This window comes from Brachyhypopomus gauderio, chromosome 6, assembly GCF_052324685.1.
Source record: "Brachyhypopomus gauderio isolate BG-103 chromosome 6, BGAUD_0.2, whole genome shotgun sequence".
In the NCBI taxonomy this organism is placed as follows: domain Eukaryota; kingdom Metazoa; phylum Chordata; class Actinopteri; order Gymnotiformes; family Hypopomidae; genus Brachyhypopomus; species Brachyhypopomus gauderio.
The window spans coordinates 6,082,631-6,214,796 of NC_135216.1; the positions used below are offsets into that span (position 1 = coordinate 6,082,631).

General features: G+C 44.1%; 8 protein-coding genes across 13 annotated transcripts; 3 read left to right on the forward strand and 5 right to left on the reverse strand.

Moving 5' to 3' along the window:
• Positions 1-948: 948 nt before the first annotated feature.
• On the forward strand, positions 949-12,428 carry LOC143516581 (sterile alpha motif domain-containing protein 14-like). 2 transcript variants are annotated; one of them, XM_077008280.1, is made up of 10 exons: positions 949-1,148; positions 5,974-6,024; positions 7,247-7,407; positions 7,627-7,957; positions 8,107-8,206; positions 8,309-8,377; positions 8,797-8,941; positions 9,261-9,362; positions 10,467-10,622; positions 10,967-12,428. In XM_077008280.1, the coding sequence occupies exons 2-10, from the start codon at positions 5,985-5,987 to the stop codon at positions 11,120-11,122; spliced, it is 1,260 nt and encodes a 419-aa protein (XP_076864395.1). In that variant the 5' UTR covers positions 949-1,148; positions 5,974-5,984; the 3' UTR covers positions 11,123-12,428. The 2 variants fall into 2 exon arrangements, with proteins under 2 accessions (XP_076864395.1, XP_076864394.1); XM_077008279.1 differs by having other exon boundaries at positions 950-1,148; positions 5,971-6,024; positions 10,967-12,426.
• On the reverse strand, positions 11,928-15,322 carry csf3b (colony stimulating factor 3 (granulocyte) b). The gene is made up of 5 exons (XM_077008281.1): positions 15,172-15,322; positions 14,813-14,979; positions 14,300-14,401; positions 13,093-13,233; positions 11,928-12,780 (listed from the first exon to the last, which is right to left on the reverse strand). The coding sequence occupies exons 1-5, from the start codon at positions 15,185-15,187 to the stop codon at positions 12,589-12,591; spliced, it is 618 nt and encodes a 205-aa protein (XP_076864396.1). The 5' UTR covers positions 15,188-15,322; the 3' UTR covers positions 11,928-12,588.
• Positions 15,323-29,053: 13,731 nt separating this feature from the next.
• Positions 29,054-34,702, reverse strand: psmd3 (proteasome 26S subunit, non-ATPase 3). The gene is made up of 12 exons (XM_077008282.1): positions 34,385-34,702; positions 33,368-33,558; positions 33,077-33,214; positions 32,773-32,909; positions 32,475-32,665; positions 32,235-32,338; positions 31,769-31,883; positions 31,490-31,609; positions 31,170-31,273; positions 30,798-30,953; positions 30,468-30,518; positions 29,054-29,485 (listed from the first exon to the last, which is right to left on the reverse strand). The coding sequence occupies exons 1-12, from the start codon at positions 34,542-34,544 to the stop codon at positions 29,408-29,410; spliced, it is 1,545 nt and encodes a 514-aa protein (XP_076864397.1). The 5' UTR covers positions 34,545-34,702; the 3' UTR covers positions 29,054-29,407.
• A 287-nt stretch (positions 34,703-34,989) lies between these two features.
• LOC143516584 (uncharacterized) lies at positions 34,990-44,549 on the forward strand. Its single transcript, XM_077008283.1, has 9 exons — positions 34,990-35,364; positions 35,682-35,834; positions 35,969-36,074; positions 36,425-36,548; positions 39,113-41,281; positions 41,409-41,571; positions 41,661-41,823; positions 42,539-42,671; positions 42,785-44,549. Exons 1-9 carry the CDS (start codon positions 35,294-35,296, stop codon positions 42,955-42,957), a joined length of 3,255 nt encoding a protein of 1,084 aa, XP_076864398.1. The 5' UTR covers positions 34,990-35,293; the 3' UTR covers positions 42,958-44,549.
• Positions 44,550-48,225: 3,676 nt separating this feature from the next.
• LOC143516189 (TANK-binding kinase 1-binding protein 1-like) lies at positions 48,226-65,314 on the reverse strand. The gene is made up of 10 exons (XM_077007762.1): positions 65,082-65,314; positions 58,419-58,656; positions 55,574-55,717; positions 55,364-55,468; positions 54,595-54,772; positions 54,156-54,349; positions 53,841-53,899; positions 53,310-53,431; positions 51,552-52,162; positions 48,226-50,710 (listed from the first exon to the last, which is right to left on the reverse strand). Exons 2-10 carry the CDS (start codon positions 58,641-58,643, stop codon positions 50,582-50,584), a joined length of 1,767 nt encoding a protein of 588 aa, XP_076863877.1. The 5' UTR covers positions 58,644-58,656; positions 65,082-65,314; the 3' UTR covers positions 48,226-50,581.
• A 756-nt stretch (positions 65,315-66,070) lies between these two features.
• Positions 66,071-81,451, reverse strand: LOC143516585 (oxysterol-binding protein-related protein 7-like). 4 transcript variants are annotated; one of them, XM_077008286.1, is made up of 22 exons: positions 81,295-81,451; positions 77,909-78,139; positions 77,539-77,685; positions 77,399-77,452; positions 77,165-77,278; positions 76,801-76,980; positions 76,324-76,462; positions 74,000-74,118; positions 73,694-73,768; positions 73,189-73,339; positions 72,605-72,738; positions 72,113-72,205; positions 71,839-72,019; positions 71,358-71,650; positions 71,102-71,239; positions 69,717-69,780; positions 69,464-69,542; positions 69,122-69,266; positions 68,664-68,814; positions 68,304-68,430; positions 68,088-68,210; positions 66,071-67,155 (listed from the first exon to the last, which is right to left on the reverse strand). In XM_077008286.1, the coding sequence occupies exons 2-22, from the start codon at positions 78,068-78,070 to the stop codon at positions 67,047-67,049; spliced, it is 2,778 nt and encodes a 925-aa protein (XP_076864401.1). In that variant the 5' UTR covers positions 78,071-78,139; positions 81,295-81,451; the 3' UTR covers positions 66,071-67,046. The 4 variants fall into 4 exon arrangements, with proteins under 4 accessions (XP_076864401.1, XP_076864400.1, XP_076864399.1 ...); XM_077008285.1 differs by lacking the exon at positions 81,295-81,451 and adding an exon at positions 80,901-81,020 and having other exon boundaries at positions 71,358-71,647; XM_077008284.1 differs by lacking the exon at positions 81,295-81,451 and adding an exon at positions 80,901-81,016.
• A 2,545-nt stretch (positions 81,452-83,996) lies between these two features.
• 42sp43 (P43 5S RNA-binding protein) lies at positions 83,997-87,568 on the forward strand. Its single transcript, XM_077008288.1, has 8 exons — positions 83,997-84,573; positions 84,709-84,806; positions 84,900-84,996; positions 85,112-85,200; positions 85,450-85,523; positions 85,641-85,951; positions 86,518-86,571; positions 87,048-87,568. Exons 1-8 carry the CDS (start codon positions 84,439-84,441, stop codon positions 87,291-87,293), a joined length of 1,104 nt encoding a protein of 367 aa, XP_076864403.1. The 5' UTR covers positions 83,997-84,438; the 3' UTR covers positions 87,294-87,568.
• Positions 87,569-97,537: 9,969 nt separating this feature from the next.
• On the reverse strand, positions 97,538-131,553 carry LOC143516588 (SH3 and cysteine-rich domain-containing protein 2-like). 2 transcript variants are annotated; one of them, XM_077008291.1, is made up of 11 exons: positions 131,277-131,553; positions 127,695-128,013; positions 124,222-124,316; positions 123,340-123,424; positions 113,736-113,848; positions 110,500-110,593; positions 109,911-109,963; positions 109,631-109,710; positions 106,968-107,019; positions 106,251-106,388; positions 97,538-100,728 (listed from the first exon to the last, which is right to left on the reverse strand). In XM_077008291.1, exons 1-11 carry the CDS (start codon positions 131,346-131,348, stop codon positions 100,630-100,632), a joined length of 1,200 nt encoding a protein of 399 aa, XP_076864406.1. In that variant the 5' UTR covers positions 131,349-131,553; the 3' UTR covers positions 97,538-100,629. The 2 variants fall into 2 exon arrangements, with proteins under 2 accessions (XP_076864406.1, XP_076864405.1); XM_077008290.1 differs by having other exon boundaries at positions 110,440-110,593.
• Positions 131,554-132,166: the final 613 nt, after the last annotated feature.

Genomic DNA, 132,166 nt, shown 5'->3' on the forward strand with positions numbered 1-132,166 from the left:
CCTCTGTTAAAATTTTGCTAAGGGTCTGTATAAGCCTTATGGGAATCACATATGCCATACAGAGTACTACAAAAACCAAGTGTTGAATTAGCATGCACAGTTCATACTAAAATTATAATAGTTCCTGTCGTGGAAATTCTTCGTCACAATAACCAGGGTCTCTCTGTAAGAGGAGTTACGAGCGCTCAGAAAGTGTCAGTCAGTGAAAGCAACACACACACACAGAATGGTTACTTCACCAAAATCACTTTAGTTTATTTCTCACAATGCCAGTCCTTATATACCTTGAGGGCTGGTCATGTGTTACAAAGTCATATGATTTACGAACATAGATATATGTTGGTACCAGTAAAGCCTATTTAAGCACATAAATTCTGCACTCCTAGGGAAATTCGCTATTGCCGGGTACAGGTCTTCTGTCTGAAACACGTCCCCATTCCTGTCTTCTACCTGTTTAGACCCTTGACCCCAAGTGTGACCTTAAACTTCATCATTTGGTTGCACACTATGTTTAAAAGTACTGTCTGAGAAAGTAGAAATTCAACATTTTCTATAACATTCATCACCATACATAATAATTAATATAACAATATACAAGAAAAAAAATCTGTCCAATGTGTAGGTAGTCTAGGACACGTACAAGCCTTCCTGATCACAGAAGCACAGAAGAACACGAGGAATAAGGTTACAGGGAGATGCTTATAAATACTTCACCCCGCTGGGGCTGGGGGAGCATCGGTTTCTGTGACTCACCCCCACCATTATCACTCTTCTACACATTACACCTCTTCACTTCCTCATTCTCTGTCCTCCACTCCTCCCTTCGCCCTCCCTTCTGTCTGTCTCTCCATCGCTCTGCCAGGATAGGATGAGCTACACTTACTCCCTCTCTATTGCTCCCTCATCCTCACTGTTTCACCCCTCCCTCTCTCCCTCCCTCCCTCCCTCCCTCCCTCATCCTTCTGTCCTTGCCCGCCTGTGTAACTGTGTAGCTCATGTTTCGAGCTGCTCTGATGCTGAGCTGTGTGCAGGACCTGTTTGACGCTGCACTGTTCTCAGATCAGGGAGTCTGGGGCTTCGTCCAGCGCGATGGCAGCTCACTGTGACATGCCTTGACTATGGTCCTGTGCTGAACACATCATCGCAAGGTAAGACCGTGATGACCATATTTACGATTAATGCTCATCCACTGCCTCTACCTTTCAATCCTTTTTGAGGAATGTCGTCCTTCCCATTTAGAAATTTCTCTCTCTGCCTCTATCCCTCCCTCCCTCCCCTCTCTCTCTCTCTCTCTATCTATCTATCGTGCTATTTTTGCCCTGCAAAATGGTTTCTGTAAGAGTTCTACTGAGTGCAAGGTGTGGTGTGTGTCGCTTTTGCCGATTAGGATATATCCGCTTGTGCTAAAGCTAACCCCCACCCCACAGAGTGTGACGACTGCTTAAATGTACCCTCCTCCTCCTCCATTCTTGATTTGGCCTCTATCCAGCATCTCTAGTGCACACTACCAGGGAGTGCACACTACCAGAGAGAGGTAGACACTCTGAACTTTACCGCTTATTCACACCTCCCCCATTTTGGCTATGGGGGGTTTCGGCTCACCTCTGATATCTCCCTCTCTGCCTCACTCAAATTGTCTGTGCTACAACTTGCTGTTACAGAACTCATTACCTCTCTCTTCTAACTAATGTCCATCCATCCATCCATCTCTGTATCCTGCCTTCACTATCTTCTCTTTATCTGGATCCCGCCCTCACTTTATCCTTCATCTTTTCTTCCTCACAACCAGGTGTTGTGTTGTGAACTCAGTCCTGTGTATACATGTTTTTGCTGTTTGATATGCAAGTAGGTCATGCTCACATTGAACTTAGGACATAATACATCTGCTGTAGTAAGCAGGAACACAACATATGACCTTGAGACCCAAATGAAGCAATTTTAGCTGTGTAAAAAACTTTCTATCAGGCTGAATTCATTTAGTTTTAGAGTACTAAGACTATGAATGAAAACACTAGTCTCCTATTATCTACTCTTTAAGTCAGTACCTAAAGTTAAATCCAATAGTTAAATAAAATAGAAATTTGCTCGAAACCCCAGATAGGAAGAGATTTTCCATGTCATAGCTTCACCCCATCCAGACTTATGCCTGGATACAGCTGTCCAAATTATTAGCCTTTCAGTCTAAATCTAGGGACACTAACATTGACAGACAAATAGATAGATATATTGATTGATTGACTGATTGATTGTATAGGATGGTATGGTTGGTTGCCCTGTTTTTCGTGATATTACGTATGTGATGTATATGGTATATGGACCTGTATGGTTGAAGAGCTGGGATGCAATGAGTGTGCAGTTCTTTGATAGTGAAGTTGTTCATAGAGGAGTCTGCTGGACGTCTGGGTGACTTGTGTAAGAGGAGCAGGGAGTAGGGAGGGAGTTTCTTGTGTTTAGGTTCTGTCCCAAGGTACTGATAATGGCAGGGGTACTCGCGGATGCCAAACCAATAGAAATGGACGACAGATCTGCTGAGCTTACAGGAAAAGAGCTGATGTGTAAGAGCTGGAGCTCCTTCTAGCTCATGCAGTCGTATCACTGACCAATACCCAGCACAGACGCTGTGCTTAACAAGCTGGGCTTTGATTTTCAGCATGACAGAAAGTGTAATGTTACTGGTGTATGCAGGGTGCAGTACACAGTACACTTCTCTTTAGTCAGATGTAAATCTTTGTTCCTGGACATACTTAGGAACAGTTGACCGTTGCTGCAACTACTGAGACACTTTGTCCACATGCTTTAAAACAAGATTTCACAGTCATTTAGGAGCACAAAATATTAAAACAGGACCTACAACCAAGCCATGCCTTACACCCAAGGGGTCCGCACAGAAAGATTTTACTTACTGGTAAGAGAAAATTGCTAGTTTAAGCAATGATCTGAAGTCATCAGACTCAAACAGATCATTCATAATCAACACATAATCTCACTGAAAATAAGATACATGTAAACTATGCAGTTAAAATCCATTCATTAACCTTTCATTCTTCTTTGCTTGGACTGAACCCTCTTCATATATTGGCACATACCAGTAAATGATCTGATGACGTAAAGTGTGTGACTAGGTCCTTTTTTAAGTGGGATAGTTCACTCAAAAATGCTGGCATAATATTTTATATTTTGCCCAAACAACCCCTTTATAGGTGTTGTGAATATGACAATAGGTATGTCATAAAGTCTGTCATTCTGGGGTGGAGAGATGAGTGTGGGAATGGGGTTGCTGGCTGGGGAAGCCAGATGACATTTCAGCAAACACTTCTTGCTTATGTTTTTTAATACACCTATCCTTCTACTGTCTGTACACATAATCAGTGTATCGTCAAGAAACTCCGTCACTAAACAGCTGGTTCATGAACTGGTCCTCTGTACAGTATTCGTTTTCCATGCTGTTTGGGCCCTCGATTTGTCTGATAGTTTGAGAAGACCAGATCCAGCTGGGTGAGCTACTGTTGATTAAAAATGTGAAGTGGTGCTATTCATCCCGTGTCTGACCATCCACATCAGTTGCGAGCGGCACTATTTTCTGTGAGCTGCAGAAGCTGACATGTAATTCCTCTTCGTGTGTCTGTGCATGTGAATGTATTTGTTAACCTGTCCATACGTATGATCTCAGCTACACGCAGGGCACTATAGGGCTTTCTTGCTTAATCACGTTCAGAGATGAGACGTCTGCTATGCTTCGCGATGAACGTGCAGGTTCCTGTGTTCAGCACAGCATCAGTGCTACATTTTTACATTTTTGCAGCAGCTTTATCTGCTAAATTGACCAGGTCCTTCCAGAGTCTGGATGTGAAATATCAGGACGTGATTGTGAATTTGAACCCGCTTTATTAGTCCTGGAGTGGGTGAAGTTTCCCATTAGCTCTAGATCAGAAACTGGCAGGGTTGAGTGTGATTCCTGTCATCACATGATGTTTTAAAACGTGTATACAATAAGTGCTACTACAGGCCAGATCCAATGTCAGCATTTTCCTGATAGTGAGCATTAGTTGTTAAACATCTACCAGCACAGTGGGTCTGAAAATGTTAATGCTGGTTCTTTTATGCATGCTTATTTAATATTGTATACAGAGGTGTCAATTCCAGGTTCAGAAAGTAAAAGTCCTCACCAGGATTTTGCTCAAGCTTGCTAGATTTTCTAATTAGTGCAATCCAGGTAAAATTAGTGGAATCAACACAATCCAGGAAGCCTGAGCAAAATCCTGGTGAGGACTTTTACTTTCTGAACCTGGAATTGACACCCCTGATTGTATATGATTGTAAGGAACAGGCTTACATTGAGGCTGGAGTCAGCTCACACAGGTTGATTCTGTTACACGGAACCTGGGCAACTAACCAGGTGCTGTAAGATCACATGCGGCAGGTCTCATCGGGCTAGAGCAGCGAAGGTCAGAGTTCAGCACGGGTCTCGATATCAGACCAGCATTCAGACACACGTGCACAAGAATGTGCAGTGGTGGAGGAAGTGCAGAAAACAGGTATTTTTTAGAAATGTTATCATTTTAGTGTAAATCCAAAAAAAACCCACACTTAACTAATTTAGACCTGCCAATTTAATCCTACATACGCAGAAGTGTCGCCTCTTACCTATATGGTTGGTACAACTTTTTTACCTAATTTTTGAGGAAAATGGAGGCCTACTTGGCTACGACAGCACGCAAGTGTAGACAATGATAGGAATGATTGAGCACCGCATGTGTGTAGTAGGGAAATACGACGTGTTCCTCCTTAAGGGTGTGGAACCTCTGCCTGACTTTGTACGCTAATGATGTGGCATAACAGCTGTTTAGATGCTGCATTAAGTTAGAACATGAAATATTATCAGCCGTTCATTGATAGGACGAAACGCTACTTCACAGACCAAATACGTGTTGAACTTTTATCCCCAAGACTCCCAAGAGTCACCACTTGAGGAAAAGTGCTTGGTGTAGCAACCCTGAGCTGCTACACTTTTGCTAATTCAATCATGTTTACACACCAGTTCATCACCATATCTGATTCAAATTTTTACACTGAAATAAATTACTTTCGATGTGAAACTTATTATACCTGCAAAGCCAAAACATTTTTGTTTTTTTTTTTGGTGAAAAAAAATATGCTTACCACTTCATCCACAAAGTGCTTCCTTTCACAGAAATATGAAAATGGAGAATGCAGACTAAATTTAGCATCACACGACTAAAACTGCAGAGTTACCCACTGGCTCATTATACATCCACTACTGTAAATCCTTTACTAGAGTACAGTGTAGTGCAATGCACAGAGAACACAGCAGTGCAGTTACACTCGTGTGTGTGTGTGTGTGTGTGTGTGTGTGTGTGTGTGTGTGTGTGTGTGTGTGTGTGTGTGTGTGTGTCTGTATCTATAATATATATGCACAAGAGAGGAGAGAGAGAGAGAGAGAGAGAGAGAGAATAGAGAGGGAGAGAATAGAGGGAGAGTGGTCATAGAGCTGGATCACACCATCTGCTGCTCAGTGGAGGGGTAGCAGTGTACATGACTCAGGCATATGGGTCTTCCTGGAAGAGGGAGACACACTGTGCTTTAGCAATAATGTTTTGTTCTAGTGTTAAGATAACAGCATAAAAAATGATTAATGAATGGATCTATCATCTGGGCATTTATAGTTTGACTCAGGGGCATTTCTCATTGGCCATATACAACTACCTTAAGTCTTAAGCAAATGTTGGAAAGATTTTATCTCCTCCTAATGAGTACACATGAACAAACTCATAAATCTGTAAGAGTCTTTGAGTTCTTGCCTCATATATTCACATACCAGAGTTCTAGCAGCAGTCAAACAACCATACTGAGTTGGGGGAAAGCAAACGACTATTTTGTGATGATTTCATGCATGTGTGTCTGTGATGATTACATGTCTTTTTTTACTGGTCATCTTTCGTTCCTTCACAGCAGTCACTCAACGTATGTTTGCCATGCAGCTCGAGGACACGGAATCTGTGTTTGGTGAGTCGTTTCCTGTCTTGCACTCTCTGCACTCTCACAGGTGCACCTACTTCACTGGTGCATTTTGTGGTTTTGTTGCACGAGTACAGATTGCAGCCCATCTGTTGTGGCACACAGTTTATCAGCCGTCCTCTTCGCTCTTCATCACTGGACCGCGCAGGGCCGCTGCTGATTGGGTAATGGTCGGCTGGTGGATCCGGCCCAACACGGCAGTGACACTGACATGGCGGTGCCACGGTAGTGGGTGTACTGGGAACAACATCAAGCCCAGCAGTTTGCCTTGTGTTTTACACTTTTCAGTGTCACTACTGCTAGGGTGGGGTCTGGCACACCAATATATTCAGCCCCCAACAGTCCTTTGGCTAGAAAACGACCGTTTGTTCATGGGAACAGATGGACTGTAGCTTTAAACTGTAAACCTACATGGTATTTAGTATAAAGTAAAAAATTCTAATGTGGGTGGTGAGTGTACCAGTACACTCTTGTGCCATTGTCCATGTGGGGCAGTTTCTGGGTCCATATATGGGGCTGTCTGTATGACATGTAGCCAGAAACATCATTGTGTGGTGGTGTCGAGGGGGATCGGGTGGAGGACGGTTTTATTGTAGCTCTCCTTCCGCATCTCCACCAGCAGACCACGAGCAAGAAAACAGACCAGAAGCAAAGTTTCAAAAACAGGAGAATTAACATTGAGAAGGCAGCACTGGTGGCGGTCTCGGGTTTCTCCTGTTTTCCCATGTGTAGTATGTGTTCCCTCCGATTTAAGGCCCTGTGTGTTACTGGAGTACCACTGAGTGTAGTATGCATGGATCACCAACCTCTTCCGATATCTCTAACCTTCTTACACCATCACCACCATCAAGATCTTCCACCAAATATTAAGAACTAACCACAAACTCTTCCACACACTCCCATCACCACCCTGAACATTCTCCTCACACACTTCTAACCTATGTCACTCCAACTTCCACACACTATCGACCTCCACATACCATCAACAAACTACTCACAATCACTACATCCACACACCATCAAATTCTACACACCATCAAGTACCTCCACACACCTCCATCTATCTCTTAAACACCACCAAAAAGTTCCTCACACCAACATCAAGCTCTCCGCACCAATACTACACACCAGTCCTTAGCAGTTTCCTCTTTAACGTGGCTTGCATTCTCTAATGCTAACTGGGTCGTTCCGTCTCGCTACGTCGGATCAGCGGACCTGAGTGAGGCCATACCCGAGACGGAGCTCCTGGACAGCAGCATGCAGAAGGGGCGTGCCCACCTGCCCGTGAAGAGCCGCAGAAACCGTCCGTCCCGCTCGCGCCTCCGTGACAGCATCAGCTCCACCGAGGGCGACGACAGTCTCGAGCGCAGGGTCGGTCGCTCAGCACGTCCTGCCTGACGCCCAGCGTAATATAACGCAATATAATATAAAAAGTGCCGATACACTTGTAGATTTCCACTGATGTGCTAACGTTTAAATTGTGCATGTGTTTTTTTTTGTTTTGTGAGGGTGTATCTTTCTGTGTGTGTGTGTGATGTGTGTGTGTGTGGGTGGTGGTGGTTGTGTTTGCGTGTGTGTGTTTTTCTCTAGTCATTAGACAGCCCCCAATATTCCGTCCCCCACCAGTCTGGCCTCCACAGCTCCCTCTCTCCCGAGTTACTGCTGGACTCGACAGCCTTCCGAAGCCCCGCCTCTTCGTCTACCTTCAAAAGCCCCGCCTTCTCGTTCGACACCCCTCTCGTGCGTCGCTCACCGGAGGAGGCGAACGCGGGCTTTCCTTCCCCTAAGGGTCGCTACAGGCAACTCACCAATGCCACATCTCACGAGGCGCTAGGGCCCACGCCCACCAGCTCCCCCTGCAGGTCGTGCCCTGAAAGTTCACCCATCTACTTCCGCAGGACTCGACGTCCAGAGAGTGAGGGTATCGGCACCTTCAGCCTTTACAGTAGTCTAAGTTTTCCAAGTGAAAATCCAGGAACATTATCTTATTATAGTCAGCCTGCATGTTTGGCAAAATTTTCAGATGAATCTTTAGTTAGGTGACTCAGTTGTGTCCTGATAACTGGACAGTGCTGGTGTCGGACGACAGTCAGGATGGTATCCCGACTGAAGCCAGGAGTCCGACGGTCGTCTTGGATAAGAAGACTAAGAGGAGGTTCCTGGACTTGGGGTGAGATGTTTACTGAAATGAACTTCTGTATGTAAACATTACATTTCTTTCCTTGTCAGATTGTCAGATCTGTAATATATCTCTCCCCCCCCCCAATCTCAGGGTGACATTACGTCGTTCCTATGTGCGGGTGAAGAGAGACAAGGCTAACAGGCTGTCTATGGGGAACCGGTAAGCCTCTTTCATTTAGCCCTCCCTGTTTTACAATCCCTATACAATCTCAAAAAAGTACAGGCTTGAGAAAGGATTTCACACATAATTGCAGTCACTTTTAAACATGCTGCAAGCGACCATTAGGTGTTAAAAAGTAATTTGGCAAAAAATCTGATTCACATTTTAATTTACCACAAGATGAAGCTCTTTGCTGTCAGATTTCTAAAGTTTTCACTAAAGCTATGAGGCTAATGTAGCTAATGGAAGCTTGTCCATAGTAATTAGCATTAACTGTGCCGAGATGTTACTCAATCTCAAGTAGACTTGCTGCTGTAGTTCCTTACAATGTACAGCACGGCAGGATAGGACAAAAAACTTTGACTTTGAAATGGCTGCTGCATTTGTTCAGCTACGCATATGTGTCCCTCTGCATGCAGAGAACCATGTGAGAACACATCCCGCAACTCGGGATCCTTCGTGCCTTTTTCCTGGTTCACTGATAGTCACCGTGCCTCCTCCTCCTCCTCTTCCTCCCCCAAGATGGCCGCACACTCCAGCACTCCCAGCAAATCAGATTCCCAGGTACACCCAGAACCATAATGTCATCACAAAACTGTCCATTAACCTATTACCAATGTGCTTGATTGGAACGCTGCCTACAACAGGACCAGGAAATATAGACTAACCCTATGAAACATATGAAAAAGAGCCTATTGATAACATAATGATATATTTAATAATGGTGATTACATTCGATTTCATAACAGTCTGTTTACATCCAGCTAGGCAGCGCATAACTCCTTTCAGTGTGTGTTATAATTTGGGCACAAGCTACAGTCCAGTCGTTGTATACCAGTACATAACGTTTAAGTATGCGTTTGTCTCTCCACCTTGCCTCTAGGAGTCAGCGTTCAGTGATGAGTTTTCTCCCCAAAGCCCCGCCCCTCCGCCAGACTCACGCTCCTCCCACCCCTACCACACGCTGTCTCAGTCTTCAGATGAAGTGAGAAAGGCACTCTAAAAGCACTGTACAGTTGTAATGCAGCCAAACCTTCACACCTTCATTCCTTTGCAAATGTGAAATGACACAATGCGAAAGACACAACTCAAAGCTTTTCTGGGTTTTTTTTTTAGCTCTTAAATTCTTATTTGTGCCTATTTGTGGTCCACTGACCACAACCAGCACTGTAGCAGCAAAGCCCCGCCCTTCCCGTCGGGCAGCGAATGAGCCGCCACTGTCCAGTTCAGAAGGATCGCAGAATTAAGTCGGGGAAAACGCATACAGACCACAGCAAACAGGGCACTGCGACACACGGCAGACTGCAGGAACACACTGCCCTGCTGACCTAGTGACCACAGAATTGTGGCCAAGCCCGTCATGAGATCTAAATCCATCCATCTAAATCTGCTCTCTGAGCCAGCACCAAAACGAACAGGACATAATAATGCTTACAGCCTAGGGGCCTATAGGCCTGACGAATCACAACATAAGCACTGTGTGATCTCCTGGCTTTACATTAGATACGAAGGCCTCATGTCACTGCATTCAAATGGATTTGCAAATATTAGAAAAATGAGACATTTATGTCTGTATGCCTTTGAAGTGCTAGAAATGTTTATATACTTCTGATACATGCTAAAATACGAAATGTATGCTACGTGCAAAACCATTCATGCATTTGATAGCATAAAGCAGTTAAGTGGTAGAATTGGCATCTCTGACCTCTAATTTAGCATTACAGCTTAGACTGTTAGCAGTGCTGGTTTAATGTCCTGTACATACACTTATATTCTGTCTTCCATTATATAAATAAACCATCGATGTGTAGCTGCACATCATTATTCGGTATATTACACTGATAATCATGACGCAGTTACACTGTAACGGTGGTTTTGCAAAATGTTACACTATAATACATTAACCCACTTCATGGTTAACTATTAACCTACTGCATCTTTTGCAATTCACAAGTTTTAATACAAATTACAAGTCCGATCACAGGGGGTGTTTAACTTGCCAGACAAGCTTTAACTAAGCTTATCTGTTCTCTCCCAAATGTTCTCTTTGGTCTTGGTGATCTTCTCTACACGCTCTGTGCCTCTGTAGCCTTCAGAAGAGCCTCAGTGCCTTGTGTCTTCATGGAGTCCCCAGCAGGTGTGTGACTGGCTCAAGAGCTTAAACATGGAGCAGTACATCCCAGAATTCAGTGCCAAGGACATAGACGGCGATCTCTTACTGCAGATGGACGGCACCAAGCTGAAGGTGTGTGTGTGTGTGTGTGTGTGTGTGTGTGTGTGTGTGTGTGCGCTACTGTTTTGTGTATGTTACATGTCTGCCACCTGGTGGTCATAGTTTGTAGTTATCCCAATATTCTCAAATTCCAATATTTATCACAGATTGGCAGAGTTAAAATTCAAAGCCCCTGCCATATATTCTGCCTAACAAATATGTCACAGATTATTGTTTCACAGAATCTGTTGTCCTACTACATAGAGTATCAAACAACATTATCAGTGAGCATCAGCCGTTGTGTAACCACCCCTGCCCTGCTCTGTGTGTGTGTGTGTGTGTGTGTGTGTGTGTGTGTGTGTGTGTGTGTGGCACAGGGCCTGGGTGTGCTGAACTCGTCAGACCGCAGTTTACTAAAGCGTCGCATCCGAGAGATTCACAACGCTGCGGAGAAGGAACGCAAAGCTCTGGACAAGCTGGAGAAACAGAGAGAGAAACAGAGAAAGAAAGACCAGGAGCAGAGGAAGATCTAACAGACTCCCGCAGAAGATGGAGCCTTCAGACAACACCCATCCGCCCTCTCTATGGCAGTGAAACGTCTTTCTGTTCATTTTGTTATGTTGTACTGATCCTATTGTACTATATTATTCTGTATTATGTAGCAATATATCTCAAAGGCTCCTAATTCCGCCCATCTCCCCGTGTTCATATTTCTGGACGGGATGGGTGGAATTATGAATACTACACTACTACACTTTTCTGTCCTTGCTATGCCAAAAATTAGCTTAGCAGAGTTATAACTTGTTATAACACAGTGGCTGTGTGATATACATGTGCAATAGCGTTGGGTTAGATCGTCTGTGCTTTGTCCCAGTTTGACAGTAGCCTTTGCTTCAGCACCCCGGTGGAGATGTTTGACAGGACCGGGTCAGCTAGAGAGACGTAGCTGGACCACCGTGGTCTCCTCACGTCGAGAACGCTGGGGTTTCTGCCACCAAGTCCTGATCTTCTCCTCAGCTACGCGCTGATCACCGACACCTTCTCTTGCAGGTTGAGAAGTAAACCATACGGCCCAAAATGAACCCCAGGCAAACGGGTTGGCAAGACAACACTGACCCGACACATTCAGTTTACATTCAACGAGCGTTAAAAGAAAAACGACGAGACGCACGTTTACCGTACAAGCTCACTTCAGACATGTTTGGCTCAAAAGAATCCTTTCATGTGATGATATTCACTCCAGATCGGTGAGTGGTAGTTTTTAGGGACTGAAATGTAGTGCACTTCAGTTTCGCTCCCCTGTCTGTCCATGTCTTTGTAGGGTAGGTGAACACTCACCTTCAGCCGTGCGAGAAGGTCACTTGGTGTGAAGCGGAAGTTTTTTTTTTACATCAGGAAGTCTAAATGCCCATTCAGATTAAAAGTACAGTATGACCATATCCTCCTGTGATTCATAGAAACTTTAATCAGCACATGCCAACCTGTATGAAACACTACATTATAGAGACAAGAGTAATCTCTTCAGTTAAGCCTGACCCCCAAATCCGGCCACAGCCCCCCAGGACTGTGTTGTGCTACAGTTCTCTTACAGCTCGGGCAGCGGTTCACACACACGCACCCACAACAAATGAAAGCATGCACAAACTCATGACTTTTGCTTTCATGATCCGGTTTTCACATATTGCTCAACTACACAGGAAGTGTGACCATTAGTGTTTAATATGACCCTGAACGAGTTACATTCATCGAATAAATAAATAAATAAATACACAAATAAATAAATAGTTTCATTTGAACTTAAATTACAAAAAAATGAACAATAAATTACAGCTACCTTGCATAAAATTCTGTATACTTTTATATAAATATAAACTATTGTAATTACTTGAATGTTCTAAAAAAAATAAATTGCTTTGTAAGCCTGTATAAAAATAAATGCATAAAAATGTCAGACAATCTGAGCTCCGAGGTGTGTTAGCGTTTCGGGGGGGGGGGCAGCTCATCCCCTGGATGGTGGATTTGTGAGCAGGATGTGCCGTAGGGTGCGAAACACGTCTTCTCCAAAGCCCTGGAGCTGCTGCAGGATCAGGTGGATGGCGGCCTGCACCTGGTAATCGCTGTGGAGACGTGAGGAGAGGTCAGATGATGACCCGTGTGGTTCTGCTGGGGTGACCTGGGACAGATGCTGCACCTGGGCACACAGGACAGGGGTCAGGAAAGGTCAATACAAAATGGATATTTCTGGTCAACCTGGTGTGAGGGAAACACCAGGTTGATCTGGTACACAAGGTGGTTGAGTTTGCCAGGCCCGTTATGAGCTTAATATATTCAGTGCAGCAAATGGTGCAGGAGGTGTTAATAAGCAGGTGTTAATGGATGGTTGGCTGGATATATTTAATATATAATTAAATTAATCCAAATGATGAATAACAAGACCCCTTTGACTGTAAGATGTTCAGACCACCAATGAAGCCTCAGCATTGCTCTTCTAAAGCTCACCCACCTGGAGGACATGGCCAGACAGGTCTCGGAGGTCTGCCAGAAAAGGACTCAATCTGTCAGAGCATGTCAGCTTTCCTTCCACTTCCTGCAGTAGATGCTGGTGCAACTGAATGCCTTCAGCTATGTGGTTCAAACTCACTTCCTGGAAGAGTAAAAATGCCTGGTCAGAACCCAGAACACACATAGGAGAGCTAACCCAGAATCCAGAACACACACAGGAGAGTTAACCCAGAACACACACAGGAGAGTTAACCCAGAACACACACAGGAGAGCTAACCCAGAATCCAGAACACACACAGGAGAGTTAACCCAGAACACACACAGGAGAGCTAACCCAGAATCCAGAACACACAGAGGAAAGTTAACCCAGAACACACACAGGAGAGCTAACCCAGAATCCAGAACACACACAGGAGAGCTAACCCAGAACCCAGAACAAACAGTAGAGTTAACCCAGAACCCAGAACACACATAGGAGAGCTAACCCAGAATCCACAACTCACACAGGAGAGCTAACCCAGAACCCAGAACACACACAGTAGAGTTAACCCAGAACCCAGAACACACACAGGAGAGCTAACCCAGAACCCAGAATAAACACAGGAGAGCTAACCCAGAAGCCAGAACAAACACAGTAGAGTTTAACCCAGAACACACAGAGGAGAGCTAACCCAGAACCCAGAACACACAGGAGAGCTAACCCAGAATCCAGAACACACAGAGGAGAGCTAACCCAGAACCCAGAACACACAGGAGAGCTAACCCAGAACCCAGAACACACACAGTAGTTAACCCAGAAAAGCAGAATTTCTTCTTTAATGTCTCAGTTTTATGTCCATGTTAATATACAGCAAATAGCTACTACAATACTAGAACACAACACTAAAACGAATACAACACAATCATAGGACCTGTGAACCTGTAGGACTTGCTACATTTAAGATTAGTTCAATGGCAACCACAGCAAGGAATAAGTAAACAGACAGCTAACTGGCCTTACTGAGCATGTGTGGTGTGTAGCCTACAACTGTGACAACGTAAAACAATTCAGTGCATCACTGGCTAAAAACAAACTGGTGACTACATTGTATGAACACTGGAATCATACTTGCAACGACAAACCTCATAAAACAATGATATGCAAATATAAAATAAACACGTGCTGAATACAAAACACAAGGAGTAGACTGAACGCAGAGATGTTTACCAAGGTGTGTGTTGGAACCAGCTTGGGTGCTTCAGGAATGGCCAAAACTGATATGATGTAGTCCAAGTTCTTCACCTCAGCAGACGGATCAAGACTGAAGCCCTGCAGAGAGCCAGGAATATTAGACAACACGCATGAAATAGATATGATCTGCTACATGCATACAGTGAAATACATACTGTCTTCTTCAGAATAATGAAAGGCTTAAAGCTGTCAGGTCATTTGTAAAATGCAAATTCAGCATACGTTTCCACTCAAAAGCTTCTTCAGGCATGATTGCACTCTATTGTGATCCAACAGGTAAATCCACTATATAATCCATTTAAAATGTCACTCATCGTTACTTCAGGAACACATTTTTGGCTTGTGTTTTAGCACACGAACGTCTGCTAAGACAAAACGTCTTGTACAGGTCTACTACAGGTTTTAAACGTCACAGATGTGGTTTGGGCATATATTCGTTGATTCACTTGGAACAATCTATGATCATAATTGAGTAAGTGTCCGTCTTACCTCGACACTAACGCAGGAGTGGTGAACTTCACCAACAGCGTTGATGATCTTCTGGACCAAACTCTTGGCGTGCTCGACCTCGCCGACGAAGTCCGTGTTTTGCGTGCTGCGCTTGGTAAGAGGCGCTGAAAATAACGCGGCCGCCAAACAGCAGAACAGCATCAAAGCTGAAGGATAAAAAAGAAGACATCGTCAAACATGCAATCTGTATTCCCAGCGCAAACATTACCGACATCTGCGCGTTTGCACAACTTTGCTAAAGCACCGGCACAGCGCACCGAGTCCCCTACACACGCAGTAAGTGCGCTAACCGCCTTCTGCACACACAAGAGAAGGAAAAACTTTTTGGTCACACTTACTTAGCAGGAAGTTCATGATATTTCAGGACCGTGTTGTTACACGATTAGTGAGAATATTCTGCCCGGTTGATTCATATGGAGAAATTGGCATAGGGCCGTATTTAAAGCCCATGTGAAGTCAGGAAACATGCGGGAATTTTTCTACGCTGTTAGCCAACACCGATGACACTGATGACACATGTCGGGATGATCACACAACTAAAGGATAATTGTTGTAATTAGCGGAAATAGCTTAAAGCTCTATCCAAAATATGAATTTTATGAATTTATGGTATCGACTTATCCTCATTACTCTCTCCAGGCAAAAGCGGCTTATGCGTTTGTCCCACAGTAACGCAGCGTTATTCGGGCAGCAGGAGTTTCATATGGCGATGTGGGGTCATGTAATTATTACCAGCGCTTTACCTTTTACTCCGTGGCATAAATAACCTCTGATTATCATCAGATTATTCCCGTGCGAATCTCCAATATTTCAAATCAAATCAAATCAAATTTTTTTATATAGCACCTTCCAACAATGCCTTGCATTGACCAAAGTGCTTAACAAAACAAATAAATCAATATCATAAAACCATTTAAGGTAGAAATTAGAAATGTACAATGTCAAAAATTAAGTGCTTAGTCAAACAAAACAAATAAAACAATATTATACAACAATTAAAAATAAAAGTGGAAGTAATTAAAAGTAAATATTTTGTAATTTGTAAATATTCCATCATATGCTTTTTTCTTTTTAATTTTTTTCTGTTTCCTTGTTGTGAATTTCGAGGTATTGGTGCATAGCACAAATATTTGGGGTGTAGCCCCAGAAGAAGAACCACCTTTATTACCCCTTAGGGAAATTCTTCTGTGCGTTTAACCCCTCAGTGAACACAGAGTTGATAGTACCTGCTGCCCCGCCCGGGGACTAGTTGGGGGGGGGGGGGGGGGGGGGGGGGGGGGGGGGGGGGGGGGGCATGTCTTCAAGGCTTAGGCCACAGCAAAAACCTTATTCAGCATAGACAGGCAATTTATGTCGATGGGCAATATTTAATATTTTATTTATATTATATAATATTTCATATTATAATTATTTCTGTTGTTATTTTGACCTTGCATTTGATTCTTTGCAATATTCATCGCCAACTACAAGTTTTTTTCTAGGAGACTGCTACCTAGATAGGATCGCATGTATGATGCATTGTGTGGAGTAGACGGCAGTTTAAAAGATCGAGTAGCCACTCCCATCTCAGTCAAAAGATTTCCTATCCCGTGCGAATTGGTCCATATTTTATAGACATCCTGTAGTAAAATTACATTACTCCACCTCCTCATGTAAAACTAATATGATTTCTAGATAACAGTAGCCCATTAAAGATGAACTCAAAATACTCAAAATATGTAATGGTATGTTTTACATACATTTTTAATGACCTAAACATTTCTAAAGTCCTTGGATTGACACGATCCTTGAATTTCATAATCTAAGGAAAACCAAACTCAGCCGAGCGTCAAATAACTGGCGCACTTCCTTATTTAGTGCGCGTCATAACCGGATGGGTTCTGCTCCGACGTCAATGATAAAACAGGTTATTGACTTTGTTACCTAATCCAATATTTTCCCTAAGAAAAAAGCAATCCCTCCGTTACAGTCAGATTTATTTACACATTACACATTTATTTACTCAGGAAGTAAGGTTGACACTGCGGCCATTTTTGTCACTTTCATGGTAGTCTTTTGATCTTTGGCATTTGTAAATTTTTCTTATGTGTAATCCCACTCTTAACATTTATTCTGTTTTATGTTTCTTAATTATGCTTTTACATGCTTGTTTACAGATACAATAAAAAGAGGCACCTTTCTTGTTTGCTGTTTACAATGTAGTATAGTTAAATATTCTTGAGACTCTGGGGAAAAATAATAATCATTTTTAGATTTTGGTTGAGACCTACACAAGCATTACAAACCAGGAACTGTAAATATAAAAAAATATATTTTTGTATCTTTCTGACTAACTAAACACATAAATGAACTACATGTAGATTATTAATGTTCAACTATTTTTTATTCTCAATATTTACAGAATTTAATATTCACAAATTTGGGGGGAAAATTTGGGACAAAAACCAATGAGAATACAAAACTATTTCTCAACAATTGTTTAGGCAGATTGATTCATGGCTTCGGACTACTTAGACGCCACACCCGTTCATCCCTGTGCCTGCTCCTCTTATTCTGGCCGCCATCTCAGACATCTGGGAGATCCACCTTCCAAGAAGATTTAACTATCTGCAAGCATCTGGCTTTTCGATGAAAATTTTTTTTTCCTATTGGGATAAATACACCTTCAGAGAGAAATAACATTGAAATGTTTCTTACTGGCAACATGGTTACAACAAAAAATATAAAGAGATACAAAAGGTCTCCAGAAACCCTAGAACAACTGAGGGAGGCGAAATACTTCACTACATTAGATCTTAGAAGTGCTTATAATTTGGTCAGGGTCAAGGGAGGAGAGTGAGAGGAAGATGCCAGGATCCAGGTTAAGGGTTCTACATGTAAAATGTATTGTTATGAAAAGAAGAAGAAGGCAATTGCAATACGGACTGATGGAATAAGGTACCTGGACAAACTAATGTTTGTTCTTATTAAGCAGGGACGTCTGAATTGTACTTTATACCAATGATGACTACATGGCTCTTTCCCACAGGTTCATCACGGGAATCATGGATATAAAAGGGACTCCATCTGACTACCCTCTCCTAGGGTAGTCAGATGGAGGAGGGCACCTCTTGGTTAATGTGGTACGCTATATTGTATGGCTGAGGACAATATCTGTAAAATACCTGTAAAAAGGGGTTATTGAAGTATGATAATGCTTGTGATTTATGTTGACAAAGGTGTTTGTACGTGACTGAACTGCTTGACTGAACTGAAGTGGAGAAATAAAAGTTCCTGCTTGGAATCTCTGCTTTGTCCTGCTTCCTCAGAAACACCTTAGCCACACAACCTCTACCACAGCCGCTCACTTGCAGAAAACAAACTTCCTAGGGTGATAATGAGGATTAAAAGGTGGAGCCAGTACTTAACTGGCCTGTGCCTCAAACGGCCAAAGAACTCCAGTGTATCTTGGGGTTAACCAAATTTCAGTATAATTGCCACTCCCTTAACTGCATTATTAAAAGGGAAACCTGGAGTGTTATTATCAACCCCCAGGCTTTAAAGAGACCCTTCACAATAGCCCCTATACTTCAACACCCTGATCCAGAGGAACCGTTTTTTTTGTGGAAGTGGATAATAATAATAATAATAATAATAATATAATTTTATTTATAAGCGCCTTTCAAGACACACAAGGACACTTTACAAGGGAATAAGCAACAAGAGTTTATATAAAACTAAAAAAGGATTAGAATAAATCACCAACTATTTAAAACATTAATTATTAAATAAATAAAAACATTAGAAAGAAGCAGCAGATGAGAAAAGAGACACACACATACATAAACACATACACATAAGTGAACCTACATATTTAAGAAGGCAATACTAAAAAGGTAAGTTTTTAAAAGCGTCTTAAAGTAGTTAGGGATGTACATGTGCGGAGGTACAGAGGGACGGAGTTCCATAACTTAGGACCAACAACACTAAATGCTCTTCTACCATACGTGTTGAGTTTAGGACCAACAACACTAAATGCTCTTCTACCATACGTGTTGAGTTTAGGACCAACAACACTAAATGCTCCTCCACCATACGTGTTGAGTTTAGGACCAACAACACTAAATGCTCTTCTACCATACGTGTTGAGTTTAGGACCAACAACACTAAATGCTCTTCTACCATACGTGTTGAGTTTTGGACCAACAACACTAAATGCTCTTCCACCATACGTGTTGAGTTTAGGACCAACAACACTAAATGCTCTTCCACCATACGTGTTGAGTTTAGGACCAACAACACTAAATGCTCTTCTACCATACGTGTTGAGTTTAGGACCAACAACACTAAATGCTCTTCCACCATACGTGTTGAGTTTAGGACCAACAACACTAAATGCTCTTCTACCATACGTGTTGAGTTTAGGACCAACAACACTAAATGCTCTTCTACCATACGTGTTGAGTTTAGGACCAACAACACTAAATGCTCTTCCACCATACGTGTTGAGTTTAGGACCAACAACACTAAATGCTCTTCCACCATACGTGTTGAGTTTAGGACCAACAACACTAAATGCTCTTCTACCATACGTGTTGAGTTTAGGACCAACAACACTAAATGCTCTTCTACCATACGTGTTGAGTTTAGGACCAACAACACTAAATGCTCTTCCACCATACGTGTTGAGTTTAGGACCAACAACACTAAATGCTCTTCTACCATACGTGTTGAGTTTAGGACCAACAACACTAAATGCTCTTCTACCATACGTGTTGAGTTTAGGACCAACAACACTAAATGCTCTTCTACCATACGTGTTGAGTTTAGGAGCAACAACACTAAATGCTCTTCTACCATATGTGTTGAGTTTAGGACCAACAACACTAAATGCTCTTCTACCATACGTGTTGAGTTTAGGACCAACAACACTAAATGCTCTTCTACCATACGTGTTGAGTTTAGGACCAACAACACTAAATGCTCTTCTACCATACGTGTTGAGTTTAGGACCAACAACACTAAATGCTCTTCTACCATACGTGTTGAGTTTAGGACCAACAACACTAAATGCTCTTCTACCATACGTGTTGAGTTTAGGACCAACAACACTAAATGCTCTTCTACCATACGTGTTGAGTTTTGCAGTGCGTACAGATAGAAGGTGAGCATCTGCAGACCGAAGTGAGCGTGATGGTGTATATGTAGAGAGTAAGCCAGAAAGGTAACAAGGAGTCAAACCATGCAGGGATTTAAAAACCAAAAGCAGTATTTTATACTGAATACGGTAATGGACCGGAAGCCAGTGCAGGTCTTTTAATATGGGGGTAATGTGTCCCCATGTCCTGGTGTGCGTGAGTAGTCTAGCTGCCGAATTCTGGACATACTGCAACTTCTTGAGGCTACTCATAGGGAGCCCAATTAAAACAGAGTTACAATAGTCAAGTCTAGAAGTAATAAAAGCGTGTATAAGTGTCTCCGCCACTGAGTCAGTAAGAGAGGGGCGCAGTCTGGCAATGTTTTTAAGATGGAAAAAGGCTATTTTGGTGACGTTCTTTACGTGAGCATCCAGAGAGAGTGTGGAGTCTAAAATAACACCCAAATTGCGAACCTGTGACACCGAGGACGGGACGAAACCGGGAAGAGACATAGTTGGTTGGCCAATCTTCATGAGTGTGGAGGGTAATGCCACAAGAATGGCTTCAGATTTATTACTGTTCAGTTTCAGGAAGTTGTTATTCATCCATTTTTTAATGTCGACTAAACAGCTAACCAATGCATCAGGAGGCAATGGGTCAGAAGGCTTCGTGCTGATGTATATTTGTGTGTCATCTGCATAGCAGATGGAACTGAAAACTATGTTGTCTGATAATATCACCAAGTGGAAGCATGTAGATGATAAAAAGAAGGGGGGGGGGTTTAATTCAACAAATTAAATTGGGGGGGGGGTGTTGCATGTTGCGTACTGACAGTCATACTGTCTACATTTCAAACCTGGAACACAATGCAACATTAATTTTCATCAGGTAAATTTTCCTTCCCCTGTTTTTTAGGGGTGTTTCTTTATACTACCACATATCATTACGGAGAACGCTGCAAAGAATGTGACGCGGCAAGTATAAACGCCTCCGCCGTTCACGCAGGTTCGGGCGAAGTGTGCGGAGTCGTGCTACGGTCACTCGCGAATGTATAATCCATAATAAATAATCCAGCCTTGACGCGGCTCAGGGATTACGTCACACACAGCGCCGTGCAACCGGGTTATTTAAACAAATTTAAACATGGGTCTGTGGTGGGAGCTGAGTGCAGTGCGTTGAAGAGCGATTCCGATTGCAGGATCATGCTCTCTGTCTGAGATTTTTTATTATTAATTTTTTTTTGCTGATGCTGGTCCAGCGTGGCGCGTGCCAGTGATTATGCCTTGGCATGCCAATGGTGGCACGCATGCCATAGGTTGCTGACCCCTGCTCTAGAGACTCGTCTCCTCTGAGGGTCGGCTCTGTAGAGCTGTATTGTGGGGCAGAGGAGGACAAGACTCCGGAGAGTGAGTTTGAGGAGGAGGAGGAGGAGGAGTCAGAAGAGGAGAAGAGCGCCCCCCCCGTCCGTGTACTCGGCCCCCACCGAGTATTACGGTGACAGAGAGGAGGAAGGCTCCCCCCCGTCCGTATACTCGGATCCTACCGAGTACTACGGCGAGGGTGACGAAGAGGATGAAGGCTCCCCCCATCCGTGTACTCGGCCCCTACTGAGTATTACGGCGAGGGAGAGGAGGAAGACATCAGTCCTCCCCGATCCCTGTGCTCGACTCTTACCGAGCGTTATGGGGATGGCGTGAGTTCCCGCCGTTCGAGGACTCAGACCTCACGTAGTGTGAGGACGAGGAAGACAGCCAGTCTCCGTCTGAGTACTCAGACCATGAGCCGTGTACAGAGGAGGAGGAGGAGAGTCCGCCACCCTTGGAGCACTCCGCCGAGACCGTGAGGGGGAGGGAAGGTCCGAAGGAGGGCGTTTCTCCCGCTTACTCAGATGGACTATTCCCGGGGCGAGAGCCCAGTTGAGCCCATGAGCTGGAGCCTAGGCAGCGAAGGGGAGATGGAAATGGAGGAAACCGTTCCCGCCGCCAGGTCAGGAGGGCGAGCACTGGGAGGAGGGGAGGTTACCCGAAGGGGTCCTCGGAAGGAAGAGGGCATAAGGCGGCAGGCATACCCCGCAGCGAGCCCCCCGACGGCTTCCGAAGGGACTGCAGGAGCGTCCGCCAGCCGTGCCGCACCCAGCGGAAAGTTTGCGGTTAGGAAGGGAGGAGGACCGCCCAACGCAGCGCCTGCAGCTCCGGGAGCATTTTCCCTCCTGACAAACCTCCTCCTGGCGCGGAGCCTGGCTCCGTTTACGTGTGTGTTTCTGCCAAATCCCCTTTTCCCTTTCGTGCCTCTGTGTGTCAACATTCCTGTCTGTGTGTTTGTGAATGTTCCTGTGTGTTTGTCTAACGTGTTTTCCCCTGTCTTCCCAGAGAGGGTGTTCTAAGCTGTTCGTGGCGGACTCTCCACCGAGGGCGGTCATCTCCCAGACGCAGGACTGAACGCTTCGGATCCGCCCATTGGTGTGGGTTTGGGGCACTTAATCCTGTTGGCACCCCGGGACGGGTAGTGCCCTTGGTGGGGGAGTCTGTCACGTTACGGTCCCCGACCCCTCCCTTTTGGGCGTGTGTTTACGTTGTCTACGTCTAGTCGTCTGCGTCTGTGGATCTTTGTGGGTGCGGTTACGTCTTCTGTTCATCCATCACACCTGTGGCTGGTCTCGTCATCACCCGGGATTTATGTGGTTTTTCTATTCATTGTGCGTTTGCGCAGTGTCCCGTGCTCGTCTTTGTTTGTGTCTCCCCACGCTAACTGTTGAGTGTTCTTCGTGCGCTGTCTGCGCTACTTGTGAAGTGAATAAAGTCACGTGTGTGCAAGAGATGCTGGATCTGTGCCTTGTCCTTCGCCTTGTGCCCACCGTCACAAGTTGTATACATTTTCCAATCTGGATGATATCAATACTACTCTCAAGATTGAGAACTGCATCCAAGATATTAAAAACTGGATGGCGTCTAATTTTCTACAACTAAATTCCAATAAGACTGAGGTGCTGATTCTTGGGCCCAAAACTGCTAGAAGCAATTGGGCTGATATTCCCCTCATCCTAGATGGTTTTTCTGGAACACCTAAATCTACTGCAAAAAGCTTAGGTGTCACTATTGATTCAGATCTCTTATTTGACACACCTATATGCAATGTCACTAAGACTGCCTTTTTCCATTTACGTAATATCGCCAAGCTGAGACATTTACTTTCGTTAGCTGATGCAAAGAAGCTGGTCCATGCTTTTGTCTCGTCAAGATTGGACTACTGTAATGGTTTTCTAATTGGATGCTCTAAACCCCCCATACTCAAATAGCGGCCCGCGGGCCACATGCGGCCTGCTAGCCATCTATTAATGGCCCGCAAGCTGTTTTGAAAAGTTTTTTTAATGATTTTTTTTTTCAATCGCGCTATCCACTCTTATTTTGAAATCGCACACCGCGATCTCAAGACGAGGCTGGGGATTGCCTCTATGGCAACAATAAACAACAACTTGTACAAAATGTTGCAGCTAGAGTCCTAACTAAGGCTAGAAAATCCAATCATATTAGTCACACTCTCGCGACATTACACTGGCTTCTGATTAAATATCAAATTGAATTTAAAATCTTCTGTTAACCTATAAGGTGTTAAATGGTCTTGCCCCACAATATCTGAGTAAACTCATTGCTTACTACAACCCATCTCGCCCTTTGCACTCCAAAAATGCTGGATTTCTCCTAGTTCCAAAAATTTGTAAGACTACAGCCGGAGGCAGAGCTTTCTCCAATAAAGCCCCTCAATTATGGAATAGCCTTCCAGCTCCAATCCGAGATTCTGACACAATTCCAATCTTTAAATCTAGACTTAGGACTCACCTATTTAATCAAGCCTTCAGTTAATATTCCCCTTGTAAAGTGTGGGGCTCAGGGGCCCCTAGACGTTGAGATTTCTGGTAATCTGAGATGTTGATGCTGTCATCCAGTTGTGTCATGGTATCACATGATGGCTGGAAAGCAATGTCTCAGTGAGCCCTCATGACTGTGGTCACCTCTGAACCCCTCTCTTTAGTTATGCTGCTATAGATTAGCCTGCCGGAACCACATGCTAATCACTGGCATGTGAGCTATGTATGTTTAAATCAATGGTTGTTTAAATTGATGTCCACACACTCAACCTGTATTGTATGCTTCAATCTAAGACGATTGCATGCAAGCACCTAGGAGATGGTCTGGCTTGCCAGTGGATGTATTGATGCCGGGGTTAGATGTGACATTGCCAGGCAGGGGAAAAAGAACCATAACTATAACTGTAGAACCACTTTTTGTCCACAAATACGGACTTGTGCTAATGGGTCGCCCAATGGAGGATGGGTTCCCTTTTGAGTCTTGGTCCTCCCGAGGTTTCTTCCTAATCCCCACCATCATATGGAGTTTTTCCTTGCCACTGTCGCCTTTGGCTTGCTCATTAGGGATCTGGACCCATACGATTGTAAAGCTGCTTTGTGACAACATGTGTTGTAAAAAGCGCTATATAAATAAATTTGACTTTGACATCAAGATCAGAAAAATCCTCAAAAATGCAAAGAACTGACGTCCAAAAGCTGTCTACTAGCTGGACTAAGGGGGGGGGGGGCTAAAAGTTTATACACCAAGGTCTAAAAGACAGGAAACATCCATGAGCATATTGAAGTATTTGAGAATTAAGGAGATAGAGGGGCCATAGAAGAATAATAAGAAGTCTAGCTCAGAATATTTATTTGCACATTTAGCTAAAACATTTTGCTCTGATTTAAATATATAAATAATAAATAAATACATACATTTACATTGACATTTTATGGCATTTAGCAGATGCTCTTATCCAGAGCGACCTACAAAGTGCTTTGCGTGTGATCACAGAATTCATCCTAGGTAATAGTACAGATAGGCTAGAATTTAAGATAACCTTGAGTCAGACTACTACTAAACTACAGGAATCAATGTCATTACCTAGTGTTTTTTTTACCTGTTAATTCTTAGTGCTCGCTGTATTTTTGTCCATGGCTTTTGACCATGGACATCATGTAGGGAGGGGCTAGTCTGTTTTTGGCTTTGTAAGCAAGCATCAAGGTTTTATATCGGATGCATGCAGCTACTGGAAGCCAGTGAAGAGAGCGTAGCAGAGGAGTCACATGTGAGAACTTGGGATGATTGAAGACCAGTCGTGCTGCAGCATTCTGAATTAGTCGTAGAGGTCTGATGACCCGTAGAGGAAGACCTGCAAGTAGGGAGTTGCAGAAGTCCAGCTTTGAGATGACTAGAGACTGCACAAGCACTTGAGTAGCTTCCTGTGAAAGGAAGGGCCGTATTCTCCATATGTTGCAGAAGAGAAATCTGCAGGATCTGGTCAGCTTTGAAACGTGTTGAGAAGAACAACTGGTTGTCCAACGTTACACCCAGGTTTTGAGCAGTTTCTGATGGTGTTAACAAGGTGTTCTCAAAGGAATTCATTGTGTGGGTTTGGGGTTCCTGGAATGTACAGAATCTCAGTTTAGCTAGGGTTGAGCTTCAAGTGGTGAGCAGTCATCCATGAAGCAATATCTGCCAAGCATGCCGAGATACAGATGAGATGTCAGAATGAGGGAAGGAAAGAATTAGCTGGGTGTCATCAGCATAGCGAAAGGAAATCACGAGACAAAATATTGTCACCAAGGGAATGAGTATATAAAGAGAAGAGGGCCTAGGACTGAGCCTTGCGGGACTCCAGTGGAGAGTTTACATGGATTGGATGTGGATCCTCTCCGTGTTACCTGATAGGAACGGTCTTCTAGATATGACTGGAACCATTTCCATGCAGAGCCAGTCACACGGAGGCTAGAAAGAACAGAGAGAAGTATGTTGTGGTTGACCGTGTGTAACGCTTGTCAGAGGCAGGGGTGACGCAAGTTAATGAGTGTTTATTAAAAAGAAGACAACAAAACACTAAACTGAAACAGAGAATGCAGAGGGATCACACTACACAATGAAAGGATAATACTATGGAAAGGGATTACATTACAACAACACATGCTATGAGAACGCAAAGGGGAAAATTATAACAAGAAGGGGAGCAACGACTAAAGGGAGATCGGAGTACAAAAGACAACCAGGCTTTTGTAAGGACGAATAACTAAACAGACACAGGAGAACATAACCAAAGATAAACTTGAAAACTAGGGAAACTATCATTAATCATAACAAGCAGACAACACAGAGCAGAGCAGTAGGGCAAAGGGGAGGAAACATGAACTAACAACAGCGACTAGAGACAAAACTAAGAACATAAACAGGCATAGAGACAACTAGGAATCACGGAAGAGAAGAAGAGCAAGGAGGGACTCACGTACAATGACCAATGAGGGTAGACAGGGCAGGGGAAACTTAATACACAACAACCAGGGCAGAAAACGATACACAATTGGAAACACTGAGGATGGGGCATGGCAGACAGAAGGGAAACCAAGGAAACAGGGAAGCTAGGCGGGACTAGGGAGGAGGGCGGAGCTGGACGTGACACCGTGTCAAAGGCTGCAGAAAGATTTACAAGAATTAAAAATGATGATAGCTTGTTAGCCTTGGCAGCATGGAGCTTCTCAGTCACTGCTTTGAGGGCAGTTTCTGTTGAGTGTGCCAGTTTGAAGCCAGACTGATTAGGAACATGGAGTTGCTTGTTCCAGAGTTTTTGATAGAAAAGAAAGAAGTGATACCATTGCTTCAATGGTGAATTGACTGAGGAGGGTATCGAGTTCGTCAATGAAGTTCTCAAGGGAACCTGGAGGGTGATAAATCACAATGATGTGGAGAATAGTGGGGTAGGAGAGAGTGATAGCATGGAACTCAAAGGAAGATATTGAAAGAGCTGAGAAGGAGAGTTGGGTGAAACGCCACTCTGGAGATAAAAGTAGACCTGTGCCACCTCCCCTTCCAAGGCGCCGTGGGGAATGAGTGAATGGCAGAGGACAGAGCAGCCGGAGTTGCAGAGTTCTCCGGAGTGATCCAGATTTCAGAGATCAGAGCCAGGACGTGTAGTGAGTGGAGGGATGCGAGAGCTGAGATGGCGCTTGCGTCTGTAGCGGAGTTGTTCTAATTTATCTGTTTTAGTAAGTGCTATATCCGCCCCCTAATTCACACCTTGGACCAGGGCAAAACTACACCTGAAGTGAGTAATTACAGCCAACAACAGCTAACAAGGACAAGAACCCTGGAATTTACCAGAATCTGAAGCAAAAATAATCAAACTCAAATCCTACCTTAACCAATCACGGGATGTTCCAAGACTAGATAAACAAAGCACACTGCAAATCTGCAAATATCTGCAACATCTTTAATTTCCCCTTTAGTCCCAAATCAGCGTTTCTTACCATTTGAATGAAATCATGCATGAATACACATTGCTGGTCATCAATTAACGAATATTGATGATAGGAAACTATCAGGCCGCTCAGCCTGCACCAAAGATTTTTAAAGCTACACCAACTCTTTCCACAGAGGGAATGTGCTCTAGACTCTAGAGGGCTCCAGGCCTAGATGATGTTTCACCATTCTCTCTGAAGGTCTGTGCAGATCAACCTGTACCCATCTTCACATGGATCTTCAATAGATCCTTGGAGCTGAGTGGAGCATCCTGCATTACACAATTCATAATAGCCATGCCACATGACGCAAATAGGATCAAATGACTACAGACCAACCAATGACCAAAATCACCATTTTCCTGTTGGACCTGCTGCAGTTTTGTATATCGAGCCAACATATGATGCAGTTGTTAACGTGAGACTTCACCTCATCCATCAACACCTCGAAAACGTATGCCAGAATCCTGAACCCTTACACTCAACTCAGCCTGCCTACTTTCCCCATGCAGGGGTTCATTAGATCCCTCATGGACAGAGAACAGCAGGTAAAGCTGGGAAAACCATCATCTGGTACTCACTAATGGTATTGCTCCCCAACTCCTCTCCTCTCTGGACTAATGTCTGCACCTCCAGACCCCTCTGTCAAAAAAAACTGAAATTTACAAATGGCACTACAATCATTGGTCTAATTACTCAGTGAAGTGTCTGTTTACAGAAGGTTGTTCAACAGCTGGTCCTGTGGAGCAGTCGTGGACCAGTACTTGTTCATAACAGTGGAGTTCAGAAGAAACTCCCCACTTCTGCCAACTCTGACTAAACTGTGATGGCCGTGCAGTCCTTCATGTTCATGGGAACGGCAATCACCAGGGATGTTAAGTGGGACATCCATCATAGAGAAGGTCCAACAGAGGACGTTCTTCTTGCACCAGCTGATGTTTGACCTGCCTCAAGAGCACAAAAACTGTTAATACTATTGTTTACTATAGTACCTAATTCAGTAGTAACTACCTGTCCAAAACATCCCAAACACACAGACAGAGATAGATGAAGGCAGATGTAGATTTATGGATGAAATGTAGAAGGTGAAGGCAACTGTGGTTCCTGTGGTAATAGAAACACTAGTGGCTGTGACCCCCAAATTGAGGGAGTGGCTCCAACAGATCCCAGTAACATCTGAGATCCATCCAAAAGATTGCAGTCCATTGGTACATTTTCAAAACACTTCATTTTATGAGCGTACTGGGTTGTATTATTTTATTTTTGGACTGTAAATAAACTCACAGTGGCCTTATGATCTTCAGATGGAGACCATTTAAGACAAAAGTCAAAATTGAAAGAAAACGGAAAAAACAAAACTAGCTATAACTAGGAGAAAGGCACCGCTACTGCACTCCTGAAGCTCATATTTACCCCCCCCCCCTTAAAAAAAACTTCACCACAGCAGTGACTCTCAGAATTAACCTTTGTAACCGAAGCATTTGTAACCAAAAATAAAACGTACACTGAACGTCATTCATAGAAAAGAAACTTTATTTGTACATGTTATCATCTCTTGTGAAACAAACACACCACTAGTAGAGCAAGAAAAGTCACTCAATCTTGAAGAATATCTCAGCCCCCCAACCAGGTTACATCAGCCCGCCCACAACATGAAAAAAACATGGGGGCAAATGTTAAATAGCGGTGGAGCAGACACAGACTACAACTTTATGTTGGAAATATTATCAGACTGGAATTCCCCTGTCCGTTACCTTCAGGTTTGTTTCATCATCATCATCATCATCATCATCATCATCTCACACCCCCCCCCCCCCATCCCAAAACAAAACGGAGATGGTTCTCGGGCTCCCACACCTGGGTGAGTGAAAGCAGAAGGTGGTCTGGATCGGGGTGTTTTACAACCAGGGACCCGACTACAAGCAGGCTGAGGGGAGGTGTGGCTACGAGCCTGGGCAGTGGGAGGTGTGGCTACAGGGATGGTCTGTGGGAGGCGTGGCTGGAGGGCTGGGCATTCGGCCTTTTCTTTAGAGGTGCTGACGTCACGGGGGGCAAACCGGGAAGAAGGAAAAGAGCGGAGTACAGAGGGAGGCGGGACTGGCGGAGGGAGGCGGGATGTTTGTGGCATCACGGAAAACTGTCGTCATCGTCCTCTGCCATCTCTTTGGCAAACTCCAAATCCTGCTGCTCCCTTTCCCTTCTCTCCTGTAACGCACACATTACACAATGCTCATATATTCCATACATATGGAAATTACCACTTCCTCTCGGCCACTCCCACAGGTGCTGAATGAGTGGTAGTTCACTAGCACCTACTGCGTGATTAATCAGTCTTGCAATACCTGGAGCTGTAGCTGAAGCCGTTTCCTCATTCTGTGGAGCACCCGCCCCAACCTCACCCTTCCTCTTTTTTGATAGGCTAACAATCATTCTAATCCACAGCCAATTAAGTTGTCACGAGTCTCCAAGGCACGTGCAGCTGTGTGACTGTCATGGACTAAACTCTTGTCCTGGCAACAAGACAAGTCTCTCAGGACCACGACTCGTCGGTTGTAGCTAGAGTCCACCGCTCAGTACATTTACATTTACATTACATTTATGGCATTTGGCAGACACCCTTATCCAGAGCGACTTACATTTTTATACAAGTGAGCAATTGAGGGTAAAGGGCCTTGCTCAGGGGCACCTCAGTCATGGCCTCAGGTCTGGGAATCGAACCCACGACCCTCCGGTCACAAGACTAGTTCCTTACCACCAGGCCATGACTGCCCAATACTGCCCAGTACAGGGTTTCCCTGTGGTAACACACTGACTTCACTCATCTGCCCTCACTGACAGCTTAACTCAGAGAAGGAAAACGGCAACGTGTGCAGTGCGTGATGAGGACACAGAACAATTCTGACTCTACAAAGTTAAAACGGACTTCCTTCTCATTATTAAAGCTGACTCTGGAGAAACATCCATAAAAGTTGCTTTTCATGTGATGTTTCGAAATGCCATTGACTGAACATAACAGCTCTTAGGACAACAAGCCATCAGCGAAATATCTCAGAAACCAAAGACTTATCACAGGGTGTTTAAGTTAACGTGTTAAGAGCTGAAGCTCACTTAATCTTTGTGATTTTAGAAATGGGTAAAACAGAATGGCTCACACATTTCTGGTCTCATTAAGAGTTTAGCTCCTTACCTCAGCAGACTCCAGATCCTTATTGTAGGCTTTGGGCGGGAATCTCATAGCCTGAAAGGAAATCAACATGGTGAGTGATGGCGAGAACACATTCCCTGCGTTCACAACAATCGACATCCGTGGGGGATGAACCGATCCGTTCATACAGCGATCCGTTCATCCGTTCGTTCCTGCTTCATCAAGCAACGTGCTCATATTGGTCACTTACAGCTGTGCATTTCTTCCTCCATACATCACATCACTATTACGAGCACCGTCATAACTGTAACCGAAAAAACCCCTATGTGTCCCTACAGAGAAACAGCAGACGGAGGTGGAGCGTTCGTTCACCTTGACAGACATGTTGTGGATGTCCAAACAGAAGGAGATGCGCTGGTGGAACGCCAGCTGAGGCTCTCGCGTGCCGTAGATGTCCATGGTCTCCTTGGACTGGACGTAACCCTTCTCGTGGTTTATACTGGCCTCGATCACCCCGTCGCGGATGGCCTGGATGTTCAGGAAAGGACAAAAACACGGTGGCCTACTCGATCTGATCATTACCGTTTCCGGGTGCCCGTTTCTGGATCCTCTATCCAATTCTGCATGTTGTTCTGTAAAGAAACTTGCCCAGATGTTTGTGCGTGCAGGACAGGGGTGCTGTCTGCCAATGGGATGGGTGTAATTTCAGAAAATGCACAGGTGTGGGGGAGGGGTCCGTCCTACCTTGGCCACAATAAACTCCGCATCCTCAGGGCTGTCCAGCTGTAATTTCTGGGCGATGTCAGCCAGAGAGATGCGTGAGTAGGACAGGCTGATCATTCTCACACCTGGATGGGTAGCACATTCACACACAGTCTGAGTGTTTCAATTCATACAGTAGGAGCTTCATTAACATACATCAACTTCTATACTAAGCAATAAAAAATTGATTTTAAAAATGGATTTAAAAGGAAGAGGGGTTCAGTACATTTATCCAACAAAATAAATTCCAGCATCTTTAATTCTAAGGTATGGATTACGAAGCCCCCGTGAAGACACCTCACCTGTTTTGATGACGTTGTGACGCAGGCGAATGATCAGCGTGTACGTGCCGTCAGTCTGGAACTTCTCTCCAAACTGCTCCAGGGCCTGGTTAAACTTGGCCAGGTTGCCAGTCCTCACCGCTGAACATGCAAACAGTTATGACAGCAGCTCTCGGACACGATTGATGACACTGATCAATTAAAAAAACACTTAAAACACATTTCCCCCCGCTTGCTTCAGGCATCCGGCACGAAAGCCCCGCCCGTGTGTCCTGCTGACGGGTGAGGTGGGGGAGTTACCCTGAGTGAGCAGGAAGTAGGGCATGAGGGATCTCTTCAGAGAGGGCTGACGGAACTGCAGCCGGTCAGGAATCTCCCCCAGCAACAACTCCACCACGATCAGCAGCTTGTGTACCTGAGAGAGGGAGGGAGAGAAGGATTAATAAAGGAGTGTAGGGAGATGGAGAGAAATGGAAAAACACATGAAGAATGAAGGATCTATAAAATCAGCCCCGTTAACTGTCCCTTTATACCAGGTATCACCAAATGGCGGACCGTGGTCCGGATCCGGACCCGAACGACGTCCTGTCCGGACCCAATCACATTCCTGATTAACCCCCCCCCCCCTTTTTTTTTTTTACCCCTGCTTTATACTGTCCCTTTAATGTTGTCCCCGTCCCATGTATTTTGAGCCCAGTTACGAGCTGGGTGACATGAGTGCAGGAGTGTGTGAGGGATGAGAGCAGAGCCGCTTCACCCCACTCACCGTCTGCTTGAAGCCCACCGCTGTGTGCTGCGGGGCTTTGCGTAGCGCGTTGGTCAGGGTCCTCCTGGCCTCAGAGTACTCCAGCTGAATGGCCTTAATCCTCCCTGCACACACAGGTGAATACCACGTCACCTCATTATCTTCCCCAGCTGACCACGGCCTTAAACCTTCAGACGCCGTCCACCCTCAACGTGCACACACCCAAGCCCCGCACCCCCCAGCACCGCCTCCCAGACCCACCGGTGTAGTAGAGGTAGCGCGCCCACTCGTTGTTGTTGGCCAGCTCTGGGAAGACCGACTTGGACACCAGCTTCTCCGCCTGGTCGTAGAGGTTGTACTGCAGGTAGTTACGCAGCAGCAGGTTGAGCAGGGTGGCCTGGCCGTCCGAGTCGTGCCGCAACGTGGCCGTCCTCAGACGCGTGTGCAGAAAACTACGGGAGGCCAAGAGGCGTTAATACAGCTCTGGTTCTCAGCTCAGGCTCGACTCTCACGCACGTGCTCCATTCACATCCATAGATACAAATACGAGGGCAGGCACCTGCGCACGGCGTCCAGCTTGTTGAGGAACTCGTACACGCGGCAGTGGTAGTAGTAGCACTTGGCGGCCAGCAGGTCCAGAGCCCGGCGGTTCTGAGAGCTGATCTTCTGCAGCAGGTCGTCGGACACCTTCTGAGCCTGAGAGGGTGGAGGAGAGCAGACGGAGTTCTGACCGCAGAGCGTGGTGGAGCCTGGAACACTTTCAAGGTTTGCATTAATTCGGCCTGACTAGCTATCCACAGAGATGATCGTCACTGAAGTAGCGGCCTGAGCGATTCTGAGCCAGCAGTGCGCGGTGCCCTCACCTCGGGGTAGCGCTGTTTGTTGGTGAGGTAGATCACTACCAGCAGCTGCAGGTACGCCTCCACCTCAGGGATGAGAGGAGTGGCGGCAGCCTTACCCGTGCGAGGTCGGAAGAGCACGTCCCCCTCCGTGTCCATGGGCTGAGGGACAGAGAGGTTCAGGAGACAGAAAGCACACAAATTACATTTAAAACATTTTCAGAAAAGACCGAAAGCATCGTGTGTACCAATACGGAGCCGTTCCCGAGCAGCGCTGGGTCTGCGCGTGAACGGGGCCCGGAGCTCTCCGCGTACCTCCTCCAGGAAGCCGAGCAGGAACTCCTTGCCCGCGGCGTTGGAGGTGTAGAAGCCGGAGACGGCTTTGTGGAGCACGTTGGGGTTGAGGCGCCGGCTGGTGGAGGGTAGAGCACGCAGGGCCCGCAGCACGAAGCGCGGCTCCTTACCAGCCACGGCCTTCTCGATCTGCTTCACATGCTCCTTGATGTCTGCCGAACGAAGGAGTGGATTTACCACCTGCTCCTTTAGCTTTTACTGCACACTGCCAGCGGGCCCTACCATGAAACTGACCAGACTTCCTTATTATGAATCTCAATGCTTTATGAACTACACACACTGCAAGGCCACATCCACACACAACTGTCATCTATGGATGAACTGATATTAATTTGTTGACTGGCATGTACTAACGGTTCTATCTTTCTTTTTTCCACCATCAACCGGCAAATTATTTGTGTTTATCTGATTAAGTTTAACTGTAGCAGTCATCCTGCATTTTAGTGACATGACATTTTAACATGGACCCTCTTGCAATGGCTAATAACCACGGTTTGAAACACAGTAATAAACGACAACAGGGGCTTCTAAGGCACTTAAGTATTTATATTGTTAGATATCTCTTTCTAAAGCACATAATGTGAGTAATCATGCCATGTCTAACGCACTTAAGGGAGGTAGAACGAAAAATATATGAACTGGGGATGGGGTTCATATTTACGTTCAATATATTTAGTGTCATAAATGTGCTGTTGTTGATAATTTTCTTGAGTTTGTTAAAGAATTACCCAATAATCCAATCCTGACATTAGCTGGCGTTGCCCAGTTAGCTAGTTTAGCTAAAATATCTATCTAGACAGTATAGCTTGCGACAAAGCTGACTAAATATAATGACTAACTAGCTAGTCGGCTAATGTCAGACACTAACCAAGCTAGCAGTGCTACCAGCTGGGGCGGCCGTTCGTAAGATGGAGGTTAACGTGGACAACGGTTTGCCAGGGTCACTAACGACACCTCCACACGGGGAGAAGTGCGAACCTTCCAGGGTGAGCGAGTCCTGCTCCTTCGGGGGCTTCTCCAGCGCGCTCGCCTCCTCCTCCGCCATCTCCACATCCTGGGACTCGGGCCCCGACTCCTTCTGCTTATCGCCTTTCGAGTCCTTCGCCTTTTCGCGTCTTTTTGATGTCAGTTCTTTCATACTGTCGGTAGTTTTAAATATATTATGTTCTAAAAGTAAATGGAGGACGATAACAAGGCCTTAATGCCACACCACATATACCAACAGCGCTCCGTTAGCCAGCGAGCTTCTGGCTACAGCGAACCGATGAAACGCAGAATGACTGGCAACTATTGAGGAGCGCAAAGAATTGTGGGATTTAGACAGAAATAAACGATGGAATCCAAACCAAACAGGAAATGTCAGTAGATTATCGAGAACATGATGACACGTTCGCCTTTCATGTACAGTAGCTGCATGTTTTACACATACAGAAGGTTTAAAAAAATCATTTCAATAATTTAAAACTGGATGTCAGAAATATATGACACTTAACAGTAGGTCAAAAAGGCCCTGAGCCCGTTTGCTATACTCCAAAACACCAGGTGGCGCTGTACGTTCACTGGTAGAAGTTACGTCGCCGAAGTAACAGCAAACACGGCAATGGAGGGAAATTTAATCGACAAAAGAAAACCCCGCATTTTCCAGTTATACTGATAAACTGTCAAACCGCCACATTTCTTTAATGTTTATATGCAGCGAACCGGCTGCGAAACTATTGTGAACTGTGTATAACGTTAGCATAAAATTTGACATTCATATTTGATGGCAGGCTGCGGTTCGACTGTGCAGATACATATTCCTGCTAGCAGCTAGCTGGTTAGCTTCATGCTGAACATCAAGTGAAATCGCAAAATCGAAGCGACGGGCCTCACATATGCTCGGAAAACATGTCCGCGCAAAGGAATGATCCAGAGTTGGCCTCACTACTGTACGCAGCAGTAAACAATGCAAACGCCAGGTAATGTCAGTCCAAAATATTCATTTTCTGTACCTCTGGCACAGCTACATTCACAACACTCACTAATAAATGGCTGTTGCAGATCATGTAACACGGGGAGAGTGTGTGACAGCACGAAACAGTGCTGTGCCTGATAGAAAAGCTGTTCCACGTGCTTGATTTCAGCTGAAGAAGTTCATTAGTCTTGCTTTTCAGACTTAAATATACTCTAATGGCATTTCTAATAGTCTTGACGTTGAATAGATCTAGTGTTGCATCCCTAGCTGTTTGCACCTGTTTGGAAAACAACATCACTCATTCTGTACTGTGTCCAACAGGAGTGTGGAGGTGTTGCTCATACAGGGTGTAAGTCCTAACGTGGTCCTTAGCCACGGTCTGGCAGCTGTGCACCTGGCTGCAGGTAAAGAGTCAGAAAAAGGACTTCGATGCCTGAGACTCATCTTACAACACGGCGCTGACCCGAACCTCAGGTGTGTGGCCCAGAATACTCTTTAAGTCATACAAATGTATTATTATACATATTGAAATTACACCCCCCAAGTAGCAATTAAGAGTGTTTATAAGACCTTTAATGTTGAAGGATTTGTTGGTTGGTTTGTTTTAGGTCTGATGAGGGTCTAACGCCAGTACATATTGCTGCATCATGGGGTTGTTATCAGAACCTGAAATTACTTCTGAAAAATGGTGGAAACCCAAGTTTAAAAGACCAAGTAAGATATTCAGTTTACTCCGCTTACCACGATGCTTTCACGCTAAAAATATATTTAGACCCTTCTTGAACATTTGTAAAAGTTTATTTTGTTTAAAAACTATGTCAGCCAAAGATTTAATATTGGGACATAATTTTTAATTAGAATAAAATGACTCGTAATAAATGTCTAATAATCATATTGCACTGTGAAAATCTAAACTATGTATGCTCTCGTTTCTTAAAAATCCTAAATGAGTGATTTAAGTGATTCCTTGTCAAAACCAGCAAAAGATGCTACAAATGCCACTACATTCATATAGATTGCATCTGTACATAGATGGGTTGAACTTTCTGCCATGCTGTTTTCAGGATGGGAACAAACCTGCTGACCTGGCAGAACAAGAAGAAAACAGCAGATGTGCGAGCATTCTTCAGGACTACGAGTCTCGCGCCCCGCCAGCCCAATGCCAAGACCTTCCAAAATTCCAGTACTGTAAGAAAATTTCACACTGTCTTAACATTAAAGTCACCTAGCTAATATTGTGTAGGTCCCCCTCATGCCACCAAAACCCACCTGACCCATCTATGGACTCCACAAGGCCTCTGATGGTGTCCTGTGGTGTTTGTCACCATGTCTTTAGCACCAGGTCCTTTATCTCCTGTATGTCGTAAGCTCCTTGAATTACACTCATTTTTCCAGCACATTCCACCGATGGGCTCAATTGTGTGATTATGGAGTACAAGTCAGCACCTTGAACTCTTCCTCAATATCATGTTCCTCAAACCATGCCTGACAATTTTTTTGTGGTGTGGCAGTGTGCCCATTGCCATTAGTGAAATTGTGTTGTAGGAAGCACAAATGTTTACTTTGTACAAAGTAGCATATGCATGAATGCCAGGGCCCAAGGTTTCCCAGCAGAACATTACCTACAGCAGTGGTTCCTAAACTTTTTCTGCAGTGCCCCCCTTTAGTAGATGAGAATATTTTTGCGCCCCCCCCCCCCCCCTACACCCCCCCCCCCCCCCCATTGACTAGGGATGTGTTGAAAACTTACAAAAACAATAGGTTCACAACTTTGGTCAAACATGAAAGAAATAAGAAGAAACCTTTTGCAAGAAACATTTTAAATGGTTCAAGAATTCTAAATATAATTGAAAATAAATAAGGAGATGAAATAAGAGAAACAGCAATACATATGCGGCTAGTTTGCAAGCGCAGACATCACGCAGAGCACAAAGCATGTAACGGCCAGAAATATGTGTACTGTCTCTTTAAGGGAGCGAGTTGAGCGCGCGTATGGAATATTGTTTTTTTAGCTTTCTGCCGTAGACCGAGTCAGACCACTGATCTTTAATTTATTTCTGTAAGTAACGCATTCAATGAGCTTTGGACAACTCACCAGTTCATGTATGAACAGTGAAGTATTGCTGGAGCCCAGGTTTATTTCGGTCAACCAGCAAATAAACGGACTAAGTGGAATACCACCAGCGCGAGTATTAAGGTTGAACTAACTCCGAAAAGCAAGCAATACAAGCATAGATTTAGACTGAATAGATCTGTTTTTATGGATCGGTCACATTGTCCCCGATACCCGATCTAGAATTTTTTCAGATATTAATATCGGAATCGGTGCATCCCTAATATTGACACATGTGCACATGTTTTACTTCCAAGCTCCGCGCCCCCCCTGCAATAGCTTCGCGCCCCACCTAGGGGGCGTGCCCCCCACTTTGGGAACCACTGACCTACAGCATCACATTGCTTGGCAATTTTCTGCACTAGCTTGCCTTCCCATAGAGCACCCAAGTGCCATCTTTTTCCCAGCTAAGTGACCCAGACCCAGACACCTCACATAACGTTAAAGAAAATGGGATTCATCGGGCTGCATTCTTCCATTATTCTGCGGTTCTGTTCTGAAACTCATGTGTCCCTTGTGGATGCTTTCGACAGTGCGCAGGGGCCAACACGGGTGTTCCGACAGGACTGCGGCTATGTTGACCCCCATGCAGCAAGCTGAGATCCATTTTGACACCTTTCAGTCATATCCAGCATCAGACGTTCAACAGTTTGTGCTACTGTAGCTCTCCTATGGGACTGGACCGCCTTGGGCGGCAGAGGAGTTGCTCTGACTCCATCATCTAGCCATTACAATTTGACTCTTGTCCCAGTCACTCAGATCCTTACACTCACCCAATTCATCATCACACCAATCAACTTCAAGAACCGACTGCTCACTGCATATGTGTGTATAAAGATTAGAGCTGTGCCAAAAAATTGATTCACATATCAAAAATCGATTCTCATTTGCTATGATTCAGAATCGATTTTAAATGCCCCAAAAGCGATTCTAAGTCGTGGTGAAGTCTCGCGTTGCGTAATTAGAAAATTACGTGAGACTTTACGCAGCAGGTTCTGGGACACACGCATGCGCGGAAAAGTTTCAAAACAAATGGAGGAAAGAGATATTCAACCAGTCCCGTCTTCGTTTAATGCAAAAATATGGGTTCATTTTGGTTTTTACCGAATGCCAGGGAAGACCGAACTTGACACAATGAAGCTCGTGTGCAAGGCTTGTGTAAAGGCGCGTGAAATAATATAGAAAAGGGTGGACCTTCAACAAACACGGAAGACTCAACGCGCAGAAGGATAGAAACCAAAACCGTGAGGGCACGGAGTAAATAGAAACAAAAAAACAACGCGGAAAATACAACATGTAAAAAATAACACTCAACTGTAGAGAGACGGGAGAAAGAAACAAAATCACAACAGGAACTAAAAAACAGCGCGGATAAATGCAACGCGAAACCGAAACCAAAGGGGAAGTAACTGGCAGCAGGCAAAAACGCTGCAGCAAAATAAAACCCTTCCCAAAAAGAAAAGCAGAAATTTTTATAAATCAAATCATTTTTTTATCGAAAATCGATTTTGAATCTAATCGTGGCCCCCAAAATCGGAAGCGAATCGAATCGTGAGATAGTAAATGATTTCCACCCCTAATAGAGCTATACGTTTGTCTGTTTTTGCACATGCGTTGTTAACACTTGGCTGTTTTCTAGCGCTGTACTCGGGCTGCTGTCCGAGCGATGGGAGCGTGGGGTCAGCCTCCCTGCTCAGTGACTTCGGGGAGGACATTCTGAGCAGCACACGGCGCTCGTCTTTATTCCGGACGTCCGAGATCCCCAGCAGACCCGGGTGGGCCATTCGCCCCCATGACTCCTGGTTTTCTGAGGTGTCTTGTGTGCGCGACAGTGAAGTGTTCCATGGAGGTGAAGCGGATGACACGGCACCACCTGTTCTCTCCAGCACCCGCCTGTCAGTCGTGGACAGCAAAAAGAGTCCGGAAGTGCTGTCCATGTGCAGAGTTGGGGAGGCCGGCCCACGTTTGGTCCAGTCTGCCCCTTTAATACCCCTGAGCCGTAAGAGTGTATCCTTCAGGGATTTCAATGAGTATTTTCCATCTTCCCCACTGAACATCCCAGCTGGGAGTCACGATTCCTGGGATACGACGGTTGATTTCTCCCAGTACCCTGATTTCCTAGACTCTGAGCGCATGGCAGCAGTGCTGCCAAAACACGGCATTGATGTCACCTCCCCGGACGACGTATTCGTGTTTTGCCGAGAGGCCGTGTCTGATGATGAAACTGAGAAGACTGTAATTGGACTGGGAGCGATGGGTGAGGAGGAAGATGTTGTGTTTGCTGATAAAGTTGATGAGCAGAAACAGAAAAGCGTCAGCAGTGGCAGTGGGTCCAGTCAGTATAGTAGCTGTGACAGTGAGACATACAAGAGTGCAGTTGAAGCCCCAGTGACTACCGGAAACTTCTCACCCTTGGAGAAAGACGAAGGAACGCCTTGTAGAAATGGATGCGACCAAGATCAGAGTAAAGCCATTACCAACATCATTGGACCAACCACAGAAGGTCCAGACTCGAACAGCGCTGATACGGAAAGCGTCGAATCAGCCACCGACAGAAGTAGCGGGAAGACAGATGAGCCCAAGACTAACGGTGAGCCTTGCGTTAGCCTCATGCCCAACTGCGTTCTGGAGGCCGAGGAAGCCCTGGTCGAGGCTCGCTTCACCCCGAGTCCTTTTGTGACTGGCAGGACTCACTCGAGACTCAGCCGCTGCTCCCAGAGACTCAGCAGTTCCTCGTGCACCTCGTCTCTGTTTGAACAGACGCTTCCCACACCGAGCCGGGTGCGGCGCCAAATTGCAAAATCACCGCACGGCGCAGACGACGCAGATGCCTGCTCCAGACCGTCGCGTGATGAAAGCAGCATGGGGGACCTCGGCTCCTGCATGGAACGTCTGCGGGTGTCTTCAAGCCAGAGCTCAGATGACCGCGGAAGCCAAGCGGATACGCTGATCGTCTCCAGGAGCATGGCGGACACGTTGATCATATCTAGAAGCGCTGTTGACAAGAGCTTAGAAAGTGGCAGTAACAGTTTTACAGAAACCATAGAAACATCTTCAGATTTTCATGATGACAAGCCATTTTTCACCTCAGATAGGTCCACCTCAAGTGAAAGTCCTGTGCTAAAAAACAAAACTGAGCATCGCACAGCAACACAGATATTGCACAGAAGCTCTTCTGCTTTGAAAGGAGATGATTGTGGCCTGGACTCACAGGAAGAGTCTTATCCGTGCCAGTCAAGCCTGGAATCGACCTCCAGCTGCAGCTCCGAGAGCTCGGGGCCACCAGGTAACCCCTTCAACACACCTTCCTCAGGCTGTACACCCAGGTACAGCATGAGCAGGTTCTTCAGCCATTCGCCACCCCAGACGCTGGCAGATCTTTCCTACACCCCTGGAGGACGCCCCATCATCACGGACACGGACGAACCCGTGGAGTACCTCTACACCGACACAGAAGAAGGGCACGAGCTGATCGAGACGCACGTCCCGCCCACCTCCAACGCGTCCCTGAGCTCCAGCGTCCTCACCTCCACCAGCGACGACACCGTGCTCTACGACTGGCGCTCTGTGAAGTCGGCCATCTCCAGCCCAGAGAAAGGCAAGGAGAACCATAGTCCCGGTGGGGAGGACGCCGCGGACACCAGAGGCCTGACGGACCAGGAGCTCAGACGCAGGCTTGTGGAGCTGGGAGAGGAACCAGGGCCCATCGGCAGACGCACGCGTCCTCTGTACATCCAGAAGTTAAGATCCCTGCAGAAGAAGTCCGTCTCCCAACAGCCAGCCCAGAACAGCTCACCCGCATTCCCCGGTATGTTATCAGCTACCTGCAGATTAAATTGATATTTATGTGCTTTTGATACACTTTGCTTACTTCTCTTTGGTTTGTTTATTTTCTTTACTGAATGTGTTTCTCCTCCCCCCCTGACGAGCTGCAGGTTATAGCGCAGAGCTCAGTAAAGCACTCTGCACGTTTCGTCTGCCTGATTGCAAGGCGGACGAGTACTTACTGTGTGAGCAGTTTGATCAACCTGATCACAAGAAGCACTGGCGTGAAGGCATCATCAAGTCCAGCTTTAACTACTTGCTTCTCGATCCCAGGTAACGTCCCGCCTCAAGGGGAGGGTGAGATTTAAATGTTGCTCAGGGAGGATGAACAAATCAAGGTCTCATCATGCTCTTCTTGCTAGAGTGACGAGGAACCTTCCGTACCGCAGTCAGTGCATGACCACCGCCGAGTGCTTCCAGACGTTTGTCAGCGCCATCTTCTACGTTGGGAAAGGCAAACGGTCCAGACCATACAGCCACCTGTATGAAGCCCTGGAATATTTCAAAGGAGACAAGACATCTAAGGTCTGAGAGAAATTGATTTTTTTCAGCACATTAATACAGTGAGTCCCTGCTAATCGACAGGGTTAGAGACTGAAAAGTCTGCCGTAAAGCAGTTTTCGTTGTTAAGTGTGACCCTAGATTTAGATACGCTTTGATCGTAAATACAGTATAGAAAAAAACTAACAATGTTCTCGTGTGTACAGCGTGAGAAAGAGCGATCGCGTTACCGAGATGGACTGCGGTGGAGGCTGCGCTGCTTCAGCTTATCGTACACAATATGCGCAAAATAAAAAAAGTCGGTCGTAACTCCGGTCCGTCGTTAACCAGACCCGTTGTTAAGCGGAAACTCACTGTATACTATTTTTGTACTGCTTTTTCCAGCACAGGAGGTTTTCAACAAACTGGCCTTGTTCTCGCTTGGTGGATGTTGACAAACCTCTTTTTGGAAAAGTAGAAGACCTCATTTGTGTTGACTGTTTATATTGTATGTTGGTAGACCCCTAATAATCCCATAAGACCAGGCAGCCATTCTGGCTGGTTTTGTCCATGGAGGAGCTGCACATTTTCATTCCATCTGAGCAGGGGCATCATCTGATTACACTTGTTTAAGCAAACAGTTGATTAGCTGTATTGGTTGCTTGGCTAGAACAAAAACCTCCAGCTGCACCTACACGTTAGGGATCGGTCTCCAACACCTACCAGGTGGTGTAACTGCAGCGGTGTTCCTCTCCTTTAGAAACTCTGCTCGAAGGTGCAGCACATTCTGCAGGTATGGACCTGCGGCCTGGGTGTGGTCTCCCTGCACTGCTTCCAGAACGTCATCCCGGTGGAGGCGTACACACGCGAGGCCTGCATGGTGGACGCCATCGGTACACGCACTTCGCCCGCTCCACCCGAACTTCGTGTGAACGACTGAGAGCTTTGAACGTTCGTGTTGGGTGTTTTCACCACGACGCCCATCTCACCGCTTATCTCCCGATAGGCCTAAAGATGCTGACCAATCAGAAGCGAGGGGACTATTATGGGGTGGTCTCCACGTGGCCGGTGAGGAGGAAGCGGGAGCTGGGCGTGCACCTACTCTACAGAGCCATGCAGATCTTCCTGGCCGAGGGCGAGCGGCAGCTCCGGCCGGCCGACATCAGACCGGCGCGGTGAGTCCCGGTCCGCAGGGGCCGAGTCCCCACACGTCACGTGGGTGAAGACACTGAAGGACGTGAGTTTGTCACAGGGGGTGCATGTCTGCAGTGGGAAGTGTAAATGCGCGTGGAGCATTACGGCGCCGTTCTGGAGCTCTGACATCATGTACTGCTGGGTTATGCTGGACCAGACCTGCTGGACCAGACCTGCTCCTGGATGGAATGCTTTACATCACTGGGGTTTTTTTGTTGATACTCACAAAATGTCTGCATTGTCATCATGATTAATACACAGTGGATGGTGCAGTCTGGGGCACAAGCTTAATTAAAAGCACTACTGGGAGTCAGTAAAGATCATTGTAGTTTGGGTTTTGTTTTTAATGTGTAGTATCTAGGGAAAATCACACAAATCACAAGAAGAAGAAAAAAACAAGAAAAATATGTATTTGGGTTCTGGTAAAATTGCATTTCAACAGTTTTTTTTTTTATCTAAAACACAAAACCTGGTCAGCATCATCTACACTTCTAACCTTCACAAAAACAGACAATGTGTATGAGTTTGTATTAAATTGTGTTTGAAATCAAAACTGGCTTGGAATGGGTTGAACTGATGCTCCTGTACTGCTGTTGTGTAAAATACACATAAATGCACAAAATGTGAATTCTTCAAATGTAAATGTACATTTCCTGCATTGGATTGGTAGATGGAAGAATATCAGTGTTGTATGTTGACTGAATGATTATGCAGATCATGAAGAGTTTCTTCTCTGCACGTGCTGGTCTTCTCTCCTCTCACAACCATAAAGGGCTCAGTGAGCCGATGTGGTGGTGTGTGTTATGAACTGTTGTGTTGTGGACTGTTAATGAGCTGATGTGTTGTGTGTTGTGAACCGTTGTGCTGTCGACTGTGTTAATGAGCTGTTTTGTAATAATGAGCTGATGTGTTGAGTCACCTGTGTTGATTAAAGTGCACTGAAACCAGGTTAAACAAAGATGGCAGTGCAGAGCAACATAGGACAAGGACTCTTCAGTGTCCTACTGAGTGTAAATAATACAGTGACCCCCTATAACGACCTGCTGTATAGACACAGTGTGTGTCCATTTTAGTTAGAGATGGGAATATTTCTGCATGTGAGCCTCTTTATGGAAGACATTTTCTATTTTTCTAAATGTTAGCTAGAAGATTACAGAAGTTCATCCTTTTCTATTTTTGAATTTCTAATAGTTTTTAGTTTGTTACACAATTGTGAAAAAGTGCCTGGACATTCATGTAAAAAGAAACAATTGTCTTTAACTTTCTTTACTCGTGTATACGATGTAGCCTCTTTTCTGTCATATTCTTAAATATTGGTATATTAATCTTGCCTGTGTAGTGTCGTCATCTCTGTAGTAATGACGGTAGTGATGGTCTTCTGAACAGTGTTGTAAATGCTGTGCTGTTGCTACTCTGTGGTCTTACGTCATCTCTCTGGATTTTACATCATCTCTGTGGTCTTTACATCATCTCTGGATTTTACATCATCTCTGTGGGCTTGACATCATCCCTCTGTGGTCTTTACATCTATACATATACACATTCATGTACAGGTGTGTTGTGTCAAACAGAAATAAATAAATCTAGATTAAAAAGAAAACCGGCATATTGGTTCTCAAAAAATGTAAATAAATAAAGAGTGATCAGTGGACCTGGCTAGATAGGCGTTGTTATGGTGCCTTCACTGTAATGCAATCAAATTTTATATTTCACACACTGGGATAATGTATTTCTGTGAGTGGATCACACTCAGAACTGCAGGAGACTGGTGTAGCCTTCAGCCTCTGCTGTGACTCCACCACTAGCAGATATGGTACATTCCTATACAGTTGCCATAAAGTGGTTTACTTGGGCTGCCCCACTGGTTAAGAATGTCAAAATGTCCTAGCACCTGTCCCCTCAATTTTAACTGCACCATAGTATCACACACTACCACACATGCATATACACCAACACCTACACACAACACTGGGGGTGGAGGGGTGGGAAGGCCTTCCTTCACCCACTTCCTGCTCCCTGCCGGGGCGGGGGGGGGGGGGGGGGGGGGGGGGTTGCTGGCACGGGACTGGGCTGGTGGCTTCCTAGGACCGCTACCGGTCCTTGCTGGTCCAGCCATTTGCCCCTGCCGCAGAGGGTGTGCTAGTCTGGATAAGTGTGTGTCTCTGTCCTTGTTTTCTTCTTGTTTCTGAATGGGTGGATGAATGAGTGCGTGTTGGAGGGAGGGGACATATGGCCAGGTTTGGAGGTGTGAGGGTGAATTTGAGTGTATGTGTGTGTGGGTGGGTGTGTACATGGTGGGGGTGTATAGGGGCGAATGTAGGGTGGGTTTGGTTATGTGGGTGAGGACAGCTGGTTCTGGGTCGGGGCTGGTCGTACCCGGTTCACTCATGGACACTCCCCTGAGTCTACTGCACCACTCCAGAGGGGGGGCGCCTTGGGGCTCCGGAGTCCGGCTTGGCCCCCCGGCGTAGGGGCGGTTGGCCCGCTCCCCTGGGCGGTGGTGGAATGGGGCGGCCGGGTGCTCCTCGGCGGGAGGTGGGCCCTGCCGGGTGGTGGGTGGCTTTCCGGGCGCGTGGCGCCGTGGTTTTGCCGCTGGCCCCTGGGGGGGGGGGGGGGGGCATCCTGGGGGGGAGGCGCTCTGTTCCCTCTGGTTCCCCTGGACCTGCGCTCCTTGACTGGTGGGGCGCTGTCCGGGGTCTCTCTCTCCCGCCTGCGGGGGCGGGCGGGTGAGGGTTTCTGGGAAGTGCGGCTCTGGTACTCCACCGCTCTGTGGGGGGCCGTGGGCGGGTGGGATTCCCGGGTCTCTCTCCACCCGCCTCTGGCCTCTGGGGGAATGCTGTCGCAGCTACCCACCCTTGCTGGTAAGTACATTCCATACATCTATCCTATGTTGCACTTCTAGGTTGCACATAAACACACACTCACACACACCCATACATCGCACTCATCTGCACTATATGTATTTGGTTTACTTTCTGTACTTCTTTGCAGTGGTCATTTGAGCTGGTGTTTTATTTTATTAATATTATTATTATTATTATTATTCTATTATTATTATTATTATTTTTTCTTCTTTTCTTTTTCTTCTCCTTTCTTCTCCTACCTCTGTCTTTTCCCTTTTTATTATTTCTCTCCCCCTCTTTTCTTGGTCCACCTAACCCCAATAATTATCACTTTGCATATTGTTATCACTATATATTGTTATCACTACACTATATATTATACAGAATTGTTATAATTGCCATTTAAATCTGTACATAAAAACAAAGTTGTCCTCCAAAGATGGGGGGGTGGAGGTGGGCCAAAAAAAAAAAAAAAAAAAAAGAATGTCAAAATGTCTACGAGTCAGTGTAACATCATCATGAATGCCAGGGCCCAAAACGTTGAACGTTGCCCAGAGTATCACACTGTCTCCACTGGTCTTCCCATAGTGCTTCCTGCTGCCCCATCTTGTCCCCAGATAAGTGACGCACATGCACTCAGCTGTCAAAATGAAGTCAAAGCAAATGTGATCGGATCCGTCATCTCTCTTCCATTGCTCCATGGCGGCTACATGGCAGACTGCAATGCACTGTGCCTTCTGACATGTTTCTATCATAGTCAGCGTTAACTGCTTATTGTACTGCAGGAGTGCTTCTCTGGAACCTCATTAGTCCTAGTACCAGTTCTGTATTACCGGGTCTATAATTGGCCTCGTCACATTGTTGCTGGTTCATCAGTTGCCCTTCCTCAATCGATTTTGATAGGCATCAATCTCCAGACCCACAAGAACATCCCACAAGAACATTTTGGACCTACCAAGACTTAATATACAATTAAAATACAATAATTAATTTCACTTGTTGCCTAATATATCTCAACTCTTTACAGGTGCTATTGAAATGAGACCATCAAAACCGAATAGATTCTTCTAGGTACATTTATACAGTTTTTGAAGGAACGTGTCGGCAGGGAGGTTGCTCCAAACATCTTGGAGAACTTGTGGATGAACTAACCACAGATCTTCTGTGGATGTAGGCTTGCTCAAATAATTCTGCCTTCTCGTGTCATTCCAAGACAGACTCAATGATGCTGAGATGAAGGCTCTATAGCCTCTTCATCACTTCCAGGGCTTCTTGTTCTTTATGCCAAAGATGTTTGGGGTCATTATCTGCTGCAGAATAAATCTGGCAATCAGATAGGTCCCTGATGGAGCCAATCAGACATGTCCCTGATGGAGCCAATCAGATATGTCCCAGATGGAGCCAATCAGACATGTCCCTGATGGTACTACATGATGGACAAGCATCTGCGTGTATTTCTCAACACTGATGATGATATTCATCCTGACCAAATCTCCAAGTCCACTAGCTGAATGGCTTCACTGTTGTCTGCAGACACCCATTAGACTCTCAAGCTTCTCGGTGAACCATTATTCACCACTCATCACTCTAGAGCACCTGTTGCCATTTTCTGCACTCCACATCCTGTTTTCTTGAAGTTTCATGCATGCCTTGTTTGCACACTGAATGTAGGACTTTTTGACTGCAATTGTTCCATGAAGGACACTTCTGGCCAGACTTCTCCAAACAGGACAAAGGTGTATGTGCACTTGCACTGCTGGGCAGGGCTTCTGATTTCAAAGGGAAGAAAGCATGATGTATACGTTTCTGTGGCCAACCTACGGTCCTCAACGTTTACAGTTTCTTTGTGCAGCACATCTGCTCAGACCCCAGACTGATTTGAAATCTTTGCCTGGGAGAGATCTTGCTAATGCACCATTGCTACCTTGTTGTGCTCAGTTTGTCATGGTGTGTGATCTGTGACATCAGGGTCTTCCATACCCTCACCTTTGTAGCAGAGATTGACTGTTCCTCACCCAATTTTAATCTCCCAGTTTCAGGTAATGACTGTTTCAACCTACGTAAAAAAATGATTATCACCTGTTTGGTATAACTGGTTAATCATACACCTCACTGTAGTCCTTGCTGACGTGATGTACCTTGAAGAACTGGTGCTGTTTTGAAAGTAAAGGGCGTTCACACCAAACACAGATTTTGTTTTGGATTTCTCTTTTGTTTTCCCACTTTGCATATTGTTATTAGACAAAAATAAACTATTATCTAATATATATTTCTGATGTGAACCCACATCTTAACTATTATACAAAGGAAAAAAAATCTACAAGATTCTGATCATTTAATTGTAGTACATTTAATTCTAGCTTTATTTTACAGCAGAAATAATGAATTGCTGAACTTATTAGTTAAACACAAATGCAGACAGCTGCCCGGCATCCAACTTGAGCCCTTTCTTTGTAGTACTATACATATTTTTTTGTTTATACATATATCCTGCAAGACATACTCGATATTTAAATGAACTCCTGGGTGAAAAACTACTGTTGGGTAATTACATGTTAAACCACTGGGACTGAAGATCACAGATCTCAAAGCCTTTGCATAAAAAGATCCAAAGTGTCTTTGCCAGTACTGTCTGAACCTATTTTTTATGATTTTGTGAAAATGTTTAATGGAAGATTATTTGGTTTGTAGCACAATCTACTTTGTCTTTCCACAGTACGAACGCTTTTATTCCAAGCGTGAACACATAGGAGATTTTACCTCCCACAGGCTGGTTTATGGTTTACTATTGTTATTAATGTGTTATTACTGTAACATCAAAGACACCTTTGTAAACATACAGCAGAAACACACCTGTCACGAGTCTTTGTGTTGGTTTACTCCACCGATTCAGTCTGAGCGCCTGGCACTGATCTGAATGTCTAGCCAATGCTTGTAAAAATGGGTGTAACCTCAGGGCGTTTGGGTTAATTAAGCTCTTGCAGAACCCAATCAAGGCAAGACCAAAAACATCTGTCAAGTACAGCTCCAAAGCACCTGGCTGGTGTCAGTTTGTTTTGTCTGGTTCCAGTATAAACAAAGCAGCAATGTTCACAAGTATTTCAACCTTTTGTCTTCGACCTCTGATTTCGGATATCAGCAGAAGACCTTTGTAGACCTGCGTAGCTCATCAGAACAGACTCGCAGGACACGACCACATTATGTCCATGACATGACCACATTACCTCTAATGAAGCGGCAGGTGGAGACAGTGGAGGAAATGAAAGACGCGATTTGGGATATGCCATTTCTGCCCAGCCAATCAGCTGACAGAAGGGTTTGTGTTGGGGTGCTCTGGTGAATGTGCTGTAACAGTGAGGTGGTCTGGGAGCTGTCGGCCACCCAAAGCCCAGCAAACGGTAAAGGGTCCTGACCTGTATCCCAAAGACAGTGCGTCTTGTTGCGTGTCCCACTCACAGCACCTGCTCTACCGTGTCTTCTGCTATAACACCTGAGTGAGCCCATGAAGGTCTTTGTCCATATCAGAGAAGTTGCAAAGGAGAAAACAAAAAATGTGCAGTAGATGAAACGAACCAGGTCTGAGAACGGGAATCACTGCCATGAGGAATACGTTGCAGGAATGAAAATAAAATCAAAATGGCCACCCAGTACCTAGTATTTTAAAGAATGAAAATTCCACTTCTGAAAACATGGCTTCATTCCTCATTGTGGTTCATTCACTGAAAATGTCAAATGTTAGTAATGGTCTATAAGCATGTTTTTTCTTCTTCTAGCCTATCATATAATAGCTAGTATCTTATACAATTATTAACAGAAAGAATAAAGTCAATTATACATGCACAAAACCTAAATGCCCTTAAAATGTTAAGGGACACAGCAGTTAGCATTAAACGAATTCAAACAGCATTAGGAGATTCTGCTCTTAATGGGCCTGGGGTTTTTGTTGAGCTAATATTTGAATATTACTCCTAGAGATGCATCTCACTCCATAAGGAATAGTATACACACTTCCTAACTAATTCTGTAACGAGTCCTCATTGTTAATGTAGGTCTGCGAAGGCCATTTGTCTAATTAAATTAGCCTTTTATTATTAAAGAGTTCTTAGTACATGGTGACAAGACCTAAAGGTTTATGTGGTCAAAGAGTAGGAAAATGTCATAATCTCCAGAGGCAGTTGACACGTCAGTACATTTACAAACTATTACAGCTGACTGGAAAAACCAACTGGTTATTAGCACAGGAGGAAACAGTCTCGTTTTGCCAGCACTTCTCACAAAGTTCCTTTAAACAAAAGTTGTTTATTCTATGTCCTATTTTTTTTATTTTGTGGTTGTTGCATGTTGTTTTAGGACTATGAATGACGAGGAAATAAGAATTAAATCTACATCCAACAACACTTTAAAGACATTACAATTGACTGGGTTGGCTGACTACATACGTGATGTTTGAGGTGAGTGGGTTTCACAGTTTAGTGTAGATCTGCAAATGATAATAGTCATTATCAGAAAGATTTGTGTGTGCATGTGATATGCAGATTGTAGGATCTGCACAATGGCAGTATTACCTGAACTCATTGTGGGCAGTATAAGACCAGTTTTTCATCATTTCAACTGCTACTATTGACAGAGCTGAACATCTCCTGTGAGAGCAGATATGTTATGTTTTGCTTTTGGTAAGTAAATGGCCACTATCTTACGCTTTCATGATGAGATTAAATGATCTCTCCTCTTATGGAGGTCAGGGAAGGCCTGACCAGGTCTGGCTATTAGATTTTGCTGTTTTCCAGATGAGTGTCAATGTGTTTGATCAGAGCGTCGTCAGGGTAACCAGTGGGGAAGGTCAGCTGACAGAGTGGGCAGTTCCGTGAGTCGTTCTCCTCTGACTCCATCCAGAGCTGAAAAAAGAAAAGGAAAAGAAGAAAGAGGAGGAGGAGGAGGAGAAGAAGGAGATGGAGGAGGAGGAGAAGAAGAATAAGAAGAAGAAGAAAGAGGAGGAGGTGAAAAGAAGGAAAAGAAAAAAGAGGAGGAGGAGGAGGAGGAGAAGAAGGAGGAGGAGGAGAAGAATAAGAAGAATCAATCAATCAATCAATCAAGGTTTATTTGTATAGCGCTTTTAACAACTCAAGTTGTCGCAAAGCAGCTTTACAGGGTTTACAAGGTTAACAATACTATGGGTCCAGAACCCTAATGAGCAAGCCAGAAGAAAGAGGAGGAGGAGAAAAGAAGGAAAAGAAAAAAGAGGAGGAGAAGACGAAGGAGAAGAAGAAGAATAAGAAGAAGATGAAAGAGGAGGAGGAGAAGAAGAATGAGAATAAGGAGAAGAAGAAGGAGAAGAATGAGAAGAAGATGAAAAAGAAGAAGGAGGTGGAGGAGAAGAAGAAGAATGAAAAGAAGAAGGAGGTGGAGGAGGAGGAGAAGAAGAATGAGAAGAAGTAGAAGGAAAAGAAGAATGAGGTGGAGGAGGAGAAGAAGGAGAAGAAGAAGAAAGAGGAGGAGAAGAAAATGAAGAAGAAGAAGGAGAACAAGGAGGAGAAGGAGAAGAAAAAGAAGGTAAACTGCATACAGTAAACTGCAGACAGGATCTGCCAACATAAAAAAAACAAGAATGAACTAATAAACACAAGTAATTATTGCATTATATAGATAAAAGAAAATCATTAAAAACTTTCCAAACACAAGAAAAAGCCAACACCATTAGCTTTTGGCTTTTATCAACAAATTAGCATAGTTACTTACTTTAATTGATGGCCAAGACCGAGCATGCTCACTGCTCAGGTAGCCCGGCAGGGGGCAGGTCAGAGTGCAGGGCCCATCTGGGGCAGGGAATGATGGGTGTGGAGGCATCACTCCTAGTGTCCTGGGCGGGCTGTGGGTGGGGCTTGGACATGGCCACTCCTCTTCCTCGTCCTCTGAAGACTGAGGAGGTGTGACCAGTGGGGCGGGGTCAGGGAGCTGGTCATGGCTGCACAGGAGATGCACGTCTGCCAAAGGGAATCCGATTTCCAGCGCGCACCGTGGGCTGGCGCTCACGCCCCCTCCGTGGGCGGAGGCTGGGCGGGGTCCAATCGAAAACGCCCGCGGCCGCTCCTGCTCCCTCAGATAGCCGTCGGCCGCTGGACGATTTTTTGGCAGAGTAGAAACGGGATTACAGATGATCTGAGCAGAGCCCTGGTGAGTGGAAGGGTTGGCCATCTCAGAGTAGCTCCGGCGACCCTGGAAATTGGCCCGCAGGTGGTACGTAGAGGGACGAGCGGAGTGAGGGATGGGGGCAGATGGAGGAGAAACGGAAGACGAGGGGAGGAGGGAGACGACCGAGTGGCGATGGGGGGCTGGGGAACGCCTCAGCACTGCAGGGGAAACACACCCAGAACAGCCTCCATTCAGACTTCACACAGTATTTTATGTTTATTCTTTATTATTATACGTTGATTGATGTTATTAAACATTTACTACATGGTAATTTATATAAAACGTTATGTTATATAAAAATGATTGCTATGTATTTTACCAGTGATATCAGTAACCCTTAGTAACGTTACTTAGTAACGTTACTTAGTAACACGTTACTGTAATCTTACCACAATTTTTCAGTAACGAGTAATATAACGAGTTACTATTTCCAGTCAATTCATCAGATTAAAGTTACTTATCCAAGTAACTCTGCATTACTATTTTTATTTTCCTTTGTAAAAATATATACTTTTGCTTTCTTCTTGGCTCAGTTCTACTTTTGCGTCTGACCGTAGCGCTCAACTCCGCACGCTGCGGGTTTTACACGTCATTCTTTGTAGGGTTCTCCACTGCCTGTGGTGGTAGTAGTAGTGTAACGAAATACCCCTCAAAAATGGGAAGGAACATTTACCTGACGAATTTGCATTGTGTTCCAGCTTTGAAAAGTACAGGAATTTTGGCAAAAGTACTTTAAAATGCTTGAAATTGTAATTGTATTTAGTTTCACAACAAACAGCTGTCTGACTGGATAGTTCGCTTGTATTACATTTACAAATACATTTACAAATAATACCTCACAGCAACTCAAACGTAATGTCAGGAGATAAATTATTACTGTTAAAATGCACTTCCAATAAAGTGAACCAATAAAAAAATAAAACCAATTTTGCTGCTGAATGTAACTACTGAACTTTTAAAATCAAGTAATCAGTAACATAACTAAGTTATTTTTTAAAGAATTTATCAGTAATTAGAAATCTGATTACTTTTTCAAGGTAACTAAGCCATCACTGGTTATGACATGGTGCAGGTCAAACATTCATTTGAATCCTCCCATTTCAGGTTCTTGATCAGTACTTTATCTCTACTGGGAGAAACAGTTAAACCCTTTTCTTTTCTTAGCTCATGATACAGCAAACAGTCTTGCTTCTTTTGCACTTGACAAACATTTAGCAAATTCTTTACCAAACCACACTTGGCATGTGCGCACGGTTAGGCGTTTTCCTCGCGAGATCTTCCGTGAGTGCAGCTGAAGACATTTACCAGGGCTGTTCTGCTGTGGAGGGTCCCGTGCCAGTCTCAGGATCCTGCTCTGCTCAGCGGTCAGGCTGCCAACACGCCTCAACTCCTCAGTGAGCTCCGTGTAGGCCAGGGCCAGATTCACTCTGCAGGACAGAAGCACAGGCCACAAGAACCTCCACATCAACATCAACATCACGGATTGATCTCATGGCCCCAAAAACACCCACAATAATCTCATGAATTACACTACTACATCATCATTTTAAAACTTGACAGCTGTTGGTGACGAAGTTAACGGACATGTAACCATAATTAACTGGCCACACCAAGGCTGGTCTGCGGGGCTGGATTAATGTTCTTAAATGTACAGTATATGAGGTAAATACTAGATCAGAGTGAGTCCCTAGGGGGGCTCCACGAGACTAACGCTTTAGTTTGGCTTCAGCTCCAAACACAGGAGGTCAGGAACCCTCTACAGCTGTCCTGTACCAGGTTTGCAGGAAACTGGAACTGAAACGCAGTTGTGGTTGATTGACAGGAGACGTCACTCACTGTTCATCGCCTGCTTTCTTGATCCACTCCACACTGCAGTGTTCACAGGGGTCCAAGTCCTGAAGCAGAGCAGCTGGTTAAGACCATCAAGACATTTTACTTGAAGCAGAGAATTCCAGTCCAGTTCTTCAGGATTTCCAGCTAATCCACATTTTTATATAATCCCACCTGGAATAAATCAGGATTCTGCTGCCAGTGATCACCTAGTGCAGGTGTGTTTATATCCCAAACAGAACAAAAATGTGGACTGGACTCTCATTTGTATTGCAATTCATCTGCAATCTTTACCATGAGTAAACGCATATGTATGTACACCTGTCTTTGTTGGTCCTGTAAATGTTGGATATCTTCCTGCAGTCTCTGAATCTCTGATTTAAGCTCCTCCTCTCGCTGACACGCCCCCTGAGCCTCATGCCGTGCACCCTCAAGCTCCGCCTCCAGACGCTGTACCCTGAGGTCAGTGAGGGTATCCAGACTACGGGAACTGTGCAGGGTTGGACCAGGACAGTCTGACACAGAAACATGGACACAGCACAGTGTCAGACAAACAAAAGACTTGCGCATTCTACAAATAAAAACTGTACTAAACATTTGTTAGTGTATTAGAATTGATCGAATGATTTTGTTGGACTAGGTCTGTGTGTTTCCAAGTGTATATGAGAAAGGAGGTGAGAGAGGGAGAGAAACAAGTACAAAAAGAATAAAACCAATCTTTTCCCCTATATGTTATTGATGTGGTAACTCTGAATCTTACCACAGGGCACATCCAGGCTGTTGTGGACATGCAGGCAGTAGGCTTCTCTGTTCCGGGAGTGAGACGTCTCTCTTGCACTACCCAGCCTGGAGCACCTCCTCTGCAGGAGGAGATCTCTCTGCCTGAGAGCCGTCTCCAGCCCCCGGATACGCTTCATGTGCTGTTCTGCTAGAGTAGTCTGAACACACACACACACAAGCAACGCTGCTCAGTGCAGGGACACTCCATGCTCTGCAGAGCATGTCTCCTAATCTTAGACACTTGATGAAGCTCAGCAGCTGATTATCAAGCCCTGGATTAGATGACACAGGTGTGTCAAGACAGGAAAAAAGGAAGAACTTAACATGAACAGGACATGGATATGGAGGTCCAGCTAAACCTAAACCAAGACTGGCAGTACTAGTACTAGTACTAGCAATAGCACTAGCATCAGAAAAGCAGACAGCAAAGTCCAAGAGCTAATCCCCCATATTTGACAATAGTTCAGTAGTACTGCTAAATAGAATGGATTCAACACCAATGTCTGAACATTGCCCTAGTCCTCATATTATTGCCCTAGTCCTCATATTATTGCCCTAGTCCTCATTTTATTACATCCACTCTAAGGAATCTAAAAGAAAACAGAAGACCAGGCCCTGGCACAGATTCTACTCTATTCAGCTCAATTCAGTTAAGGTTTTCCAACCTACAAATGTATAATATAGTATAATAGAGTATAATATAACTCATTCACTCTCACTACAGCTGAAGTGAAGCTGAAGCTACTCACCATGTGGTCCAGGTCCTTCTGCACGTTGCTCTTCTCTAGATGTATCTTCTCGTAGGCCTTGATCACCTCCTCCAGGCGCTCCTTCTGGGCTTGACTGTTCTGGAGCTGCGGGAGATGATCCGACACTTTTACACTTCACAGATAAGAACCGTGCAGCGAGAACGTTTATGAAAATGCCACAGTAATGCACACGCAGCCATTGTTTCGCACCTCCTGGGTGAGACTGTTGATCTTCTGCTGGAGGTTGTGGAGGTTGTGGAGGTTGCCGCCGTCCGCTTGCATCAGCTCGACCTCGGCAGGGTCACACGCGAAGCACATGCTCCTCTCCTCCTCAAACGCACCGATCACGGGGAACTGTGAACGGCACAGCCGCACACTGAGACCCGGACCCAACACCCCTCCTGAGCTCCTTACCCCCACCACGGGAAACACGTCACGACATCAGCACGGTGACTCACCTCCTTTTCAGTGATGCTTTTAGACAGCAAGTGTTTGAGCGACTGGTGAAGCCCCCCCACCGTTTTCACAGGGGAACCAAATTCTTCAGTGAGTGTTAATTGTTTTGGGTCTATTTCCGGTGGTCCTTTATACCAGAGCAACCGCCAGTTTGCTCCTTCCTGAGCCACTTTCGTTGATGCTAGATTTTGGCTCCACTATCAGTATTATGAAGACATTATCACAGAACGCAGGGTGCAGTGGGGAATTCAGGCCAGCTGTTTCTGATTCTGGGTTCGGTTTATTCTGCTAGTACTGCTTGAGAGGAAGATGATGGTGTGTTGGGCAGTAATGTGGTGGACTATACTGTAAGACCACAACTACTGCCATGCTCATGCTTTTCCTTTAATACTCGCTGAGTTGATATAAGCATCTGTCTTCGAAAATCTTCATTCAGCCATAAATTTTGTATCTTCTGCCTGACACACCAATGTGGGGTGAGCTCATCACACTCTCCTGTGAGATCTTCTAATCACTATGCAGAAAGGTCACTGAACTTCTCTGACGGTGTCAGGCAGGAGAAGCCATTACCAAAACACTTCTGCAATGCCATTCCTTGTCGAATATGGTAAAAACCACTCCATATAATTTTTTTGTTGACATTTGACTAAAATTCATGTTACTGTGTCAGGAATGAGCAACTAATGGGCCAGAGCGACTGTATTCTGATTTCTCAGTAAGACGTTCCATCACTGTACTGATATAATAAAAGTCCTAGTAAGAGTATATCATTCACTAAGTGCAGTATTAAATGCTAGATGAGTGGGCTTTTAGATTAATTTAAAGTATAATGAACCTACTAGATCACTGGAAGGATTACTGCAGCCTTCCTCTGATGGTAAAAGCCATGAGAGAGCATTTTCTCATCACCATTACCTCTTAATTGCTCATTTGAGAAAATGTTTGTTATATAAATTAACAGTATAACATAATAAAAAATCTGAAATATTTGCAACTATTCACCAAATTTAGCTGGTCTAAGGATATCTTGCCTATCCTTAGACCAGAGGGAGTTTGATTCATGGTCCATGTGAAGCTTTAGTGACACTGAAGAAACAAACCTCTTGTATCACCAGCCTCTGCACAAGACTTTGAAATTTGTAGGTTTTCATGGTCCACTATTTATTCTCAAGTTCCTTTAAGCTCCAGTGTGCCTTGACATGCTCAGCATGCTGGTGGCAGGACATCAGATGGTGCTTCCATGTCTCGCGCATCTCCACGTTCCTGATGCTTAGGGTGGAGCATCGTTCTTTATTCCTCCATCTCCTTTTCGGCGTTAGTCTAATGGCGAGTTCATGAGAGGAAGGTCTGTCCAGCATCTGTCTGTGCGAGTCACCATGTACTTCTGTCACTGCCTTTGTTAGATGAACATCACACCTCTTTCTGGCTCGGACAATCACATAATCAGCCAAATGGCAATGACGGTACAGCCAAGCTGTTTTGAATTTGTTTTGTCTGAAGAGTGTATTGGTGATAATATTGGATAATTGTTGATCAGAAGGAGGACGTGGTTTATTCAGGGGTAGAATACTTTCTCCAGACCAGGGATTCCAGGGTGTTGTTTTCTCGCCTGGCTCCGCCCCCTCCCTGGTCTTCTGTTTAGTTCCACCTCTTGTTTCGTCATTGGTTTCAGCTGTTGCTTGTTTGAGTGTTCGTTTGGGTTTGTATTTATTCAGTGTGTTTCAGGTCTTCGGTGCGGGTCAATGTTTCATGTCTTACGTTTATGGTGAAGTCAGAGTCTTGTACGGCAGTGGTATATGGTTCATTTCATATGTTTATGTAGAAAGTCTTGCTTCTGTTCGTATGGTGAAAGTTAAGTCTTGCTCTTGTTTGTATGTCATGTGTTAGGTCTTGCTTGTTTTATGAAAATACGGTGGTTGTCAATGTGAGTTCGCTGTGTGTCGCTTAGTTCGTGTTTCAGTTGTGAGGTTTGTTTCCCTTTCGTCACGTTTCTCTTCGTTGTGTTTCATTCGTATGTCGCCTTGGGTTGTGTACGTTTTATTGTCGGTTTAGTCATGTTTCTATGTGTTGTAGTCCAGCGATGTGTTGTCGTGCGAGTTGGTGTTTAGTTATATGTATCCTACGCGTTCTATGTTTCCTGTGTCTTATTGTATTGGATGTATGGTCCCCCATTAATGTTTATATGGTTCTGTACCATGGTGTCCTTGTAGTGCCTAGTCGTATGTTTTGGTGTGTTCATTGTATTTATGTGCCTCTTATGAATATAAGTTGTTGAGTTCATTTGGTTGTGTTCTTCAGTGAGTAATCTGTAGTCTGTATGTCGTTGCTTGTTTAAAATGCCACGTAAAAGTAGAGCTATCCGTGTAGGCACTATACGGCTAGCCGGTATGGCTACGTCTAGTAGCATTGAGTCCCGCTTTCCAGCGCCAGTGCGTCCGCCCCCTGGTTACACCACCACCCCATCGTTACAGTTGTACAGGCCAGGTGTTCCAGGGGGTTGTCTGTACCAACCTTTTGCAACTTGTGGCACACTTAACCCACCACAAAACATTCCACAGCCCAAATGAGAACGAATCGGGGGAAATAAAAGTTCTCTTACTGTGATCTCATAGTTCCTCAGCTTCTTCTTGATGCTGCAGTTCTCCCTCTCCAGACTGACCAGCCGCTGTTTGATGTCATGGTAAGCAGAGGTCAGGGCAAACTGGGAGGCTGGAGGCATCTCGACTGACAAGGGGCAGGCCGGCCATTCCAGTCCACAGCCATCTTCTCTCAATGTCTCCCTCGCTCCCCTGAAACTGAGCTCTCCCCTCAGGAGAGACTCCATCACTAGACCACAGCTAGAATAGAGAATTACAAATGGAACAAGAACTATTGTAGGTTGGTACTGAACTACATATTAAAAATATCAGTAAAGAAGTGTCTTTGATATACAGTGAGGCTACTCACAAATGGCCAAAAATGTAAAGGATCCAGATGCCCTAGAAAGCCAATATTGGTAACCTCAATAAACCTCAGTAGACACTGATCTCCATGTTTAAAGTTTATTTGGACTGTGTGCCAGCATGAATGAATCTAAAGCTGATATTATGGCTGAAACAACTGTGTCAGTGAGGAGGGTCCAGTACCAGAGACAGCAGCCCCTTGCAACTAAACCAGTTCAGCACCATGGACAGCAGACCAATAGCAAAACTCAGCAGATTAATCCACAGCGAAGGCCACAGACCATTACAGTTTGGTGATTTCCTCTCATCAACTTTCAACCCCTCAAACAAGTACTAGGTTTAGTAGGCTTGTTAGAACAGAAAAATCACCAATGTTGTTCCATCAAGAAATGTATCCATGTACATGTATATCGGACTTTATGGGCTTATTCTACCTTTGTATCACCATTTCAGTCTTTCTCCTGTTTCCCACATACAAACTGATCTCAACCAGCAGTGTTAAGCTAGTAGTGCACCTCCACCAGTAGCACACCTCCACCACACCTCCACCAGTAGTTCACCTCCACCAGTAGCACACCTCCACCAGTAGCACACCTCCACAACACCTCCACCAGTAGCACACCTCCACAACACCTCCACCAGTAGCACACCTCCACCAGTAGTTCACCTCCACCAGTAGCACACCTCCACCAGTAGTTCACCTCCACCAGCAGCACACCTCCACCACACCTCCACCAGTAGCACACCTCCACGAGTAGTGCACCTCCATCAGTAGCACACCTCCACAACACCTCCACCAGTAGCACACCTCCACCAGTAGTTCACCTCCACCAGTAGCACACCTCCACAACACCTCCACCAGTAGCACACCTCCACCAGTAGCACACTTCCACAACACCTCCATCAGTAGTGCACCTCCACAACACCTCCACCAGTAGCACACCTCCACAACACCTCCATCAGTAGTGCACCTCCACAACACCTCCACCAGTAGCACACCTCCACCAGTAGCACACCTCCACAACACCTCCACCAGTAGCACACCTCCACCACACCTCCACCAGTAGCACACCTCCACCACACCTCCACCAGTAGCACACCTCCACCAGTAGTTCACCTCCACCAGTAGCACACCTCCACAACACCTCCACCAGTAGCACACCTCCACAACACCTCCACCAGTAGCACACCTCCACCAGTAGCACACCTCCATCAGTAGCACACCTCCACAACACCTCCACCAGTAGCACACCTCCACCACACCTCCACCAGTAGTTCACCTCCACCAGTAGCACACCTCCACCACACCTCCACCAGAAGCACACCTCCACCAGTAGCACACCTCCACCACACCTCCACCAGTAGCACACCTCCACCACACCTCCACCAGTAGTGCACCTCCACCACACCTCCACCAGTAGCACACCTCCACCACACCTCCACCAGTAGCACACCTCCACCACACCTCCACAACACCTCCACCAGTAGCACACCTCCACCAGTAGCACACCTCCATCAGTAGCACACCTCCACAACACCTCCACCAGTAGCACACCTCCATCAGTAGCACACCTCCACAACACCTCCACCAGTAGCACACCTCCACAACACCTCCACCAGTAGTTCACCTCCACCAGTAGCACACCTCCACCAGTAGCACACCTCCACCAGTAGCACACCTCCACCACACCTCCACCAGTAGCACACCTCCACCAGTAGTGCACCTCCACCACACCTCCACCAGTAGCACACCTCCACCACACCTCCACCAGTAGCACACCTCCACCAGTAGTTCACCTCCACCAGTAGTTCACCTCCACCAGTAGTGCACCTCCACCAGTAGTGCACCTCCACCACACCTCCACCAGTAGTGCACCTCCACAACACCTCCATCAGTAGCACACCTCCACAACACCTCCATCAGTAGTGCACCTCCACAACACCTCCACCAGTAGTGCACCTCCACCACACCTCCACCCTGCAGAAGAGGCTTGCTCCTCTCTTCACTCTGCTCATATCTCACACATGTTCACCACAGATCTACACCAGCCCCTCCTTTCACGTTGGTCAGTGAGTGTGCAGTGACACTCTGAACTCACTCCAGCTCTTTTTTCACCACATGGTTGCTCTGATCACTGGACTCATTTGCGTCACACCTCATCTCCACCACCCACATCACCTGACCCACCCATTATACTACAACACAGACTTCAGTGTTTCATGCAATATCTAGTATGTTCAATTTTGGTGACAGTATTGTACGATTTTTGTTTAATATGTTGTTTACATTTTTATTCTTAATTTTTTGTTGTCTACTTTTGTCACATGGTACATGAATATCTATTTTGACTATACTCCGAACGAAACTGAAATGTTTTTAAAATAGACATGAAATTATTTACATTTTTGGTTTAATTTAATTCTGAAAATTCTGGTTTAAACACCACCATCTATTATGAATCAACGGGCAGTACTATTCTTCACATTCCTGCAAAAACTCCCACTGCTCTTAAGGCTTAAGTACATTTGCAGTGAGAACACACTGACCTATAAAAACCTACCCTTACGGCAAGAAACAACTGTCACTAACAGAGCAGTTATCACTTCAAGAAACATCTCTTGTATTTCTTGCAAGAGGTGCAATCAGCTTTCCATTGAACAAAACAAGAAAACAAAAAATGTTTGTTGATCATTTTGATGTCAAAGTGTATTAGTTCCCTCCTTGTGGCTTTGGTTGAATTTAGAGTTAGTTTCAATGCTGCTTTGCTTTTCTTCCATTTAAATAAATCTACCAGCACGTCGCCTTCATCACCAGACATGCAGCATCGGTTGGCTCCAGTGGTATTAATACTGATGGATAATGCTTTAATAACATTTCTAGTTATTTTAATAACTCTTTGCATTGCAAGTTGTTGCTATGGCAGCAGTGATGTTGGGAAACTACACTCAGAACTTCAGAATCTAGTGGGATGAATATATTGATTTAAACATATACTGGTCTCACCTCATAGCTACAGCGGGACATCGCATATCTGATGAAGGATGGTCTGAAATATTCTGTTTCTTATGTGCTTCACCACAAATTTTTTATATCTACAGGTAGATATGTAGAGATCTATATGTACCTGTGTGTGTGTGTGTGTGTTATATCTTAGTGAAATAGGAGACTCATAGTGGGCAACAATGGGGGAATGAGAACTGACACAGGAGTTGTTGATAGCATGACAAGTTGATATGCATTTTTGATTTCAAGCTCCGGATGGATGTAAACTTTCACATGCACTTAATAATCCAACCAGGAATCCAATTATTCACATGTAAACAGCACACTCTGATTTCTTAGATCTGAGAATTGCCCAGAAATCAGATTTTAAAAATCCAATAAGGGGGATTTTAGCTCAGTAATTAGTAATTAATTTTCAATGCATGTATATCCTTACTGTGATTTCTTTTGCACTTCTTAGTCCACACACGCTCACAATCTTAACAGGAACGATCTCTGACAAAATAAACACAGTGCAAGTAGGTCCTTAATCCCAAATATGAAGACTGTCCAACGTCTCAACTGCAATCAGTGGTACAGCAGTCAGTTTCTCCACATCAGTGGTACAGCAGTCAGTTTTTCCACATCAGTGGTCTAACGGACGCCTGTTCACCTTTGTAACACTACCTAATCCTCAACATTTGGTTTATCTCTGTGTTTAAATATATTGGGAGGTGAGGATGGACCAGAATAGAAGTTCATGATAGACATGAGATCTGAAGACGACCTAGTCCGTTAACACTCATCTGACTGTTGAACGCATTGAGCTTGCTTAAAGATTCAGCAGCCCAATAGACCAATAGTTCATGAGAATTATGTTCTCTATGCATCAGTGCATGCACAGCAACTGGAATGAGGAAAACAAGGGGGGGGGGGGGGGGGGCAGGTGAACACACTCTGAAAGCAGCATACTTGTTCCCCACACACACACACACACACACACACACACACTCTTAGAACACCCAAACAATGGGTGCCCAGTAATGTGTTTCTTTTAAGTCATTCTTTTGTTTGCCTGTGCAACTCCATATGTTAATGTCACATGGGTGATCCATATATTAATGGCCTCTCCCACTGTAGAGGTTCCCCATGCCCTGAAGCACTCACTGGCCTAATAGGACACATGCTACTAAAAACAGAACTCCATCTCACCCAGATGTACAGTTCTGAATGATATATACCACACAAGGCAATAGAGAGATCAGCACAAGCCCATGCAACATTTGCAGTGTTTGTTTACTGTCCCTACGACCATCATGTTATTGCTTTGTGGTTAGTGAGTGTGCCAAACTGGGATGGTGTTTATTTGACATATTCTTTGCAGGAATATGGAGGTCTGATTTTATTTTCATCAAACCACAACAGCCTATTTAGAGAGAGTGGGAGAGAGAGAGAGAGAGAGAGAGAGAGAGAGAGAGAGAGAGAGAGAGAGAGAGAGAGAGAGAAGGGAATTTACATATTGCATATTGTTACATATTGTAATTTACATATTAGAGCATAATAAAAAACATGAATGATCTAAATCTAACATATGTAATAAAATATAAAAGGCATGAAATAACGTATCGGTGCTCTGGGTCATAAATATAAACAAAACTCCTCCTGGACAACAAGCGTTTTTCAACTGTACTGAACTTGACACTGATATCTTATGCTCCACTAAAGCTATAGCTTTAAAACTGATTTGACATACAGCAACATCAGAGGGATTGAAGCTTCATCCCAAGGCTTCTGGAAAATTCCACTCAGCCTGGACTTGTGGGCCACACTTTAGCCATGAAGTAGCCTGTGCAACAGAAAGGATTCCAGACAAACTGAGATCTTTTGTATTGTGTGTTTGGAATGTGTGTTCCGCTTTTCTGGCTGACAATACAAACACAGGATGACATTCATCCTACTCATTGTTTGACACACAACTTAATTTTCTCAGAAAATGGCTTAACCGATGTACCTTACCGCAGGCAGAGCAAGAGACATGATTTTTTTTTTTTCTTTGAGCATGTCTGCGTCTTTAAGGGCATGTCACTCAGTCTCGATGGCCCATTTTCACATGGATTACACCAGGTAAGTCCTACACTGGGGCCCTCAGGTTGCCCCAGTTACCTAGTTATCTGCTTTTAGCGTTTTCACCAGACCCTTCTAAACCCGAAGAGCTCGGGGAAAGAAACCCCAAGGTAGTAAAGACTGGAATAGCACAAGTCCAGCAGTGAGGAGGCGGCCATCAAAACCAGCCATTACCTCCATTCTTATTTTTTATTATTATTATTATTATTATTATTATTATTATTATTATTATTAGCTCCAGATCAACGTCCCTGCTACCGGTTCATCTGCTTGAAGTGTGGTCTTATTGTGATAATTATACGTAAAATTAGTCAGACCTTTACACTAGAGTGACGAGGAAACAGAATACACAAAGTTACAGTGATGATAGATAAAATGTAGGCTCATGTTTATAGCTGTCTAGACCCAGTTATTAAACATCCATCTGTAACCCTGGTCTATACCAGCATACCTACGACCATATTACACTCGACACAGCGTAGTGACACAACTTTGAGGCTTTTATAACTATTGACAAAATCGCAATGAATTACTTGATTGGGTCAATCACTTCCACATTCATAATGCATGAATAGATATGGTTCGATTAAATTGTTTTCAACAGCGCAACCAACGACCAAGCAGGCTAAATATTCCTTTTAAACATTATTTTTCATACTGTAATTTTTGGAGAACGGCCGAGACCAACCGATCAATGGTTCTGTTTCTCGCCGATAAAGCCCTGCACCAAAACCGCTTACTGCGACTGTGTATTCTGGTCGTGTGTGTTACACACTACAGCCACCTGCAATCTCTTGTCGGTTCAAACACAACCGACCAAATCCTGCTTTATAATGCTCATAAGTCCTATATGGAGCAAAAATAACAACTGGACCACAGTGCTGCGCTTATAACATGAAGCGTGGAAAACTGCGCCAGCTGATTCCAGCTTTGGGTTGATGGTACCGTTAAAGCAGCACACATGCGCTACCGGACCACAAACATCACCATCATCACTACAGCACCAAGCACATGTGGACTCGGGTTGTTCTGTGCGTTTAAGACCATCACAGCAACACACTGATGGGGTTCATCTTCGCTGGTAGACGGATAAGAGGCTTAACGTGCTCGCTCTTATTCCTAAAGCGTCATTTCTGCACATTGGTTATTTATGGGTTTACATTAGAATACAGTGGCATGCAGGTGATGTACAAACACATTGTGGTGTACTCACGTCGCTCAGATGGAGACGGTGTCAGATACATGGCGACGTTTCTCACTCTTGCTTATAGTCGACACAGGATTCAACCCAAGAACACCTTCCTCTTATACAGTCAATAGAAGAAATCAGGTCTCGGCCTAGGTGAGCAACCGAACTGCACATACTACAACCCACTGTGGGTAAATATATAGGTCAGAAATAATCCACACGTCAGGAAACGGACGTGGCGCCTTCGGTACCGCCGATTGGTGGAGGAGGAACGCACAGGGTTCACGTTGCGAAGCTGCTCAACGCGGTGGTCCAAACCCAATACACACACACGTCGGATTCTGGGTCCACGTGTGCCATTTCATCAACATGAGTTTGACAGGAAAAATTAATCCATAGATTAGAATGAGTCCGCGTATGAACCACGCGAATGCGCCATGAGTTGTGATCCTTTGAGGGGTTTGTGATTTACTGTGTGACCTTCAGTCAAACTCTCTTGACATCCCTTCTCTCCCTTGTGGTGCAGTTCCTCAGATTTGTACTGTTCCATTAGCCCCCACATCCAGACCACTGTGTCTGATCTCCTGATAAAAACATGCATGATTTGTTCTTCTTAGCCAATTGTCTCGACACATGCCTTCTGTATTTAACTAGATTTAATACATCATTAAACTTTGTAACTCTTTCCTGTCACCGGTGTGTTGTGAATCTGTCCAGCTACAGAACACGAAGCTTTGAACAAATTTAGAAACTGTTTTATGAACCCTGATGGCTGATCTATTGATCTGACGATTTCAGAAACGGAACAATCATGTTTTAATGATTTAATGATGAGGTTTACTAATGGTATTATTTTGTAACATTTGGCGTTTCAATTATGTCTTTAAACATTTTCTGCTAGTTTCTCCTCGTACGCATATTGTCCCTCTGTACAAAGGCTCACGTCAGAATATAGTGTAATTTTCATGGGCACTGCACATCACACCCAACATCACAGAGTCAGGAAAACAGCCTTCATTTTCTCCCATTTTATTTATATTAATCTGCACAAAAACAAGAGGCATTTACACGAGAGAGGACATCATACATGGCCCCGTTTTTACATCTTTAACAAAAATTACAAAAGATTATTTTCCTTGGCATGTGTGGCTGAATTAACAGACCCATGTGTTCATGTCGGCTACAAAAGTCTTAAAAACCCAGCAGCTCACTCCTCTCTCAAATGAACAAAAACAGAAATCCCGGTCACAAGCCACAGAGGGCAGACCAGGGTTATTTACAAGAGACAGACATCCTGAGAAACAGGAAAAGGGCTACATCAAAGGTGCTTAAATCATCATCCGCCAATCTGGGCAAGAAAAACAGACTTTACATGGAATATATATATACATAGAAATGACTCATGAGTTACAGAACCTTAGTGTGAACTTCCCAAACAATCCCACCAAAAAAACCCTCTCCTTTAACTCAGTCTTTGTCTGTCAAACTTCTGAATAAAGTACATTGGTGGATATAAAAAAAAAAAGAAAAAGGAAACAATTTCAGTAAAAATGTATAAAAGTCTGGGCTAGTTTGCTTAGCAAGGCACTTACCTTAGGATATATACATTTAAATGAATTTTACATAGTGCTTGAAGCAGCACAATTGGGTTAGACACCACTGGCTTATTGCTTGCCAACAGAGAAGGGTGTGGTTGACACGGAGCATCACCTCTGAATCAGAGATCTAAACCAGACATCACTTACTCCTTATTGGTACCATCACCACAGCAACTGGTGGCTCATTAAAGTTCCCACAGAACGCACCACCCTTTCTCCGTCAGCAGCAGTTCCACACCATCTATCTTGGCCAACAGGCAGAATACATAATTGATTAAAAGTTAAATAAGATTAACTGCACTATGGTACAGATTAGGAAGTTGTGAGGTTACCATTTCCCCCCCTAATAGGGCCACTAAAATGAACAAAACTATTGCAGGGTCACTTCAGGTCACCACAAATCCAGATTGTTGGTGTTTGCAAATCCAGGTTGTTCCCTGATCTTCCAGTAAGTTCCATTGCTAACCCACACTTCCCGTCCAGCTGCATCCACAGTTTTCCTGTAAGAATCAGATGAGAATCTTGGTTAAAAATGTCACATTTATTTATTTTGTGCAGTTAAGGTTCCTATCCCATCCTCCTACCTAAGATTCCTTTAAATATTCAAACTCCCTTCAGATTTTGCAAGTCCAAACCAGCTACGAGGACACCACCATTTCACACATCTTCCACTACACGTATACATGGTCACTGTGGTTTCCGAGGAGAACCACGTAATGTATGATTCCCCTGAGAGTGTAGCCCCTAAAGAGGCCTGGAGAAGAATGATGATCAAACTCTGGACTACACACCACCATGTCAAAACCCTTCTCCAAATCAGGGTCTCAACTCTGTCACGCCGCCAGGCATTCAGGCCACATTTTTGCTCCAGCTCAGCTACCAACACCTCTAGTATGCAGTCAAAACACTGAACACCTAGACTGGTATCTTGGGTGTGGGGGGGGTGGGAGTCTGCTAGGCTCCTTGGATAGAGTTGAAAAACACTGTTCCAATTTCAGGCACAGTCCCTGAGCTTGTGGCCAAGCAGGCTTTCCTCTCATGGATGGTGGATGAGCCATAAAAACACCCCAAGAATGTCAAACGTGTAAAGGTCATGACGGACAAACACCCAGTGAAGCACAATGACTCCCGAACATTTGGACTGATCACATCTATGAAACTTTGCCAAGAATTTACATTTCATGCATCTATGCATTGTAGCTACAGGAACTGCACATTCATTTCAAAATAGAACGCGAGAGATCCCCGTAACGACACACTGCCAAGCCGTGAGAGCATCACACCGCCAGTGTGGTGAAGGTTGCCAGAAGGCTCTTCTCTACGCTGCCCTAAAGCCGTTTATAGCTCAGACTTAGAAAACGTTCCATGCAAAAAAAAAGTGCTGTTGACGCTACATTTGTGCAACATGCTCGTGTCTGGAGGGGAGGTGTACCTGAAGAAGCGAGGAACGTGCTCCTCTCCGTTCTTCGCCATCTCCTTCCTCCTCTCCCTCTGTTTCCCCTCCACCTCATCCTTACGCTTGTCTGCTTCAGCTACTTTGCCCTCTTCAAGAAGCCTGAGAGACAAAGAACACATCTTAGACCTTGAATGAAAACTGCATTATTATATTGAATATCCCGGTCCTAAAGACTTTTTGAAGTCCACACACCTCTGGTCTGGGCGGAAGCGGGTGTCTGTAGGGGGCAGTAGAGTCTCAAGTTCAGGCGTCAGCTCATTGAGCTCTCTAGCGTAGCGTGAAAAGCCATAGTACTCAAAATGATCTTCAGGCTGTTCATCTACGGATTATACAAAAGCATACAAAGTTCCAGAAACAGGCACGTGTGAAGGACATGTAAAAACAACCATTTTTGATACATAAAATCCATATATAAAAGTAAGTCTGCAACCATTCATTACAATTAGTGTTATTTATTTATTTACAGATTTAAGTAGCCTTTAAATGTTAAGCACCCTTAAACGTCAAAAGCTATGCTGACATTCTGGGGTCGGCAGCCATAATGTGACTCACTGGGCTTCCAGAGGCACTGTGGATTGGGCAGTGTGTCACAGAAGATGCCCTCATGCCACGTGCCACCAAAGCGATGCACGACATTGCCCGCCTGGTTGAGGACGACGCCCTGCACTTCATTTTTGCTCATCTCCCCTCCACCATAACTGGACTGTGGGGAACGAATACAAAACGGTCACCAAAACAGCCGCCACTGATCAATCTCCTACAATAGTGCATTCCTCTCTGGCTGGGCAATACGCATCTACTCAGTACTGAATGGTTTGGACTGTAATGGTAATTGTGATGCTAGTCATAGTAAGAATGCCTTAGAGGACAGTTCTGATATTGGCAAACCCCCTTGCTTTCCTCTGAAACACAAGGCTTCATATTTTAGATCCATAGATGTCTGTGTGTATATTTAACGAACATACAGTGTATCCCCATTTACTCCCCACCCACACTCAGTGCAGTCCCACCTTAACAAAGGTGATCTTGCAGGTGCACTCGTCGCTGTTCAGGTTGCGAATCACCACGTCACCGTAGTGCTCAAGCCAGCGCTGCTGACTGAAGACGCTGTGTATGCAGGTCACGACCTTGTTCCACTCATAGTGGTCCCCATACCTGCAGGGGAACGCAAGATCGTACAGGAAGAAAAGGCATTTCAGACAGCCATCAAACGACGAATGTTCTGGAACGATGGATTGAACAGCACATCTGACTAAGTTCAGAGACAGTCCAGCAGACAGGAGCTTGCATTTACGCCTCTTCAACAACTGTAGGAACATCAAACCCATCAAAGCCAGCTAGGGAACCCTCACCTCGGCAGGGCGACGTTCACCATTCCCGTGGACACGATTTCCACAGACTTCCCCCAAAACTTATTCTTCCATCTTTGGTCTACAAAAAAGCATTAAACAAAAGAAAATCATAATGAAAACAAGACCTCTATTTGCATTGTACTCGACTACAGGCAGAATGACCATTAGAGAACATGAATGAAGATTCATAGCAGGTTAATAGGCACTCGTATAACTTGGTTCCACACTGAAGTTATTGCTGGGCGAGTCTTACCTTGCCAAAATGTGAAGTTTTCAGATTCAGCATGGCAGGCAGAAACTGGAGGATGATGACTTACCTAACAAATACCAAATATTTACATTTAGCAGACGACCATCTCCAGAGAACAAAAAGGCTTTGTCATTTACTCAGAATGCAGTAGAGCCAGTACAGTAGGTTGGAGGCCATGACACCATTGAACTAGGATACTGTTAGATACAGAAGTCAACGTTGATACCTAGAAAGAATTACAAAATGCACGAGCACAATACTTATCAATACTTGCAATACCAGACATTAATGTGAGTGCAGAATTAGTGGTAATTTAAAACACTACACAAATAGATTTTAAACTACACAAATAGTCTTTAGTCTGGGTTTGAAGACAGAAATTGACTCTGCTGTTGGGACAGGCAAAAGAATCGATGCTCATCCTCTATGAGATTTAAAGGATGCCGTTTCAGTCCAAGCTATACTTGAGTTTTGAAGTACTCAAGGCATGAATCTGCCTTTAACCAGTGAAGTGATCCAGTGAAGGATCAACAGTAGAGTCATGTGTGAACTTTATGTTCATGAACACAGCAGTATGGCTGAACTTCAGTCAACTGTATGGGTGCCCATAGAGAAAGACTAGCGAGTAGCAGTCATCAAGAGAACGAACAAGCACCTGGGATAGAATCCTTCATAAGATAAGAGAAACCTGCATGAACCTGGTCAGGTCTGAAACACCAGTCAGGAATTATGACTGGTCTTCCAAAGGTTACATGGAGCTTCAGATGGCAAGATCAGGGAGTTCTTGAAGGAAACTGAGGTCATAGCAAAGATTTGGAGTTCCTGGGATCTACATCCATCTATCTCCACAATACACAACACCCTCAGGTACAATACATTTGTTTAAAGTACAGACAAAGTAATAGAAGGATCACATGCTGAAGGTGCGAGAACAAGTGATGGGAAGAATTAAAATGACATTAAATCTTCAAAAATCTGTCTTAGGAAGATCATGATGAACGGTGGAAAAATTGCCTTAAGGTCTTATATCAAGCCAATCAAGAGTGAAACTGCATCTTGACATGAATGGAAGCGAATGGTATAGATAAAAAAAATTAGATAAAAATCATATTTTTGTTATGGTATTGTTGATGTGTCAACAGTAAGATATTTTTCAACATTCTCATCATACAAATGTGTTCATGCATAAGCCACAATAATTCCATTATGCCAAAATGGAGACCAACCGGGCCAAACTGTGGATCTGAAAAGATGTTTATCATCAGAATATTTAGGATTGAAATTAAATTTGAGAAAACCATTTAAAAAATCCTTCATAAAAGTTGATGTGCTCTAGAATATTGTGACTCGGGGGTTTTAAAGGTGGCTCTCCAAGATCTGTTTAGTACCTGCTCAGCTACGTAGCGGAAACCACGGTCTTCACGGATGCTCTCGTACGTCTCCCCAAGAACAGGGTTGAAGGGCTTGTAGCGGTTACGCCAAGAGGCCCAGGCATACCCAGAGATCGAGAAGACAGCCACGTAAACCTAGCACACAAAAGGAAAGAGACAACCTTGAAAAAAACAAAACACTTAATCGAGAAGTCAGGTCTTATCGGTCTACGACTTCTGGGCTACTAGCGGCTTCTCCGCCGAATCTCATTACCATCCTCTGGTAGGGGTCGTCCGTGCGGTTGGCGATGTCCAGCAACTCCGGGTATTCCAGCTCCTCGCTGACGCGCTGCAGGAAGTTGAGCGGCTCGTTGAGCACCACGGGCATGGACACGCGCGACAGGTCCTTCCCGATGTTGTTGTACAGGATGGAAAGGATCCCGATGTGGCTGTTGTCGGCACAGCGGGCGGGCATGACCGTGCGACGGCCCGTGTCCCGCGGTACAGAGGAGGGCACGTCGGGCGCGTTGGACACACTCGTCCGGTACTTTAAATTAGCAGCGGCTGCTAAGGACAGAAAAGGGACTGTGAGAGGAAGCAAGAGACAAATTTATCTTCACCAATCAAGATTCCCTATCGAGCGTTTAAGGCCTCTGAAGCATGAATCATACTTTGTGTACACTGGCGTTTTTTTGGCAGGAATGACTGTGCAGCTTTTCAAGAGTTCAAGTAATCATGGAAACTAGCAGAAGTACCGTGGTTCTCCTCGGGTTCGGAGTTGCTCGTGGTGACGTCACTGAGGCCAGACTCGTCCGAGGCCTCGTTTTCCGACAGGCTCTCGGTCACAACCACTTCGCTGGCATCGAAGTACTCTGCCATGGACTCGGCCACGGAGAGCCTGCTGTGCGTCAGCCGCACCTGTGACGGGGTGGACGGCTGCGGACGAAGATCAGAACCAGTCAGCCGGAGACACGTGGACCTCAGGAGAGCCCAGTCTCACCGGGCCAGACGGGTGTACGCACAACCCACCTGGTCCTGTTGTACAGTGCAGAAAGACTCGTCGGTAGAGTCGGAGGACAAGGACAGGGAGTGGACCTTGGTTAGACGGGACTGCAGTTCAAGCTGGAGAAACACAAGCACACCAGGAATTTCTCAACCATTATACTGTTGTCTTGAGTCACAAATGCACAATGGCAAAGATATTTCAGGCATTTTGAATTGCTATTCTGGAGTTGCCACTTATATTTCTGGTAACAGTCATGAAAACAAAACCTTGTGTATTTATAGAGCAAATGAGAGATACAAAAATAATCCTTTTGCTTATATTTGGTCATTATGCTACATCCTAAAGCCAGCTCTTTGAAGTACAACACACTTCCATTTGATAACCAGAATATATTGCTTATTGAAGAACACACGAATCTTAGTGGTGTACTGGGGTTTCAGGTGAGAGCAACTTCAGATTCAGACTACAGTAAGCTTCAGACCGTCACGAGGAGGGCCTTCACCTCAAGCCCTTACCTCAGAGAGCGTGGTGCAGAGCGAGGCTAGCTGGTCAGAGGTGGACTGCCGGAGATCCGGACCGGTCCAGGCCTGTCTCAGGCGCTCCCGCTCCACAGAAAGCACCTCCTGGATGGACTTCAGCGAGGAGTGGACTGGCAGGGGAGAAACATAGAGCACCAATTTACCCACGGCAGGAGGAGGAGTATCTACTTGAGCCAAGGGAGCTACAAAAGCCTGACTAAGCAGCTTAAACCTTGTACAATGCTCAACAGGCCAGCGAGCGCAGAGATACTGATCTAAACCTGACAGGAGGCCAGAGGAATTCCGATTATATCGTGTCTGGTTAGGAACAGACAGCGAGTGAAAAGACCAGAAGAAGGTGCGACTAGAACGTAGGGAACGCCTGAGGTACGCGTCATACTTCACACGACGGCAGCAGTACTCAAAACCATTCAAACAGAAACCCAAATCCCTTAGCCCTTCATTTCAAATGTTCGCCTTATTATAACGCAAAATGTTCACAATGGTTTGAAAAAAGTTGAAAAAAGGTTGAATGGAAGCAGAACGTGAAGCAGCCAAGCTAACCGAAGCGACGCACTCACCTCTCTGGGCCACGGCGCAGATGTCCTTCTGAAGTTTCTTGCCCTCGGGCGAGGTGACGCCCGGCGTGGAGAGCTGGGAGTAAACGTAGTCGGGGATGGACTGTAGCGAGGCGCCCAGGCCGGCCGGCGTGCCCAAATGACTGCCGTACAGCTGACGGACGGGAGGGAGGAGTTAAAAGGTATCAATGGCCTAACATTTCAAACAGGAATCAGACAACACCTTTCACCCAACGATGCAGGAAAGGGAGTGGTGATGAAGATGGCAAAAAAAAGATCGAGTGGAGGAAGTCGGCGTACTCAGGATCGAGGTATTTCAGTCATGCTGGTGTTAACCAATATAACCAAACGTCTTCATGAGGTAAAACAGGTATTCAGTAGAGTCACAAGCGAAGATCATATGGCTATGTTCAACAGTTACAACCACAGGAGGGAGAGACAAGAGAAGCAACAGAGGAGGTCGCGAGGGGGCGGAGTCTGATTAGGTCACGAGGGGGCGGAGTCTCACCATGCCATGAGAGAGTGTGCGTGTGTGGCCCCAAGCCTTGCCCACCTTCTTCTTTGGCTTCTCCAAAGTTAGATTCTGAATGAAGAAGAGCGACAGTCAACCAATGATGGTGATGGACATTTTTTGTTATCAGACACTACGGAGCACTTCAGGAAACTGGTAAAAAATTTTTTTACTCCAACCCACCCACACACACGCATCACAACAATGAGCGTAATGCAAAACAACTACATTTCTTAAGCCGTGACTGACACAAAGCAGCCGAGAGGGGGTCGAAGCCTGGTGACGTCCGTGCGGTGGGCGCACCTGCATGTTTATACGTTGCTCCAGGTCCGTGTTGGTGATGGGGAGGTCTCCTTCCAGGCAGTGAAGCTTCTGGATCAGACAGCCAAGTTCCGCCAGGTCTTGCTCGCAGCGCGCCAAGTCTGCAGGGGTCAGAGTGCAACCATTACTGCTGGACACGCTAGACATATGGGGAGAGGCCGGTACAGGCACGATCGGGGTGGAGTTCATGTTGGGCAGCGTTGTGCCAGTTCACAGCTTTTCTGAACTAGTTCAAGTTCAGTTCATACATGGTGAAAGTGAACAGTTCACGTACAAAGTTCACAATTTTTATTCTGAACTAGTTCAAAGTTCAGTTCATTTTACTTTTTTCGTGAGATATTCAAATAAATTATTTTTTTGCAGCGCTTTCTCTCACTCCTCCAGCCCTCTGCGCCATCGTCATTGCCTGCTACGCGGCGTTGCTATGCCTACCCCGCTCGGCTGCAATTCATCACGGGTAACGTCGTGCGGAAGCCAGTACGTTATTACCTAGCCAGTATGTTAACTATTCTCAGCCGGACGCTACGTTGCCCGCAATGCATTGCGCACACAACGTCAAAACCATTGTATCCAAGTACGTATTCCTGCAGGCTGGATCAGCTCCAAATAGGAGGGACTAAACTCCAAACAGGTCGACCTTAACTCCAAATGGGCGTGGCCTTCTCTTAGATCAGTTGTTCATTTTTTTTTGTGCTATAGTTAGTTACTTAAATCAGGATAGCATTTAGAAAAAAAAACCTATGTTTTTGCTTTAGCGAACCGTACAATACTATTAAATATAAATACATTTAAATGGTGTACCTATTTTCTTGATGCTATGAAATGTTTGATTTTAAATGTAAGTAATAGTGTTATGCACAGCAAATGCAGAATGCCTACATGCACATAGTAATTGTTCGTTCTTGTGTAAAACCAAAAACTTAATGGGACCTTGCATTCAAATTAAATGCAAACCATAAATGTTCATTTATGAAAAGAGATGGGAGAGAACATTCCAGAGGGAATGACTACACAGCCTTGCAGAATAGGTCCCTCCTTGCATGGCACAACCGTCTCTAGTCTGCACAATGAAGAAAGAGGTAGGGTGGCATAAAGAACCATTTCTCAATAAAATGTTTTTGTTATACAAAAAGTTGATGACAATGCGTTTGTTGACTAATGTCCATAAATGATATAAATCATTGGTTTCTGATGCATACCCATTGATCACGAGCTGAATTAATTAAAATGAATTTAAAATTAGTATTCTGCCTTCCTCCCGAAGACGGCCCCCACCGCCGGCGGTGCTGACGGATTTGATGAGGAATTAAATTTAAAGTTTAGTCGAAAACTAAACATGTAAACAGTTAACGTGAAATCTAAACAGAGTACTGATTACGATGCGGATTAAACCAGGATATAACCCACGAACTATTAGACGCGTTTAGTAAGTAAAATGGACATCGCGATCTGTAAAGCAGGGCTATGTGTTGAATTAACTCAATATAAAAGTGAACAATAGTTTTATTGTATCATCAGGATAACTGTGGTTTCGTTAATACAGCATGTTTACACATTCCTATGTCCCGGAAAACCCACCAAACTTCTCAAAGTTCTCCGAGTTCCGCCCTGCCTTCTAGAGAGTTGTCCCTCCCATTTGGAGTTATGCCACTCCCATTTGGAGTTATGCCACTCCCATTTGGAGTTATGCCACTCCCATTTGGAGTTATGCCACTCCCATTTGGAGTTATGCCACTCCCATTTGGAGTTATGCCACTCCCATTTGGAGGTTTTCCAGCCTGCAGTAATACCCTTCTCATTGTATCTGGCGATACGTGATTTAAGCGGCACCAGGGAGAATGCAGGAGGGAGGAACTTTCTCTCGTTGCGTTTCAAAAGAGAAAACAGATGTCACTCAGTTTTCAATGGAAAACAAATTCCAACGTTCATTTACAGTGACGTCTGCCGTTCATGACATGACATAATGTGAACTAATTCACGTGCAAGTTCTTTATTTAAAAATGTGTCGCGTTCAGTTTAACGTTCACGAAAAAGCGAGCGTGTTCAATGAATGCGTTCACGCACAACACTGATGTTGGGGCTACTTGTTTGGGTCTGAACCCAAAGTGTGGACATTCCCAAGCCGGTGTTTGTGCAGTTACGTGAACTACAGTGCATTTGCGTCGTCAAGACGAGTGTCTGATGAATTATTGCTGAAGGTGCGATCCAATAATGAAGTCATGTTAAAGATCAGCATTAGTGCGTGTTTGCTTGCTTACATCCTGCCCATAGTACGGGCAATGTGCTCAGTGTTAAAGGAACTGTACCTTGCTGACATGCATGGGTCTCCTGGGTCTGCTGAAGCCAGGCCGAGACCTTGCTGTTGACCCGCGAGGAGGTCCGGGAGTGGGAACCTGGTATGGGAGCCTGGTAGATGGAGCTGGTGCTCGGATACTGCGGCAGATGCTGAAAAAGGAAGGAGCGTGCCTTCAAGAGAAGGTCCTAGAAGGTCCCTCCCTTCTGCTGCCTGGAAGCAGCATTTTTTCGCCACAGCAGGAAGTTTCATCCGAATATCACGGCAAAGAACAGAAGTCACAAGGACTCAAAGATTCTTGGTCTCCACGCCTGCTGTGGCCGTGTTATTCTTTTCTTCTTAATATATTCAATACACTTTTGAATATTGCCTGTAAAATACCTTTAGATCGCAAATCTTTACACTCAACTTTGACAATTAACTTCTCAAATAACCACTTATTAACTGCGTCCAGAAAGGTCATAGGTCATAATCATTAGAGGTTTCCTACCACGTCCCACATTGCCTTGTTCCTCTGAGCTAGGCAGGCCACCGCGGGCAGAGGGCTCTGGCGTCCTGCCGAGAGGGCCTGCAGCACCCCCTGGTGGACGGAAATGGCCTCGTTTTTCTTGTAAATCCGATGTGCGGTCAGTTTGGTCAGCCAAATGTAAAAGATTTCATCACTCTTAGCCTGCAGAGAACAACCCAGACACTGTGGAACCCGAACTAATGCGATCTCGCCACACAGCAAGACACGTTCACACACAATTATTTGGCACTCATGAAGAGCAGAGGTGGTAATCCAGCAGGTCAGATAGACGGTGGAGTGCATCAGTGTGCAGAAACATTTATTTTGAAACCAAGAGTTTACACACCTTGATGTGATAGAGGTTATTTTCTGCATCCAGGTCGATGCGTCTGGATTTCTTGTTGACGGACATGACGGCCAGGCTGACATCCAGAGTTCCATGTACCTTCCTTTTGTTGAGCTGGAAACAAGAGACATCCAGACGGCCGACTCAACTCATTAACAGCAGAGAAACACGAAGACAAACACAAACAAGTAAGAAGACTAATTAAAGCAGAAAGACTTCCTGCTGAGAACTTACATCCTGCTGAGTTTTGGAATATTTCAGAATTCCCTTTTCCAAAAAAAAGTATCTCTGTAGGGGAGAAATGGTGTGACATTTGACTTTTACATTTTCAAAGTACCCAAGCAAAATGCCATTAGAATCAGGCCCTAGCTCACCTTGTGCCAACCCTTGAGTGGATACTTCCTCTTTTTCATCAGATATCCCTCACAAATGCCAGGAATGCAGTTCTCCACGCCCGACGCACAGCCTGCTATGGCCGTGGTGGCCGGCGTGTCCGTCACAACCTCCCAGTCCCTGGAGTTCTGCGTTACATTGGTGCAATGCCCGAGCGCATCAGAGTTAGCAGAAGGTAACCCACACGCAGCCCACCACCGACTCCCTGACCACTGACACATTTGAAACTGGTCTGAAACTGGACTGAGTTTGAATCTGAAGCCATTGAACAAACTGAGTGGGCTTCATTTTTCCTCCACTTTTGAGACTAGTAGTAGTCACACACACACACACACACACACACACACACACCTGTCTGGAGTGGCGGGAGGAGGATCCCGAGCTATTGCTCCTCAAGTGTCCTGGATTCATGGGCGACTTCTCCACGCTGCTCATCCCAGAATGACCACTGGTCACAGAATAGCCGCTGGCCCCAGAATGGCCGCTGGACACATGCCCGTAGTGCTCCATCATCACCAAGAAAACGTCCGAGTGCAGTTTATTCAGGGACCGATTCTTCCTGTCATTACATCCAAAATGACACTGTGACAGAGAGAAAGCAGTAGAATCATACAATAAGCAGTGGAAATGGCCCGTGTTTCCCCCTGCTCCGGTGCCAAGTAAAACACCATATTTGTTACACAACACATTGTATCCTAACCAACAAGTCACATCTGACCAACATATGCACACTGACTACAGTCCCAAATAAGGCAAAACATGAAACGGTAAAATCAAAATCACAACAGTATCTTTAAAAGTCAAACACAGATGTGCTACAAAATTTTTCACAGGTCGAGCGAGCAGGTAGATGTTTCATCTTGAGCAGCGACGCTCAAGGACAGAACCATGACAACACAGCTGCCACTCGGACACGACATCCACCGGTTTAAGGCTTTTGGAATTAGTGATTAAGATCATGTTGCTGGAACTGTCAAAGCCTTTGCCCAAAATTACCAATTTATTAAACATGTCGATCTGAACACTAAGAATCAAAAGGGCCTTAAACATAGATATAACGGAACATAAGCTCTCTTAATCAATTCAAATCCTCACTTAAAACTTACCTGTTTAGGACAGCCTATAACACCTGATTGGTCTGCCAAATGTCATAATGTAAGTGTGAATTTGCTTCTGTTGTATTATAGTTTTAACTGTTTTAAATTGTTTGTTCTCTTATTTTATTGCTGTGTTGTCTGTAAGGTGTCCTTGAGTGTCATAAAGGCGCCTATGAAATAAAATGTATTATTATTATTATAACCAGTGAAATATGCTTCAGCGCGAGAAGTTTGAAGGAAGCATCCGGAATTCTCAGAACATGACATTCATGAGTAACAAATTTCACCAAGGACTCGTCCATGATGCATCTTCTGCGTTACTTGATGGGCCCACACACCTCTAGTTCTGCAGTGTTTGTTCAGCTCAACACTGCTCAAGGGCAAACGCGCGAGAAGCATGAACACCAGCCACCTAAACGTTATAAAAGCACGCCACAGTTGCGTCAGTAACAAGCCACGTGCTTCATGAAAAAAAAGATAGGTCAACAAGGTCAATTATTCATTCAATTAAAACTGCATAGTAATAAGCTGAACACGTTAACAAGTAGTTTTCCTTCTATTCCAAGTCAAATGTTTTTTTTGTAATGTTGAGTAAAAAAAAAAAAAAAAAAAAGTCTTCATGTCCATACACCCACTGCAAGCCACACTCACAGATCACGCACAGCTCTAACGTACAGATAATGGTCTGGTGTATGCCTTTGACCCTTCACGGTGTATATGAGAACCTAATATCACTGTCACCAACAGTATTTTCCCTTACAGTAAATTAGTTCCCAGACAAAAGGCCTTGTTTACATGTTCCTTCAGTGATGGGTGTGGGCGCATGCAAACAGGTGTAACTGGGTCACAAACATAGGGAAATTACAGTGTTGGGTGATCAAAGAGATTGTCAATCCCAATAGACACCAATTAATTTTGTCTTTAGAATTTAAAAAGCTATCCCAAATAAGGAAATGATATAATGTTAAAATAATCATTGCTCAAATACTGCCAAATTTTGTGTAGGACCGATCGGTCAGGGAATGCATGCATTAAAACAACAAGCCCACACCCAGGGAAACAGAACCAAACCCAGTTTTCATCCAGGATCCCGCAGGACACAATGACATCAGCACAAGTTATAATGGTGCGCGTTTCCTTTCGTAGTTTTATCCTGTACAAAGTCATGCAATGCTCAAATATGACTCACTTCAAAACATCCCGGGCATGCACCCCGACCAGTTCACTGAACAAAATGTGCGTGTTGAGACATCCGAAATGCTTAACGAAATGTACACGACAACTCAGCAACGCGTGTTAAACTAGCCCCGTTTAGAAGACGGACGACGAGAAGCACAAGGTGATTAATACGATGCAAACATGAGGATTAAATAAGTTAATTAAAAGAAGTAGCCGGCTGTCCAAGAGGAAGCAAGCCGGCAGTTTTGTCGAGAGTCAGAAGTGAGCGGACCGGTTCCCGTTCCCCGGGTGGAATGTGATCGGACCGGGTCTCGTCCCCCCCCCCCCCCCCCCCCCGACCGGCCTCCACTCCGCATCAATACCCTGCTGTACACTGCCACCCGCACGTGTCCTTCGATGGGTTAAAGTTCTATTTAAATGGTTATATTCATTGTATTCCCAAAGTCCAACCATGCAATGGTGGGGTCAACATCACATTGAACTCCCCCGCCATAATACAAGTTGATCTTTGCACAATGATCCTTTTGACAAACTGCTCTCAGGTTTTTAATAACCTGTAAAGTAACTGGAGAGTGACAGTCAGCAGGGGACTGGGTGAGATCTGGGAGCATCAGACACCATGTCATCCCCCACACCGGGGTGGACTGGAACTCTCCCATTACATACACGGACCCTAATACACAACGAGGTTTCTGGGCCGACACGATGATTTAGTGATTAAATTGTGTGTTAGCAGGAGAAAGTGAGACGCAGTTAGTCCACAAATGGCAAAGATTTGCAAAACAAACGTATAAACAAACAAAAAACCATCTGTGTACCATCGACTGTGTACTCATACATTCTGATCCAGGTGGCCCACGTCCCAGAACCCATATAAATGTGAGACGCTGTCGGCGTGTTGAGGAACGTCCACACGGTACTTGCAAAAACGCCATTGTGTGATTTCATTGCAAAAAGCAGGTGTGACTGCGTACAAATTAAAGAGAAATGTAGTTCATAAGTAGAAACTGTAACATTATTACTCTAGTTAAAAGAGTGAATGTATTTTTGGTGACCCACGGCCTTACCCACAGTGATCTCCTCTCAGGTCTGATCATGATTCGGGTCAGCCGTGCATGTTAAAAACAGTTCCTGTAACGTTTTCCACGTTTTTGTTTTGTACCGTCGACAAAGAATGTGAGCAGTGCTTATTTAACATGACATACCCGGAGGGGCTTTAAAATCCAGTCGTTAGGAATAAAAATTAACAGTTATCAACTTGAACCACTTAAACAGAGGTTCAACAAGCAGAAATATCCAATTACATCCTGCAGGTGATTCCACTGCGCTAAACGCATGAAAGCTGTACTAAATATATTTGAAGTAAGTGGAAATAAAGCATGTAAAACACACCACAGTTTATGCTGTGGTATGTTAAATTAAGTGATCTAGAAGATGTAACGAGATCATCCACTAACTTACCTGTTTTTCTTTTTCTTTTTTTAGAGGTACTGGAGTCCAAGTGCCATCGAAAGTTATAATGAAACTCAAGTTCGCACCTCGCTTTGACGCACGCACGCTATGACGCCGCACGCCCGAAGCGCCGAACCTGCCGCACCCAGAGAAAGGGGCGTGTCTCTCAAAGGGGCGTGTCTCTCACCTGCGTAACGACCGAAAAACATCTGCGTTATTTCGTGGGCGAAAACCCGTTTTGTTTGGCTGTTCTGCTGTTGCCCTGCTGCTCGTGCTCAGAAATGTCACGTATTGGCCGAGCAACTGTGTCGGTAAACTGGTGGTTTAGGTGCAGAAAACAGCACATCTGTGTTGGACATTAAAGGTACTGTGCTGTGGTTTATAACGGGCCCGAGTTGATGTGCCTGTGTGTGTGTGTCTGGAGATCACTGGAGATGCCCCTGGGGCTAAGGTCTGTCCGTCCGTCCGTCCCCCGTTTGTGCAATGATGGCATTTCTGTGAGGAAACCCGTTAAACCGAACACGCTGCACAACTCTGTTCTTTCATTATTAGGCCATTAGGTTCTGAATCTCAAGGCCAAGGTTGCAAAGACGTAGCACGGACATTCTAGTACAATGAAACACAAGTCTTTCACATCCTGATAAGTACACAATTCATTCAAATTTTCTCATGTTACCAAGCCATCAGAGACAAATATACAAACAAATACAGTTCTTTACTTTAAGATCTATCTTTTATACTGCATTTCCCCTCCCAAATTTTCAGAATTGGCCTGATTTATGGATGCGACAAGGAGACAATTTAGTCCTAAACATTTAGGTACTCTCTCTGAGCAACGAACATTCAATCATCCTTACACCCAGCATGCAATCATGTAAAAAGGCTTTTCCACTAATAAATGTCGCTGTTGTTATGGTGCTGCTGGGTTATTTCCAGCGATGGAAAGACCTTGGGCTCGTCAACCCCATTTCCAACATCTTCCTTTAAATAGCAGACAATGAAACCGACACTCTTACATGTTGTTGCTGTGAGAATGAAAACATGATTCGCGTACCTGTGTTCACATTCTAGAGACTGTATATCATCTTCATAGATATCTGGGGGTTTCCATAGTCAATCTGAACTGAGGCTAGTCAACCACTGCTATTAAACTGGTATAAAGACTTTGGTCTCAACGAATGTAGACAACTGACCCTATCCTGTTCTAAACCATGGAGGAAATGACATAAGTGTGTTTGTTTTATTTGTATTGAAATCCCATCAAAATCCTTTTTGTCCTCCCCTAATCCAACAGGTTTGGTTTATTATTAGTAGTACTGGATGCTAAACATACAGCAGTCCCTCCCTGAAAACTGTGTTTATATGTCTTTTGTCAGTTATTGGCACATGGTGCAACCTGACCAGGACTTTTTTTTATAAATCAAAGCCACAGCGCCATCTCCTGGCTAATAAATACATTTTGCTGCTTTCAATTCCTTTCAATGGAACAATTGGAAGCTAACCTTCAAACGTTATCAACATTGCTGTTATTGGTGACTTAACCCCATAATGTTCACTTGCTTTTCCCAACCTGAGGGCCTTCCACTTATGCTTGGCCACCGCTCAGATCCTCCTGTTATGAACCCTGTTAAGGCCCAATAACACTTTTCCATAACACTACAGCTATAAGAGGACCCGACCGTTTGTGGGCCGCTTTTACGACTGCCATGGTGTTGTTTCCCCAGGAAAGTGTGCACCTTTTTTATTTCTACACTGCACTTCCCTTTCCATTTCTATTGTGTACTATATATTTTACTCTCTTATTATTATATACACTTATATTTTTATTAATATTTGTATTTTTTACTTTTTTATTTTTGTATTTTTTATTTGTATTTTTATTTTTTTCCTAGTTTTAGATTACATTTCATTTTTTTTATCCTTATTATTTCACGTGGCGGACAAAGTTGACAAAGCATCTCACTGCTAGTTGTACTGTGTATGACTCAGTATGTGAGAAATGAACCATGGCATTGAAAGCGTAGGTGCATTCCGAGGTAGCTGGCGATGGGAGACTTCCACTGCTGGAAAACACTCTCAGATCCTCTCTAGATCACGCCCCTGCCACATTACTCAACGTATTTGTCCGGCACGTAGTTCCCATTGTCATTACGATTATCTACAGATCTCTATCTTCTGGGCCTGAACTTTCAGATACAATACACTCTATTGTGTTATACATATTTGTTTTTATACAAAAAATAGACAAATTCTTGACACCTTGGATTTTATAGTTTTGTTGCCGTACAAATGTGTCAGAATGGGGGGGGGGGGTTGGCTGAGGAGTTCATGTGTTCATAACTTGTTTAATAAGCTAACACGTTTTTCAGCCACAACAGTGCTGCCTTTATAGTGTCACTGCAGGGTTCAATATTCAGCCAAGACTGGTGTGTGTGTGTGTATGTGTGTGTGTGTGCGTGTGTGTGTGTGTGTGTGTGTGTGTGTGACAACTACGGCTCTGGTTTATCTATAACTTTTTTCTGCAATCATGGGTATTGTCATTGGATGGATCAGCCATTACTGTAACACTGTGCTCTTTTGTTTAGACGCATGGGTTATTATCTCACTGTCATTATCAAGCTGACAGACCTGTAGACGGAACAAAACTCAAAGTTGCGCAACTGAAACCACATATCTAAATCATGGAGTGTGCAAATTTAAAACAAACTCCACAGGACACTTATGACAGACCTAGGACAGGACATGTAAGCTCTACAGCTCCACTTCGCTCCTTTACTATTAACATATGACTGCTCAAACGCGAATAATCTGCTTAATTGCTTCAATTAGTAGGTTCAACCAACCCAGAAAGTCTGTGAGAGATAGGCTAGTTAATAGAATTTGACCGTTTAATGAGCGTAATGTCATATTTATTACTCAGCTTGGAAACCTTTCACGCATACGATCATCATCTTAACACATTACAGGTGAAGCCGGTAATTATAACGACACGGTTGCTTATAATAACGGAGGACCTGAGAGCACGCGCTCCTTATAATGGTAGAGATATATCAGGAATAGTTAAGGTTTCTGTATAAAGTGTAGGTGTATATAAATAACGGTTATTAGTGAGTGATTAAAGCAAGTTATTTTGAAAGGGGTTTGTGAGGGAAAATGAACCAGGAAAGACTGGGTAAAGTGGACGTTGTCCCGCGACTACAGCTGTTCAACTGTGAGCGCGCGGCATGTGGAGCCACGTTCACGCGCCAATGGCGCCTAAAGGAGCACGAGACGGTACACACCGGAGAGGTAACTCAACACGTCTGACCACACACACACACACAACACTCATTTATCCCCAACTGGAGATGGATTAAGGAAGGAAGAGGCCAGATATGCCACATAATCGCTAAATAAGACTAATTTGTCTTTGTCTCGCCACAGAGACCGATAAAATGTCCAGTGGAGGGGTGCGGGCTGAAGTTCTCACGCAAGTCTCACCTCAGCAGACATGAGCTGAGACACGGGGAGAGAAGAATCGGGTTGAGTGATGCGAGCGGGAACACGGGGTGAACCATGTACTTGCAGCACACGGCCTTTAACCATCACACATGAACGTTTTCACTTTGTAACAGGTGTAACGTCGCAAACTGCGGCAAGAAGTTCTTTAACGCGGACAATATGAAGAGACACGTTCGTTACATCCATGGAGAGAAGAACAAGTACTTTAAGGTTTGGCCATGAGGTGGCGTGTTAAACCCGTGGTTCGCGTTAATGGTTCGTTATGAGACTAAAACTTTAACAAACCGTATGTATTTGTATATAACATTCATGTTTTGTTTCATAGTGTACTTTTCAAAACTGCCAAGCTACATTTCGAAAGCGACGTGTGCTCAAACTTCACCTCAACGAACACGGCATTTCCAAAGGGTTCAGGTAAATCTCACTACGTCTGTGGGATATCTATGTACAGAGATCACCCAGAGGTAGAAAATACCATTTTACGGGCGATTTAAATCATATTTGTAATCTTTTCATATTTATTTACATTGCATTTACGCCTAGTCTGGCGAAACTGAATTGTCTTTGCGACATTTACACAACATAAAACTGCGTGTGACGTAAGACGCGCGTAGTCGAATAATTCGATGATTTTGCCTTGAGTCGAGATGCATTTTCACCCAGATGCTCGAAGCCAGCTTGCGGATCATCGTTTGACACGCATGTTGCCCGAAAAGCTCACGAGAAGACCCACGCAGGTGAAGTTTGACGCGAGTTCGCTGCATCTTTCTGGGGGGGGGAGATACCTAAACTTGCACGATTTAACGATCATGCACGCTTTCTGTGCCTCTGTCCTGCAACTTTATCTTCTCTAGGGTATCGCTGTCCTCACTCTGGGTGTCAGGTAGTTGAACGTACTTGGGGGAGACTACAGAAGCACAAAGCCAAGCATCCAGTTTCCTTCACCTGCACGGTGTGTAAGAAGTCTTTCGGGAAGCGCGACGCCCTGCGCCGGCACAGGCGGAGCCACGCCCTGCAGAAGCCGGTGCTGCTGTGCCCCAGCAAGGGCTGCCAGGCCTACTTCTCCACCACCTTCAACCTGGAGCACCACATCCGCAAGGTTCACCTCCAGCTGCTCCGACACCCGTGCTCCTTTCCCGGCTGCACCAAGTCATTTGCCATGCGGGTGAGTGTCTGTGTGCTGCCCCCTGCAGGACGGGAGAAAGGGGTGGTACTTGACCCGAGCACCTCTTGGTTCAGTGCTCCTGGTTTAGGAGTTATAGCTTTTAGAACCCTGCCTCATGTTTTATAGTGGGTCTGCTGTTGTATTATTCAAAAGCAGCCTAGTAGAGATTTACATAAACTCTACCTTTTTATTCTGTTATGGTAGATATTTTACAAAACAACAATCCTGAGATGGCCAGAAAATGGAAAATCTGCAGAAAAAAAACCCAAATCTTCGAAACGGGCTTTAGTAAAAACTATTTTCTTACTGGTGGTCGAACGCTAACCTGCAGGCAGAAACGAAGGTGCACTTGATGTAGCATTACAAGTGTGCATCGTTACAGTTCTACACTTCACACTGAAATAGTCCGACAAATTCAGACTACTAGTCCTCAGTATGTTACATTCCACCTTTTCATGCATTCATCCACGGTCACTTGCATGGAGCAGCATTAAATGTTCCTCACTCATGTAATTGGGTTTGTGCTACGTTATCTCCTGAGGTTTCATTTTGTTTGGGTCCAACAGGAGAGTTTGGTTCGCCACTTGCTTCATCATGACCCTGATGCCAGCAAGCTGAAGGTAGTCCAGACCTTTGATACCTTATCCCTCAATTCACATCTTCTCCTACACCAACACTTCATCTAGAACCACACGTGCAGTTCACAGGCTTCAGATCTGGCACGAATGTTTTATTAAACGTTCCATTTTTGGACCTGTTTAAAGATGAAAACAGCCTGCAGTGGTGGTAGGATGTGTTGATGCTATGAAGCAACTGGTCCATGTTGTCTTACATCTGGACCATCTGGAGTTTGACTGCCACTGTGTTCTTGGGATCCTTCAGCTAATGTCAGAACAGGAGTCCTGTTGAGCCATAATGCAACGCCAATTGTGTATAAAGATGATGGGGGGGGGGTGTGTATGAGAATATTGATGGATTAACTGGGTGGATTAACAGATTAGGCTGGATTAACAGACTGATTGCGATACCTGAGAAGCCTGTGGTGGACGACTGCTCACTTTCTCTCTCTCTCTCTCTCTCTCTCTCTCTCTCTCAGAAGCGGCACAAGCGCAGCAGCAAGGGCTGGCAGAAACGTCTGGAGGGCAGGAGACGGGGCCCCCTGGTGGAGGAGGACCTGCGGCGCCTGTTCGCGCTACGCATGCGCGTCTCACGCAGGGCCAAGGTGGAGGCCAACCTGTCCGGCCTCTTCAACGAACGCAAGATCCCACATCACGTGGAGCCTGAGGTCAACCTGCGGGACCTTTTCAGTATTAAATCTCATCAGCAGAAGGTGAAAGCCTAGTCCTCACCTGAGGCCTAGTTGGGGGGTTTTTTTTTTGAGTGCAAATTTAAGAATCAAACTTTTGTTTTAACGCCGAGTGGCTACTGACTGAACAGATGCACTTAATGGTTAACTTGAGTTGTATTTATTTAATGATTTGAACTGTGCAATTTTTTTGTTATTCTTTTGGGTGGAGATGCTAGTGAGGGTTTAATAGCATTGCTAGACATCCTGAAAACTTGCAATCATTTAGTTTATTGGTTGTATTGATTTAACCATTAAAAGATGCAGGTCAAGTTTTACTTCTCCTGAATTTCACTCATCAAAAACTTGGTCTGTGATCCTTTTGATGCCTCTTACGGTCGGTCACATTTAAATGTTCTCCAAGCATAAATGCATTTTGTGGTCCTGTGCTCCAGAACATGCCATGTTAGGCTACATGTGTCTCATGAGAAGCCCATTAGCCTACGAGTGTGAACCATGACCAATTTTGGCAGTGAATGTAACGAGGATTAGCTGCTTATATTTGGTCACAAATGTTCATTGGGGTGTATCTTGTAAGATCCTTAATCTTTCTCCCTTGCCTCCCTGAGGTACCGGGTATTTCTAAACTGGTCTTGAAGATTAATTTGTGTATTACTCCTTTCATGCAAGTTCCACTGAAGGCATTGTGCAGCTGTGTAATCCTTCCCCTCTGTCCTCACGTGTAAGTGTTGTGGGTAGGTAGCCTAGCCCCTCATGGCCATGCCTCTGGAAACCAGTCCTCGTTCACTTGAGTAAATGGTGCTCCTCTAGCAAGGCTACAACCGTACATGCACCTTTTCAGTTATCAAATGAACAATGTTCTACATGCACTAATCCACACTAAACACATCTGAACATTGCAGCACCTACAGTCTTGCTGACTGAGCAGTTTTATTCCTAAAGTTCTCTACCTCATTGGAGCTTATTTTGATATCCACCACCTTGATCTATGTAAAATACCGGTTACCCTGTAATAAAGGCAAATAAAGCCCAAAACCGCAAAGGGTTCTAGTGTTTCCTCAAAGGACTTTGAGCAAGGTTACATTGTCGAGTTGCTTTACTTTGTCTTCAAGACTCGAGTGAACTTGTCTTGCGCAGTTTATAATGGATTGTATTTCTAATTTAAGGCAGGCTCGGAGATTTGTTGCAGAGTTTGGTCTGCTACTCCTGCTGAAGTAGAATTCTCCTAAATAAGCCTCAATCCCAGGACCCTTGGGCCAGACCTGCTTCTATTTAAAACCAGTGAGGACAGGAGTGGATATAAAAAGCTCCTGGGGTTTTGTTTTTTTTTTTTTTTTTTTTTTTGCAGTCATTGTGGTTTGTCTCCTCCCCCCCCCCCTTTGAAAAGAATAAAGACTCTGGAGACTTGAGAGTTGATTCAGGCTGTGACTGCAAACAAGATATTGGCAGCTAATACTTGCATCTATACATTTATCAGCTGTCGTCATCGGCCTCTCATTTAGGATGGAGTGGTTGGTTCCAGCGCCCTGTACATTTAGGTTTTGCTTGTTCTACATTACAGGCCTCTACTCCTAAGGGGGTTGATGAGCTGGGACATTAGAGACCACAGGGCTGCAGAACCCGTGTCTGGACCTGGGAACTGCAGGTGGCTCTAGACGCCAGCAGACACGCTCACCCTACGTCTGCACATCTAGGAAACATAAATCATTATTTTCAGGTGTTTGCTTTTTATGCTAATGCTTGAAATGGCTTTGTGTAGGCATGTTGGGGTGTGTGTGTGAGTGTGCGCAGTGGGACGGGAGCGTATACGTATGCGTCATGGTAATGGTTCGCCTGGGAGTATGCGTTGTGAATTTTGATTCTGGGGTGAGACCTTGTTTCCATGGTAATAGACTCTGGAGAATGAAGCCTGGGCGTGTTGTCCTCTCGGCTGACAACACCGTGACACCTGAGCCCTGGACGGGGTGGTCACATATAAACTGGCTAACCTGCTCTGGTGCTACTTTCGTAAAAGGGTCTATTTGTGCTCGGGCATCACCGTGTCGGGCAGGGCGGTTCATGTCCCGTCACGGTTCAGTTGAGCGCTACACGTCCTGCTCACTTGAGCTGACTATCGAGAGGAAGTGTACAAGGTCCTGAACTCCTGGTGGGCGACACGTTGGCTTGTCGTTCGAGACTGTGTGGCTTCGCTTAATTCCAGCGCTAATCTACTGTTCCTGATTAACATTCGGATGCTAGTGAGGATCTTGCCGAACAGGACGAGGTGCGTTTGATGAACTGCACTGCAGGGTGGCATATCTCCATGAGCAGAGTTGAGCACCCCTGTGGTGTAAATCTGGGCAGTACGCAGCCACACGTGGCCACGTGTCCCAGCGGCGTGTGGTCCTCTCTGCGGCAGTAAATGAACCGTGCATGGCTGGACATGCAGGATCTGGGGTCACGTGAACCGTCTGTCCCACAGTGAATGAGAACGGACGATCAGCACAGCTGAGCAGAAACACACGCGGGCCCTAAAATGAGCTGAACAGCCCCTGAAAAGATTCTGAATCATGAACGCATGTCCGTATGTCTTTTTATTTTTAAATAATATCAGAATGGTGGTTTCACGTTGGCTGTGAAGGTGTTTTCTCTGGGCACAAGCACCTCCACTGCTGTCTCTGCCAGGTGCAGCTCGGCTCTTGTTAAGACCCCTCCTGCGTTGGCCTGAGGGGGGGCCAGGGCTGTGAGGAGGTGGTTAAGCTGCCCTAAGGGGGGTTTGGGTAACGGAGAAGACTGTTGGACGGAGCACGAAGATGCAGGAGGAAAAGAGAACATGACGTTCGACCGCTTTCTTCTTGCAGCTGCCGATTCTACCTCAGCAGGGTGACGGGCAGCTGGTCTGTGGTCCAGTCGGTGTCTAGCACGAACTCCCAGATCTAATGTGCCAAAAATAAGCAAATATTTTGAAGGATGCTGGAAAATCTCAGAGACTGCAACATTGTGAAGCTCAATGCAGCTTGGATGTAAGTGTGTTGACCAAACAACTCTCTGGAGAAGAGTCTCACAATTAAAAGAATAATAACCACTGTTTACAGTAGCTCTTTTACCACAGGAATATTCCCAGTATCGTAGCAGCTAACAGCTCATTTCTTGGCAGGAATTTTTGATGTACCTCTATAGTTCATCTGGCACATGATGTAGAACGGGGTACTGACGTCAGAATCTTGAGTTCGACTTCAAAGGAGTACACATAGTAAAATACGCAAGTTGCTCTGGTGTGTCGAGTGTGTCAAATGTAAATTATATGCCTGCTGAGCTTGCAATTGCAATTAAGAAATGTGGACATCATGGCATTTCTTCTAATTGTATGATAAGCCTGACCTGTTGGACAACGTTGGATTAGTGAGGCTGGAGGATGTTAACCAGACAGCTCTACCAATCAATGAGCCTTGCCACCTGCATTTTATCACAGATTCCCTAATTCTATTGGTAATTACCTAATAAAGTACTGGCTCACGCTCTTGCCGTTTCCCCCAGGTGCTGGGGGAGGCTTGGAAGATGAAGTGGGAATGGGAAATAGGTTAGCATCGTATCCCAGCCCCCAAATAGTTATAGCTCCTCATATTCCAGAGCACATGACCCAAAAACAGAATCCTGGCCTTCCTCTTTCCCTCCCTTCCCTCTCTGTCGGAGCTTGGAGACCCCATTTTGTGAAAAGTTCATTAATTCTCTCAGAGGCATCTATAGGTCTCAGAGGCATCTATAGGTCTCAGAGGCATCTATAGGTTTCATGTAGAAGGAAGTAGATCTACTTTCACCTAGTTTCATCCCCTGTGTGTGAGAGAGAGAGTGAGGAATTCTGAGATGCTAGTGATGCTCTGCAGATGAAGACACTGCTGTAGTGTTCAGCTAAAGCCAAACTGTGCTGCACATGAGATGAGAACACGAGGCCACTGACCTAAAGCCCAGGAGAAACATCAAAGAGCTGTTGCAAAATTCGGTTGAATCAAAGATTCGCTCGGCCATCGACCAGCAGGCTACCTGTTGGACTCTGTGAGCTACTTTTACGACTGCTGTGAAATGTTCAGTAAATATTTGTGCATCTAGTTCTCTCCAGGTAACTGCACACAGACACTGACAGAATAATGAATTTAACTGGGCAGGGATTTAGAAGGACATTTACACAGCAAAGTCCTTTGGAAGGAATGGAAGTGAATGCGAAATTCAGAACATGGATGCAAAAATAAAATACTGTAATTTGTGTCTCAAGTAAATGTTGTCAGAAATGGTCTGTGAAATAAGCGTTCTTAGTTATAAATAGTGCTACTCCACAATTAAGTGGTTTAATGAAGCAGGGGTTTTTGCTGACTGCACTATGAGCGCACTCATTAATCTCAAAACCTCCCGCTGAGAATTCTGAGATCTCTGATGAGACGGAGTGTGTCCTGCCGAGAGCTCTTCACGTGTGTTGAGATCTCAGTTAATCACCATCACAAATCAACCACACTAATCTCCTTTATTTCCTTTGTTATCTTCCCCCCACCATCATGCACGGTTAGTCTGTGTATACATAATGGACAAACAAAAAGAGCCAGAATGGGAGAACCACACGTGGCTCACGTGGCTCACGTGGCAAAGTGGCTCACGTCGATACTGGACGGCCTGCCCTGCATTTGAGCCAGGCAGCGGGGAGGTTCGCACTCCTCCCACAAACACTCGTCTTTAAAGACCCACAATGTTCTGGCTACCGTGGGGCGTTTACTGGTTTCGTGGCAACGCGGAGCTCCAACTTGGAGATCCAATTATCTCATGATTCTACAAATAAGAATCGGTTTTTTCGGTTAAAAAGTAGCCAAAGCGAGATAGGTTGGAGAGAAGAGGCCAATTCCCACCCTGAACACCGAGGTCCTCCTTGAAGCCTCCACTTGTATGACGTTATCGAAGGGAGACTTGAAGGGCTATAAGCAATCAAGGTGTCTGAGGGTTGAACACAGAAATGGACGTTTCGCTTCATGTCCCCGTGTATGTCCCTGCACCTGAAACACGATTTAATGTTTTTATATCCCCTGCATTTTGACTTACTGTATTTTGACACTGTAAGAGAATTTGTTTCACTGTCTGCGACACTCAGTCTGAACAGTCCGACATTTTGTTCATTCTATTATCTCTCCCCTCCTCAGTTACAACTTCTCTTCTCCTTCTTGTACTTTTCCATTAGCCCAACATCCAGTCCACGGTGCCTCCTCTCCTGATAAGGAGAACACCAATCATACATGTGTTTTATTATTCTTAGTCAATTGTCTTAAGCTACATCTTATTTCTTCTGTATTTAACTATTAAACTTTGTAGATCTGTTCTGACACTCGTGTGTTGTGAATCTGTTCCTGTCGGCTATGGAACACTTAGAGCTGAACGAATTTATACTGTGTACACAGTATCCTGATCTGTATCTTGATCGCTATGATCTAACGTCTGGAGATGATTTCAAAACGGACACTGTGTTGGCTTGATGTAGTTTTCGCTGTCCCTATAATGACCCGAGTACATTGGACAAATTTGACTGTGAATGTCTGTCTGATGTGCAAAATGATACCTGTACATTTCCCCAACATATCTGACATTTCATGAAAAATACATGAATTCTTGACATTTGTTAAAGCCAAAACACCAGATAACACATTGGTTGCTATAGAAATGAGATTCGTGTCCTGTCCCGTTCCTTTGTCAAGTATACAGCACACTACATCCAGTTATTAAAATGTGTTTCTTCAATTTAAGTAATGTTAGATATGTGACATTGTGTCGTGTCATGTGATAGCACTTGTACACTCATTTGCTTGAATGTCATTTCACTGGATGTCATATATTCTGGATAATTTCTGTCTTGATGAAGCAAAATATTCCCATTATGCTTAAAGTCTGTAAAGTTAAGTCTTTTGAGCTTTATTTGATTTATGTGAGAAACATCACAGGATCGCAGTAGATCATGAAGGTCCGCTGTGGACAGAACACACACACACACACACACACACACACACACCTTCACAAAAGCGTGGTCCGCTGTGGACAGAATACACACACACACCTTCACAAAAGCGTGGTCTGCTGTGGACAGAACACACACACACACACACACACACACCTTCACAAAAGCGTGGTCCGCTGTGGACAGAACACACACACACACCTTCACAAAAGTGTGGTCCGCTGTGGACAGAACACACACACACACACACCTTCACAAAAGCGTGGTCCGCTGTGGACAGAACACACACAAACACCTACACAAAAGCGTGGTCCGCTGTGGACAGAACACACACACACACACACACACACCTTCACAAAAGCGTGGTCCGCTGTGGACAGAACACACACACACACACACCTTCACAAAAGCGTGGTCCGCTGTGGACTTACGAGGGGGGCACATTAGGTCAGAGGACCTACTGTATGTTGGGGAAGTTGGTGTAAAGAAATGGAACACCCTACGAACTTGCACACTTAAGCAGCACACGTGAATGAGGCGTGCAAGGGTGCAAGTGTGAGTAATGGAACAGTGCCGGAGTGTCAGAAGAGTGTACTCAATTTCACAAGAGGCAGTTTAGGGAGAATAGAAAGTAGTAATTGATGACAATTATATATATACAGTCCCCTCCAAAATACTTGGAACGGCGAGGCAAATTTCCTTGTCTTTGTTGTTCACTAAAGATCTTTGCGTTTAAGCCTAAAAGATGGATATGAGACAAGAGATCAGAATCTCAGCTTTTATTTACTTGCATTTCCTTCAAAATGTGTCAAGTAAATCTGGATTTATCATCATTTGTATTACACCACACCATTTTATACAAAAGTAAAGGAACAAAGTTGAAGTGAATTACACTCAGTATGTGGTGGATAAACCTTTGTTTTAAGAACAGCCTGAAGCCAGCGACCCATGGACATCACCAGACTGTCGCACTCTTCATTTGTGATGCTACTCCAGGCTTTTATGGCAGCTTCTTTTAATTCTTGTTTATTTTGGGGGGATTCTCCCTTCAGTCTCCTCTTGAGCAGGTAAAATGCATGTTCAACCGGGTTAAGATGAGGTGTCTGATTAGCCAGTCTAAAATTTTACACGATTCCCCTCTGATGAACTCCTTTGCCTTTTTTGCAGTATGTTTTGGGTCGTTGAAAACAAAAGAAAACTCCTGCCAATAAGTTTGGTAGCATTCCTCTTTAAATTGGCAGACAAAATTTGTCTGTACACCTCTGAATTCATTTTGCTGCTACCATCATCAGTTACTGTACATCATCAATAAATATGATTGAGCCTGTTCCAGAGGCGGCCATGCATGCCCAAGCCATGACCTTACCACCACCATGCTTCACAGATGAGTTTGTGTGCCTTGAATCTTGGGCCGTTCCCTTCTTCCTCCACACTTTGACCTTTCCATCACTTTGGTAGAGGTTAATGTTGGTTTCATCAGTCCATAGGACTGTGTTCCAGGATGTCTGTGGCTCATCTCTGTACTTTCTGGCAAACTCCAATCTGGCCTTCCGATTCTTGCTACTGATGAGGGGTTTGCATCGTGCTGTATGGCCTCCATAAGCAGAGGTGGGACCAAGTCAGTGTTTTGCAAGTCTCAAGTAAGTCCAAGTCTTTATCCTCAAGTCCCGAGTCAAGTCTCAAGCAAAGACAGTCAACTCAAGTCAAGTCTCGAGTCAAGACAGGCAACCGTCAAGTCAAGTCCCAAGTCTGAAACTTGGAATTTCAAGTCCTTTCGAGTCTTTTTTTTTTACAGGCACCAACGCTTTACGAATGCTACGCTGATGCGTTTCTTTACTCGTTTTGTTTGTGTCCGCCAGCCAAAAGATGACAGATCATTTACATTTTATCTTCTCTTAATTACATAAATGTACTTAAACAAGAATGTTTCGTTACATCATTTTACATGAAAATAGCAAGCTTCATCGTAAGCAAGATGCTGTCATTACGAATGGTTATTCTAAACATTTGGATAAAATGTTTAAATATAGACTAATAAAAGGTAAGGGTTATTTTTTCATTGTTTTCTGTTATTGTGGGGTCACGGTGTACTATTGTTACCTGGAGATTCAGTGGGGTCACATATTCTGATGGCTGCCGTCAGAATTGGTGACCCCAGTTAAAAAGGCTCACCTGTACATCCCATTCATGATTTCTTTGTTGGCTGCAATGGTGAGGGGATGGTAAATCTTGTTTAAGTACATTTATGTAATTAAGAGACGATAAATGTAAATATAAACATCTGTCATATTTTGGCTCGTGAACACCAACAAAACAAGTAAAGAAAGTGCATCAGCGTAGTTTACGTAGCATTCGTAAAGCGTTTGTGCCTCTGAACAGAAACTGTGAAATAGCGCCCCCTGTGGTCACAAAACTCGCCGGTCACAGAATCTGGTGTAACGCCGGTCTGCGTCAGAAGGACAGAAATGAAATTAATGGGGCGCACTTTATAAATATTAATATGCGTTTTAAAATTTAGATTTGGGGTAAAAATAAATCAAGTCTTTGCAAGTAAACAGGTTCAAGTCCAATTCAAGTCCCAAGTTATTGGTGTAAAAGTCCAAGTCAAGTCTAAGTCTCTGAATATTTTTTCAAGTCAAGTCAAAAGTCTTAATATTAATGACTCGAGTCTGACTCGAGTCCAAGTCATGTGACTCGAGTCCCCACCTCTGTCCATAAGTCTGCTCTCTGAGTCTTCTCCGAACAGTGGACTGGGATACCTTCATCCCTGCTCTATGGAGGTTGTTGGTGATCTGGCTTACTGTAGTTTTTTGGGTTCTTATACAGCTAGGACATTTCTTCTCTCATCAGTGGGTGTGTTCGACGCCTGTTGCTCAGTACGTCAGTGGATTTATTCTTTTTCAAGACATTCCAAATGGTCGTGGTTGCTATTCCCAATGTTTTTCCAATGGCTCGAATTGATTTCCCCTCTTTTCTGTGTTTCAGAATGGCTTGTTTTTTTGTTCTTCTACCCTCTGGTCTTCATTGTGGTTTATCATCTTTTACAAATATTTTACAATCTGTATAGATTTAACCAAAGCCAAGAAGGAGAGTCATGCAGACCTTTTTAGTGCTTTAACAAACAACCTTAATTGCAACACCAGGTTAACGAGAAACATCTTTCAGTCACGTTCCAATAGTTTTGCTCACTTGAAAAATGGGTGGGTTTCAAGAAAGGGTGGTATGTCCTGTTTGGCTTATCACATCTACATCTGATGAAAACTACCAGGAAATAAAAGCTGAGATTCTGAACTCTTGTCTCATACAAACCTTTTAAAAGGTCTAAAATCGAAATGACTTTGGTGCACAGCAAAAACAAGGGATTCTGCCTTGCTGTTCCAAAACTTTAGGAGGGGACTATATATATATATATATATATATATACTTAAGGACATATAATTAAGGACAGCTTTAGATAGTGTGATGTCACTTCCTGTACATGCAGGGTACATACATATGCAAGATTATATTTATTTTAGAACATGCTATAGAAGAGGCCTGTCATTTTAGCAGAACATCTTATTGTTTAACGAAAGCCTGAAGTAAATATGATTCACAAAATATATGAAGTAATTTTGTTTTTTGTATTGCTACATTTAATGGTCTTCCAGACATTTATGTTGCACTTATACATTTAATGGCTAATGTAATCACGATAGGTGGACTACACAGAATGGAGTGACCTGTACTGTTATATTTGTTTAATATGAAACCAGTGTTGTGTTCTTGGGTACCAATAAGACAAGTATTTGGTAATTGTATTGAACATTGGTGGAAGTCAGCTGAATGTGGACTGCTTAAGGGGATTTAACAAAACTTTTTGTCTTTTTCTGTCATTTTGTGGTTGAGAGTCACTTGTGGTCAAAAATTGCAGTTGTGACGTCTGATGTTCAGTGTTTACCTCACAGCTTGGCTGCTACTGTGCCATTTTGGTCCAAACGCCTTCCTGCTGTTCCCCCAGGAGCAACCAGAAGCATATCACACCCCACCTTTACTTCTGCTATACCGCTGGTGAACAAAGGGATTACCGGGGATTATTACCATCTGTGAGCGGGTGCCTTCTTTCCCCCAGAGAGAAAGTGAGGAAACCAGCCAGGCATGACGGGTGTTAGTCATGACACGGGAGACGTGATGGGCAGAGTCGTCGCTGTGCTGGAGAAGAGGGAGGTGTTCTACACTTTCACCAGCTTTCAAACAAAACATGCTTAAAATGTTTAAAACTACACCAAGCATTTTAATAATGGCAAAAGAGGAATACAATTTGCACAAACTTGAATACATACAGTCTTCCTACATTATATAAATATGAGATGCTACCACAATTCATTGGCAGGGCAGCTCAGTATTTTTGCGCAGCCTTTTTAATGGACCTGAGGAGACCGGGTTCTGGGGGTGTGAGAAGGACCTTTTACAGCACTGTTAACCCATGTTGAAACTCTTACGTATGAGTTGTCATTAAGCAGAAAGAAGAACATTAAATAACATTGGAGCGAAAGGGGAAGGTTGACTGGTTATGGATCCAGAGATACAGATGCACTAAATGACTATTTAGTGCAGACATCACCAAAAGAGCCAAGAGAAACCAAGCAGAGTGAATCTGGATTATAACCATAATTAATCATGCTAAAAATAGTGAGGAGCTACTGTTGGAAAAACACACACACACACACACTCCTCCACGGCATCGATGTTCTATATTCTGGTGCACGACGGCAGGGCAGAGCTACTGCTACTGGTGCAGCTGACGTCAGCAGGGAGGGGAGGGAGTGTGATGCGCGCGCGCGCGCACACACACACACACACACACACACACACACACACACACACACACACACCCTCTCCAAGCAGCCACCTCTGGGACCGGGCCGAGTGCCACAGCCCAGGACACCGCGCCTTTGAGCTCGGCTAATGCAGACTGAGAAGAAAATGAAATATGAACGCAGATTTTATTCCAAAAACCACCCGTGCACAGGAAAACTGCTCACGGCGAGACTCCCAACGAGACTTTCAAAGCAACAGATTTATTTGACGAAGATGGACAGTTATGGATATGTAGCTTGAAGTTGATTAAAATACCAGAAATATGTCCTGCTGTCGTGTGTAGCAAGGCTTGTATAATCCTGCGCATTTTAAGATTTGTCTGCATACATTGTTGCAGTGAGCAATAGTGTAGCCAAGTGAGAAATCCAGATTGAAATCATAATGAGTGTAAAGTGCAAACCGAGGCCGATTGCGAAAAATGATTCCAGTCATGTGATCTGCAGAAGTCCACTCACTCAGTGAAGTGCAGGAGGGCTTAAGGGCTTAGTGCGTACGCACCATGAAAGATTCGAACATAAACTTGTCTAAGTTCAACTTAGTACACTTCACGAATATGTAAACATTGACAACGGGAAAACAAATCCTACATAGTATCTTTGTGTTTCTGTAAACAATTCTTAATATCAATTGTAAGTCTACGTTTTCAGGATACTGATTTATTCCAGACATGCTCTATTGGCTATTACAGGGTACAATCAAACAAACTCTAAATGCAGAGTTTGCAGCCATGACATATTTGACTTCATTATTCTTCACAGGAGCTTAGGTATGGATGTGGAACCTTCACCGTTACCTTTGACCTTTTAACAATCCTGATGCTTGATCCTCTTAAAAGTGTAATGAACTGTCACTGTGATCCAGCACTTGGAATGCAGGCCACACCTACCCATTCCCAACACTCTTAGTACAATTCCTAACACTCCTACCCACTTCCAACACTCTTAGTACATCTCCTAACACTCCTACACACTCCCAACACTCTTAGTACCTTTCCTAACACTCCTACCCATTCCCAACACTCTTAGTACCTTTCCTAACACTCCTACCCATTCCCAACACTCTTAGTACCTTTCCTAACACTCCTACCCACTCCCAACACTCTTAGTACCTTTCCTAACACTCCTACCCACTCCCAACACTCTTAGTACCTTTCCTAACACTCCTACCCACTCCCAACACTCTTAGTACCTTTCCTAACACTCCTACCCATTCCCAACACTCTTAGTACCTTTCCTAACACTCCTACCCATTCCCAACACTCTTAGTACCTTTCCTAACACTCCTATCCACTCCCAACACTCTTAGTACCTTTCCTAGAGTTGCCACCCATCTAATACTCACTCAGACAGTCCGGGTTTGAAGCAGTATGTCCAGGTGTCTGGTATTGACTTTTCTGCCATCTTCTTCTGAATTGTTGGGTGGTTAAACAACCAACACAATACTCCCTCCTCACTTACCCTGTCCAATGGCAATTTTAGAACTACTAAAATCAGCAGGCAAAGTCACATACAAAGTACAGATGGAATACACTTTAGTAATGAGGCTATTGGAATTGGAGCGTCTGGTTTTGGCCTATCGAAACAGAGGCAACCGTAGCCTCTGCTAAACAGCTGGTTCTTCACTTTGTACTAGAGTACTGTAGCATCTTCACCCACTGACTGTAGCAGTACTTGCCAAGAACATTTGACAAGTCAATGTAAATGTTCTCAAGCAGGTCAACACTCACATGGTGGACTTGTTACAGGTACTGTAGTCCTACTAAGGGAACTACATTTCCCCATTTCCCAGTAACCATAGAAGGCTGTGCATTCTCCCTTAGCCAATAGATTTATCATCTATGAAATCTGACCTGCTTTTGTGCCCCGATTAAACAAACACACTCACTCACACACACACACACACACACACACACACACACACACACACACACACACACACACACACACTGTGTCCTTGAATGTAAGGAACGTTAAAATGAGGACGGTCAGAAATAGATAAAGTAAATCTGAGTGAGACTAATTTAAGCAGCAGCCGCACTCGAGGGACACTTACACCTCTGCCTGGGATAAATTGAAAGACAGAGCAGAAGTTTCACATGTTAAAGAGGGAGCGCGGGGGATTCACATACACTGTAAAGCTTTTGCAAAGGCTGCAGTTTAGAAGCACTTGTGGAAGAGCACTTGTGGGTGTTTGTCAGCTCTGCTCTCCACCCGTCTTCTCCGACCAGATCACTGTGGTGTGTTCATGGACCAATCAGAGTACAGCGTGTTCACCCCTGAGAAGGAGCTGGGCTCTGGATTTGTGTCCAGAAGACAGACGTCACCGGGGTCTGATGATGATGTTAATGACGGTAATAATGACTGTGTGTGTACAATTCTTCTTGTCGGAGGGGCTCAAAAGTTCAGGCATCATTTCTCTGGAGAGTCGATACGATTGTTGGTTCAGACCGTGGAGGGGTTTGCGGCACATCACAGCTGGATCAGATCCGTTGCGTTGAGGTCATCGGCGTAGGACTGGGTGGTGTGACATCGAAACTCCTCCAGACGCTCAGATCTCCTCTAGAGAGAGGGTAGGGACCAAGCCACGTTTCCTCCCACTGCAGAGCTTCAAGAAGCCCTCATTCTCCTCCTTCTTCCCCACACAGATCTGCAGGGCGACACACAGACGACACATAAGCATTGGCTTCCACTCTCCTGTACCGCAGGACTCACTCAGCTGGTCTAAGATGGAGCCTGAAGCTGTCGCGCGCGATCAGGGGGGGCCAGAGCTGCCAACGTAGTACGGCCTCTGGAACCTGCCTCAGCTTACCAGACATCCACACACGTTCTATGTGCTACTGCACTGAGAATGTTCAGTATGAGGGACATTCCTCAACATAGTGACAACCCAGGTTGAATATAGAATGTATGAACATGAATATAAAATAGTTCTATCCTGTTGGCATCATTGGGCCAGGACCTCCAGCTCTCAGTGGATTAGTTTGCAGCCCATTGCAAAAAGGCTGGGATGAGAATCAGTACTTCTAAAACTGAGACCATGGTACTCAGTCGGACAAGGATGGAACGCTGTCTCCGGGTCGGGAGTGAGTCCTTGCCTCAAGGAGGAGGAGTTCAAGTATCTCGGTTGTGGTGAAGAGAGAGCTCGGCCGAATGGCAAAACTCTCGATGCACTGGTCAATCTACATTCCAACTCTCACCTGTGGTCACAAACTCTTTGAAAACCTGGATGTCTTTGATTAGGCTACTGCCCCCGCGACCCAGACACAGATAAGTGGCTGGATGGATGGATGGATGGATATAAAATATAGACAATGGTGGTCAGGTGGAAATCTTGTTTAGCACTACAATGTTTTCCTTTACATTAATTTAGACAATGTTAAGAGTTAGTAAGTGCATCCAGGGACATATTGCCATAAGTACATTATGTGTTCACTATGGGTTTGTGGTTACTTAATCAAAATATACAAACTACTTCTCACTTATGTGTGTATTTATTTGATTAGTAAACAAATTTTCTTTTTCTAAGAATTGAAACTTTAAATGTGTATGTGTTTTGTTTGTGTTCAGAATGTGTTTGTATGTGTTCAGTATGGTTTTTCACATGGCTACTGTGTTCAGTGTGTGGTTTCAATATGTTTTGTATGTGTTTAGTATATGGTTTATATGTGTTCAATATGTGTTTTGTATGTGTTCAGAATGATTTTCCACATGGCTACCATGTTCAGTATGTGTTCAGTATGTTTTTGTGTGTTCAGTATGTGTTTTGTATGTGTTCGGTATGTGTTTTGTATGTGTTCAGTATGTTTTTGTATGTGTTCAGTATGTGTTTTGTATGTGTTCAATATGTGTTTTGTATATGTTCAATATGTGTTTTGTATATGTTTTGTATGTGTTCAGTATGTTTTTTGTATGTGTTCAGTATGTTTTTTTGTATGTGTTCAGTATGTGTTTTTGTATGTGTTCGGTATGTTTTTGTATGTGTTCAGTATGTGTTTTGTATGTGTTCAGTATGTGTTCAGTATGTGTTTTGTATGTGTTCAGTGTGTTTTGTATGTGTTTTGTATGTGTTCAGTGTGTGTTTTGTATGTGTTTGGTATGTGTTTTGTATGCTTTCAGTATGTTTGTTATGTGTTTTTGTATGTGTTCAGTATGTTTTGTATGTGTTCAATATGTGTTTTGTATGCTTTCAGTATGTGTTCAGTATGTGTTTTGAATGTGTTTTGTATGAGTTTTGAATGTGTTTTGTATGTGTTCGGTATGTGTTTTGTATGTGTTCAGTATGTTTTGTGTGTTCAGTATGTGTTTTGTATGTGTTCAGTGTGTGTTTGGTATGTGTTTTGTATGTGTTTTGTATGTGTTCAGTGTGTGTTTTGTATGTGTTCGGTATGTGTTTTGTATGTTTTCAGTATGTGTTTTGTATATGTTCAGTGTGTGTTTTGTATGCTTTCAGTATGTATTTTGTATGCTTTCAGTATGTGTTCAGTATGTGTTTGGAATGTGTTTGTGTGTGTTTTGTGTGTGTTCGGTATGTGTTCAGTATGTGTTTTGTGTGTGTTCAGTATGTGTTTTGTGTGTGTTCAGTATGTATTTTGTATGTGTTCAGTATGTGTTTTGTATGTGTTCAGTGTGTGTTTCGTATGTGTTCAATATGTGTTTTGTATGTGTTCGGTATGTGTTTTGTATGTGTTCGGTATGTGTTTTGTATGTGTTCAGTATGTTTTCATATGTGTTCAGTATGTGTTTTGTATGTGTTCAGTATGTTTTTTGTATGTGTTCAGTATGTTTTTTGTATGTGTTCAGTATGTGTTTTTGTATGTGTTCAGTATGTTTTGTATGTGTTCAGTGTGTGTTTTGTATGTGTTCGGTATGTGTTTTGTATGTTTTCAGTATGTGTTTTGTATATGTTCAGTGTGTGTTTTGTATGCTTTCAGTATGTGTTCAGTATGTGTTTTTGTGTGTTCAGTATGTGTTTTGTATGTGTTCAGTATGTGTTTTGTATGTGTTCAGTGTGTGTTTTGTATGTGTTCAATATGTGTTTTGTATGTGTTCGGAATGTGTTTTGTATGTGTTTTTGTATGTGTTCGGTATGTTTTTGTATGTGTTTTGTATGTGTTTTTGTATGTGTTCGGTATGTTTTTGTATGTGTTCAGTATGTGTTTTGTATGTGTTCAGTATGTGTTTTGTATGTGTTCAGTGTGTGTTTTGTATGTGTTCAATATGTGTTTTGTATGTGTTCGGAATGTGTTTTGTATGTGTTTTTGTATGTGTTCAATATGTGTTTTGTATGTGTTCGGAATGTGTTTTGTATGTGTTTTGTATGTGTTCAATATGTGTTTTTGTATGTGTTTTGTATGTGTTTTGTATGTGTTTTGTGTGTGTTCGATATGTGTTCAGTATGTGTTTTGTATGTGTTCAGTATGTGTTTTGTATGTGTTCAATATGTGTTTTGTATGTGTTTTGTATGTGTTTTGTGTGTGTTTTGTGTGTGTTCGGTATGTGTTCAGTATGTTTTTTGTATGTGTTTTGTATGTGTTCAGTATGTTTTGTATGTGTTCAGTGTGTGTTTTGTATGTGTTCAATATGTGTTTTGTATGTGTTCGGTATGTGTTTTGTATGTGTTCGGTATGTGTTTTGTATGTGTTCAGTATGTGTTTTGTATGTGTTCAGTATGTTTTTTGTATTTGTTCAGTATGTGTTTGTTATGTGTTTTTGTATGTTTTGTATGTGTTTTGTGTGTGTTCGATATGTGTTCAGTATGTGTTTTGTATGTGTTCAGTATGTGTTTTGTATGTGTTCGGAATGTGTTTTGTATGTGTTTTTGTATGTGTTCAATATGTGTTTTGTATGTGTTCGGAATGTGTTTTGTATGTGTTTTTGTATGTGTTCAATATGTGTTTTTGTATGTGTTTTGTATGTGTTTTGTATGTGTTTTGTGTGTGTTCGATATGTGTTCAGTATGTGTTTTGTATGTGTTCAGTATGTGTTTTGTATGTGTTCAATATGTGTTTTGTATGTGTTTTGTGTGTGTTCGATATGTGTTCAGTATGTGTTCGGTATGTGTTCAGTATGTTTTTTGTATGTGTTCGGTATGTGTTTTGTATGTGTTCAGTATGTTTTTGTATGTGTTCAGTATGTGTTTTGTATGTGTTCAGTATGTTTTGTATGTGTTCAGTGTGTGTTTTGTATGTGTTCAATATGTGTTTTGTATGTGTTCGGTATGTGTTTTGTATGTGTTCGGTATGTGTTTTGTATGTGTTCAGTATGTGTTTTGTATGTGTTCAGTATGTTTTTTGTATTTGTTCAGTATGTGTTTATGTGTTTTTGTATGTGTTTTGTATGTGTTTTGTGTGTGTTCGATATGTGTTCAGTATGTGTTTTGTATGTGTTCAGTATGTGTTTTGTATGTGTTCAAAATGTGTTTTGTATGTGTTTTGTATGTGTTTTGTGTGTGTTTTGTGTGTGTTCGGTATGTGTTCAGTATGTTTTTTGTATGTGTTCAGTATGTTTTTGTATGTGTTCAGTATGTGTTTTGTATGTGTTCAGTATGTTTTTGTATGTGTTCAGTATGTGTTTTGTATGTGTTCAGTATGTTTTGTATGTGTTCGGTATGTGTTTTGTATGTGTTCAGTATGTGTTTTGTATGTGTTCAGTATGTTTTTGTATGTGTTCAGTATGTGTTTTGTATGTGTTCAGTATGTTTTTGTATGTGTTCAGTATGTGTTTTGTATGTGTTCAGTATGTTTTGTATGTGTTCAGTATGTGTTTTGTATGTGTTCAGTATGGTTTTTGTATTTGTTCAGTATGTGTTTTGAATGTGTTTTGTATGTGTTTTGTATGTGTTTTGTGTGTGTTCGGTATGTATTTTGTATGTGTTTTGTATGTGTTCAGTATGTTTTTTGTATTTGTTCAGTATGTGTTTTGAATGTGTTTGTTATGTGTTTTTGTATGTGTTTTGTATGTGTTTTGTATGTGTTTTGTGTGTGTTCGATATGTGTTCAGTATGTGTTTTGTATGTGTTCAGTATGTGTTTTGTATGTGTTCAATATGTGTTTTGAATGTGTTTTGTATGTGTTTTGTATGTGTTTTGTGTGTGTTTTGTGTGTGTTCGGTATGTATTTTGTATGCTTTCAGTATGTGTTCGGTATGTGTTTGGAATGTGTTTGTGTGTGTTTTGTGTGTGTTCGGTATGTGTTCAGTATGTGTTTTGTGTGTGTTCAGTATGTATTTTGTATGTATTTTATATGTGTTCAGTGTGTGTTTCGTATGTGTTCAATATGTGTTTTGTATGTGTTCGGTATGTGTTCGGTATGTGTTCAGTATGTGTTTTGTATGTGTTCAGTATGTTTTGTATGTGTTCAGTGTGTGTTTTGTATGTGTTCAATATGTGTTTTGTATGTGTTCGGTATGTGTTTTGTATGTGTTCAGTATGTGTTTTGTATGTGTTCAGTATGTTTTTTGTATTTGTTCAGTATGTGTTTGTTATGTGTTTTTGTATGTGTTTTGTATGTGTTTTGTATGTGTTTTGTGTGTGTTCGATATGTGTTCAGTATGTGTTTTGTATGTGTTCAGTATGTGTTTTGTATGTGTTCAATATGTGTTTTGAATGTGTTTTGTATGTGTTTTGTATGTGTTTTGTGTGTGTTTTGTGTGTGTTCGGTATGTGTTCAGTATGTTTTTTGTATGTGTTCAGTATGTGTTTTGTATGTGTTCAATATGTTTTGTATGTGTTTTTGTATGTGTTTTGTATGTGTTTTGTGTGTGTTCGATATGTGTTCAGTATGTGTTTTGTATGTGTTGGGTATGTGTTTTGTATGTGTTCGTTATGTGTTTTGTATGTGTTCAATATGTGTTTTGTATGTGTTCAATATGTGTTTTGTATGTGTTGGGTATGTGTTTTGTATGTGTTCAGTATGTGTTTTTGTATGTGTTCAGTATGGTTTGTGTATGTGTTTTGTATGTTTTCAGTATGTGTTCAGTATGTGTTTTTGTATGTGTTCAGTATGAGTTTGGTATGTGTTCAGTATGTGTTCAGTATGGTTTTTGTATGTGTTCAGATGTTTTGTGTATGTGTTTTGTATGTGTTCGGTATGTGTTTTTATATGTTCAGTATGGTTTGTATATGTGTTCAGTATGGTTTTTCACATGGGTACTGTGTTCAGTTTAGGTTACCTGATCTTCCTTAACAGCCATGTGACCCAGCTGGCGGTTGCCGTTGACACCCTGGGTCACCCTCCACACACTCTCACCTGGACGCACTCTCTGCACGAAATTAGCAGGGAAAAAACCCACCCTGTTCCCACTCTTCCCCTTCACACACACACACACACACACACACACACACACACACACACAACACACACACACACATATACACACACACACACACATACACACATACACACATTCACATACACACACAACACACACACACACATATACACACACACACACAACACACACAAACACATATACACACACACTCACACATACACACATTCACATACACACACACACACACACACACACACACACACACACACACACACACACACACACACACACAGTTCAAATCCATCACCAAGGTTGTTTTGATTGTGATTTACATAAGTTCACACTGAGTGCTGCTGTAATTTATTTAAGGAGGAAAGGTACATGTAGAACAACGTGTCTCACAGTTAGGAATATCTACCCTACTGCTCTACCTCTTCCACACACACACACACACACACACGCACACACGCACACACGCACACACACACACACTCAGACACACACACACACACACACACACACACTCACACACACACACACACACACTCACACACACACACACACACACACACACAGTAATATAATCTCAGGAATAATGTGTACTTGGACTCTCACCTTCCACCACTCTTCATTAGAGTCATCAGTGACCTGCACCCTGTCACCAGGACTGAGAGAGAGGGGGGGAGAGAGACACAGAGAGAGAGAGAGAGAATGAAGAGAGGGAGAGAGAGGGGGAGAGCAGAAGTGCATTGAGAAGAGGAAGGATGTACTTGTTAAAAGGATCAGGTGTGAAAGAAAGTCAACAACATACAAATGTGCCAAGGCCATTGTGCCTTCTGTTTACTCACTGGGGAATGTGAAGTGTGTGTGTGTGTGTGTGTGTGTGTGTGTGTGTGTGTGTGTGTGTGTGTGTGTGTGTATGTTTGTACAAAAAGCACATGCTAAGCTTCATATTCCCATATTCCTACTGCTCTTTGGCAGATGGTCATGGATTTTAATATCTTAAATACATACACATACACACACTCAGTTGTCATTAACATTAGCCTCATACATACATTTGTGTTCTTAGCTGTTAGCAGGAGGTCAGGGAGAGGGTATCCACACAAGATCTTAAAACTAAGGCAACACTGATGCTGAGATCCTTTAGGAGCAACTGACCTACAGCCTCTAATGGCTGACCTTTCACCTCCAAGCCTTCACCTTCCCCGCAGGGACGGCCAAAAGGTGGGAGAGAGAGCTTTAACTAGTGAGAGTGTCCAAAAACTCTGGCCTCCTGCACACTCTGTGTATGTTCATCACCACCCGACCGGTGATGTGTGGACTAATCCACACAGGTGCAGGGAACCTGTGGAAGAAACCATCCAACCTTCCTTTGGGGAGTGTTATATACTGCTGCAAATGGGAGGCCATGCTGTGGTAAAACCCTACATTAAGAACAAACAGGAGCAGACTGCTATAGAGCCATCACCAATGGCCTTATCACTTTGACTGCATGTTTACAAAATAAAGAACACTGATTTTGCAAATTCATATCAAGGCCCAACAATTGATATTTGTTTTGTTTTTCTATTCATAGTCCAAGAATGCAAGAGATCATGGCGATCACACTTAGAGATGGACATCAGATTTACTTTCAGTCATTAAGTAAGCTCACTGCTGAATGAGCTCACAGCTTTGTTAACTCAAGATATCCCTTAGCAAAAAGAAGTTTATTCAAGTGTACTATGAGTATTCTTTTTTTTTTTTTTACTAGAAATGTTCCAATTTAGTCTGAAAAAGTATTAAATTGGTATACTTTCTAGTCCACTGAAAGTATATGGTCTGTATATATACTTGCTATACTTATATGGAGTCAAATTAGGGTCTTTAATGGTGACGAAAAAATAATAATATCGCAAATATAAGATTAGCATTTTGCATTTTACGTTCCTAATTTGTTTCTGCAATACTTTCCCTCTTTTGCGTTTCTTTCTTTTCTTTGCGTTTCACATTTTATGTTGCTGCTTTTTTTTGCAATACTTTCTCCCTTTTGCGTTTCTTTCTTTTGTTTGCGTGTCACTGCTTTTCTTTGCGTCTCGCATTTTACGTTCATAATTTTTTTTTGCGCTTCTCTTTTTTCTTTTTTACGGTTTTACCCTCTGTGTGGGGGCCGGGAAAGAGGCGTGGCCAAGAGCGAAAGGCGTGCTGTGAACGTTCAGCGTCATCAGTTGAACCGTCACACAGCGCGGCAATTTGGTTACTGGTATCATGGCAGACGGTCGCCCAGCTGGACCACAGGTATATGCGTGCAGACATAGACATCAGGTGCTAAAGCACCACCAACTCTGCCCTTTATCAACGAAAGTGCCCTTTTAAAACTTCGTTTAAAAAATATATATTATTATTATTATTATTATTATTATTAACATTTTACTGAGGTCGGTTTGAAATGATCTTTTGAAAACCTGAGCGAATAAAAACAATGCCCTGAAATTCGCCACCACCTCGCACACACCCGACCTCTCTCTTCCTTTAACACCAGATGTGCTGCAGCAGCAGTTCAGTTCAGCGAGTGGAAGGAAGCTGAACTGACGCTGAACGTTCACAGCACGCCTTTCGCTCTTGGCCACGCCTCTTTCCCCGCCCCCACACAGAGGGTAAAGGCAAAGAAACCGGAGCAAAGAAAAGAGAGAAGCGCAAAAAAAAATTATGAACGTAAAATGCGAGACACAAAGAAAAGCAGTGACACGCAAAGAAAAGAAAGAAACGCAAAAGGGAGAAAGTATTGCAAAAAAAAGCAGCAACATAAAATGTGAAACGCAAAGAAAAGAAAGAAACGCAAAAGAGGGAAAGTATTGCAGAAACAAATTAGGAACGTAAAATGCAAAATGCTAATCTTATATTTGCGATATTATTTTTTTTTCGTCACCATTAAAGACCCTAATTTGACTCCATATACTTATACTGACGTATACTTAATAAAATGAACTTTAAGTATACTACCTTTTTGCTAAGGGATTGGGAAAGATATTGCTTTGTAAGTTCACGGTTCCTATTTTAAATTGGCCTGCACAACTAAAACAAGCAGGTGTTGCCAGCCAAAGAGAAGCCTGACCTGAAGTAACGTCCTGGTACTCTCATTTAAGATTTCTTTAGACAAATAGCTGTGATTAATGTTACAAACAGTAGATTTAGAGTCACAGGTAGATGCACCCACACACACACACACACACACACACACACACACACACACACACACACACACACACACACACAAACATATATAGTCGACTTACTGTAGTTCTAGGTCATTGGACTCTTGGGGCAGAAACCTGTATAGAGCAACATAAGTGTGGATGGTATGAAGTTTTGGAATCTAGGGAGATGGGGAGTGAGAGAGAGAGAGAGAGAGAGAGAGAGAGAGAGAGAGAGAGAGAGGGAGAAAAGGGGGAGGTAGGACAGGGTGTGGTTAAATCTCCCAGTAAATGCACTCTTCTCAAACACTAGCAATCCAGACTAGGAGAAGCAGGGTTCCCCAGTGAGAGAGGACAGGAGAGGAGAAAGCGTGTCTCATACCTTCACTGTCTCCTCCACATCTGCCTTCGTGTCTTCTGAAGGAGGGAGATCCACTTTAAAAAGAGACACGCCCCATGAACGTTCAGAGAGGAAACACTCAGTTAGGGGAGCAGACAAGGTAAGCTGCTCTCAGAGGGCTGACGGCCAAACGCATCTTTACTGGGTTATTAGGACACTGTTCCTGCATGTGTGGAGAGTGCCTGCAGGACCCAATTATCAGCATTTTGCACTTGTAAACGGTCCTTCCCTTCCACACATACATGGGGCACGGGGGACACACTGTATTGCAGGCAGCGAAACCTTCGCAAATAACTGTTCTCAGGTCAGTGTCATTAAGAATCTAGTTTAGAACTGCTTAACATTTACAATAAATCAATGGCAAATGCCTAGTGTACTGTGTGCTGCCTGCCTGTCTCTGGGTCTTCAGTGTGCTGCCTGCCTGTCTCTGGGTCTTCAGTGTGCTGCCTGCCTGTCTCTGGGTCTTCAGTGTGCTCCCTACCTGTCTCTGGGTCTTCAGTGTGCTGCCTACCTGTCTCTGGGTCTTCAGGGTGCTCCCCACTCTTCTCTGGGTCTTCAGTGTGCTGCCTACCTGTCTCTGGGTCTTCAGGGTGCTCCCCACTCTTCTCTGGGTCTTCATCTGGCCTGTTCTCCGCATCCAACTCCTCATCATCTTTCTCGTCCCCCTGGGAGAGACGATGAACAGCAGCAGAAAGCCATGGGCTTTAGCTGACACTTAAAGCAGCGTGTCTCACTCTCAGAGTCCTGCCTCACACACTCAATCCACTGTCCTGTCGCACACTTCATATGACTCATCCGGTGATAATGCATCTCTTACTGAGCAGTCAACACTTAAAATAAACACTTAAATGTGCGGCACAGCGGTGCCAGGAAGCAAGAAAGTAAAGAAGTGAAGTGATGAGAAAATAAATGAAGTCACACAGAAGGCCACAGGTACAGAGGGAGGAAATAACCTACAAGGGAACAGCTATAATGGTAAAGAGGTTTAAAGAATGAACAAGAATTTTTATTGTTACTGTTATGCTTTGTTCACCAAAGTGATGAACATCTTTGAGGTAAAGAAGTTCATATTACTGTCACTATTGACCATTACCACAACCACAGCAAACAATAGAGTGATTAATAGTATTATCAAATATAATCTTACTCATATCATTTTTGTGCTATTAGCTAGCTACAATTATCAAATACCTGCTGAGCTACGAAGTCTTTGTTTTCCATCAGCAACACAAAATAGTGTGTACTAGATGCTGTACCAACCCATCTACTGAAAGAATCACTGCACAGCAATGTAGAAGCTTTGTTTACTATAATTAACTATTCTCTGAGCCTGGGTTACATTCCCAGTTCATTTAAACTTGCAGTCATCAAGCCACTAATTAAAAAACCTGGTCCTAATCCCCAGGAACTGTCCAACTATAGGCCGATCTCTAATATGTCATTCATATCCAAAATTTTAGAGAAAGTAGTTTCTTCGCAACTGTCTTGCTTCTTACAGACAGAACATATGCTAGAGTTATTTCAGTCTGTATTTAGACCACATCACAGCACTGAAACTGCACTGACTAAAGTCATAAACAATCTCTTAATATCCTCTGATAAAGGACACGTTTCTTTTCTTATACTGTTAAACCTCAGTGCTTTTGATAGCATTGATCACAACATTAATACACAACTAAATATGACGTTATTGGAGACACTCATTGGCATAAGAGGTCAAGCACTCTCCTAGTTCAGGTCCTACCTGACAGATGGTTACCAATTTGTACTAGTAAATAACGAATGCTCAGAGCATTCTAAGGTAAAATATGGTGTCCCACAAGGATCTGTACTGGGCCCCATATTATTCTCGTATATGCTACCGCTGGGCACTATCATTCGTAGGCATGTTATTAGCGTCCATTGTTACGCAGATGATACTCAGTTGTATATATCTTCTAATCCGGATGATATCAATATTTCTCTCAAAATTGAGAACTGCATCCAGGACATAAAAAACTGGATGGCGTCTAATTTTCTTCTACTACATTCTGATAAGACTGAGGTGTTGATTTTTGGACCCAAAACTGCTAGAAGCAATTGGGCTGATATTCCCCTCACCCTAGATGGCTTTTCAGTAACACCTAAATCTACCACAAAATGTTTAGGTGTCACTATTGATTTGGATCTTTCATTTGACCCACATATATGCAATGTCACTAAGGCTGCCTTTTTCCATTTACTTAATATCGCCAAGCTGATACACTTACTTTAATTAGCTGATGCAGAGAAGCTGGTCCGTGATTTGATTTTTTCTCCTCAAGATTGGACTACTGTAATAGTCTTCTAATTGGATGCTCTAAACCAGGGGTAATCAATTAAATCTTTCCGCGGTCCATTTTTGGCAGATAGCTCAGACCTTAGGTCCGGGTCCGCGGTGGCGAACGAAAGTTGTTGAGCCGGGGGGGGGGGGGGGGGGGGGGGCGAACGTAACACTCAAATGGGTGGTGAACGTAACACTCGTCTGAAAATAAATTCTCCGGTTTAAAATATAGTCTCCCGTTAAATTTTTTTTGGCATTTGGGTCCGTATCCAGTTAATCAGGAATGTGATTGGGTCCGGACAGGACGGCGTTCGGGTCCGGATCCGGACCGCGGTCCGCCATTTGGTGATACCTGCTCTAAACAGTCCATAAAGAAACTACAATTTGTACAGAATGCTGCAGCTAGAGTCCTAACTAAGGCTAGAAATTTTGACCATATTAGTCCTACTCTCTTGGCGTTAAACTGGGTTCCGATTAAATATTGAATTAAATTAAAAATTATTTTGTTGACCTATAAGATGTTAAATGGTCTTGCTACACAATATCTGAGTGAACTCATTGCATACTATAACCCATCTCGCCTTTAGCGCTCCCAAAATGCTGGATTTCTCTTAGTTTCAAAAATTAGTAAAACTACAACCAGAGGCAGAGCTTTCTCCTTTAAAGTCCCTTAGTTATGGAATAGCCTTCCAGCTCCGATCCGAGATTCTGACACAGTTCCAATCTTTAAATCTAGACTTAAGACTCACCTATTTAATCAAGCCTTCAGTTAATATTCCCCTTGTAAGGTGTAGGGGCTCAGGGGGCCCCAGACGTTGAGACTTCTGGTAATCTGAGATGTTGATGCGGTCATCCAGCTGTGTCATGGCGTCACTCTAGTTGTGACAATGACTTTGCTGGAAAGCAATGTCTCAGTGAGCCCTCATGACTGTGGTCATCTCTGAACCCCTCCCTTTAGTTATGCTGCTATAGATTAGCCTTCCAGAACCACATGCTAATCACTGGCACGTGAGCTATGTATGTTTAAATCAATGGCTGTTTAAATTGATGTCCACATACTCAACTTGTATTGTATATCTTTTTTGCATGCTTCTACATAAGATGATTCCATACAAGCACCTAGGAGATGTGCTGATGACTACATTTGGACCACAAACATGGACTTGTGCTAGCGGGCCGCCCAATGGAGGATGGGTTCCCTTTTGAGTCTTGGTCCTCCCAAGGTTTCTTCCTAATCCCCACCATCATAGGGAGTTTTTCCTCGCCACTGTCGCCTTTGGCTTGCTCATTAGGGATCTGGACCCATACGATTGAAAAGCTGCTTAGTGACAACGTGTTGTAAAAAGCGCTATATAAATAAATTTGACTTAACTTGACTTAATGTGTGTGTTTTCACAGCACAGAAAAATCAGCAAACTTAGTACAGAGTCAAATTTGTACTTTGGTAGATAAGAAGATAATGATCTGGTAAACAATAACTTACTCTCTATAACACACACACTTACCAAGCTGCGGGTTGGAGACTCACTCATACTCCCGAAACTGGACCGACTCATCTGAGCCAAAGAAGTTCCATAACGCAGTGTTGCATACACAGGATCCATTCGTGCCTTTGCCTCTAAAAGGTACACACACATATACACACACAAACACACCCACAGACAGCTGTCAAGTTAGCACAGCATTCCTTCATATGTTTCCCTCCAAATACTCAGTACATTTACACCATGAAGTAAAACACAATTACAAGAGGAAGGTTTTTTTGGTTTTGCATGAACACTACAGCAACACATGCTGTATATACTGTAAACACATGAACATCAAAAATGACATAGAAGAGGAAAAACAAAAGGACAAAATAGCCTCAGGCTTCCTCCATCACCTGCTGAATGGATTTGCATCACGGGGGGGGGGGGGGGGGGGGGCAACCACCTCCATGCCAAAAAGACGGCAATGGAGAATTTGGTGAAGGGGAATCACAACAAATTGTGGCTGTTCAGTGAATCAGTTTGTAGTCGAGCAGCCCGGTGCAAACTGTTCTGGTTCATCCCCCTGGTGATGGAGAATGAGTGTGTTGTGCTCGGTGTTGAGAAAGGTGATGATGTGCACAGTGTTGTAGGGACCAAGAGTGGCATGATGATGAACACCACCATTCTGGCAAATGGCTGCACACATTGTGTGAGGCTGCCATGCTGTCAGAGACTCCGACAATGGTACAGTGTCCAAAAATGTTCATTACAGTATTGTACAACAGTATGAAATAGGCATAATGTTGTCAATGCTGTGTGGCATAGGACACTGGACTATCAGTGAGTGGATAGTAGAGCATACTTTGTGCAAATTCATAGCTGTCACTGGCCCAGTTCGGATAGACTAACTCACATGTGTCAAAGTCAAGGCCCGCAGGCCACAGCCGCCCGATGGTGTTTTGCACGCACAAACACTACATTCCCCACAATGCAACGGTAGCCCGCGAAGTCACTGCAGCGCACACAAGCGGCGAGGGTCTGCGCGGCGAAAATGACGTAATCGCAGTGGCTCCGCCCGTGCGCGAGGGCATCGCACGCTGTCGATTCGCAAGGTCGTGCACATCTCGAATTTTGTAACTGCGCGCACCAGTTAAACTTAATTAAGTTAAAAATTCATACATATAGTCGAAATGATTCGAAATAATTCGCTTTTTTATTCACATTATTTAATGGTTGTTTATTTTCAAAACGCCCAATCTTAACGTCTTCACGTTCTCTCATGTTTCGTCCTGGAATTACAAGAGGCTCGTATTTGTTAACGTAATACTGTCACGGAACAGCTCCGGACCCCTCCCTGTGGGCGTGTGTCTACGTCGTCTGCGTCTTGCCGTCTGCGTCTATGGCTCCTCGTGGGTGTGGTTGTGTCTGCGTGTGTTCATTCGTCCCACCTGTGGCCCGTCTCGTAATCACTCGGGGCTCATGTAGTTTGTCTATTTAATGTGCGTTCGCGCAGTGTCGTGTGCTTGTCGTTGTCTTTAGTTTGCACGTTGCATGTGTGTGTGAGTTTGTGTTTTCTGTGCGCGTATTGCGCAACGCAACTTCAATAAAGCAGTGACGTTGGCTGCGTATGCAAGGATCCGTGTCTCGTCTGTAGGAGCCAAAGGCGCTTCTTATAGGTTAAGGGATAATAAGTTTATGTACGCTATGAGACGTCATGATGCGTAGCGTGCATGCTCTAGTGGGGGTTAGTGGAATTTTCCCGCTGTTTTAGTTTGTGGATTAGGATCGAGGGAGTCGCACGGTTTTCCGACCGTGTCTCTTTGCGTCGTGTTACTTTATAAGACATACAACATAAAGTGATAGCATAAAGTTACAGATAACTTTATCATTTGTACTTTGTTTATTTGTATTTGTCTATTCATCGAAATTACTCAATAAAAGCTGTTTCGAAGAATCGTTTGGTGAATAGGCTACTACAATGGAACACGCGTCGGTTACGCGGCTCAATCTATGAGTGGATTTGGAAATTAACATCGTCCTTCCCACTGCACCCCAACGTTACAGAACGACAAGCCGCGTTGAGACACCAGGACAATGCCCGGCTATAAGCCCAAGTCCAGGAAGGGGAAGAAGAAACCCAGCAAGCGGCATCACCGCACTTCGCCCTCGTCTTCACGGGGAAGCTCGCCCATACGGGTCGGCGTCCTCGAGTGGCACGAGACGGGTACGCCACCAGAGGGTGGCCGTGGAGTGGAGGAACACCAGCCCCCGCAGGACAAGACCACGCCTACGCTGGCGCAGCTGGAGGGAGACCCGGTATGTGCGTCCCTGCTGTGTCACGCTCGGAAGCACCTGAACCCCGAGGCGGCGGAGGGGCTCCGCCAGGAGGCGGTGCGAATATGGAGGGTGTATCACCCCTCGTCCGCCAGGGAGCCCTCACCCCTGCGGGTACACGCCGTTGAGCTCTGCGGGTTGGTGAGGGACCCCGAGAGCGAGCTGGAGGAGGGGGATTCCCCAGGCGAGGAGTCAGAGCCGGACTACGGTGGAGAGGATTACCCTCCGTCGTTGGACGATGTCTCCACCGTGGACTACGGTGGAGGGGACTACCCTCCGTCATTGGACGACGTCTCCACCGTGGACTACGGTGGAGAGGACTACCCTCCGTCGTTGGACGACGTCTCCACCGTGGACTACGGTGGAGAGGACTACCCCCCGTCATTAGACGAAGCCTCCACCGTGGGCTACGGTGGAGACTACCCTCCGTCCGAGGGCTCCGGTAGCGGAGAGGACGAGGAGAGCCTCCCCCCCTCGGAACTTTCGGTCGAGACCACGAAGGGGAAGTGGACCCCCTCTTCCGACCGCTCCAGTGACAGCGACATGGACTGTGCCCGGGGTGGCAGCCCGGAGCGACCCATGGACTGGAGCCAAGGAGAAGAGGAGGAGGACATGGAGACCGAGGGGGACCGTCCACACAGCCCGTTCGGCACGTCAGCCAGCCGCGCAGCACCCGGCAAGTCAGCCGGCCGCGCAGCACCCGGCACGTCAACCGGCCGCGCAGCACCCGGCACGCCAGCCGGCCGCGCAGCACCCAGTGGAGGGGCTGCAGCTACGGCTGGAGGTGGAAAGGTTCCCGCAGCTCCCGATGTCTCGCTCCTCTGGGCTCTCGTCTTGGCGCGTAGCTGGGCGCCTTTTTCATGTTTGTGTGTGCCTGTGTTCGTAAGTCTTCCCGTATGTGTGCCCAATCCGTTATTCCCTTTCGTGCCTCTGTGTGTTAGTGTGCCAGTCTGTGTGTTGGTGAACGTCCCGTTGAGTGTGTCTAACGTGTTTTCCCCCGTCTTCCCAGGGAGGGTGTTTTAGGGGGTTCGTGGCGGTCCTGCCGTCGGGGGTGACGGCTCTCGGAGGCTCGTAGACCAGCGGCTCCGGACCTGCCCGTCGGTGTAGGTTCGGGGCATTCCAGCTGCGCCGGACGCTCCGGGAGTAGCGAGCCCCTGGTGGCGGGTTCTGTCACGGAACAGCTCCGGACCCCTCCCTGTGGGCGTGTGTCTATGTCGTCTGCGTCTTGCCGTCTGCGTCTATGGCTCCTCGTGGGTGTGGTTGTGTCTGCGTGTGTTCATTCGTCCCACCTGTGGCCCGTCTCGTAATCACTCGGGGCTCATGTAGTTTGTCTATTTAATGTGCGTTCGCGCAGTGTCGTGTGCTTGTCGTTGTCTTTAGTTTGCACGTTGCATGTGTGTGTGAGTTTGTGTTTTCTGTGCGCGTATTGCGCAACACAACTTCAATAAAGCAGTGACGTTGGCTGCGTATGCAAGGATCCGTGTCTCGTCCTTCCCACTGCACCCCAACGTTACAAATACAAGAGAACTGTTCAGTCAGACAGATATTGGTTGTGAAACAAAGTAGTTACAATTTCAAGCATTTTCAAGTACTTTAGCCTAAATTCCAGCACTTTTCAAACCTTTATTACTTTATTCATTTAATGTACAGGACATGTTTTCTTTGAAGGAAGTTTGTTTTTATCTGTTTGCTTGTTGAAAAATGTTTTCACTTGAAATTACTGACAGATCCATAAGAAAATATTGCTTTATTCATTTAAGCATTAAATAATATACACTGTGTTAGGTCTTGGTTCAATAGGCTATGTGCAATCATTTCAATATGTTTTAATAAACATTGAACCAGTCCGGCCCTCGGCTTGTAGCAAATTTGTTTTTTTGGCCCTCGGTGTATTTGACTTTGACATCCCTGGACTAACTGAATGGATGTTGCTGATGGTGACGTTGTCAGAAATGATGTGCTGTTGTAGTTGGAAACGCTGTTGTTCTGACCTATTGACGATGGTCTCTTTCTGTTCTGAGGTGGATAGCTGTCTTCGTTCCCCATCAAGGGGTAGTCTAGTAGTGCAAAAACATGATGTAGTATGTATAGAGGATAGGTCTACTTATCTATTCTCATTTTGAACTCTCTGGATGATGCTACAGTGTAGCAGCACTGATAAGGTTGGACCCTTTACCTCCAGAAAACCCAACCCATGCTTGACCACATGGTCAACCAGTGTGGCTCTGATCTCATCCATTATGGTTGCTCATCCTCTTCCTCAATCTTGTCCTCTTCATCATCATCTCTATGCAGTATTGGACTCCATTGATGTGCACACCAAGATTTGCCACTTGTGGCCTCTATAGGGATTAGGCTTTGATGTCTAAAGATTTGTAAAAATTAGCAGAAAAAAGTGCTGAAACCTGTGAGGACATTTTGATTTAGATCTAATCTGTTTGATTGGGTGTTTTGTTTTAGGTGGTTTGTTTGTTTTTTTGGCAATGGGTCACCCTGAAGTTATAATGTCTTGTTTGTGTGTTGATCTTATGCGGTGACACATATTGACCTTTAAAAGCAATAAATAATTGCTTTTATTGGTTGTGTTGCATTGGTTTCTGATGAAATGAGTTACATCAGTCTGGGGCGAGGGCCAGTCCTTTATAAATGATTGTGTCTGAGTATAGAGGACGAAATAAAATGGGGACATGTCCTTCCTTTTTTGGTCCTTTACTGGTGGGCCATTGTTGTTGTTTCAAATTGGCATTTTGTGTTGTGTGAGGGTAGTGTGTTGTGTGGGGGTAGTGTGTCGTGTGAGGGTAGTGTGTTGTGTGAGGGTAGTGTGTTGTGTGGAGGTAGTGTGTTGTGTGGAGGTAGTGTGTTGTGTGAGAGTAGTGTGTTGTGTGAAGGTAATGTGTTGTGTGAAGGTAATGTGTTATGTAAGGGTAGTGTGTTGTGTGAGGGTAGTGTGTTGTGTGAGGGTAGTATGGTGTGTGGAGGTATTGTGTTGTGTGAGGGTAGTGTGTTGTGTGAAGGTAGTGTGTTGTGTGGAGGTAGTGTGTTGTATGAGGGTAGTGTGTTGTGTGAGGGTAGTGTGTTGTGTGGAGGTAGTGTGTTGTGTGAGGGTAGTATGTTGTGTGAGGGTAGTATGGTGTGTGGAGGTAGTGTGTTGTGTGAGGGTATTGTGTTGTGTGAGGGTAGTGTGTTGTGTGAGGGTAGTTTGTTTTGTGGGAGTAGTGTGTTATAGTGTCATATGAGGGTAGTGTGTTATATGAGGGTAGTGTGTTGTGTGAGGGTAGTGCGTTTTGTGGGAGTAGTGTGTTATAGTGTTATATGAGGGTAGTGCGTTTTGTGGGAGTAGTGTGTTATAGTGTTATATGAGGGTAGTGTGTTTTGTGGGAGTAGTGTGTTATAGTGTTATATGAGGGTAGTGCGTTTTGTGGGAGTAGTGTGTTATAGTGTTATATGAGGGTAGTGCGTTTTGTGGGAGTAGTGTGTTATAGTGTTATATGAGGGTAGTGCGTTTTGTGGGAGTAGTGTGTTATAGTGTTATATGAGGGTAGTGTGTTTTGTGGGAGTAGTGTGTTATAGTGTTATATGAGGGTAGTGCGTTTTGTGGGAGTAGTGTGTTATAGTGTTATATGAGGGTAGTGCGTTTTGTGGGAGTAGTGTGTTATAGTGTTATATGAGGGTAGTGCGTTTTGTGGGAGTAGTGTGTTATAGTGTTATATGAGGGTAGTGCGTTTTGTGGGAGTAGTGTGTTATAGTGTTATATGAGGGTAGTGCGTTTTGTGGGAGTAGTGTGTTATAGTGTTATATGAGGGTAGTGCGTTTTGTGGGAGTAGTGTGTTATAGTGTTATATGAGGGTAGTGCGTTTTGTGGGAGTAGTGTGTTATAGTGTTATATGAGGGTAGTGCGTTTTGTGGGAGTAGTGTGTTATAGTGTTATATGAGGGTAGTGCGTTTTGTGGGAGTAGTGTGTTATAGTGTTATATGAGGGTAGTGCGTTTTGTGGGAGTAGTGTGTTATAGTGTTATATGAGGGTAGTGAGTTTTGTGGGAGTAGTGTGTTATAGTGTTATATGAGGGTAGTGCGTTTTGTGGGAGTAGTGTGTTATAGTGTTATATGAGGGTAGTGAGTTTTGTGGGAGTAGTGTGTTATAGTGTTATATGAGGGTAGTGCGTTTTGTGGGAGTAGTGTGTTATAGTGTTATATGAGGGTAGTGCGTTTTGTGGGAGTAGTGTGTTATAGTGTTATATGAGGGTAGTGCATTTTGTGGGAGTAGTGTGTTATAGTGTTATATGAGGGTAGTGCGTTTTGTGGGAGTAGTGTGTTATAGTGTTATATGAGGGTAGTGCGTTTTGTGGGAGTAGTGTGTTATAGTGTTATATGAGGGTAGTGTGTTTTGTGGGAGTAGTGTGTTATAGTGTTATATGAGGGTAGTGTGTTTTGTGGGAGTAGTGTGTTATAGTGTTATATGAGGGTAGTGCGTTTTGTGGGAGTAGTGTGTTATAGTGTTATATGAGGGTAGTGTGTTTTGTGGGAGTAGTGTGTTATAGTGTTATATGAGGGTAGTGAGTTTTGTGGGAGTAGTGTGTTATAGTGTTATATGAGGGTAGTGCGTTTTGTGGGAGTAGTGTGTTATAGTGTTATATGAGGGTAGTGCATTTTGTGGGAGTAGTGTGTTATAGTGTTATATGAGGGTAGTGTGTTTTGTGGGAGTAGTGTGTTATAGTGTTATATGAGGGTAGTGTGTTTTGTGGGAGTAGTGTGTTATAGTGTTATATGAGGGTAGTGTGTTTTTTGAGGCGTTCTGGTAGAACCATCTTATTGGGCTTTAGCTGCTTGTTGGAAGTCTGGCTTGTTTGTGATTGCAGATCACTATGTCATTCCTGTCTATAAACCAGCTGCTATGGAGGCAGTTAAGGAGACGTTACAGGTTTGGGTTGACACAGGTAGTGCGGGAGAGGCGGCCACAGCTGTTTTACCTGCACCAGGTGAGGCTTTTTCTGATGTACAGACACCGCTCTATATCCCATTCTGATTATTCCAGTGGCTACTGGCCTGATATTAGTGAGCCTAGAGAAATGATGTTCCTTAAATGGGTTTCTGTGGGTTGTCTACTGTTCTACCTGCAATCGTCCTCTTGTAGAGCTTCAGCGGTAGATGAGAAAGGTTTTGTCTGAGAAACCTGTATCATATCGTTGTGATGGTCTCGCTATTGCTCATGCATGAACAGACGGTATAGGGTTTGAGTGAGTATGTAAGGGGAATCAGTTCACCAACAGTCCCTAAGAAATTTCACATACAAGTTTTAAGTTTGTTTCATAACCATGATTTTGCAGGTTATTTAGGAGTAACTCAAATCTGATCTGTGATCTCTTATCATCCTGAGTCAGCACACCCTGGGAAGATTTCATGGAACACTGAAATTGATGTTGCACACTTACTGTTCAGTATCGAATAAAGACTGGAATGAGTTCCTCCCGTGCGGTCTATGAGACACCTCAAGAATCAGGTTTCAGCACTGACGTGGTATGTGCACATATGGTGCGAGGCCTATTGAAGAATCAGGTTTCAGCACTGATTTGGTATGTGCACATATGGTTCGAGGCCTATTGAAGAATCAGGTTTCAGCACTGACGTGGCCTATTGAAGTGGATACACGAGATGTGGATGTGTGATGGCAGTGGTCGGTCACCGTGTTGGATCGTATCAGGTCGTGTCACGAACGCTTGGCTCATGCTTCACTGTCATCAGCTCAGATGATGAAGAAGATGAAGATACGTTTTGATGAAGAAGGCTGCTTCTTGCTCATTTCGGCATGGTGACTTTATGAAGTGCTGTGTAAACGCCGTGAGATAGGCTACGTTATTTGTACTCTTGACAGGAAGCGCAGAACTAGGGTGTGTCGTGTTAATATGTTAAAACCCTAAGTTTGTTGAGATAAGGGTATTCCAGAGATAAAATGCACTGTTTATCCTGCTGCTGTCACTTCTGTGTTATCTGAAACAGGATTTGATGTGCTTAAAGTGTACTGGTAGGTGCCTTCTGCATTTGTGACACCTGACAGTTTTTAGCAATACACATTTATCTCTTTTGTGTTGATGTATTAGTGGTGGGAGTGTTACATGTGTGTGACGTATATTTTATTTTTATTTAGGTATAGTCAGTTTTATTTGGTTTGTTTGTCATTTTGCTTTTTGTCACACTGAAAGTTATAATGTCCTGTTTATACTGTCCGTTGAGCTTAAGTAGTGACATATTGACATTTAAAAGCAATAAACTATAAATTTTTCAGTTGTGTCATGTTGGTTTCTGATTAAATTAGTTACGTCAGTCTGGGGCGGAGTGGGCAATCATTTATAAATGTTTGTGTCTGAGCATAGAGGACGTAATACCGTAGAGGACGCAATACCATAGAGGACATGATACCATAGAAGACGTAATACCATAGAGGACATGATACCATAGAAGACGTAATACCATAGAGGACATGATACCATAGAGGACATGATACCATAGAAGACGTAATACCATAGAGGACATGATACCATAGAAGACGTAATACCATAGAGGACATGATACCATAGAAGATGTAATACCATAGAGGACATGATACCATAGAGGATATGATACCATAGAAGATGTAATAGGCCTACCAGGGCACTGTCTGTTCTGTTGTTGTTTTTTTTTACATGAATTTGCCAATGTGGTTTAATGGCTTATGCTTTGCTCACCAGACCTCCAGACAGACATTAATTTGTCTCATTCTTTATCTCTGTCACTCTGTCCTGCTCACTGGCTCTTTTACTCAGACATCCTGCCACCTCTAAGACCCCACACACTCTGATGGTCTGTCCACACACACCTAAGACTGATGGTCTGTCCACACACACCTAACATTCTGCTGGTCTGTCCACACACACCTAACACTGTTGGTTTGTCCACACACACCTAACACTGTTGGTTTGTCCACACACACCTAACACTGTTGGTTTGTCCACACACACCTAACACTGTTGGTTTGTCCACACACACCTAACACTGTTGGTCTGTCCACACACACCTAACACTGCTGGTCTGTCCACACACACCTAACACTGTTGGTCTGTCCACACACCTAACACTGTTGGTCTGTCCACACACACACCTAACACTGTTGGTCTGTCCACACACACACCTAACATTCTGCTGGTCTGTCCACACACACCTAACACTGCTGGTCTGTCCACACATACCTAACATTCTGCTGGTCTGTCCACACACACCTAACACTGCTGGTCTGTCCACACACACCTAACACTGTTGGTCTGTCCACACACACCTTGTACAGGTTGGCTCTCCTTGACTGGGCCCAGCTGATCAACAACGAGCAGAGGAGAACTGAAGTTCCGCTTAAACATACCAGCCTGGGGGGAGAGAGGGAGGGAGAGAGAGAGAGAGAGAGAGAGAGAGAGAGAGAGAGAGAGAGAGAGAGAGAGAGAGAGAGAGGAGAGAGAGAGAGAGAGAGAGAGAGAGAGAGGGAGACCCAGAGAGAGAGATAGAGTGAGGGAGACAGAGAGAGAGGGAGAGAGAGAGAAAGAGAGAGAGAGAGAAAGATGAGAGAGTGAGGAGAGAGAAAGGGAGACAAAGAGAGATGGAGAGTGTGTGAGCGGTAGAGAGAGGGAGATAGAGAGAGATGGAAAGAAAGAGACAGAGAGAGTGAGAAGGAGAAAGAGATGAGATGGGCATTTCTGATCCACCACCTCCATCTTCATCTACGCCCCTGTTCCTAGGGTCACTGTTTAGTTGTGTTTTTGTTCCTTTTTCATAAGTTGATTTATAAGTTGATTCATACAATACAATAGACTAAAACATAAAAATATTACAAATGTCAAATTGCGCTACATTTTTAGAATTTTGTTTCTAAATCTCAACAAATACGTACAGTATGTAAAAACAAGTCATCATACAAAAATCATGTTTATTCAGTGTCACCACAGCAGTCACCCCCAGCAACTGAGGTGTAATTACACTAATGCAGTAATTCATTCATTCATTCATGTACAGAGAAGTAATGTGTATTTTTGCAATGAGCTGTCAAGTGTAATATAGCAATATATATGGTTGGAATGTGTAATGCAATATTGGACAGTATTGGACAGAGAGAGAGACAGAGAGAGACAGGGAGAGAGAGACAGAGAGACAGGGAGAGAGAGACACGCACCTTGCCATAGCATGATTGCTGAGAGAGTTCTGAAGTGCACCACAGATGAGCTGCTACTTTACACGTCTTACAACGAAGCCCCTGTTTAGAATTCCCTGGACAGGCGAGGAGAAAGAAAGAGAGAGAGAGAGGGAGGGAGGGAGGGAGGGAGGGAGAGAGGGAGAGAGGGAGGGAGAGAGGGAGGGAGGGAGGGAGGGAGGGAGAGAGGGAGGGAGGGAGGGAGAGAAAGAGAGGCACATTCAAGACATTTGACTCAATTACACTACAAATATACTTTCAAATCTATACTAGTCTGAATCCGGTCCTGATTATTCAAACCCATTATAGAGGCCATTTCATTAACACTAAGAACTTCATACTGACCTGAATTACAACAGCATAAATATCCAATCAGAAGCAGAGTTAGCTTAGTCCCAATTACTTTGAATAGTCCCATTTTACCCCAAAGCCCTGGAATATGAAATCCGTCCACTGAATGCTGCTCTACCTGATATGAGCTCTGAGTCAGTCAAAAATCAACCCGAGGGAATGAAATGACAGCATACGTGGAAGGAGAGGGCTCTGAGGAGAACCTGAGGAGAACCTGAGGAGAACCTGTGGCTCCCAGGAGATACCAGACAAGCCAGAGGCAGAACAGCACAATGCTTGAAACATATGGAACTGTGTATATTCCACAATTCATATTCATATAAAACATATTCTGCAACGTTACTCCTAAAATTCCTTATTCAGTTAAAGTCCAAGTGGGTTTCATTTGGGAGAATGAGAGAGAGAGATCTCAGGCATAACCTAACGTACATGAACACTGTGTCTTATATCAATACGCCTCCACTCACAGGAACAAAAAACATGCCACAACATACGGACTAAATTAGAAGAAAATTGGAAATGCTTCTCTTCACCAGGGCCATGACAGTGAAACACACACACACACACACACGCACACACACACACACACACACACATAAACAAGACTGGGATCTTCTCTTCACCAGGGCCATGACAGTGAAACACACACACACACACACACACACACACACACACACACACACACACATAAACACGACTGGGATCTTCTCTTCACCAGGGCCATGACAGTGAAACACACACACACACACACACACATAAACACGTGACTGGGATCTTCTCTTCACCAGGGCCATGACAGTGAAACACACACACACACACACACACACACACACACGTGACTGGGATCAGTGAACCTTTTACTGTAATGGGTGTAAGGTAAATTATTACTTCAAGTTTACACTCGTCAAACTGATTAATTCAAGTCTGCACTTGCAAATTATTATGTCTATAATGTCTATACAATAAGCTAAACACACAAAACGTCCAGTGTGTGTGCCATTGATTCCAGAACAAATCCCACCCTTATACTGGACATACACAGTTCCATACAGTCAGCTGAGCAGAGTCTGGACAACGTCATACAAGATCTCCAGTGGAACAGACACAACACTGCAGTGGTGAAGAAGGATCTCCAGTGGAACAGACACAACACTGCAGTGGTGAAGAAGGATCTCCAGTGGAACAGACACAACACTGCACTGGTGAAGAAAGATCTCCAACAGAACAGACACAACACTGCAGTGGTGAAGAAGGATCTCCAGTGGAACAGACACAACACTGCAGTGGTGAAGAAGGATCTCCAACAGAACAGACACAACACTGCAGTGGTGAAGAAGGATCTCCAGTGGAACAGACACAACACTGCAGTGGTGAAGAAGGATCTCCAGTGGAACAGACACAACACTGCAGTGGTGAAGAAGGATCTCCAACAGAACAGACACAACACTGCAGTGGTGAAGAAGGATCTCCAGTGGAACAGACACAACACTGCAGTGGTGAAGAAGGATCTCCAGTGGAACAGACACAACACTGCAGTGGTGAAGAAGGATCTCCAACAGAACAGACACAACACTGCAGTGGTGAAGAAGGATCTCCAGTGGAACAGACACAACACTGCAGTGGTGAAGAAGGATCTCCAACAGAACAGACACAACACTGCAGTGGTGAAGAAGGATCTCCAGTGGAACAGACACAACACTGCAGTGGTGAAGAAGGATCTCCAGTGGAACAGACACAACACTGCAGTGGTGAAGAAGGATCTCCAGTGGAACAGACACAACACTGCAGTGGTGAAGAAGGATCTCCAGTGGAACAGACACAACACTGCAGTGGTGAAGAAGGATCTCCAGTGGAACAGACACAACACTGCAGTGGTGAAGAAGGATCTCCAACAGAACAGACACAACACTGCAGTGGTGAAGAAGGATCTCCAGTGGAACAGACACAACACTGCAGTGGTGAAGAAGTATCTCCAGTGGAACAGACAAAACACTGCAGTGGTGAAGAAAGATCTCCAATAGAACAGACACAACACTGCAGTGGTGAAGAAGGATCTCCAGTGGAACAGACACAACACTGCAGTGGTGAAGAAGGATCTCCAGTGGAACAGACACAACACTGCAGTGGTGAAGAAGGATCTCCAGTGGAACAGACACAACACTGCAGTGGTGAAGAAGGATCTCCAGTGGAACAGACACAACACTGCAGTGGTGAAGAAGGATCTCCAGTGGAACAGACACAACACTGCAGTGGTGAAGAAGGATCTCCAGTGGAACAGACACAACACTGCAGTGGTGAAGAAGGATCTCCAACAGAACAGACACAACACTGCAGTGGTGAAGAAGGCCCAGCAGTGTTGCTGGTCTGGTTCTACACTTCCACAATAGAGTCCATCATCACATTCTCCATCTCCGTCTGGTTCATCACTGTGTCTTCTCAGACCAAGCACAAGCCACAAGGAACAGCGCCATGTGTGGAGAAAACACGGGCTGTTGCCTCTCCACCCTGGAGGACGTCTACACTACCAGGACAAGACAGAGGGCAGGAAACCCACGTCTCACCCCTCACACCCCAGTCACACCTTCTTCACAGTGGAGACTAAGCGTACGAGCCCTAAAACTCAGACCAAACATCACCTCTCACATCTCACAACGGCTGTCACGCACTTCATCACATACACCGACGTGTACACCACTACTGCATGTACCACAACATAACCCTTCTGACCACAAACCTTTTTATTTTTACTGTAGTCAACACACATACGCACCTTAACATCGAGTATACACAGACTTTAAAATGTTTACATTTACACTTTCATTTGAATCTGCTGCTAAATCCTCTTATCTGTCCATAGAGTATAAATGTACCCCAGAATTGCTGGATTTGGTCTTATATATATTCATCTCACGTTGCACGTACTTTTACTGGCTGTCTGCTGTCTTCTGTTTGTATATCCTTTTTCTTTGTACACATTGGTATGCATTGTATTTGCCAAAAAAAGAATCTTATTCTGATAATATCTTGTGCATCAACAAATGGACCTCATAATTTAAAATTCTTACAAGGTAACGTAAGGTAACTTAAAAGTTATAACTGCTTACCCACAATTACGTGTTTGCAGAGCTGACAGCTGGTTGGACGACGGAATACGTGCTCCAGGAAGCAATGCGTCTGCAGGGGGCGTGGCTGCTGCGCTATGGAGGAGGGGCTTAGAGAGGGTTTAGGGCTGATAGAAGGGGACACAGCAGCAGAGGTGACGCTAGGTAACGGTGACCCTGGCAACAAGGGCGGAGACGGAGATGGGGGCGGCAGGTCAGGAATGAAGTCAGAGGGCATACGGGCATCGCTATAGGAACGCTGGAAGAAATTCTCCACGCTCTTACTGCGCATGAACGCAAAAGAGCGCTTCAAACGCAACATCTGCAGAGAGAAAGAGACAGAAGATAGAGAGAGAGAGAGAGAGAGAGAGAGAGAGAGACAGAGGAATACAGAGAGAACGATACAGACAGAAGATAGATAGAAACAGAAAATAGACAAAGAAACAGACAGACAGAAAGAGACAGAGAGATAACAAGACAGAGACAGAAGAGAGACAAAGAGAGAAATAGACAGAAAGAGAATGAGACAGAGACAGAAGAGAGACAGAGAAAGACAGAGAAAATGGCAGAAAGAGAAAGGGGAGAGGAATTGTCATAAGCAATTGATACACACACAATGTATTGTCAGTTTTATGGCTTACATTTCATTTTATTTATTGTGAAGTTCTTTTATTTAACTTATGTATTTCTATTATTATTGATAACAACTCAACTCAACTTAAAATAACAGCTTTGTTTTTTTTATTCAATTTTATTTCAATTTACTGTAACAGAAGAAGAAAGAAAACTGACAAATAACAAACCAGACTTTTACAGTTATCATTCAATACTTTTTTACATATTACTTTTTACAAATACTTATTTAAAGGGTATCTCAAACATTTATGAAGATACTGAATGTATCTCAATGTTTCAAGGAACATTTTTGTAGGACTCTCTCCTAGAACAATCGGGCAAAGGAGCACCGTGCTTAGAAACCATCAGAAAGCCAAAATCAATCGTCAGAAAGCCATCAGCCATCAGAAAGCCAACATCAGCCCTCCATCAGCCCCCAGAAGGCCAACATTAACTAAATGTGCACTGTCAGCAGAACGCAGGATAAGCTTATGGGACCTGGCGTGCGTCCACTGGTCCTAAATGTCATTTATATAATCAGCACAAATTGAGTATTGCGTTAGGTAACCTATTTGAAAGCAAACCACCATAGATACATACATAATTAAATAAATGGTCAAAAGAACAAGTTCATCAGGAGAGAAGCATAGTATTTTGAATGGTGCTTTGATTAAATCATTGTAGGCTCTCTCTACAATGGCTGACTAAATAATTTGCTTACAAACAGTAGAGTACTCTCCGCCTCTCCATAAGGGAGGTCATTAATTAAAATAACTTGGTAAATATCCCTCAGCTTGTGAAGGGACGCCAAAAAAGGTGTGGGAGGGGACACTGAAAATGGGAGGAGCAACTTTAGTTCAGAAACTCTTAAAGTCACAGTACTGTAAAACAGTATTAGAGCTGCACCGTGAAGGCTGTGGTGACAGCATCCTGACACACACCATGTTTAGTGAGCACTGTAAGTGAAAACTGGCAGCTGTTAAAACTGACAGAAAGACTCAGCTTTCCAGTGACCCCAGGCACGTAACCATAGTTACACATCTGAGGAACAGAAAGGGCTCTAGGGGTGGCCTACATAGAGCCTGAACTAAATTCAAACTTTAAGGCATGACCTAAAGATTACTGTTCTTCAACTGTTTCCAAATAAAGCTAAGACAGAGCTGCAGCAGACAATCAAACTCCCACGAATGACAGAAAGGAAGGGATATGTGCATATATACACACACACTTTCAAAGTGTGATTTGTAGACCTGACTTATGGACGTTAAAGGCTAAGGAGGAGGGTCTTTCTGGAACTGTAGGTACATAAACTGCCTCACACTTCATGTCTCTTAGTCCTGCATCACCTGCCACTACAAATGACCAGTGACAGCACCAAACTAAGGGGGTGTTACCGGAGCAAAGATTTGTAAAAGTACCAAAACCCTTCACTTGAATGAAAGGAGAACTTATTTAACTTATTTACTAAGTTACTATGTTACAAGTCCTGTGTGGAAGAATGCAACTGAGCATATGTTGCATCATTCCACACAGGACATTTTATTATAATTATATGATTATGATCAAATGTATCGTCATTAAAAACTAAAATTTGTAATATTTAAAATATATAGCCTTTTCTTACTTACCAAAGTGTCTAACTATCTAAAGAGAAGTAGGAATAAAACGATTTTATGATTTTTTTTTTTTTTTCTTTATCTCTAAAACCTGAAAGTTTCCCAAAATGTAAATAACCAAGCAATGGACTCTACTCCTTAGTTACGAATCTGCTCTCAAGCCCACGACACAGTAAAAGTCACCATCTGTTATCAATAAATAATTCTGAAAGGTACAAAGAAACACGTTTCCAAGATGAATAATTCATGGCTTTGATCCTTCCTAGCAGGCATGGTGAAGTTTTGAAACTAATGTAACATATTAAGTACTTTACAGCAACCTACTCCATCAAACGGACGCTAGTGGGACGTCCATTTTCCTGAGTTAAACTCCTGTAGGGCTGTTGCTGTAATAAGCTCAATGTTTATCTTAGCAGGCCTGATGTTTGGTGAAGTGGCAGCTGCTAATAGACTAAATGGCGTCGCCACTTTCACTGCCTGTTGTCATTATCATGGTTGATCTCTCACGGAAATGGCGGATTTATCATTTTAGAAACATAAATGGGTTTATTTAGAACGTGCTCATTTAACACGTTCTTCTTGTAATTAGCTGTTAAGGCAGCATCGATTCTGACTAACGAGTCACAAAAAAACACTTCAGTCGAAGCTTTACCGGTTTGAGGTATTTTTTTGTATATAAAGCAATTTCAAACATGGGGACACTAATAAATGGACAATCTAATTTATATGTTTTATATGTTGGTGGTTTGATTTTCGACTCGTTGGTGTGCATGGAATCATGTTAGACCTCATAGAACTGCAAAAACAAATGTTTATTATTATTGACTACATCTCCAACAGCTTTAAAAACAATTTAGCGGTGAAAACGTCGTATAATCGCTTCTTTCGTAGTTTTGCGCTCCGCTTCTTTCTCAGTGGTCTTGGTGTAGTTGTTTCGTTATCCACGTTTGACGTGAACCGTGCAGGTGTGTGTGGACGGGCCAGGTGAAAGGGCCCTTCATCCTCAGAATAAAAGCAGCAGTAGACTAGAAATGCATTATTCACTTTATGTGAATAGAGTTTCGTCGGGGAGATTTCTAACACGACATAACTTGGTACGTTTATAGGCTGCGTGTAAGTGACTTGATGGGAGGATGTCCTTGAAAACTCCTCAGCCTAAAACATTGTGGTTAAAAGTGATAGACCAGTTCGCTGTTAAGTCTGAACACACATTTCTAAGAGTATTTACACACTTATGAAACAGCTTTTTCATCTGACATGGGGTCCATGTCCGCCGCGTAATAGCGCGGTTACGCGGAGGTGAACGGGCCACCTGCTGCCCGGACGGTGATCGCCAGGTCGGTGCGGCTCTTACCTTGGACGCGGGGGTTATTGACAGGGTGCTCGGGGAGCGCTGCAGCTCGCTGACCATCTCGTTCTCCGTCATGACCGGTTTGATCCAAGCGGTTCTGTCAGTAAAAAACGATGACTCGGCTAAATAGGCAAAGGTTTACTATCCTGCTTTTTAGTTTCTCCCCTTTTTCAGTATTCGTCAGTGGTGATTACATAAAACAGCGTCTTCGACTGTATCCAGAGTATTGTTTCAGAGTAAACTCTCTCTTCCCTTCCTAAGCATCCGAGCTGTCAGGGGTGGCGAGGTGTACTCCTGCACGCAGCACGCGCAGCGGCGCTATAGTGACACGCGCAGCGGCGATAACGCCACGCGCCGCTAGACGTCCAGAACCCTCGCGCAGCGCCTCGTGTTATTCAGCAGACGCAACAGGTCCGTCAGATGTTCACCAGCTCTCTCACGCAGCAGTAGTTGTTCTTCTCCAAATCCGACATCTCTCTACCCTGAAGACAGTAAATAACTCTGAACTGTCAGTATGCTTCAGCTAGTATGTTTTTTTCATACATTTAAAATAACTAAAGGTACAGGAACACCTACAACGGTTATTTGAAATATTTTAGTTATGGTTTAATTACGGACGAAGTATTCGGTATGTTACTTCACAGTTGATACAGTCTGTCGAGGAATTGTCGATCCCTTCAAGATGTGTGGAAAAACACCCGAGACGGAGAGATATTGCTCAAATCAAGCGCTTCAGAGGGACCGACATTCCAATGCGGTTATTTTTGCATATAACACTAAACCCCTACAGCCTACGGTAAATTGACCTTAAATATATGAGACGGTCTTAATACGTCTAACACTGCCAATAACAATTACAATAGCAGCAGTGACAACCACAATAAACAAATCCG

Excerpts from the sequence above, each read along its gene's own strand:
- LOC143516189 (XM_077007762.1), bottom strand. The coding sequence starts at position 58,643 with ATGGAGTCTCTCCTGAGGGGAGAGCTCAGTTTCAGGGGAGCGAGGGAG. Across the intron at positions 53,900-54,155 it reads TACAGGACCAACAAAGACAG|GACTTGGACCCCTGTGAACA; the intron begins GTGTACATACAT and ends GCTCTGCTTCAG. Across the intron at positions 53,432-53,840 it reads AAGAAAGCAGGCGATGAACA|AGTGAATCTGGCCCTGGCCT; the intron begins GTGAGTGACGTC and ends TCTGTCCTGCAG.
- LOC143516581 (XM_077008280.1), top strand. The coding sequence starts at position 5,985 with ATGTTTGCCATGCAGCTCGAGGACACGGAATCTGTGTTTG. Across the intron at positions 7,408-7,626 it reads ACGACAGTCTCGAGCGCAGG|TCATTAGACAGCCCCCAATA; the intron begins GTCGGTCGCTCA and ends GTTTTTCTCTAG. Across the intron at positions 8,942-9,260 it reads CCAGCAAATCAGATTCCCAG|GAGTCAGCGTTCAGTGATGA; the intron begins GTACACCCAGAA and ends CCTTGCCTCTAG.
- LOC143516584 (XM_077008283.1), top strand. The coding sequence starts at position 35,294 with ATGTCCGCGCAAAGGAATGATCCAGAGTTGGCCTCACTACTGTACGCA. Across the intron at positions 36,075-36,424 it reads ACCCAAGTTTAAAAGACCAA|GATGGGAACAAACCTGCTGA; the intron begins GTAAGATATTCA and ends TGCTGTTTTCAG. Across the intron at positions 41,282-41,408 it reads CAGCTCACCCGCATTCCCCG|GTTATAGCGCAGAGCTCAGT; the intron begins GTATGTTATCAG and ends GACGAGCTGCAG.
- csf3b (XM_077008281.1), bottom strand. Across the intron at positions 13,234-14,299 it reads TGGTTCCAACACACACCTTG|GAAGTGAGTTTGAACCACAT; the intron begins GTAAACATCTCT and ends TTACTCTTCCAG. Across the intron at positions 12,781-13,092 it reads TGTCTGGCCATGTCCTCCAG|GTGCAGCATCTGTCCCAGGT; the intron begins GTGGGTGAGCTT and ends CTGTGTGCCCAG.
- 42sp43 (XM_077008288.1), top strand. The coding sequence starts at position 84,439 with ATGAACCAGGAAAGACTGGGTAAAGTGGACGTTGTCCCGCGACTACAG. Across the intron at positions 84,574-84,708 it reads AGACGGTACACACCGGAGAG|AGACCGATAAAATGTCCAGT; the intron begins GTAACTCAACAC and ends GTCTCGCCACAG. Across the intron at positions 86,572-87,047 it reads CTGATGCCAGCAAGCTGAAG|AAGCGGCACAAGCGCAGCAG; the intron begins GTAGTCCAGACC and ends TCTCTCTCTCAG.
- LOC143516588 (XM_077008290.1), bottom strand. The coding sequence starts at position 131,348 with ATGACGGAGAACGAGATGGTCAGCGAGCTGCAGCGCTCCCCGAGCACC. Across the intron at positions 109,711-109,910 it reads ATGTGGAGGAGACAGTGAAG|ATTCCAAAACTTCATACCAT; the intron begins GTATGAGACACG and ends CCATCTCCCTAG. Across the intron at positions 100,729-106,250 it reads TGGCTGTTAAGGAAGATCAG|ATCTGTGTGGGGAAGAAGGA; the intron begins GTAACCTAAACT and ends GTCGCCCTGCAG.
- psmd3 (XM_077008282.1), bottom strand. The coding sequence starts at position 34,544 with ATGAAAGAACTGACATCAAAAAGACGCGAAAAGGCGAAGGACTCGAAA. Across the intron at positions 32,339-32,474 it reads GCGCTACCTCTACTACACCG|GGAGGATTAAGGCCATTCAG; the intron begins GTGGGTCTGGGA and ends CTGTGTGTGCAG. Across the intron at positions 30,519-30,797 it reads TCCACAACATGTCTGTCAAG|GCTATGAGATTCCCGCCCAA; the intron begins GTGAACGAACGC and ends ATTTCCTTTCAG.
- LOC143516585 (XM_077008284.1), bottom strand. The coding sequence starts at position 80,930 with ATGATCAGACCTGAGAGGAGATCACTGTGG. Across the intron at positions 76,981-77,164 it reads ATAACCTCTATCACATCAAG|GCTAAGAGTGATGAAATCTT; the intron begins GTGTGTAAACTC and ends TGTTCTCTGCAG. Across the intron at positions 72,739-73,188 it reads CTGCGCCGTGGCCCAGAGAG|TCCACTCCTCGCTGAAGTCC; the intron begins GTGAGTGCGTCG and ends CTCCCCTGCCAG.